The following is a 122,925-nucleotide window of genomic DNA, read 5'->3' as shown; positions in this document are numbered from 1 at the left end:
TGAAATACCTGCACTTATACTGCTTGTGTCATTCTTGATGATCTCAGTAAATCAAGCAGGTAACCAACTGTTGGCTGAACATTAGCCGTGCTGGAGATGCTTTTCCAGTGGTATAAGCTGTTTCGATAAGATAAAGAGAAATTAGTCAAGCATTCATGAACAGATGCTCTTCCTTCTGAAGAACGCAGGGCTCACTTCATTGTTTGAACAAATCTTTCTGATAAGCCACTGCTAGCTGCTAAGGTGCTGATTTGACGTGTCGTGTACCATTTGTCTTCATAGCAGTTTCCAAGTTGAGTGCTACAAACTGAAGCTGCCGACACCCATGGGCTGTTTTGGCTGAGTCAGACACACTTTGCAGCAAGTGCCTTTCAATAGATGGAAAGAAAACTTCTTGACCTGGTCCAGGAGGCCACCACATTGAAAGTGGTGGCCTCCTCGTTTCAGTGTCTCCCTACCACTCCTCTTGCAGCGCCACTAGGCACTTGGCCACTACGTGTGAGATCCACAGAGCCAGTGGTTGTTCTTGTGTTGGTTCTGAGGAGCACATAGACCAGTCCTCTCTTTTCTTTCCTCTGTGGAAAACATGCACAGCTCTCCACAAGGGCACAGTGTGACATGAGGATGGAGGGCTATCTTCATGGTGGGTTATCTTCATGGCAGTGGCCCAAAGGTTTGGATACCCAATCAGGGACAGACACCTAGATCCAGCATTTCTGTCCATTTGCAATAATGAGTGAGAAATGTAATGTCTTCTCAAGAGGGCCAACTCAAAAAAGAAGGTCAGTGCTGGTTCAACCACATTATACAAAACCATGCTAGCTTCACCTGATACCTGTATGGAGAAATGAAAAAAATAGATTTTCTTTTGTGTATCAGGAATCCCTGTGAAGAAACAAAGTGTATCCAAACAACTCACATTTCTGGAATAAAAGCAAACACTTGAGTTTGGAGGCTCGGTGGCTTCATTCACATAGATCAAATTCTCTATAAAAAGTTGATAAATTGATACTTCTGTTTGTTAATCCAAAAGCTACAACTCTTCACATGGGGTCTGGATGAACCCAGGCTCTCAGGACCCTTATTTAGTATCTGTCAGGCTCTAGCCATTTATTCTTGTCCAGCCTCTCAAAGCTTTAAACATCAAGCACAGACCCATGCTGCTCACTCCATGGGGTCTTGTTTCTAGGCTTAGCACAGCTTTGTGCTGCTGAAATCCTGGTCACTTGCACCAATACATAAAAAAGAGGTAATTCTCCTGAATGTATGGGTCTTTCTATTGTTTTTTACAGCTCTGAGGCTATCTTGTATTGCAGTTCTTTTATTTGGTACAAGCATGTAGAGCTTGTGTATGAAGCTATAACCCAGCCCATTCTTTTTCTGCAAGGTTGCACACCCAAAGCTCTAGTTTTTAGCCCCACTTCTCTCCCTACATTTATTCCTTGTTGTCTGATGTGAACTCAGTCATGGACATCATGGGGCACAGGAAACAATTATAAGGAGCAGAAATAGCCTCTACACACAGTGGGAGCAGCTTTCTAATTCAGAGCCCTTATTATAGATCAGAGCCCAATAAAATTCGAAGTCCATATAGACCATAAGAGACTGTGTGGTCTCTGGATTTCCTCTGAAGCATGCTATGGCAAGTAAAAACAGACATGTCTGTCATGTAAAAAAAAAAAAAAATTAACTCTTGCCAGCCTGAGGTGGACCAGTGTAGTAGAAAGATGGGTGTCTGAAGCTGGGGCTAGGTTAAGGCGGGACACATTAGCCCAGATAGTTTTACATCTGGGTTCTGCAGCAGCAACAGATTACTTGATTAGGATTGGTGCTGGATCTCCAGGGCTGGTTGGACTAATTTTCACTCTTGACCTGAAAATGCACTCTCATCTCTCAGAAAATTACTTTCTGTGTCCATGGGCATCTTCTCACTCACTGATTTACCTTGCACTCTAGTGGAAGTCTTAACAGGCAAAGGGGTCCAGCAGGTAGGACACAACTTATTCTGAGAGATGTTTCTAATCAAAGTCATTGCCTCTCCAAAGGAGAATTACCAAGAATCCTTGGGAAGTCCCCAGTTTTGTGAAAACGTACCTGACCAGGTTGCATTTCATGGCACTTTCCCCTGTGGCTCTGTGGTGCAGATGGCAGAGCAGGGATTTCTTCACCTGGCATCCTGTTTCTACCTCTACCCCCTGTGCTGGAGCCATCCTTTCCAGACACCACTTCCTTGGGGTGTGCAAAACATTACCTGGATCTGCTTTACAAAGCGGTTTGCACCACACTCGGTGCTTCCCGATCATCCATCATGGCAACTGAAGAAACAGCCCCTCCTCGGTGCTCCCAACAGAGGACACTGATATTTGTTGTTTCCTCTCTGCTTTCTGCTGTCAGAGATTCACACACCTCACTGCCCCAGCCTGACAGCTCATCAACGCCACGGGATGTTTGTGAGGCCCCTCAAAGCTGGGGATTAGGGCCTTCACAAGACACCAGCTTTTGGCTGAATGCACCCCCAATTCCACTGACAAATCTGCAGCAGCAGTGACCCAATTTCCTCTCTCTCCACCACTCAACCTTAGACAAGAGCATGGGATTTATTATGCTGGGATTTGTGTTCCTAAGTGTGAGGATGTTGCTATTATCAGCAGTCGACAGGCCATCAAGAAAACATTGCTGTCAAAGTGACAAGCCACTGGTTAGCATTTCCCAAAACCCCCATTTGTTGGCAAACAGGAGGAGGAGTACAGCTTCTGCCCATGAACGCAGGTTCCTGGAGGCCTAGGGGGATCATCCCCTTGACCAGGATGGGACGTGGGTCTCAGCTCTCCAGCATCACTGCTGCAGGATGAACCATTTCTGATCTGGCTGCTGTGCCCTGCTGTTGGCAGGAGGAAGCCCTGGCTGCCTTGCCAAAGGCTTTTTTGGTTGGTGAGAGATAATGACAGTCAGTGTGCTGGGGCTGTCCACTATGTCAGCATCCTATTTTTTGGAAGAATGTGTGTTAGGCTTGAATAGTGTCTAAGCACAGCAGAAGAGGTCTCAGCATGGAGCATTAGGCCCACAGGCTTCCTAATCTGAGAATTACCTAGGAATGGCTACTAGCCAGAGGTCACATCCTTTTTCTTTTTTTTTTTTTATATTAAAACAAATTCCTTCTTGTTAAGCCTCCTTTTCAAAATTTAGGACCACAGCTCTTGGCATGCCATTTTCCCTGATGATGAAGACACTCTTACACTGTGTCCTCAATTCTTTCAGAGGAGGATACCCTGCCAGAAGCATCAAGGGGCCATCACACACACAGCACTGCCAGGCTGGCGAAGAGGAGGTCACCTGCACATGCATTATTTAAAGCAGAGCCCAGACCGACTTCTCCCTTGAGTGCTCTTGAGCTGGGCTGCTCTACAATGCGATTGTTTGAAATGTCATGTCAGAAGGACCTTTACCAGCAACTGCTGAAAAAGAGACTTTTTGGAAGGATGCATGTGTTTAGATCTTTTCAGGAGCTGGTGTCACAGAGGAATGGGTTGTTTCCATCACTTTTTGTCTGTTTTCTCTGGGTCAAGGCAGTTCATAGCTGTTTGATTACTTTTCATAACGAATATGGGGTTTCTGTCTGAAACAAAGCCAGTGCACAGGATGTAAAGTGCTCTTCCACAAGGGAAACTAGCCTAAGGTTTCAAGGTATTGAATTGTTCCCTTGTGTACATGGGTGGTTTTGCTTTAAAAATGTATCACAAAGTAATGGGGACAAAAAAACAGAAAGAGAGGAAAAAAGTGATGAAATCCATTTGTGATTCAAACAGCCACATCCAAATATTAAAGACAGATTTTAGCACTTATATCCTCCTTTTAGAAAATCCTTCATCCCTGTGAGGTGCTTTAGTGAAGTGCCCAGTGGTATTAAAAGATTGGGGATGATGCACAATCCTGACTCTGAATGAGCACTCTTGGCTGAAGTTTCATCACAGAAAATCAGGAGCCACCTATTCCCTGAAATTAGATTTTTTGCAGCCTGTTTTTTCATCCAGGCAGTGTCTGCAGCATTGGGCGGGACACAGAGTAAAAACTCGGCTCTGCTGTTGGCGGGTAGGGCGTGAGCTGGAGCTGTCCTCTTTAATGGGAAAGGAAACCAAATTAATCCTGTTCACACTCAGAGCCTACCATCAGAGGAAGGCTGAGAGGTCAGTGGAGAACTGCTCTACACAGCCACATTTTTGTTCTCTTAATTCCCCTGCTGCTCAGTCAGAGGATTCAAGAGCAAATCCATTTTGCAACTAACGTGTAAACAGAGAAAACATTTTAGAAAATGTTGGGAACCAGTATCACCATGGCGAAAGTCCCCATCACCCAGCTTTGCTTTTCTCAGGAACAAGGCTACCTTTCCAGGGCGATCTCCTGGTACTTGTTCTCATGGTCCTTGGAAGCAATAGATACTAAATAGGGATTTCACTGTTGGGGATGACTCAAACTCAGTGTTGAGCATTACACTGGAGCTACTAGTCTGGGGCAGAATTCCTACCCTCTTGCCTTATTTCAAAGAGCAAAGATTGCAGGTTTTTCTCCCAAAACCTTTCCTACAATCTCATTTGGAAAGGAAAGACTCATTGTTTCACTCAAAGTCAGAAATTCAGAAGATTAGAGAAAAAAAATGGTCAATTGCTATTTTTATCAGTTAGATACAGATCAACTTTCTCTGCCTAGAATGAGCTTCTCTTTCTTCTCTTGCTAATGCAGAAACTTGCAAAACAGTTTCCCAATTAACTGGGGATGGTATGCATGTTAACTGCTGAACTGCATTAAATTATCATTACTTTATATTTTCATTATTAGAAAGTTGGGGTAAAATTTAGCTGCCATCTCATGAAGCTGAGGCTTGATTTCTACTTTCCCAGTGTTTTGGCAGCTCATCTTCGCAGGCAACTGCATGGACCTGCTGAAGCAGCACAGTCTGATGGCTTGGGAAGGGCAGCATAACTATCGGGAACTGTTTCCCTTATCCCATTTGAACATCCTCCTTCTGTTGCTGATGTGGAGGTCTGTCTGTAAAGGTGCTTGCCATAGGAACTACTGTTGCAGGGGATTTCCAGCATTTCCAGCCCCGTGAAGCCTCCATCATCACCCTGTTAGGAAATACAGAGCTCACCAGCAAAAGCTGAGGTTGGCACCTGCTCCTCCCATCCCCAAAAGAGGGACTTTGGTTGAACTATTTGGGTCCAGCAAGGCTCTGTGAGGGATCCATAAGACTGCAGAGAGGACTAGCACCCTGATCCCATAAGGGCTAGAGGAGCTGAGGACCAGAGCCCAGGATTGACTTTGGTGCAGCCACTGGGATGGGGGAGCACCAGCTGGGGAAGTCAGTGCAGCAATGTAGAGGACTTGGGGTAACAGGGAGGTGCCAGACAAATGAAACAGTGAGGTGCAAGATGAAGGGAAGCAAAACCTGACCAGAGCTGTCTGAGCACCTAAGGACCATCAAGGAGCACGCAAGTCCAGGCAGTGGCTGACAGTGCTGTCCCTGACCCTGTCTTTAGCCTCACTGCTGTAGAGCCCAAGTTCTGGGTACCCCTCCTGTGGAGCTTGCTCAGCCTGCAGAAGAATGCTAAAGACAAGAGGCCTTACTCCCACCCAGCTAGTGCCTTGAGATGCAGGGACAGCTACAAGGGAAATGGCAGGAGGCTGCGGTTGTTGCCACACTGAGTAAAGTAATGTTAGACCTGCCCCTCAGTATGACTGCAAGCAGGATGATGCAGGGAGGACTCTTCTGTGATAATTCCATTTGTCTCATTTTTATCTCTCTTTTGCTACCTTGCCTGATCTTCTCCTACAAGACCTCCTTCTCTGACTCATCTCCCTTTTCTTCTTACTGCAGGACTCCTGCATCCCTTCTCTGACCTTCTGGCTGGTCCCAGTTTTTTTCCTCCTTTTCTGACACTTCTCTTTTCTCTGTGCCCCCATCCCTGTTTGGAGTTTCCAAATGCCAGCACATCAATGCTACATGTGACAAAGTCAGTTTTCTGATCCTCCTTCACACCTAGCCACACTATTGCTGACTTCCAAGAGGCAAGAAAGAAAAGGTGGTTGCCCTCCTGGGAATGGAGAAATGCTTGAGCTGGGTGGCCCAGGTATTGGATCTGTTGGAAAGGGTTCTGCTCTGATCCAGGATCGGAAAGCTTCATTGCCATTGACTTTTGCTGTCTCTGCTGGGCTGGCCCAGGCATTGGATCTGTTGGAAAGGGTTCCGCTCTGATCCAGGATCGGAAAGCTTCATTGCCATTGACATTTGCTGTCTCTGCTGGGCTGGCCTCCATGGTCTCAGCTGAGTGCTCACTAGAGGTGATCCTCAGGCTCTGGGGCTGAGCACAGGCACCCCCCTTGGAGGTGGATGGGTCTCCTCTGTGCAGGTCTTCAATGACAATTTTGCTGGCCTTGAAGACAGACTGATGTTTGACAGAGAACCTGTTATCTCTGCTTTACAAGTGCCAAACAGAATGCCCACAGCCTGCAGTGCCCACTCTCCAGGCCAAAGAGAGAGACACCATGCAGTGGCCACGTGGTGGGGGGGTTCCTGGAAATCACCGTGGTGGGCAACAAGCTTCAAAGGACCTGCCTGCCAACCTGCCTCCACAGCACCCCACCCCAGGCCCCTTCCTGGGTCACATGACCCAGGAGAATGTGTGTTTTGGGATGTTTTTAGCTGATCCTGTGTGGGCTGCTCTGGTTGAAGTGCCTGCCAGGCAGGGCCCCTTCACTGCCAGCACACTGCTGACAGTACAAGTTCCCACAGCTGGCCCTGCCAGCCCCCTCACTCACACTTATTGGAAAAAATAATTGGATGGATTGAAGTGCAGCACCGTTTCACTTAATAGATAAGAAATTTCATCTCTGCCCTAAATAAGGGCTAGGAGATACGAGATGGCTCCAGAGCCAGCAGCAGAAGCAATTTCATTTCACTTCTTTTGACAGAGAAAGAAGTTTGATGGGCTGAGCACTGCTACAGTTTGCTGCATTAATGTCACCACAGGACGGACCTGCCTGCTCCCAGTGGGCACGGGGGTACTGAAGAGCTCAGGGCTGCTGAGGAGCTTGGCCAGGAAGGCCTCATGCCAGCTGGCTGTCATCTGGCAGTGAACACAAAATGAGGGCCTGGGGCAGTGTGAAATGCTCATCCTCCTGCTCAGCACTTGGAGGGCAGAGGTTTCCCAGGCCCTTGCTGCCTGTGCTGGTGGTACCTGGCACCTCATCATTGCCTCTGCTCTTTCATCGTAAGTGCAAAACACCCAGACTGGGAAAGAAAATCATAGTCAGGCTGAAGCCACCATAGCACATGGTGTGTTTAAGCTTGGTGTCACTCTGTGTCAGATGTGTAGCACTTTTGTGATGTCTTTCACACCTCAGCATGACAAAATGTCTTTACTAGATATATTGCCTAATCCTCTTGAACTGAAGTCTCTACTGCTTTCTGGCTGTCTTGCTGCCACAGACCATGTGAAATGGGCTGTGTCACAGCACAGTGAGCTCTGCACATGGGCTAGAACTCAAATCATGTCATGGCAGGGGCACATGTGCTTGAGCATCTCTGTCCTCAGCAGTGGCCCAAGGTACGCAGCAAGTCCAGGTACTCACCAAGGTAGGCTGGATGTCCTTCACGACCCAGAGAGGCCAGCTGGCCAGGGCCAAATTGGTCTCAGTAGTCCTAGCATCCAACAGGGCAAAGCTCAAGTGGGGAAAATTTGGGCAGCTCTCCAACTCTGCAGCCAAAACTGGAGTAGGTGAGTGTTCAGGTATGAACAGGAGGCATGAAGAGAAGGACCTTGGCCTGTACTTAGAGTGAAAGCAGTGAAGTTATTAATTGCCATCAGCATGATGAGCCAGAGCAGGTTGCTACACTTAGCTGGGGGAAGTGGCATCTGAGATTGAGGCAGCAAAGTCAGGAGGAGATATAAATGACAGCAGCTGTGAAGTTACTCTTTGAATACAGGGTCCTCTGAGGGGGAACAGAGGAGGAGGAGACATGTGGAGCACTGAGGAACAGGCCACTTGTTTCCTGATAGCACAAGCACTTGTCATGCAGACAGTGCTGTCAGTCTTCACGACATCATTCCTAAGGTCATGGAGTTTGACACCCCTCCTTTGAGGCCAGTGTCTACAGGCATATTTCTGTGGGCTGTAAATAAAATTTTTCATAGATTTTAATATTGTTTATATATTCAAAATAAATTAAAAAATCTAGCCTGCCACAGTGTAAGCTGGACTATGCAATCAGGAAACATTGGCAGTGTTGCATCCTGCACTAGGGGCAATCCTTATGAAGGAAATAGGAGTGGTTTGGCTAAGGTGGCATGTCCTTGGGATCCAGGAGCATCCAAAATGCTCCCAACACCAGGCAGCAAAGAGCAGCAGGTTCACATGGTGCTTTTTTTAGACCTCAAAATACACCAGTCCCTAGCTGATCCACAAAATGGAAGACATCAAGCACCCTTCATATACTGAGAGGCTTTGTGGAGTAAAGTGCTCTGTCACAAAACCCTGCACAACACATAGGGCACAGATGAAACAGGGACAGAGAGCAGTGTGATAAATGTACTCCTGCTGTCAGCCAGGGCCAGGCACTGGTGTTTACAGGTGGAAACCAGGAAGGTTTCAGCTCTCTTACAAAACTAATGTTGAGTTTTTAAATCAATAGCTTCACCTTCTAAAATGTTCCAGAAGAACCTGTAACGATTTTTAATCTATTCTAAATGTCAGCACAACTGAATTCTCTTCTGAAAGCTTGCAGGCAGTGGTGCTGGGAGCCAGGCGGGCAGGGAGCACAGCTCCATCTGTCTGCTCTGGACTACACGGCTGCCACAGGGGCCATCTTGTACCTATCCATGGTCCTTGGCTGCTGCAAAGAGCCTTGGCCCCAGCTGCAGGCAGGAAACAGCTTTATTTCTTGAGCTATTTTGTATTAAAGCAGGAATATATACAGAGAAGACCTGTGCCCCGAGACAAAACTTTATCACTATCTGTTGCTGCTATGTATGGCCTAATTTGAAGGAATCAGGCTCCAGGGAATGTTTTCAGCCCCCCAGAGGGAAAGGATGTTAACCCTGAAACCTGCTTTGGCTTAAGGTAAATGTCTCTGGCAGCTGTCAGGGCTGAGAGGTCCTCAGGACTCTGGTCTGGGAGTGCTGGTGTCAAGCCTGTTGCAGTGACACAAGGCATTCTCAGGAGTGAGCTGCTTCAGTGGAGATGCTTTCAGCAGTCTTCCAGTCCCTCTAGGGATTTGCAGGCAGCTCAAGTCACAACTGCTGCTTGCTTTTTTCTCTCTTACCTTTGCAGATGTATTTTTCTCACACTTCCTCCAGCAAGCCTCTCTTTCCCTCCTCCAGGCTGCAGGAAAAGAAGCAGTGAAGACAGGAAAATGCTGAACTCATGGAAATAGGTCAGAGACTCTCAGGTCTCACAGTGTGCCAGAACAGGTTATAATGACAGGCAAGCTTTAAGCTATGTAAGCCATGAAATGAGGCAGAGGGTTCTGCCTGGCACCAGTTTTTGTCACTCTCCCAACTCAAGGACATATCTTGTAAAGGTCTGTGTTATTGAGCTCACAACAACCCCCACTCAGCCGAGCCCTGTCTGGCATGGGCAATTGTGAAATCCACCCCCAGACCTGTGCCCTTAGCCTCTCCAGCCTGCTGAAGCCTGGGGTGGGAATTGGTGAGAGGTGTGTAGGTGGTCAAAGCTGTACCACAGTTGGTGCCCAGCCCAGAGGTGCTGTGTGAGACCAGAGGTCTCAGCGTGCAGTGGTACAGTGTGTTGTAAATGGTAATCTCCTCTTGACATCTAATCTTGCTGCTGAAAAGCACATAAATCTCTCAATAGGATACACAGGACACAGCATTCAGTGTCTGTGCCTGCTCCCCTCTTTCCAATATATAAATCTTGCATTCAATCTCTCCAAGAGTCCCCTTGATTACGAACAGGATTATGCCAGAAACCTCTGTGTTTCTTTCCCCATGCTGCATGAACAATTGAAGGATGGTTCTAGCTTATTTATAGTTCCTTTCATCACTACCATATGCTAAATATAATCAGGGCTCCAGACTTCACCCCAACAGCAGAGCTGAGGCTTGAGCCAAAGGCAAGAACAGGCACATTATCCTGTGAGTACTTGTGCCATGCTTCCTACAGCAGGCAGAGAAATGCTGGTGGGAGGTGGATCGGGGGAAACCGTAAAGCAGCCACATGGAGCTTCCCTGGGCACAAATGGGACCTGCCCAAACTGTGTCAAGCAGCTCTGCTCCCTGCACAGCTCTCTGGGGTTTGCCCAGCACTGCTGTGCTTCAGATGCCTGGGTTGTGCCCCAGAACATGTGAACATGCTTGGCACATACAAAGCTTGCCTCAAAATACAGTTTTCAGGATGCCCAATGTATGAGACACATTTGTAACTAGATTTGTCTGAAAATGTATGGAACAATTTTTTTCCTGAAAATGTCAAAACATTATGTTTGGGCATTTTACAAATGAAGTAGCTTGGCTTTCTTTCAACATGACAGTTCCATTTCAAAAGTAACCTACCTTTTAATTATTTTTTAAGCTAAATAATATGAAATATTTGGGGTTCAAATTGATATTTTAATTTTATCTTTTGCAAGTACCCCCTCAATTTTTACATTTAGTTTGAATGGGCAGGGCTCCCCCTTCCTTCTATCTGTGTATCGAGGAATAGGGATGGGTTAGCAGATGATGAAATTTAGTCTGCCCATGGAGCCAAGTGTCCAGGGAACTTAGAGGATTCTCCTTCTCTTTGTGCTGGAGCACTGTCTTGAATGCCTGTATTCCCTACCCTCTTCTCCCTCCCTGAGGTTTTACTCTACTGCCCTGTTGCTCCATCCTGGAAATAAAAATGCTGCTGTCAAGGCAGCCTGTGCCTCTCTACTCTCCACCCTCTCTGTCTCCATCCAAAGTGTTTTCCATTAAAGCTAAAGATTAATTTCTGACCTCGCTGACTGACAATGTGCCAAGGGGGAAAAAATGGTGCAGGCTGAGGAGTGAAAGACATGTAGGCTATGGAAGGAGACAAAAAAATCAGGGGTGGCATCAGTTCCATATCAGTAGCTTTCTAGCAGGGCAGGGTGTGTGTGGGGATGACTCTCGAGTGCACACAGTCCCCCAAAACCTGCCCTGCAGAGGCCTGGGACCTGCACATTCCCGTCACATTCTTGTCCCTGGCCTGGCTGGGGGTGAACTGGGGCAGCCTGGGTGTTGCTACCTTCATCAGAGGCATCAGGATGGTCCTGTTCACCCAGCCTTCAGCTGGCCCAGGACAGGAAGAAACCCTCATTTCCCTCCATTGACTTCCCTGCACAGCTGCCACCACCGATTGCTATGGAAACCCGGGAGGATGCGAAGCAGGGGAAAGCTGCCTGGCTGGGAGGCTCCCGCAGTGGGAAGGGGTCCCGCAGGAGGAGGCTTGATGTGGCGAGGCTGGGTGCTTCTGCTGGGGTGAGCCCAGGGCCAAGCCCCCTGCAAGAGGGCAGAAGATGAGCGCTGGCTTGGCCTCCACATCCCACTGACACCCCGGGGGGGGTTGAGGTGCTAGTTATTGCCTACAGAGGATTCTGTGCTTTTCCTCTCTCTGTCTCTGCATCAGTCATGACAGGAGCTTGCAGCAGAAAAGCACCTCCCTCACCAGCTGGGAACTGTTGCCAGATTTCAGCTTCACCAGCTTTTCTTCCCCTACCAATATACAGAGTTTTTCTTATGTGAAGCTCAAAGGCTCTTCTGTTTGACTTTCTTGTGAGGACTATCAAAGTGCTCACAGAATTTTTTTTTCTTTCTAATTTTTTTAATGTTAAGCAGCTTTTACGAGGGGTCTCAGCATGGGCGAGAGGCTCTCATCAGGCATGGGTTCTGCCTTCCCCTTTGAGCAGCAGAAAGACAGCAGAGAGAGAATGCCTCTTAATTAGTGAGCCAGCACCTCCCTTCCTTTCTGTCCCTGTCCAAGCCCCACCAAAAGGCCATGAACATCCATCTGGGGCACCAAAATCAGCTTCTGATGACAGTGCCCTTGGTTAGACACTCATTTGTCCTGGCAGCCCTGTGAAACTCTGAGGAAAACATGTAACAACTTTCTTTGTCAAAGACACCAAACCAGCTTTATCTACCTGGGCATGTTCTCAGTTCTTTCCTTTTAGTATCTCTTAGCTGTTAATGCAGACTCCTGCTGATACTCTTATCTCAGCATTACAGATCATGAGGCGACATGAGCAAAGGTCATGCTGGCAAAGTTAAGACAAGCTATCTGTGTAGGCAGTCTCTGAATAGCATGGCCTGTACTGGGATCATCAGCCAAAAACATATCAGAGAGGCACACGCATAGGAATTATTAGATTTTTAAGGATGTCCAGGTTATGTCTCCTCCCTCTCTTCCCCTGGGGTAAATTCATCCAGAGAAAATCCTTTGCAGTGCTGCTGGTTCTGGCTCTGCCAGCGATGCACACGTGAAGATGTTTGGGACCCAGCTCTACAGTGACCTCACTAATAAAATGTACTCTTGGGAAACCTACTGTCCCAAGGAACAGGCCTTCCTGCACAGAATTGAGCTGGAGAGAGAAAGCAGGTGTTTAGATCAGACCTGAGAGACTTTAGTAAGGTAGCAACTGAATCACCATGCTGCCTGAGGCAGGAAAGAAGTGTGAGCAAGCCCAAGGGACAAACAAATGCTGTCTGCAGCCCTTGTTGAGGAATGGTGCAGTGCCCCTCACACCAGTTTGTGAGAAGAGGGAACCAAAAAGAGAGCTGCTCCCTGGCACTCAGCATCCCTTTTTTATGTAAAAAGGTGGGTGTTGTTTTCATTCGTTCCTGAATCCTGACTTTGATGTGACAACTTGTGCAGGAAGGAACAAAAGAAAGCCGGGAGATCTGGAAAATGCTTCTTGCCTGAGCTGAGGTTTAGTTAGACTCCTATAATTAACGACTGCAGCTCTCCTAAGAAATATCCCAGCTGCTTTCCTCTGCAGCTTGCTCTATAAATTTTTCTCTCACACAACTGACACACACCAAAACTCATTCCTGTGAGGAAGGGAACGAGCATGTATAAATCAAATGTATCTGAAAAACATGAACAAGAGGAGAGGGGATAAAAGGAGCATAGACTCCAAAAGAAGCTACATAAATCAGCTTCCCTGGGAGGATACGACCAGGTCCCTCTGGGCAAGAGGTAGCTTGCAGGCTTGAGTGTAGCAAGCCCTTCACATCTGATCAGTAAGTGAGGAGCTCAGGCAGTAAGTGAAACCTCTCTGTGCCCAGCATAGAACATGCTGTGCCAAGTGTGCCTTCCTTTTGTCTTGGGATAAACAACCCTATCAATAAGCTGTTCTGCTGAAGTACTTGGTGTTTAGAGCGCCTCCAGGGGAGCTAAGACCTCCCTGTCCATCCCCAAGGCTCAGTCTTCACGAAGTCACCCAAACTGAGTAGTGTCATCTGCCCTGTAAAATTATCTCATCCAGCACAGATCAAAAGGACACCAACCTGCAAAGTCCAGGATACTGCAAAAGTAGGCATTCTCAAGCAGAAATCTGTTCCTCAAATCCTTACAACAGGAGCCTTTACTGCTTTTGAGAACTAGCCCTTGCTCCTTAAGCATATAAAACAATCACCAGGGCTCTGTGCACCCTTGCTTTTCAGATCTGCTGCCTTTTCTCCAGGCCAGTGGGGCCCAGTTCTTGAAAAGCGGGTAACGTTTCAGTCCTTTGGCAGGTTTTTACCTCGGAGACTCTGGCAGTTTCAGTTTGCTGATGGTCCTTCTGCACAGACTGTTGCTATTCAAAGTTCAGCCAAGGCAGAGAAGAGCAGGTGACTTCATGGATCTGGCACCCCCAACAGTTGTTTCTTGGGATGACAGGTGCCCAACAGGCACGGGCACATGCTCTCCTCAGACCTTTCATTCCCTTGGTCCATCTGCCTACTCTTTGTTCCTCCATCCCCTTCATTTTTATCTGCTTGAACTATGCACCAACCCTTCACCAGTTCTTGTCTTCTCAGAGTCTCATGGGTCTTACCAGGTTATTTTGCCTCTTACAATATCTGGACAGCTCTAAGTGCCCTCCCACTTTCTGAGAGGTTCATCCACCCACCAAACTGTGTTTCTACAGCAGAGCTGGGGGAGGCTCAGCATATACCGCCAGTTGCCTTCCACCTGTAAGCATCTCTCTGGGCTATTCCCCCTTCTCCCAAACCCTGCTTTGCCTTTGCTCTCTCACAATCCTTCGAGCTCTATTTGATTTGCAGACACAATTTTCTTTCATGCAATTCAGCTCTGCCCTGTGAATCAGCTCTTCACTCATACATTTTTGCTTAGCTTGAAGAGGATTAAGTAAATCTTTCACCATGGCAGTCCTATTTCTGCCTGTGCCTGTTATCAGGGAACATAGGACAGTGGCAGCAGGGGGAAGCATTTTATTAAGAGGCCAAGGTATCTGCCACACAGTCCTACTGCTTTCCTGCTCCCCACTAAGCTTTCGCAGACATTGGTAGATAAAGTTCTGCTAACAACAGCATTGCCCCATTACTTCTGCCTTTGTCACCAAAGGCAGCTACTGAATTTTCTTTTCCAAATGCTATTAGCTCGTCCCTCTAAAGTTTCTATATTTAATGTAAATCTTCCATGTCTGAAGTTTGTGGCAATCATGCATGGACAGGCAGGGAGGTGAAGGGAATCTTGCCATGCAGCCTGCCCAACCTGCTCACCTGGACACAGCACAGGATGCCAAGGAGAAGCTGAACAGGGGGCCCTGCCACTCCCTCAGTCAGTGCCTGCTCAGCTGCTCTTGAGAGGAGGGGAAGCATCTAAAGCCACCCTGGCTGTGTGGCTCTGAGCCACAGCTGCAGGGCTAGGACTGAGCCAGCATGGAAACGGTAGGTTCTAGCCCACAGCACAAACTCACCAGCCCACAGCAGCCCTCAGCAGGAAGAGGCTATTTCTGCCCTCAGGCTGTTGCACAGCAGGTTAGCTCCCCACAGCAGACAGAGCATGTACAGCAAAATTTTCTTTGTACCTTCTGCCTTGGCACCTCATGGGTCCAAGCCAGCCTGGTCCAGCACCAGCAGCATATCCTCCAGCAAGCTTCTGCCCATGCAAATCACACAGAGTTTGTCCCAGTGTTCAGCACCTAATGAGGTCCCCACAACTTAGAGAACATTCTCAGTGCTTTCAAGCAATAGCTCCCAGCCAAACCCTGGCAATGTGTCCAGGCAGTAATCTTTCCAGGATGAAATGTAGAGGACTCAGTGGTCTTTGTTCTTTCCTTGATGAAACAACACAAACCCAGGCTGACTGTGACAGCCCTTCATCATGTATGGTCTGCTACAGCAAGGAAAACCATGCTTGAGCAGCACCTGCCTTACCTGGCTGACCAGTTGTGAAGATCACCTCTGTCTCTATGCTGACTTCTGAATGGACAGAGCTTTATCATCCTCTGCTTCAGCATCTCGTAAAGACTAGTGGGGAATATGTAGAAGGAGAGCTCTACCACATCCTCTCCCCAGATAACTATTGCGTCAGGCTAGAACTGTGCAAGACACAAGCTTTTTCCCTCAGTAACCAAGATTAGACCATAAATAAAAGGAATTAGCTAAAGGTCAAGCCAGCTAGAACAAGAATAATGAAAGCGGGTTTAAGGAACAGCTGTGTGCAATTGCTCAAAGTACAGCAGAATTTGTCCTTTTCCTGACTCAGTGTCTGGGGGAGGAAGAAATTTTAGCAGTGGCCAAAAGCACTTCTGGGTGGTGGACTGTTAGATGCATCATAAGCATATACCTGTTTTCTCTGCCCTGTATCCCCTGAGTCACACACAAAACAGATACGCATTGCCTTTCATCCCTATCTCCCTGATGGGTGCTGCCTCCTGCAACAGTCAAAGCTGCCCCCCTTGCAAGAACATCCCTCACTACCGAGGTTAATGTGATGTGCCCTGGTGCCTCCAGTCACAGCAGACAAAAGCTTCTTCTCCTTGGAGTCTTAGACCCTGTAATTAACCCTTGGCCCTTTGAACCAAAAGAAGTTGGGACACTTTGACCTTTGGAACCTGTTGGAAAGTTCAATTAACTTCAAGGGCCTTTGCTAGGAACATTAGTTGAGGAAACAAAGAATTCAGAGAAGTGCTGGAACATTGCCATCTAATTGTTCTGAATGTATCTATTTTTAGAGGGAGAAGAAGAGAAGGAGCTGAAGAGAATACCTTGGAGCCTCGGTGCATGGCATGGTGGCAGTAGTTATGGGCCTCTCTCAGCCCCAAGCCTGAGCCAGAGGAAAGGGGGTGGTGATGATGGTGTTGGTAGCATCTTTCTTTATTTTTTTCATTTTATTTTTTTAAGACATGAAGTTCCATTTTCACCACCCCACCCCCATGGTCAGAAAATGAGACCCACAGATAGAGCTGAAGATAATGGCAGGTTGCCATGGAAATGTGCATTTAGTCTCACTGTTTCCATGGCAACTGAAAGACATACCATTCTGTTCTTCTGAAAGATGCCAAAGGTAAATGAGCACTGATTAAAACAGGGGCACAAACTTGGGTTCTAATCAACAACAAAGACTGGGACCATAAACTCTTATTGCTCAAGCAGGAGATATTAAGAACCATACAAATTCTGTAAGGCCAGTGGCAGGAAACACTGCACACAAACTGCTCCCCACGGGCTGCGGAATCACAGCCTTGGTGTAATGGCCCATCTCACTGTCATGAACAGCTTCAGCTGACTCACACAGTATTTCTGTCCACAGCTGGATACTAAACCAACCCAAAGTTCATGATCTACTGAGCTGCTTCCTGGGCAGGTATCTGCACAGATCAAAGCCAGTTGCAGCCTAATCCTGGAAACCATGCAGAGCAAACATATTCCTTAGAACCCAGCAGGATCTGAACTGCACCATTAATCCTCTACCTAGCCCCTAATGGCATTTGGTTCGAGGATTCATCCTTTAAAAAAAAAAAAAAAAAAAAAAAGCAGAAGAAAATCTAAAATAGAAGAAAAAGAAGAAAAAAAGGGGAAAAAAAGAAGCCAATAAAGAACTTCCCAAATAGAAGGTTGATACGATACAGATGGCTGCAGTTTATTCTTGCCAATGCTCTGTGTCCTTGAACAGTGGCTCTTTCTCCAGGCTGGCTGACAGCTGTGTCAAACACACCATTACACAAGGTTATCCCATCCTCTACTGCCAGTCTCTCTGGCAGCTATGGCCCATTCCAGAGAACCATGGTCAGAGCTTTGGCTGGTGTGCATGAGAACAGGCAAAGAAAAGGGAATATCAAAACACTGCACATGCTGTCATGCTCTCTGCTGATGAGTTTGATGGTGGTGTTTGCTTGTGGAGACAATGTTTGGTTCAGTCCTTAAGCATGTGCTGTAGCAGCTTATCAGGAAATACAGCACACTTGCTCTAAATTTTTGTCTGAGCTTCCAAGAGCAGCCCCATGGAAAGAGACCACGGTCCTGGTTGATAGCAAGCTGAATCTGAACCAGCAGTGCCCTGGCAGCCAGGAGGGCCAGTGTTGTCCTGGGGTGCACCAGGCACAGCATGGCCAGCCAGGCAAGGGAGGGGATTGTCCTGCTCTGCACTGGGGCAGCCTCATCTCGAGTGCTGGGGGCAGTTTTGCTGCTACAGAATAAGAAGGATACAAAGCTATTAGAGAGTGTCTAGAGAAGGGCAATGAAGATGGTGAGGGCCTTGAGAGAAAGCCATAAGAGGAGTGGTTGAGGTCACTTGGTCACTGTTCAGCCTGCAGGAGACTGAGGCGAGACCTTACTGCAGTTAAAACTTCCTTGTGAGGAGTGGCGAGACCTTACTGCAGTTAAAACTTCCTTGTGAGGAGTGGCAGATACTGATCTCCTTTGTGGTGATCAGTGACGGGACCCAAGGAAATGGCAGGAAGTTGTGTCAGGGGAGGTTTAGGTTAGATATTAGGAAGAGATTCTTCATCCAGAGGGTGTCTGAGACTGGATTAGGCTCCATGGGGAAATGATTACAGGATCAGGCCTGCCAGAGTTCAAGAAGCATTTGGACAATGCTCTCAGGTACATGTGACTCTTGGGGCTATCCTGTGTGGGGCCAGGAGTAGGACTCAATGATCCTTGTGGGTCCCTTCCAACTCAGGACATGCTATAATACAATAAACTCCACTGACCAGTCCCAGCTTACAGTGTGAACAGTGGAACTATTCAGAGTGTAAAAACTCAGTTTTAAAGACTATGATTTTTACTTGCAGCTGCCACCAGATGTTTGAAATGTAAGGTTGAAGGCAGTCTTGGTACAAAGCATGTGGCTTCCCAGCGTGGGAAATAGACAAGAGAAGCCTTCTTTCATACATTTCTGCCTTCCCATTATTGCCTCCTCCACTGTTCAGTGATTCCTCCCCCAGGTGCTGGATTCAGACAAGCCCTTAAAGTGGCAAGAAATGACACTACTGTGTGGGAGAAGCAGAAGTCCCAGTGGGTGTCATCTGGAGGGTACTGGTTCCACAACCCTAGTTGTCTTCCTGACTCACCCAATAGCTCTATACAGATGTATAATGACACAAGAGAAAGGTGTGAGATTAGTGAAATTTTGAAGATGAAAATTTGTGGGTGAGATGGACTGCTATTCCCCTAACATTCACCTTAGGTTGGCCAATGGTCCTATTGCAGCTACTCACCTCAAAATGCTCTTTGTAGTAAATGATACCACACAGGGGCCCACCAACACAAGCATAGCACTCATGCATATCTCTAAACCACAAAATAAAAGGGATAATGAAGATCTGCTATTTCCCTACCACTGCCTGGCTTGAGGCCTTGAAGTGGGACCTTATGTTAAGACAGATAGATACTGAATCTGAAGAACAGAGCCAGTTGCAGGCTGAGGATGTGCTGGTCATCTACCAACAAGTCTCTACAGAGCTCCCAGAAACTCTCACCAAAGGGAGAATTTCTATTCCACCTTCTTCTACCTTCTTGTCAGTGACACTGATGATTGTGCCCTTTTCCCTTGAAGTTTCATCTTAAGGTTTCCATAAATATCTTTCTTGATCATTCACTCCTTGTCAGGTGGGTGAACTGAGAGAATCCTCCTTCTTTATGTGGGAGCAGAGAAAGATTTTCCACTGCAGTTTCTCATTTGGAGTGAAGGCAGCACCTCCAGCTCCTTCAGCTTCTTTTCAATACAAGGGCTCAATACAAGGGCTCCCAACAATTCCCACACTGTAGACCTCCTGCAGACATGCCTTGGCAGCCCCTCATGGTCCAGGCAGCATCAAATTCCCTGTCTAATCTTCTGTGTCTTTCTCTTGGCACTGTAAGTCTTGCCCCACAGGCTACAGTGTGGTGCCATCTTTGTCACCTGTTCAGTGCACAAAACTTGACAGGTTAGGCTTTTTTAGTATGAACCAAGACCTAGCCTTTCTGCCTACACAGCCAAAATGCACCAAGATCACCTTTGTACCCTTCTGTCAACAAGAGCCCCTTTGCTGACTTCCTAACATTGACAGAAGTTCTGATGTACTGACAGACTTCTAAAGAGCGAGGACAACTCTGGAGGTGACAGACAGCCCTTTGCACCCATTCGCCAATAGATTACACCTTCTCTCAGGAAGCAGGTCTAGGAAGCCAAGAGCAGCACAGTGTATGGGCTGGAATCTCTCCAGCTCCTAGCAGTTTCTCTGATCTAAAGACCACACTGCAGCAATACCAGCCTGCCTCCAAAACAGACAGCTGCAAATAAACTTTTGCTCTTGCTTAGGTTCTGCATGGAGCAAATCCAACCTCACCCCAGAATGCCTGTGTATGTCCAGTGCAGCGAGTCCCAAGGAGAAAGGGGTCCACCTAGTGCAGTCAGAGCAGTACTGCCAGAACCATGGGCAGAGCACATCACACATGCGAGCTTCACAGCAATGCTGCGAGTGACACTGGTGGGCACCAAAGCCTTATCCTCTGCATAGTCCCTTGGAGCGAGGGGCAGGCCCTCTGCAAGGAGCAGCACCCCACGTGGACACCACTTGCTCCATCTACTGCATTGGTACAGAGCAAGTGCAGGCAAGTGGAACCTGGCTAGGTTGAAGAGACGTGGCACATTTACATTTAGCAAGAACAGCAATCCAAGAGGAAGCCTGCATGTTTACAGGGGCTGAAGGCTGGCTTTAGTCCAGGGAAGAAAAGCCTTGGTAGCTGCTGGCTTGCCACCTCTCCAGCACTACTGCTGCACTTCTATGTCCCATAAAAGATCTCAAAAGAGGCTTGACCTAGGTCAGTCTATGTGTAATGGATCAAGAATGGATCTTCCTGGTTCAGAAAGCAACTCCTCTGACCTACTTATAGCTATCCCAGCTGAAAGAAATTGATTTTATCTAATGTATTCTACCTACACAAGCTTTAAGGTCTTACACTTTTCAAAGGCAGTTCTGGCTGACACTACCTTCAAGATTTAGGAGCATAAAGGTACAGTTAAAACACCCTGAAGGGTTTTAGAAAAATCTTTTAACCACATTCTTTTAGTCCCTTTTACAAAATGTGACAGCTCTTTCTGATACCAACAGAACTAGGCAGAGGTTTTTTGCTACAGGAAATGGAAAGGGCTAATCTGAAAGAGCCATTGCTCCACATCCTATCCATGTGCATCCCCATGTGACAAAGTCAGAGCAGATCATATACCAGCTCCTGTAACATCTGCTGATGCAACTGAAACTAGCTGGCTATCAGCTCTGAGCACTAGAAATAAATAGGCAAAACAGTGTTGAACATAGGCACTACTAAATAGTTTAAAAAGGCTTTTAGGAAGCTTAACAAAAAATGCCTGTGGCATGGCCTTGAAAAGCTCATAGTTTGCCATAGGCGGTTCTCTTGAGACCAAAGTCATGCAGTGCTCCCACACTCACGTGAAAGATTCAAATCTTAAACAATTTGGTTATGATCAGATAAAACACAAAAGAGGGAATATAAATAGCTTCCCCATCCCTCCTTTCATCCAGAAGCAGGTGAATCACTGACTTAAAAGACATCTAGTGGCAGATAAAAAACTTTAGAAAATGACTAATCAAAAGGATGTTATTCTGGAAACTTCTAGACTTCCCATTCCATGGGAGTCCTAGAAAGGAGTGGAGCTATTCCAGTCTTTCATCAAACCATGCATGTTAGACAGAGATGAAATGGTAAACAAAGTTATGGAAAAGCTTCCCAGACAACTGTAAGTCAAAAGGACTTGTGAACTCTTTGGCAGTACTCCTGCTCTCCTCTGTCTATCACCTTAACCTCCCTTCCTGCTGGCAAGAGCAGGCAGCAACCACATTGTGAAATCTGAGAATCCATATGACCTAAAATTCCAAGTCAGGTTTAAATAGCACTAGAGCATAGAGAGCTGTGTATTTTATATATATTTATTTATTTATATATATATATATATATATGTATATATATATATATACACACAAGGTTTTTCCATTTTTTATATATAAAAGACACAAGCTATTAATTCTTCCGACTTCTTTTTTTTTTTTGATTTCACTTACTCTGAACAAGTAAAAACCATAATCCCAGGAATTTACAGAGAAGCCACCACAGGTTCCTGGGACCAAGAGAATCCTGTTCAGCAAGAAAAAAGAAAAATATCTGGAAAAGCCCACTGTAAGCTGGGCAGTGAAGTGTCAGCAGTACACGTGAGAAAGACTTCAAGTCCCATTTGCTTGGAAGATAAGGAATAAGCACCACTAGCCTGAAAGAACCCAGATTCTACCTACATGTAAATGCACAAGCAGTACCAATCAATCTCATAGACTTTTTTTAGTAAGACCTTTCAATAAACACACACACATATATATACAGCCTTCTCTTGCAGAGACAGTTAAGTAGTTCCACAATCAGGACAGGGCAGGCCAGTCAGCACCACCTGGCCAGTGGTTCACAAGGCGTTGAAGATGCTCCTGTGTGCATACTCATGGTTACTTCATCATTTCTGAAGGGAAGGCCAATATGTCTTGGAGACAGGCTCAGTGCAAACACACACACAGCTGCAGTATTGTGTAACAGCTGTGTCACAGGTTAAGGGAGATGAAAGGGAGCAGCAGGGAAAAGAACAAACATAAACTCTCTGGAGACTGCCAAAAGCATCTGCAAACAGTGTCCATCTAAGTCCAGTCAGAATTTGACAGAGAAGGAAGTCCCACATGAGCAACCCTTCTCTGCCTGGGGGTTGCTCACCACCTGGAAGGAGCTTCGGATCAGCTCTTGGCTGAAATCTACCATGGATCCTTTCACAAAGGCCAGGCTGTCCACATCCACAACCACACGGGCACCACCTTGTTCAAACACCCTGTAAAACAAAGCAGCATATTAAACCATTACTTGTGCCAAAGACGTTACAGAGAAGCAGAACCTCAGCATACTCCTTATCTCACAGGCTTCTTCGCCTTCATGCAAGATTCTATCATGTTATGCATACCCCCCCTGCCATTTTTGCCAAGAACAGTAACACCTGACCACCAAAATGTCCCTTTGTCCTTGCCTGTCATCAGGATTGATAACTGTGTCCAAAGAAAACTTGTACTGGAAGCCAGAGCAGCCACCTCCTTCAACTTGAAGCCTGAGAAACTCTGATCCTTCTGCAATCTCCAGCAGCCTCTGCAAATAAATAAAAGGAAGAGGATTAAAAGGCCTGCTGAACAAACTAGTGAACACTCAAATGTCTCCTCTGCGTGACCGCAGGGCAGGCAGTGTGGAAACCCTCCCAGAGACACCAGAACCCTCCCAGAGACACCAGAACCCTCCCAGGTCCCCACCTTCACGCAGCTCTCGCTGAGGAAGATCTGTCCTTCGCTGGGGCCGCTCTCCGTCGGGCCCGGCTCGGAGAAGGACGACGCCCAGCGCAGCAGGGAGCCAGCTGGGCGGGCAGGGCCGGCCGGGGGCCTCGGCAGCGCTCGGCCGGGGCACGGTGAAGCGGAGCACCGGCTGCCTCGGAAAGAAGGGAGAGGGGCCGCCTCAGAGGGGTCCGCGTCGCCGGAGTGGGCGGCGGGCCCGGCCCCTGCAGCCACCACCCCCTGCCGCGCAGCGGGGACGTTCTGTGCCCCCGAGGGAGGGTCCAAGGGGCCGAGTGCCCAAGGGAACGGTACCTCGTCCGGCCGCCCAGCGCCAACGTCCACGACCACCGCAGCGCCGCCGGCGCCGCCATGCCAGCCCAGCCCCGCCCCGCCGCCATGGCGGAAGTGCGGCCGCGGCGGGCGGGAGCGGCCGCGCCCACAGCGGGGCGTCGCCGGGGCGGCGGCGGTGCCCCTTCCCGGGCAGTGCTCGAGCGCGTTACAGGCGCTCCGAGACACGAAACTGCTGCTGGCCCTTGAGGGAGTTTGCAGCCATAAAGCAGTGAAGAGTAATAAAATAAGCAGCGAGCGCTGTCCGTCCGCGCGTGCTTGTCCCGCATTAGCCGTAAGGTTATCCTGAGCAGAATCCGGAGAAGGCTCAAGGTGCCGTTGCAGGGGAGTTGGCTAGGCTGGAGAGCAAGCACGGGGCCCAGGATGAGGGCTTTTAGGGTTTCTCCCTGATTCCGGCTTTTCTGGTTTGCTGTCCCTTATCAGGTGGAGGCCCTAGGTCTTCCCTAGTTGGGCGCTTGCCCGGCGCTGGCGGCTGTTATCAGCCTCACACCCGCACTGTCCCTCGCCTCCCTCCGCAGCAAGGGTGGGGGGAGGCCCCGGCCCCGGCCCCGGGCCCGGCCCCGGCCCCGGCCCCGGCCCCGGAGGGCTCACCCGACGCCAGGCAGGTCCCTACGGCCACTCGGGGCACGTTGCCCTCCCACGGAGGTTTAAGCTTCTCCTGATCGTTTGCCATGTGACAGTGGCCTGGCCGGTCGATCACGGATGAGCTCGAGGTAAAAAGAATCTTTTTCTCTTTGTTCCTCATGTGCTTCTCGGGGAGGAATCCTGTTCCTCAGCCCTGGCCAGGCCTGTGGAGAGTCATACAGTGACTGTGTCTAAGACTGGTGGAAGAAAACCTGTCATCCCAGCAGGAGGGGATGATTTACCCTCAGAGGACTTCAGGACCGTGTCACAGTTTGCTTTCTCACCATCCTGCTCCAAGCAAAGTGATTCTTCTGTAACCACGGGCTTTTGCTTTTTTTCCACCCTGAGCATGTAAATAAAGACTGGTTTGAGCTGTCTAATTTTGCCTACTCTTGGGTTAGCTTTAATGATGCTAGGATAAAGCCAGGAAAGTACCACAGGCAGGGTCCCAGCAGGAGTGGTACTAATGCAGGCACCTGCAATAGTTGATGAATCCTCATCGGGCATATTGGAACACTGAATGTTTAAATAAAAAAACATATGGGGGTGTTTTTCGATTATTATCAATGTGGCATCCCAAAAAGCTGACAATTTTGGAGGTGGGAATGAAAACCTCCTAGGAGAAAAGATGAGGAGGGATCATGCCTGATTTCTTTCCATATTGCATTAGCTTTCTTTCTCACTCCTGGAGGGTGTATTAGATGGATCTTGCTGCATTTCTGCATGTTGTGGCTGTATTCACTGTGAGCACCTTTTGGAGAATGGATGTAGCCTCAAAAACAGACACTTACTTTGGAGTTGCCTTCATTTTTACTGTGTTAAAGTGACAGAAAGGTGTTAAGTGACAGAAGTGTGGCAAGCAGCTTCAAGGGTCTTTGGAACATTGCTGAAATGATTACTGCAGACTGAAAGAATGAGGAAAAGGCCAGCTAGCATCACTCACAGTTAATATAATTAATAATCTGCTTTGCTGAGGAGAGACTCGTTCTGGGGACAGCTTTTTGGTGTGACAAGGGGAGGTGGGGGTAACTAAGGAGAACAGCTATTCCCTTGCATGTCTTATCACTGGCCATTTTTTCCTTCAGTCAGCTATGGGACACAGGGATGGTTGGTCCCTTTTTTTCCATGGAGTTATAGTCTAGTTTTTCTTCCTTCTTGGGTTCTGGTTTTGTAGGCCATCTCGTTTCTGATAGGTAGACATAATCTGTTTTTAAGTTTGTGTTTAGATTTTCTGTTTTTCTGGTTTGTGGTGTCTTGGTTTGGGGAGTTCCTTTAGCTCTCTTTAAGCACACTGTATTGAAGAGATTTATCTGAGAATTTTATTTTCTAGATATTTTGCTCATTTCTCCTTTGCAATATGATGCTAAAATCATCTTGTATCTATTTTGAAGGGAAATGAAACTTGTTTCAGTGCTTCAGCAACGGGTGATAATAAAACCTCTGGCATGGTGTTGAATGCAAGAGTGGATGTGATGAATTTAAATGTGAATTCTGATGATGTGTAGCAAAAGGTGCATGTTCTGGCTGAAAGAACAGTTAAATTGATTAGTCTCTGTATGTGGATTTTCTTGAGAACCTGCCTGTTTTCACTGACACTGTAGTGCCTGCAAGCACATCTGTTTACTGAGCTGCAAGTGCTGTGCTGTTAGAGGGATTTGGATTAATCACGTGTTGATAGCTGATGAAGTGGAACTTCAGGCTTTTTTCTCATTTAATAGAGTTGGTTGAACTACAAAAATTAACAAATCCAGTATCAGTCTTGCTGGAGAGAATTTGTTAGCTTTCTTAGCCTTTTCCACTGGTGCTTCTGCACTGCAGCATAAGCTCCCTGTGATGCTGGTAATGGGAAAGGACCTCCATCCGCAAAATAATGAGATCAGCCTGAAGTTGATTTGAATCTTTCTTAAGCAATTTTTGGCTCCAAGGGAACCTGGAGGCTTATGCCTGTTATCAGTTGTCATAGGGGGCATGTGCCTAAAAGCAAGGTCTGTTTGGCTCAAGACACTTGTGCTGCCCTGGGGAATTTAAGCTTTAGTAATGCTATTGCAAAACTGACACCATAGTAATGTATGATATCAGCTAAAAACCTTGGGCAGAAGGTTTCTGATTCTTTCTTCTGTAAAGGCCTTGGCTGTAGATTTACAGACTTACACTTATTAGGCTTTTTACTACCCCAGTTTGGGGTGTAGGGAGGGAAAATGTTAATTTCGATCCTGGATGCAATGATTTTTAGTTCAAAGCCTTTGAAAGATGTGTTGACTTGTAAGTACATAGTCACTGCCATTGTGTAAAAGCATCTGTGAAGCAAAGATACGTGGTGAGTTGTTTCACAGGGAGGCATCCTGATTTAATGGACTGTGGAATTTGCTCCCAAGCAAATTCCAAGCACTGCGTATCCTGTGAATGTGTGACGGCACTTTATGGTGTTGCTCTGACTTGACTGCAGTTCTGTTACCAGCAGTCAGATAGGCAGCTTTGTTTACCATCTGTAAGACTTGAAGGATGTGGATAAGGGAAGCCATTTGAAGGGCATGCTTTCCATGTGCAAGGAAAAGCCTTTATCTGGGTCGGTTATAAAGTGTGCTAGGTAGTGTTAAATACACGGCTTAGTCTCAGCAGGGTTTTTTGAGGGTGTTTTTTTGTTTGTTTTATAGGGATTTGGTAAGCATCCTCTTATGCATGTGCCTGGAAACTGAATCCTTAGTTGAAATCTAAAAAAAAAAAAAAACCACCAAAAAAACCCACATTAAAAAGCCCCAGACACCTCTTTCTGATGTGACACCCTTTGCAGAGGGCCTGAGCAAAGAGTGGGCTGCCACCTCTGAGTCACTTGGCTGTGCAGCTGCAGCTGAGCAGGCAGACACCTCACTGGGACAGAGGTCTGAAGTAGAGACACTGAGTCAGCTCTGCCATGTTCCTACCAAATCAGCACTCAGTGCCTCTCTACTGTGTTCTGACATGATCCCAGAAAGGCTAAAATTTGCTACCCTGTGAAATTGGTGAAAAGTTGTAAACTTCAGCTTGGGTCAAATGCTTTCTGAAGCATCATCTGGTTTGCCTTGACATCCACAGCACAAAGCAGGGAGTCTCTAGCAATTCACGAGTTTGAGAAACAGAACTGACGTGTGTGTGCTCTGTGAAAGGTGGCAGCCAGGTACTCTGCAGATGTAACTCCTGGCACTCATGTTACGCAAAGAGCTTTCAACATGCAGAACACGAGGTATGGGACATGTATGAACAAGGCCACGGACAAGTCTACTACAGCAGCTTTGTGGGCGTTATGTTTTATCCCCTTTCACTAGGGGCATAAAAGAGCTTCCCGGCCCATGGCACTGCCTGTATCTGAGTCTGTCCTCCGGCTGCTGCCTTTGACACTGACTGTCCCAGGGCAGCCCGGAGTGGGGATGTCCAGTGGCAGCGCTTTTGGAGACGGTGTCCGTCTGTCCAAGGGTGTAGTTCCAGCACACCACCACCACTCCCGGGCTGCCCTGTCGTCCCCTGTCACGACGGTGCTCCCACCGCCCTTTACCCGGCTGCAGCCCTGCCCTGGGCCACGGGGACGGGCAGTCCCTCCCCCCGGCCACCCCCGGGAGCGCGCGGTGGCTCCGGCCCGGCCCCGCGGGCGGGGCCCGCCCCAGCTGACCGGCGGGCGGGGCCGCCGCGCTCATGTGACACCGCGGAGCCGCCGCTGCCGCCACCGTGCCCGCTGCCGTGCCCGCTGCCGCCATGGTGCCGTCCCCGCTCGTTCTGCTCCTGGCGCTGGGCGCCGCCGCCACCGCCCTGGCCGAGCCCCTCCGCTTCGTTGACTGCGGTGAGTGGCTCCGGCCCGCGGCCGCGGGGCAGCGGGAGGAGAGCGGCAGGCGGAGACGGCCCGGTAATCCCGACTCTTCTTTGCAGGTTCCATAGACGGCAGCATCCAGGAGGTGAACGTGAGCCCCTGCCCCACTCAGCCCTGCCTGCTCCACAAGGGGACATCCTACAGCATCAACGTCACCTTCGCCAGCAGTAAGGAGCGCATCCCCAGCGGGAGTGGGGAGGGGCAGGTGGTCCCCTCTGTGTCCCACTGCTGGGAGGGGAGAAGGGCGGCTGGAGAAGGATCTGGGTGGGAGGAAGAGTATCTCTTTGTTGTGTTCTTGCAGCCTCTGGGGTATGTGAAGGTAATGTGTGGTATACGTGTGTTCTCTGTGTTTTGCAGAGATCGAGAGCCAGGGCAGTAAAGCAAGGGTGTACGGGGAGATGCTGCACATGGACATACCCTTCCCTATTCCTGAGCCTGATGGATGCAAGTCTGGGATCCAGTGCCCCATTCAGAAGGGCCATTCCTACAGCTACCTGAATAAACTCCCTGTGAAGAGCGAGTACCCCAGTGTAAGTATGCAGGCAGCTGGGCCGCTTCTCAGCTACTGCCTATACTGGAGTAGTCTCACCACCTGCCTTTGAGGAAAGACACCTTGTTCTGTTCTGGTGAGACAGAGTAGACTCCATAGACAGTCTGGTGTTCTTTTTGCTGTATGACTCTAGTTTCAAGTTCCCACTTTGGGACAAGCCCAGCAAAGGAAGCAGCCTAGCTCAACTGCTGGCAAGTGGCTTCAGCCGCTCCAGTATCTTCCTGCGCCATGCTTCCCACCAGAGCCTGCTGCATGCAGCTGAATGCTCCCGGACTGGGTGTGCTTGACTCTGGAGTGCAGTTCAGCTGGGGATGCTGCAGGGTGTTTCCACTCTACTTTCGCCGGGAGTGGGAATTTGAGTGCAGTGTGTGGAGGTCTCCTCTGTCATGTAACTGGGGGCTCTCCATCCACAGATGGTGCTCCAGGAATCAGTGCATGAGCGTGGCCCACCTACTGCACACAAGGGCAAGGCCCAGCTCTGTCCTCTTTGTACGGAACTCCTAGGACCTCCTTGTTCCACACAAGTGATAACTTTTCTCCCCATGTCCTTGCCTTATAAGATTTCCTGAATGTTCTTATTTCCCTCTACTTCTCTCTTTCAGATTAAACTGATTGTGAAGTGGGAGCTGGTAGATGACCAGGACCAGATGTTGTTCTGCTGGAAGATACCAGTGCAGATTACTAGCTGAGGAGCTCTGCCATTAGTAGGGCTTAGGGAGGGGAAAACCAGAAACAACACAAGCCAAATTCTTTTATATAATAAACATTTCTTACTGCTTTCTTCAGAGCTCTGCAGCCTCTGAGCAGCCAGCACTGTGTTCCTTGCAAGATCAGCCCCTGGCAGAGTGCTCTTACTGTGTTTAGGTGACACAGTAAGGTGTGTTTAGGTGTTCTCCTAGCAGCTCAAAGGGCAGCAGTGTCTGCTGCAGGAGTGACTGAGCATCATCCTCCAGCCGATCTGTGGAGGCACTTTAGCTGTTAGACATGGAGCTGTCTGTCCTCACAAAGGAATTTGTCAGTGATGAACCTGGCTATTGTCTGAGCTGCTACCTGGTAACCCTTCAGTGCCTCTTCTGGAATGCCGGCTGCATCCACCCTCCTGTGTTTCTCCTGCTCTGTTGTGATCGGGATGCCCCTGGGACCTGCATTTGCTATCCATGCAGCTGAAGCAGAGGGAAGGAGAGGAGTCTTTCCCTGAGCTGACAGCCTGCTATATCCTGGGCTTCTGCTCAAGCCAGCAGGACTCCAGCTGGGAAAACTTCCGTTTTGTGGATGCAAAGCCAAATGGTGTTCAGTGTCTCTGCAGGGATGAATCTTTCTCTAACCAATGGTTTGCACTACTACTAACTTGGAGCTGCTGCAAGCTCCTGAATCTCTTTTTATAACTTTCCTTTTAATAAAGGCTAGACAAATTCTGCTTGTGTTGTATTCTGTGAGTGAAGAGGAACAGGAGGAAAAGCAGAGTGGCCCAGGCACCCAGAGTGGTTGGGATTCAGCTGTTTGTACTTCTTAGTTGAAGGCATGGATAGAGGTGGTATGCTGGCCTAAGTGTGGGTGTCCTGGAAGCAGCCAAACATCTCTGCTGCTGGTATCCAGCTGGCAATGCTGGCTGGGCTCCTGCCTTGCTGGTCCTATGCAGGCTTCAAATTGTGCAAAGGCTCCCTGAAGAAATGGCATAGAACATAGCCTTGCTTGCTGCAGCATAGGCAAAGATCTTCATACTGAGGGCTCCGGGGCTGGAGAAACAACTCCCAGACCTGCCAGAGAGCTCTTGCCAACTGCAGTAGCCTGTGCTTTCTCACGTGGGAACTGCAGCCCCCTTGTGTGAGAACAAGGCAGAGTGTGAACAGCTACAACTTCCGTGCTGTCTGCAGGGACTGGAGTTGGCTCCTGCCACTGATGCTGGGCTGGGGATTTGGCCTGGCAAAGCTCTCTGCTCTGGTTTGGGAGCAGGAGGAGGCCATGGACCAGCTGAGAGGGCTAAGAATTGGCTCACAAGTGGGATGGCTCTGCCCTTGGCAGAGGCAAGACAAGCACAGTTCTGACAAGCCCCAGTGTATTGAGCCACAGGGGCCCAAAATAAATGTTTTATTTAACAACATGAGAGAAGTTTCCAGCAGACTCAGTTAAAAAAAATAACCAACAACAACTTTACAGAAAGGAAGCTGGACCTGCTCCCCCTCCCCCTGCCCAGCCAGCATGGGGCACAAAGTATAGGGCTAAAGGCCACAGGGAGAGCTGGCCCTAGGGCCCCTCAGGCCTCTTTCCCATGCCCCAAGGTTAGGCAGCAGCTCTAGAAAGCTGGGATGGAGCCCCCATCTTAAGCTCTGGCCTGGGGGCTGGACGCTTCACAAGGAATGGGGCCAGCACCCGCGGTGTGGGTAAAGCTTGTCACTAGGTCAGTGCAGCAGTGACAGGGAGATGAACCCCCTTTCTTGGCAGGGTGAGGGGGACAGGCAGGGGCTGTGTGGCAAGGGAAGGTGTCCTGTGAGCCTCCATAACACAGGGCAATGTGACAGGTGCTGAGGGCTGGGGTGGGCTCTGCTGCAGGAAGAGCAGGGGCTGGCAGGGCCAAGAGGGGTGCAGAGGCTGGGAGCTCAGCCCTGACCCATTGAGAGAGGTGGTGGGGAAGCTGTGCACTTCAAAGGCGAAGGAACAAAGAGCCTCGAAGCACCCACAGCCGTGCGAGGCCTTTCTCTGTGCTCCCAGGTTCCAGAGCCATGTGCAGGGGAGCACCTTCACCCCTGCTCTCCTAGAGCTACGCAGCTGCTGGGTTCTGGGCTGTCTGGGGCACGCAGTGGTGTGACCGGGCCAGGGCCACGTAGCCCGGCAGGCATTGGCAGCGGTAGGAGCCCTCGGTGTTCTCACAGGTGCCACCTCGGCACAGGGGCTCAGGGTTGCCCACTTCCTCACATTCGTTGATATCTGCAAGGAGAAGGATTGGGCTGAGCTGGTGGCACAGTGAGTAGTCCCAGCCCACAGCTATCTCCTTGTGCAGCTGCTGTCCCCCCCTGGCCCTCCCACACAGGTTCTGCCTGCCCTGTCTCCCAACCAGTACCTTCAGGATGTCCACAGTGACCCCATCAGCCTCCCATGCTCTCAGCATATCTGCAGAGCATCTGTAGTATCCAAGGGTGGCATCCCCAGTATCCTTCAGCACAGTACTGAACCCTGCCCCATGTTCACCAAAGAAGAGCTCCTTCAAGCTCTGCAGCTGGTGACATCCCCTGGTTAGCAGCTTTTGGCTAACAAGTTATAATAGCCTGAGATCTGGGGAAAAGGCCACTTCTAGCCTTGGAAAATGCCCTTTTCTGATCCAGCAAGGTCAACCAGGCAAATGATGGTGGCCCTGAGAGGCTGGTTATCACCTCCAGGACCAAAACACAGAGGGACTTCGTGCTGCACAAACAACAGCTTATTTTATTAACCTGCAAACTGTGCCAAAGAGCTCAGTTGGCCAGTTCATCAGACTGGAGTGTGCATGTGAGCCCTACAGCAGCTGCCCTACTGTGACAGGTCTGCTCTGCTACATGTATTCACCCAGACACTCTGCCTGAGATACACCAACTTGTGGTGGGGCCATGAGCAGGACAGAGCACCCATGTACAACCTCAGAACAGTTGTTTGCACCCACAGGTGCAGACTGTGTATTGAAATCCTCACCATGGCACCCACAGGTGCAAACAGAGCCCAAATCCTCACCTACCAAGGCAGGCCCAACCCCTCTCACCACAAACTCCAGACTCAACCCCCACTGATCAGCAGGGAGTAGGGAGCAGGTGATGGGTTCAGCTGGTCACCCAAGGGAGAAAGAAGACCCCAGCAGTTGCCAATGGACCCTGGGAGGACCAAAGTGCTCCACCACTCCAGGGACCTTGGATTATCTCTAGCGTAGGTGGAGAGGATATCTGACAAAGAAAGAGAAGTGGAACCCCAGGGAGAGGTGCTAGAAGCAAAATTTTAAGGGAGGTAAGATGGAGAGGGGAAACATGAGAAGACAGAGCTTGAGGAACAAGGTAGTCTCCACACACAGCCAAACCAATTGTTGAACTGACACTGTGGACTTGACCTAAACCTCAGGATCAGACATTGCCATGAACAGGATGGCTTGCTTGGAACCCCAAGGAGAAGTCAGGCACATCAAGGGAGATGTGCTTTGCAGCCTCAGAAGCAAGGGACAGTAAAAGCTGAAAGAGCAGACAGGCTGGTCTGGCTACCAAATCGAGAGGAGAAATGAAACAAGAACACTTTAGCCCAGATAGACCCAAAAGCCAGAAGCAACAGTGTAGTGTTGCTAGCAGTCTGCACCAAGTCCTGGAGTTTGCCCACTTGGATAGGGGTGGGGACACCCAGCTCACCTTTCAGGGCATGGGTTAGCTGTTGCCATATGGAAGTGAGAGGGGAAGCGCTGCAGCAGCTGCAGGAATATTCTAAAGGCCTGAAGTCAGCAAGGTAAAAGCATGATGATGACTAAGAACCAAGCAGAAGAACTGAAAGGAAAAAAACAGGCTCCAGTGTAAAATGAGGGCTAGTTAGTTCAGGATAGAAAAGGCAACAAGCAAAGGCTCCATAAGTATGGTAGCAGGAAACAATGGGGAATGTCAGTCTATTTCTTATCAACAGAGAAAACAAAAGCCAGTGGAGCTGGCTGGAGCAGCTAACATGGGTTTTGTTCCAGCCATCATAAAAACACTCATGGTGATCTGACAGAGCACAGACCATGTTTGAAGTGTTTAAACAAGGGTGCGGGAGCACAGGGAGGGAAAGGTCATACTTTGATGGAGAGGTTCAACAATCAGATATAAAGCAGTTACATCCATAAAGGTTTGTGGCAATGCAAATTCATGTGTTTAATGCTGCCTGTAGTCCCTGAAAAGGTGACAATTCTCTCTGAAATGGGAGCATAAAGGAGGCCTCAGAAAAACAACAAAAGATAAATCTCAAAACCATCTTCAAAAACAGAAGGGAAATGCAGAATTACAGTCTGCTTACCCCTAAGCAGTTCAGGTTTGTGAGTGATTAGGTCATAACCCTCTAAAGAATAACAGGATCATTAAATAGCTGGTGCAGATCAGTTAAGGCCTGATTACATTAAGCCAATCTGGTTCTCTTCCCTGACCTGATAACTGGCCTGTCAGATAAGGGAGAAGTGGTGGATATGATGTACCTTGGCCATGGTGAGGATTTCAACACACTCTCACATGACACACTCAAACAGATTGAGAAAATACTCTCCAGATTAAACTGTGGCAATTGCACAATGGACTGCACAGCTGCACTCCGAAGACAATTAGCAATACCTGGCTGTTACAACAAAAACCCTTTAAAGCACAGGCTGCAGTGTTCTGTCCTTACCCCTTCTCCATGCAAATGGTGTCATTAAGGTAGACAAAGGAAAAATCCCCATGCTTATAAAATATATGTGTGACGCCAGACTGCAAGCACTTAGCAGGGTTCAGACTTTGACAGAGTAGTGGTCCAAATTCAACCAGACAAAATTCACTGAAGGCAAATGCAAAGCATTATGGCCAATGAAAGGAAAACAGTGCACAAATGCAGAAGAGGGAGTAATGTGGCAGGCTGCCATTTTGCACAGCTGCATTTGGGGTGGTATTGACCATGGGTTCTGTATGAAGAAGCTGCACTATTGTTTTGTACAGTAAGGATGCCCTGAGTTGGAGTAAGTGCCATGCCTAAGGAAAAAGAGTGTCTTCATCTGCTCTGATGAGTGCCTGAGATGTCAGGTGGCTTGGAGACATATAATGTGAAAAGGATGGAGACATGGCATAGGGATTTAGAGGAAATGCAGAGAGAAGATTTAGAAACCATGTCTCATAGGGCAGGGTGGAAAGTGAGGAATTTCACCAGGGCAGTGGCAAATGTAGAGGACATTAACCACAGTAACAATGGCTTGTGACGTACAAGAGTGGTATGAGAAGACAGGAGACATCAGCCGCTCTCGGTGATGCCTCGAGCTGCTCTTACCTAGCTGCCAGCAGAAAGCGGCCGGCTGAACTTCCACGAGGGCCCTCCCAGCCGTATGGGAAGGAATCGGAAGAGCGGGACTGCTCCTGCTGCCGTCCCGGCTGGCACCGGCAGGGAGCAGCCGCGGCCCGGGGACGCGAGGCTCACTCACCCACGCAGGCCATGCGGGTCATGTCCAGCTGGAAGCCGTCGAAGCAGTCGCAGGTGTATCCCTCCGGGACGCGCACGCAGCGCCCGTTCTCGCAGCCGTTGAGGATCCCGCACTCCTCCGCCTGCAGCCCCTCGAAGCCCTCGTAGAGACCTGGAGGGCGGCAAGGTGGGGTCAGAGCAGGGTGAGCCTCAGCCCAGTCATTAAGGGAATATCGGGCATGCGGCAAGACAGTGACTGATTAGGACTGACTCAGAAGAGCCAGGAACAGAGCTTGCTCCAAGCCCGGAGCAGTCTGGCCAGGGTGGGAATTACAAGGCAGTCCCCATGGACACAGGGTGGGGAGGCACTTCTCTGTGTCTCCAATACTCACCAGTTTGGCCGGGCAGGTAGCGGTGTGGAGACCGTGCTGGGCCATGGTGGAGAGGGCTGCCATGAAACTCACTGCTGGGCTCCCTCCGAGGGAAACCGGCGTCGGGATTTCCGTACTCAGACTCCAGGTAGTTGTAGTAGGGGCTGGGAAGGCCATAGTGGGGGTCTTCCAAGCCTGGTCCGTACTCATACCTAGGTCTTTCTCGGAGCTCAGCCCCTCTCTCACTGTCTTCACTGGCCCCATTACACAGGAAAGCAAAATCAGCTGCAGGTGGTGAGGAAAAGCAAGGGTCAGGGCAGCCTGGCTCAAGGTCCACTATATGGCCAGAGGGTGTGCATCCACACTGGATCATCTGAACCAGCCTGCATTGAGTGCCCTCCAAAGCTGCAGCTCTGTAGTTTGTTGATTGTCAAGATTAACTCCCATCTGGGTCCAGCAGGTTCTTGAGCAGCAAGAACCCCAATTCCCAGGGTGCTCCCATCTCCAGCCACCACTATCTCCTAACGTGCAGAAGCAGTGGGATGCACAGGGCAACACTGCCCTCAAGTACCTTAGACTTGCTGCAAATCAGTTTCAGGTACTTTCTACCCACTGGGGCAGCTCAGCCCTGGAGAAGTGTGTGTGGGGTTACCTACTCCTTGGGCTGGCTCCAGCAGTGCAGACATCTTATGCAGCAGACCTGCATGACATGACAAGTGGCAGCCCAGCCCATTCCCACCTCTGCTGGAAGATGCTTGCCCATGCCACCCAACTTACCAGAGGACCTGTGGGGACAAAGTGCACAATTCTGGCCCCAGGCTTCACCAAGCCGGCAGCAGCACTCAGTGTACGTGGTCTGCTGACCATGCAGCAGGTCTTGGCAGATGTAGTCGGCAACAGTCTGCCAGCAGACGTCCAGGTGGATTTCATACTCCTCCAAGGCATCTGTGAGTGACACAAGCAAAAGATGCCATGGAAATAATCCAGAAGAGTGCCGGTCCATCTTGTCCCAAGAGAGATGACCATGTGCCCCAGCTTCTGCCCCCTCCCTGCCCTGGCTGCACCCTGTGCTAGTGCTGACACACCTCAGCCAGACACCAAGTCCCCACACACTTCTCCCTCTTGGAGGACCCAGCCATGGGGCAGGATGTGTGAGGTAAAGGTGTGCTGCAGTGGGGGGGGGGAATCAAGCTCACCTGCCCTGCTGGAGAAATTCACACACCGGTTGCCAGTGGCATCCAGCACAAGAGGGAGGCTGCAGAAGCAGTGGTAGGAGCCTTCTGTGTTCAGACACTCGCCATTGATGCAGTACACTTCATTCTGACACTCATCCTGATCTGCCCACACACAAGGACAGGGCAACGTTTCAGGCTGGCAGACATGAGCAGTGTGACCCTTTCCCTGCGCAAACGGGGACCTCGTGACCCTCAGGCCCTCCTCTCTTGTTCCCCAGGAGGGTCCCAGAAGTCTGTGACCTAGACCTGGCCCAGCAGGGACAAGTCTGGATGTAGCAGCACAGCTATCCCCCCATGTGCAGTGGGGTGCCCACTGCTCTTTGAAGCCATCTTACCAACACACTCAAGTCTGCTGGAGTCATAGAAGTATCCTGTACGGCAGAAGCACTTGTAGCCTGGCACCGTGTTCAAACACTGTCCATTGCGGCAGAACTCGGAGCCAAATATCTCACACTCGTCCATGTCTGAAAAAGGGATGGAGAGACGGAAAGTGTTTCAGGAAGCAGAGCTATGGAAGCAAGGTGGACTGGGTGCTATACCTGCAGAAAGCTGTCACAGCACCTTGCCTGATTGCTGACAGGTCCCTGAGTGAGCCTCCCACCTCTCCCACAGGCCCCATGCTTGGGAGCAGAGGGAGAAGCACCCCCAGACAGAGCAGGAGGAGGGATGGTGTGAGCAGGACACTCACAAATAGGAAATTCATGTGTATCTTAAGCACACAACCCTCATGGAGGTGAAGTGCCAAAGACTGAGCAAGCTGGCCACTGGGAGATCTGATCAGTAACTGGAAGAGCTGTCTTAATGGTCCCCATCCCTGGTCCTTAATGAGAGACTTGCACCAAGAAAGAATAACTGCCAGCAAAAAGGCAGGACTGGAGGCAGGGGCACTTCCAGCTCAACAATACTGGCAGTCTGGGATTTCTCTGGAATGGGGAAAACAGCAGCAGGATGTTAGCATCCCCCACGATAGGCCTCAGGAGATAGTTTAGTCAATGCATTTTCATGCAGGGTTTTACATAGTGCTCCCCCTCTTCCCCTTGGAAGAAATGAAAGAAAATGGTGCTAGTACCTGTGAAAGAGACTTTTCCTGAGAGCAGATCTTCCTGGGGAATATAGCCCTTCCCAAGAGGGCAGATCTCTTGGTACTCCACTGACCAAGATACAGACACCAAGAGGAGATGGAAAGAAAATAAGCAGCTCGTTAGTGCAATCAAGGTGGAGCTGGCAGGCAGAGCACCCGCCCTGCCTGGTGTGGTGGGGTCACAGTCCTACCTGTGCCTGGGATGGGGCAGGGGTAAGTCTCACAATTGTCACCCCAGGCTGCCCCCACAGTACAGCAGCACTCCTCCTTGGTGATGTTCTTGGCCAGGACGCTGTCACACAGGCGAACATCACTGATGTGGTAGTAACACTGCTTGCGCTCTGCGCTGTCAGAGAGGTGGGCTGCATGTGTGTTGGAGCCCTCTAAAAGACAGCAGAGCAGGGACGGGATGGGGTCCTTGGCACCCCAACGCAGCATCCCATACCTAGGAGGTCCCAGAGCACACTCATCACCAGCAGTGTGGCTTTCTTAGGTCCTCACTTTCAGGCTTCTGAGATCTCCCCAGACAAAAACTTGCCCATTTATCTGTGGAGGCTTGTACAGCCCTGTCAGCCCCTCATCTTTATCTCACCCCAGCCAGGGCTACCACGCTCCTGCTCTAGCTGCCACCCATGCTCTATCGCAGTTGCCTACTCACCCACGGCAGCTCGGGGCTTGCATTGCCCTGCCTCTGTGTCGTACTCCTCGTGGTCACTGGGGCAGAGGCACAGGAAGGATCCCTCCACATTCTCACAAAGCGCAGTTCCACACACAGCGACCATCAGCTCGCACTCATTCACATCTGCAAAGCAAAGAGCAGCAGTGGGCAGCAGGAGCCCTGCCTCTGCATGGGCAGCCTGTGCATGGTCTGCAGCATGAAGCTACCCTGCGGTAGGGAGACAAAAGCTGCTAGGGACGAGCTGAGAACTACGTTCACACTGTGGCTCAACACAAGTCTGGCAGGACCCTCATGCCCTGCTCTTAGTGGATCCAGAACCTGAACTCCAGCTTGCTGAAATCCAGGGGGTTGCTGCATCCTGGATCACAGAATCATCTAGGTTTGGATCACTCCAGTCCAACGCCATACTCACTTACAGGATCCCATCAGGCTGCTCAGAGCTTTTTCTTGTTGGGTCTTTAAAATCTCCAAGGATGGCAACTGAACAAACATCACAGGCAACTGTTCCACTGTCTGCCTGTCTTCACAATGAAAATTTTCTTCCTTATAATACACCCTGCCTGTTCTCTACGGGCACCCATTAAAGTACCTTTCCAGCACCTTCAGTGCCTCCATCTCCCAAGGACCTCCTTTCCACCTGGACAGAAAAAGACTCCATATTCACTGTTAAGCACTCGCTTTTTCAGAGCCTGTTCCTTTGCAATCCCAAAGATCTGCTGTGATACGGGAAGGGGTTTTGACTCCATGAGCTGCCCTGTCCATGTGCATGATTCTCAGTGCACGAGAGCAGTCCCTGTCTGTGGTCTGGGAGCCATCACACAGCAGGGACGCCAGCCTGGCATCTGCCAATGGCTCTCCTTTACTGACTGGCAGAGTGATCCTGGCAGACTCACCAATGCAGTAGTGCCCAGAAGGTGAGCTCTCGTAGCCACGGTCACAGAGGCAGCGGAAGGAGCCATCCGAGTTCTCGCAGAAGCCGTGGCTCCCGCACAGCGTCTCATTGGCACATTCATCAATGTCTGCAGCAAAGCCGAAAACAAGAATTGTCCTAGTCCCCACTTCTCCCAGTGGACACCCCTACTCAGGCCTTTTGGTTCTGACCCCAAGATCTGGGACTGGGACAGGCATTCCCTTGATGTGAGGGACTGGATCTGGCTGCTCCAGTTACTCACCTATGAGTGTGCATGTTAAGAGAAGCTTCTTGCAACACTGAGAGCCACAAAGAGGCCATAGAATAGAGCAATAGGGGCAGGGTGGGAATGGGAAATTGATGGAAAGCATGGGAGGTGACTGGCAGGGGTGGCTGAGGGTAGCAGTTTCCTGCAGAGGTGTAAAGGGACACAGAGCCTACAAGCTCCAGCTGCTGCATGGAAGTTTTCTTGGAGCAGTCAGAACAGCTATGTGTCAACAACCCATGGTTCCAAGGCCAGGACCAGCTCCACGTGCTAAGGCTGAGTCTTAGTGCAGCCCAGACCCCAGTGGCTGGCAGCAGCTCCTCCCTGCTGCAACCTTCCCTGAGCTGGGGGGAGCCTCAAACACTGCAAAAACCCCTTTGCTCTTTCCTTTTTGCTGGAGCCTGGGCTTCAAACCCAGACTCGCTAGCCTAGCATGCTCTGGTAGCAGCCTTTCCACTCACCCAGGCCTGCCAGGCAGGTGACTGGCACTGGCCCCAGCAAGCACAGCTTACAGGGAGCTGTGGTCCAGCCCCAAGCCTGGAATGGCTGTAACCTGCCCAGGACCCTCTCCAAGCGGAAAGCAGCACAATGCGGTGTCTGTTCCAGATGCCAGGAAGAGAGAAGTCTAGACACAAGCAGGCAGCGCAGCCAAGAAAACAAATTCTCAGCATTATCTGCCTCTCCACCAGCCACACATTTCCTCCTCCTCCTTCTACCCTGTGCCTCTGGCAGAGATGTCCCACAGCCACCCTGTTCCTGCCAGGGTGAGGGATGGGAAGACCCAGGGCTGTACTCACCAATGCAGTCACCCAAGGGGGTCCAGTGGAAGCCAGGCTGGCAGCCCATGATACAACGGTAGGAGCCCAGGCTGTTCTGGCACCGCCATGTGCCGCAGATGGCATCCCCATATTCTTTACACTCATCCACATCTGCAGGGAGGAGAGCAAGGGGATGAGGATGGTCAGATGGGGACCCTGTTTGTTCACTGCAGCACCTGGACCTGCTTCAGCTAGCCAGAAGCCTTGAACCAGTGCTAGTCCTCCTTACAACTCAGCAGCAACTTTGAGTACTGGGAGCAGAACTGCCCTCCCCCCTACACTGGCTTCATTTGTCCCCTCAAATTCTGGAAGGCTGATCTCCCCAGCAAAGAGCTCTCACCCACGCAATCATCAGTCTCCTGGGAGTGTTTGAATCCATTTTCACACAGACATCTGTAGGAGCCTTCTGTGTTCAGACACTGGCCTTGCGAGCACAGGGACTTGTCTGCACATTCATCCACATCTGTGAAATCAAGACAAAAACATCAACCTGGATCTCACAGCAGGGCAGGAAGCAGAGGGCAGGACTTAAGGCATGTCCCTGCCACCCTTCAACTCACCTTGGCAGCTGACTCCGCCAGCCACACTTGAGAAACCAGGAGCACAAATGCAGAAGTAGGATCCTTGACTGTTGAGACATTCACCATTGGGACTACAAATCTCACTGTTCAGGCACTCATTCATATCTGCAGAGGGAGCAGAATCAGGACCGTGCACCCAGCCCTGGGGTACATCCTTCACCAAAGCCACATAGATTCCCTGTTCCCAGTCTCTTACAGGCAGCCCTCAAATGGCTCCTGGCCCTTTGTTTCCTCATCATGGAAACAGAGATCTTCCCTGTCCACAGTGAGCCTGACTTTGACTATAACCTTATGGATGTACCATGCATGGTGGCATCACTTGCCTAGGCACCAGCATCCTCCCTGCTGAGAAAGAAGGGGGATCCAGTATGTCCTGGACCCAGAGGGCTGCATGGATGGGGTTCATACCTTCGCATACGGTGCCATTGATGAGCTCAAAGCCAGTCTGGCAGTTGCACTCATAGGAGCCCAGTGTGTTTCTGCACTCTCCCCCCAGGCACTGGACAGCAGGGTCCTCACACTCATCCAGATCTGCCAAGAGGAAGGGCACAGCATAGAGTGAGGCCCCAGCTCTTGCCACCACTGGAGAAGATCCCCAGCCACAGATGCATCACCCAGCTGTTGGCCTGCAAAGTGGGTTTGAGCTGTCCTCCCAGACCATCCCATCACAGTGAAAAGAGACTCCCTGTTACCGGGGTGTGCAGGTTCAGCCCAGACTCTTCACTCCCTTCCATCACAGGGACCAGCAAAACACTATCCCAGCACCAAGTCAGTGGTGCCCAGTGACAGGACCAAAGGCAAGGGGCACAAACTGTAATACAGGAGGTCCTGCCTGAACACTCTCTTTCTGTGACAGTAGTAGAGCACTGGTCTAGGTTGCCAAAAGACACATGGAGTCTCCCGTCTTGGAGATACTGAAAAACTATCTGGATACAGCCCTGGGCAGATAACTGTTGGTGGCTCTGCTTGAGCATTGTGTCGATGAGATGAACTCCAGAGGTCCCCTCCAGCCTTAGGCATTCAGTGATTCTGTGAGTACAGGGATACTGCTAACTCCAGTGTCTGTCACCAGCAGAACTCTGCTCTGCATACAACAACCACCAAGAGGCCAATGCAGAGTCACAGTTGTTGACAAATCCTCCCTTCAGCTAACTGCACAAGAGCAAACATCAGCAGAGCAACACAGCACCAGCCCTACCTTCTGAGGCTCTGCTTTCTCACTTGCCAGACTTGTCTACAATGTCCTTCTTGTGGAAGAGCTGTTCAGGGCCTACAACAACTCTTACCCAACTGCAGAGCTCTCCACAAACCCTCTCTCACCCAACTCTCCCAGGCCTTGGCCAGAATCTGCTGGCACTCTGAGGATTTTGCTCACAGCAGAGGAGAGAGGGATACCTTCCCTTGCACAGAAGGCTGCAAGATGACAGCAGATTGCCTGCAGCCCTTGAGGTAGGGGCAAGCACAGGAGAACACTGCACTGACAGGAGGTAAAGCCCTGAGACTGGCAGCTCCTGAAGGTAGGGAGGAACACTTTCCTCTTTGCAGAGCACTGAGCATGCCACAGACACAAAGAGGATTGCTCCCTACCACCTCAGGGCAGGATTCCCAGCTTTTCAGTCTCAAAGGGTTGCAAGAAGCAGTATTATTGAATCCTTCTGGAAAGGAACCAAAATCTAGTTTATTTACAAAAAAACTATCACAAAACCCTTATCATGTTTCAAATATGAAACCTAAATCCACAGACAAGGCCACCAGCCAAGGCAGGGAGGAACATACCATCCTGTCATCAGGTCAGTGTGACCCAAACAATATCAAACCCTGATAAGATGCCCTCATGATGGCCAAATGGCTGGGGCAAGGTGGCTGAGATGGGGCAGCTCATGTGGAGTCTTGGGAAAAGGGGAGGGCAGATGTAAGGCATCAAACCACGGCTCTTCCATCACACCCGAAAATCAAATGCAAAATAAGTTCATTTCACACTGGCTTTCTCAGACAGCAAAACAGAGGAGAATTAAGGGAGGAAAACTTCCCTCTCCTCCCCTCCTGGAGGCCCCCATATGGGGGGATCCTTCTGAAAGTCACATCAAAGACAAGATCTTCCATTTGCCAGCTACGTGCAGGCTGCAGGGCTCTGCAGTGCTCCAGAGATAAATTCTCAGCACGTGGCCATTCTTTAAACAAATACCTTTGCCAGCTCTGCCCTTTCCCTTCCCTTGCTCCAAACAGGGAATTTGCATCAAGCCATCTCAAGCCCAGGATATCACCCACAGTCAGCCATCAGAGATGGAGTTTTCCTGCTTGTGCTTGGGCAGTTGAGCTGTAAAGCTGGGACTGAGAACTCTCATGTCTCAGCACTGCAACCAACACAAATCAGTGCTGCTGTTAAGTCTCTGACAGCATACCTGGCACAGCAGAGACTTTGTTCTAAGCTTTCCCTTTTAAATACATCCAAGTTATATTAGGGGCTGGGGAAAAATTATGAAATCTGGGTGCTCACAGTCTCTCCATGGTCTGTGGACCCAAGGTTTCTCCTTCCATTGAAGACCTACTTTTGAAGTAGATGCACACAGTTCTGAACTAAAAGGCACACAACTCTGCCAATGTTTCCAGGCTTCCTGTACTCCTCTGGCCTTTGTCAGCATCTTCTAGATCATCATTGGTCCATGAGTCCTTCCCCCCATCCCTTTGCTGTGTGAGCAAAATCACCTTCCTGCTGCTCCAAGAGACATCTGCACGCAGCTTTCCATGCTCTCTGCTGAACAGGAAGCTAAAGAGCTGGAAAAGGATCCCGAGGCTAAAGAAGCCCTCCTGCTCCACCAATAACCCAGCTTTGGCAATGTCTCTTCCCTCATTTCCTCCAGCACCCACTCCTCTGTTCCTGGGGAAGGGATACCTTCACACATGCTGCCATCTCTGGAGACAGCATAGCCGGTGTCACAAGACATGCAGGAATAGGAGCCCTCAGTATTGAGGCAGAGTCCAGAGGGACAGGGGGCCCGGGCTGAGCATTCATCAATGTCTGCATAAACACAAAAGGGAGAATGGGATAAGAAGAAAAAATGCAGAGCAACCATGACCAGGGACACATGTGCTGGGGGAACCATCCAGCATGGTGGCCAGGACTCAGGGAGAGCCAAGTGCTTAGGGAGAGTCTAGGGAACCCTCTGGACTGAGTGTGTGACACTTCAGAGTGTCTGGACACATGGCTCCCTGGTACCTTGGCAGCTCTTCCCATCAGGTGCCACCTCGTAGCCCCGGTAGCAGGAACATCGGAAGGAGCCATCCAGGTTGACGCACTGTCCGTGAGCGCATGTCCCCTCCACAAGACACTCATCCACATCTGTGTGATACAGCAGAAGGCAACATGGCATGGGAGGGTGCTCAGGGCAGTCCCTCCACACAAGCTATGAGTGCAATATGCCCTGGCCAAACAGGCTGGCTGACTGCAGGAGAAGGATGCTGCCTGTGCCCCTGCTCTTTTTGAGGCTTACAGGGAGCGCTGCCGTGGCGGGCAAGGGTGCTGTCCAGAGCAGCAATTTCTCACCAATACATCTTCCGTTCCTGGGCTGGTAGCCAGCTGCACAGCTGACACACTTGTAGGATCCTAGTGTATTGACACATCTCCCACTGGGGCAAGAGCTGGGGTCCACGCACTCGTTGACATCTGCCAAGAAACACAGTTCTTTCAGGCTCCCAAAAGTAAACAATGCAGCAGTCTCCAATGTGACCTCTCCAGCTGGATCCTCAGAGTTTCCCTTCAGGGCACAGTGATACCCAATAAGAGTTGAGATGAGTTTGTTGGGGCTTAGACAAAATCTCTTACGGCCCCACCTATCCCTCAGGATCCTACACCCACATCTCAGGGCTGACATAAGTCAGCAGCTAAACTCACGGCCGCAGGGTGTTGCCAAGGCCAAGAATGTGCATGGGCAGAGAAAGGGATCAGAGAACATCTGTGCAGGGCCGTCTCATCAGGGCGTTTCATAACTATGATTAGGATGCAACCTCCAGCTCAGTTGTCCTTAAGGCAAGTGCTTTCTGGAGGCTGTGTGGGGAAAAGCAGCATTCTGTGCATGCCCTGTTTCCTAAAATAGCCTCCTAAAATAGCCTCCACTCTGTGATGGAGATGAGCTACTGAGAAAGGGAAATCTTTGATCAAGCATAACATACGTTGACAAGGGTGAAAGCTTTGAAGGGCCCAGGTCTTGCCATGTGAATGGGATGCAGTGGGGATGGGTGGCCTGAGTGTCTGCAGCCTGCTCTCTCTGCAGTCTACCTGCCAGCACGACAGTTTTGTGACAAAGCCAAGGTGGCATGAAAATATATTGGCATATCCTTCCATAATGGGAAGCTGGAATGGGCTAGTCATTGGGGAACTCCATGGAGAGATGGAAGAGAATCTTGAGAGAACTCCATTCCCTCTGCCCAGGAAAGCCTGTTCCTCCTGCAGTCAAAGGAGAGGACAGGCAGTCCTTGGGGAGGGCACAGGGCAGACAAATGTGGGGGTGTCCTACCTCCCTTACAGGAGACACAGAGTGATGAGAAAAGGAAGTGTTTAGCCATGCATAGGGTAGGTTGGACGGGTAGGGAAACTGGGAGCAGCAAGCTTTACCTTCACACTGTCCTCTGGGGCCCATGGCAAAGCCCTCCTTGCACTGGCAGTGGTAGGAGCCAGGTGTGTTGATGCATTGCTGTCCTCGGCAGATAGAAGGCTGCGTACATTCATCTCGGTCTGGCAACACACAGGGAGACAGTCCTGAGTCTTCCCCCACCAGTGTGAGGAAGGCTGGGTGCAGGAGAGGACCTGCTCCCCCTGCAGCAGGCTCTAGCCAAGGGATCTGTGCTGGGGCTCTCCTCTACCCCCACCCGCCCTAGCATCTTCCTAGCCATGAAGCAGTGATCAGGGCTGGCATCACAGACTCCTGCCTGGATCATCATGGACAAGGTCTTATCCCTGAGCAAGCAGGAGAGAGTGATTATGGATCAAGATGTCTATGGGCTGGCCTGTGGGAAGGAGGATGTGCAGGTATGCACATGTACGTGCACATTCATGAGAGAGCGTGAGGCTGAGAGAACAAAGAGGCCCTGGAGAGATGGCAGCTCTGTGTCAGGTGAACACTACTTACCCTCACAGCTTTGCTTGCCCACCGACACAGCTAGGGTGTACCCAGAGTAGCAGAGGCAGAAATAGGAGCCCACACTATTGATGCAGCGACCTTTTCCAGCACAAGGGTCTTTTAGACACTCATCTTCATCTACAACCAGGCAGGGAAGGAAGACCAGGAATCACCACCTTCTGCTTGCAGCCCCCTGCCAGCCCCGCAGTGCAGCAGTGGGCAGGGCCTCAGCCGAGCTGCCAGACCTTCCCCCAAGGGCCAGAAGGACTGAACGAGCTGTTGAGGCCCAGAAGGCTGAGCAGTCAAACCATCAATTGCCAACCTACCAATGCAGTGGAGGCGGCTGGGGTCCAAGGTGTAACCAGGGTGGCACAAGCAGCTATACCCCTCTGGGGTCAGAACACAAGCACCAGCTCCACAGGAAAGGGGTGAGGAGGCACAGCCGCTGACCCCTGCAAAGAGAGAGCACAGGGTTGGGAGCAGCACCAAAAGGGTGCATGGAATCTAGTGTCTGCTTTGGGTCCCCAGCACCATACCAGGAGGCTGCTTTTTCCCTTCTTGGAGAATGATGCTGAGCCTGCTCCTCTCCTTTTTCAGAGAGCCTGCACCGACGGGGCAGCAGGGGGGACACGGCAGACCCTGCCATCTCCTCCGGCTCCTGTGGCCTGAGCGGGCACACCCCAGTGCCGTATATTGCTCACCTGCACTGCAGCCCCATGCCTTAAACTAGAACTGGCAGCAGAGCCTGACACCTGTGATGGCGTTCCTTTTGGGGTGACAGCAGGGCCCCCCGCCTCGCGCCGCCCTGCTAAGCCGAGCACAGGCTGCAGTGAAGGGGCAGTGAGGCACCACACACCCCTCGGCATAAAGCCAGCCGGGGGGAGTGAGGGGGCAGCCCAACCCCAAACAAAAGGCTATTGAGGAAGACGCATTCCTCAGCAAGGTGCCTCCGCCAGGCCTGCTCCCCAAGGTGCTCCAGCCCCCGGCGCAGGGCAGGGACCACACTCTCAGACACTTAAGCAACCCTGGAACAACAGTACCCTTGTTTCCGGCGCAGTAAACAAGCCGCCCCGGGAGCCACATGCCTCCCCCTGCGCTCCCCCTTCCCGATGAGTCAGCTCAGCCACGGCAGGGGCGCGGGGCCAAAGCCACCGCAGCGGGTGCGTGATTCCCCTCGCTCGGCAGCACTGCTGCGCCCGGCAAGGGAGCTGCAGGCAGGGAGGGACTGAGATACAAGCGCTCTGTTCCCCATACAGCTTCGCTCTTGTGACTCCCCTGGCCGGCCAGGTTTCCCTGGCTGGCAGCAGCTGGGCCCAGGCTGGGACAAGAGCTGCAGGTCAGGGACTTTTCTTTGGGAAGTCAAAGGAGGCATTGGGGCAGATGAACAGACTGGTTGAGGGAGAGAGCCCCTGGGCAGAACTTAGGACATAATTTCACTGTAGTACCAGGCGAAGAGAGGCATGAAATCCTCATGACTGGTGGACATACACCCACCTGCTGGCACCTGTGTTGGAGCAGCAGCATCCCAGGTGGTAGTGGGGCCAGGCTGGTGAGGACCAAGCCAGAACTCCTCTTCCTCTGCTGTGGAAGAAGAGAGGTAAGTCAAGCTACCTGATCCCAGGCAGAGATGACCACCCAAGATTTACCTGTGCTGGCTGTCCTGGCAACCACAGCACCAAAAGAGAACATAGGAAGAGGCTGCAGGGTGGTTGCAACTCTATCATCTTACTATTTAACACAGCCTCCTTCATCTTGCTGGATATTCATCACCTCCTCACATTCCTATAGCCCCACATCAGCCACCCAGTGTGATGGGGTCCTCCATGCTGCCCACAGCCAGTCCAGCTAGGAGCCTGTCCTGCCCAGCACTGAGGGCTGTCATACAGAGAAGGGTGGCCCTCGGGGCACGGCCTGAGCTCCCAGTCTCCCCACTTTCCTCACTGCCCCATTCCCTTCCCCACACGTGCCTTGCCCTCCCACCAGCCCGGCACTCACCTCTGCGCACGGCAGGCTCTGCAGTGGCATCAGCAGTTCTCTGAGGGACAGAAACATAGGATTCTTGTGCGTGGAACTGGGATGCAGCACCCCTGTGACGTTTTCCCACCCACCTCCTGGCTCCTCTTTCTCCCCAGGACTGCCATCCTAGGAGGAGAAGCTGCCCCAGCTGGGTGCATTTGGCAGGGCCACTCTGTTCTGAGCACTGTCATCCTGGGCAAAACACAGCTTCAGGCCATGCCCCGAGGGCCACCCACAGAAGGGCTGTGGCAGGACACTGTGCAGGTGACACCAGGACACTGCTGCCAGGCAGGCACCTCCTCAAGGTGGCCAGGAAGGTCATCCAGGCATGGTAAATATTGCCACCGTCACCAGCAGCTCTGGAAGGCTGAGGACAGCTGCTGCTTTGACCTGCATCAACAGTGCCTGTCAAGGTGTTTTGTGCTAGAAGCTCTTTCTCAGCATCCCCTCCAGGCAAACCTATGGCTGCCAAAGGAAATGCTGGAGCACAACCTGAGTCCCAAGTCCCTGCTCCGTGAAGCTTTCCATAATGGATGAAGTAAACAGGCAACTGAACAATGTAAGTTCCAGATTTGACATTTGGATGCTTTGGTTCAAATTTCTGCCCTGTCTTGAGATTTCTCACATGTACTTGAGCCAAGTTACTTCATGTTTATGAAGCAGTGACAATGGTAGTACTGTCCCTTCCCTCAGAGGTGCTGCATATGTCTGAGGGATGAGCTGATATAGCAAGAGGGCACAGAGAGATATGCTCAGGAGAGATATGGCCAAACCTCTACTGACAGCACAGATTAAGAGGCACACATTTTTCAAGTGAGACTCAGATTAAATCACACAGCCCTAAGACAGCCTAGCAGAAAATCAGTCCCCAGGCTGCTTCCCCCCAGCACGGTGAATTCACACAGCCAGTGTTGGAGACTCCTGCCCTGACAGCTGCACTGGTGTTTCTGCTGCACCCACCTCAACACAAGGAGAGCTGGTTGTGAGCGGGGCTTGAGCAGGACACTGGGCTCCATGAGAGAAGCATGCCTAAATTTTACTACATCAGTTCCTCTTATCCTGATGCCCTATAGCCAGGCCAGTCTGACAGTGAGTGCCCACACCTCAGCTGTTTAAGTACAGCTGATATTAACTGAAGTTAGTGAAAGCAGAGCAACCTTGAATGTGCAGCAAAGACCAGAATTTCGAACCAAAATTCTCCTTGATGTCCTTTTATAGTGCGATAGATCCTTGCTGTAATTCGCCCTTTTGCTCTTTAGGACTGAGTTTATCATAGATAATCCCTCCCGTCTAGAGCTTCAATCCCTGTACGATGCAGTGTAGACATGGCTGGAGCCACAACTCATGCCTGCCTGGCTGAACAGTAAAAGAGTGTAAGCAGGAATAGAATCATAGAAGGTTTTGGGTTGGAAGGGACCTTAAAGATCATCTAGTTCCACCCCCTCCCCCCCTGCCGTGGGCACGGACACCTTCTACTAGACCAGGTTGCTCAGAGCCCCATGGTCTTGAAAACTTCTAGGGCTGGGGCATCCACAGCTTCTCTGGGCAATCAGTTCCAGTGACTCACCACCCTCACAGTAAAAACCTTCTTCCTAATATCTAATCTAAATCTCCACTCTTTTAGTTAATTTGTATGACATCCCCCTTCCAGCTCATCCAGCTACCATGGATGCATTCAGCTGTAGCAAGACAAAACTTACTCACCTGCACAGCAGGAGAAATTTCACCTGGAAAAGGAAACAGTGCATGATGAGTAGAGAGAAGACAGATCCGTATCCTCCTTAAACCCTGACTGCCCTAACTTCACCCCATCTCCAAGAGACTGCCATTCAGTCCCTCACGTTTGTCTACAAGAACTTGTTCCCAAAGCCAACACACCTGGACTCCTGTGCAGACCCCAGGAACAACTGCTCCAGCAAATACTGGCACAAGCAGTTGGTCACACTGCCTTCCAGCTGGGCTGGCCAGAAGCCCAAGGACTGGAGTACTAGGCTTGCCATGCAGGCCTGAGGTCCTGGTGGAGGAAGCCTGGCCAGTTAGCACCAACTGCAAAGATGCAGTTGCAGGAGCCTGAAACACTCAATCTTTCCTCCAAAGACTTGAAGACCTAGTGCCTCATGCCTCAGGAACACTACAGTCATACAGATGTAGGGAGCCCTTTGCAGCCAGAGGTCCATCCATTGTATATGGCAGGACCTGAGAAGTTTTCCACCCTTGCTAGGGGCCCAGATGGAGCAGCTTTAAGCAGTAGACCCCACACTACCCTGTCTTGCTGAGGTGCCAGGGTAGAGGAATGCCTCCAGGATGCTGCCATGCAGGCTGTCCTGCAGTTGCTGTCTCCTTGCTGTCCAGTCCAAAGTCCAGCTGCTGTTCTCCCCTTGCTCTTCTAAGCTGAGGGGCAACTCTTCTGTCTCTGCTTTCCTCATTGACAGTCGGATATCAGAGCTGGAGTAGGTGTAGCCATGTCCTGCTGGGCAAATTTCCTTGAAGGCCTCTGTGAAGGAAAATCAAATCAAAACTTTAGAAAGCAGAGGTTGGAGGCTGGTGGAGGGATCACCTGGTTTACCATTCCCTGACATGATAGTGGGGCAGTGGAATAAAGGAGTGAAGATGGGCAGGCATGTATGTGAGTGCAGGTGCCAGTTTCCCCAGTCCTATAATTTTCTGTAATTTCTAAGGGTTAAATTCTTAAGGAAACACATCTCAGTTGCAGTGGGTGGATGCTTCAAGCAGAAGGAATGCACTCGCAGAGCAGGATGGGTTTCTCACAGGCATTCCCAGACCCCCAAAATGAAATCCCTTGCCACGGTCAGTACTGCTAGAAAGAGATCATGCCACAGGAAGGTCCAACCTGAACAACGGAGCAGATAAAAGCAAACTGGGAGTACCTCAGCACTGAGCACTCTGCACAGCACTCAAGATACTCTGCACAAACCACCTGAACATTCTTCCGGTCCCTGAGGATTTTTGTGCTTTCCCTTCCACCCAATCCCATGCTGAGATACTCAAACTCATCCTCACCTGTCTTTCTTCCCAGCAAAAGATGTAGGACAGAAAAGGGCTGTTGAATAAAGCCAGGCACACACATGGCTGTGTTCTCCCTCTGGTGCAGGGTGGTTTCCCATCAGGGACTTCTCCATCTTCCCAGTATTATCCGGGTTTGCTTCCTGGGTTCTGTACCCATCTCACAGGACAGCATTTGCACTGCTCAGCTCTGGGTCCTGCAGCTGTCTGTGTTCAGGCAAACCCAAACCCCAGTCTAACCAGAACAGAACTGAAGCAGGCACACCTCACCTGAGCCGGGCATGGGGCACTCCTCGCAGTTCTCGCCCCAGCCCTTGCCGACGCGGCTGCAGCAGCAGATCTGCTGGGTGATGCGGTGCGAGAGGGGGAAGGTGCACATGCCTCCGGCTGCCGAGCGGTAACACAGCCCCTGCTCCATCGACACCGCTTTGTCCGCTGAAACACAACAGCCGTGTCAGTGCCGGAGGTGCCCCGAGCTCTCCAAAGAGAGAATGGGGGACACTCAGCTCTCCCCCTTGGCTCTTTCTCTGCTTTGCCTCCCAGCCTGCCCAAGGGCTGCCCTTGTCTTCTCTACAGGACACCCCCTGGCCATCAACCAGGCCATAAGCCATTGGGCCTTCCCTCCAACAGTGTCATCCCCAAGAAAATCCAGCTCATGTGGGAGTTCTCTCATCTCAGGGGGCTGTGTCCTCTGCTGCCACACCACATGCACAATCCCTTCAGCCTCTTCAGGGACCATGCAATGTCCATGGAGAATGACAATGCATGATTGGGACCCATTCTGCACACAAGTGCAGCCCAACTCAGGTGCACTCAAAGGAGATGTGAAGCATGCTGTGGCTTCCACTCAGCCATGGGGTCCTGCTCAGGTCCCTCCCCAGACTGAGGGGTTCCCTGGAGCACTTACAGATGCAATGGCTACGGGATGGGTCTAGCATGGTTCCAGGCTTGCAGGTACAACGGAAACTGCCACGGGTGTTCATACACTCAGCATCTTTGCAGAGGCCCTGCATCAAGCACTCATTGATATCTGTGGACAGAAGAGAACCTTGTGAGATGTGAAGAAGCTGAGGGTGAACTAAACTCCCTACCCAGTGCCTCCCATTCAGGTGCTGCAAACCAAACGGGTTTCAGCTGGGCTGGTGTCCAAGGCAGCCTCTACACCAAGCAGCACAGTGGGGACCTCTGTGGTGACAGTAGTCCGACATCTCCAAAGCTTGCTTGCTGCAGCTGCAGGATGGCTTGTGGATGATTGCCCTGCTTTTTGGTCCTTATGGAAAACAGATGTGGCCCTATGGTAAGCCACTCTGTCAGGGTCACTATTATCATGGTTGTTTGCAAGCCAGGAATGGTGAGTCCTTTCTCCCAATTCCTGGTACTGCTTCCATAGAACTATCATCCACAGAGGATCCTTGTTGAGAAACTCAGTGCCAGCATGCAGGAAGGGCATTGACAGATCCCATCCAGAGGTAGAGGGGTAGTGAGCCAAACTGTGGCTCACTGCGCCTTCTTCTAAGAACAGGATGAGCAAGTATGAAGTCACCACATTCAAGCTCTACCTCAAGTTCTGCCTCTGCCCCTGACTCAGCACTCATCAGACATGGTCTTTGGGAAGGAAGCTGGGTTTATCCTAGGGGAACACCACTGGGCTCATCTATTTAGCCTGTAGTAAAGGCTTTCCTACAGCACCATGTAAGAATGTATGAGCTAAGCCAGAGAAGACTGGGATTGGCAAAAAGTGCATTAAGGGGAGCTGAGGGCAGTTTTCAGATGGACAGTAAGGAGGAAGGTGTCCTCATGGAACAATGTAGCCTTCTATCTTCACTAAAGAGCGTGGCCCAGAACAGTCAGAATGCTGATGAAATGTGCTGTGTCAGGAGGCACAAGCAGTGCAGGAAGAGCAGAGCAGCAGGAAGAGCAGAGCAGCAGGACTGGGAGCAGCCTCAGCACCACGCTGAGAAAAAACACAGGAACACATATTGCAAGCTAAAAGGTGAAAGCCATCAGTGAGAGGGTTTGGGGCCCGCTCACTGCTCACAGGACAGCTCTGAGCTGCCAAGACCAAGAAATACCAACATGATGCTAGGCCAAAGACACAGGGCAGTTCCAGTGCCAGTGTACATGGCCCTGGTGAGACTTCAAGTGCCCTCAGAGCACCCAGTGGTGCCCTAGGGACTGTTTCAACATGGATGGGGTCCAAGACTCAGGAACAGCTTTCCCAGCACTGCCTTATTCCTCAGAGCCAAAGCACTACTGCTTGGTGGAGGGGGCTATCTTGTGAGACACACAGCCAGCAATGACAGCTGAAGTTCATTCTTAATGACCTAGAGGTCCTCACCAGTCCTGTGCTCTAAAACTACTCCATTCATCCCACCAGCTGCTCCATACACAGTTGAGACATACGAGGGCTATGAAGACCAGGCCAGAAGTTGAGTCAATCAGGGGTACCAATGCTACAGGGATCTGCAGGAGGACAGGGAGGAGTAGGATTTAGCTGCACAATGTAGTGTTTCCTGCTCTGTACCAAGCACAGGACAGAGTTAATGAGAACAACCGGTGACCAACCCCAAGTATGCTGGGAACCCCACTCAGAAAAGATAATAGAGCTCTCTGGAGGAGCCTCATGGCTCATCCCTGTCACTCCACAGCATGGTCAGAGTGTTATATCATTCTGACAGACCAACGAGACAAAGTGTTTGACTCCGTATGAACAAAGAGATTGAAGGGATTAGAGCAATGAGAGGACAAAACAAACAAGCACCAAAGGCTAGGCTTTATATCCTTAATGTAAAATAGGGCCACATCCCTCTATTCTGCTGTCAGCCACAGTGGAAGTCCCCACTGGGAATAAAAGCAGGCAGGTATGCTCAGAGCTACACACTCCTACCCCCTGCAGCAAGTCAGGGCTAGGGCTAGCCCACAAGGAGAGGCCTCAGGGACCACAAACTGAGATCCATGTGCTGCCTCAGCTGCTTTTTCCCATGCCACACAAGCCTGCCAGTGCTCCTCAGAAACAGCCACACTGAGTCAGGCAGCCTGTGGGGGAAAGGTGCAGGATGGTTTACCCCAGTGCTTGGTCAGCAGAAAGGACTCAGGTCAGCAACAGACACCAAATATACTTATGGACACCAAGGTGCCAGAGTGTGTCATGTGCAGTGACTGCTCTGCATGCACACCTCCCTATCCCTGAGCCTCCAAGACCTCTTTTCCTCATGTCTAGAAGCCAAATTATCTCTTCCTGCTAGTCCCAGCAGCACTGGGAGGATCCTTGGCTGGGTCTGACAGGCACTCAGCTCAGACTCCTTGTAGCCTTGTTCTGCTCAATAGGATGCAGCAAGGAAAGGAAAGGAGATACTGCAAAGGTGAACCATTTCTTCCTCTGTTGGAAGGCACCAGAGAAAACCCTTTCTTGTCCATACTGAACAGAGGAAAGTAGGCTTCTGCCAGGGTCCTCCTCCAGTCACAGTTCTTTAGCAATAGCCCACAAAGCCAGGTAGTCTCCCCTCCTACCTGGGCTGGCAAAAGAAGACCCCATGTAGCCTCTCCTACATCTGTCCACCAAATTGCTCACTCTGGACCTTAATGTGAGGTGCTAAGGCTTCCTGACACACATTCTGCTGCAACAGTAGAGATGGGAATAGCACCTTGAAGCAGTAGTGTCTGAAGAACAGAATTTCTCCAGTCCAGCTTACAAAGGAGCATCCAGAGGCACAAATCTCTGGTTCATGCTTTTTCCTGTGCAAAAACATCTCCCTAGCCAAATCCACACTGTCATCTCCCTCTGCTCCTCCCTGATCCACAAGGGACGGAAATCCAGAGCAGGCACTGCTTTGTTCCTCCAACTTGTATTTGATGTCTCTGGGTAGCTCCTCATAATCACAGTGCTGTCTGTGGCCACATAAGGGATGAGATCTGAGCACCAAGCTGAATAGTTGTTCTGTTGTTAAAAGTTCTCCCTCAGGACAATGTGGGGAGGTTGAATCATTAATTAAGTAAGCATGGTGGAAAGTCCCAGCTAAAAGAGATGAGTCATTGGACTGCCAGCCCTGGCATCTGCATCTCAGCAGATGCTCCTTGCTGCATCTGTGAGATGACACCTCTCGGCTTATCGGGATCACAAGAAGGGAACAATAAAATTCCTCTTTAGTCAGAGGACAGAAAAACACAAGCAGTGTAGGTCCAAGAAATGCTAAATAAACATGAACCAGTGAGACAAGGGGAGAGATCGGTGCCTTCCTCATATGGAACTGAGGGACCACAGAAGTGAGAAATTAATCGATCCTGGCAGCATGGGGCAGGCAGGGGAGCAGGCAGCATGAACAAGTGACAGTCAGAACAGAAGGCATCACTTTTATGGCACTCTTCCACTTGTAAATGTTCAAAGTGGCACTCTTCTGCTTGTAAATGAACAAATAATCAATCTGATAACCTTCACAAATATTTTTAGGAAACAGAATTTCTGTTGCTTCAGACCACGGAAGAAGTGTTTTTACACTCACACTTAGCATAAACACAGGTCCTTACTGGGTCAGTAGGACTTAACAGGGGAGTTTTCTTGTACTGGCCTAACTATGTGCTCATTGTGCTTGTCAGCGGAGTCATGTAGTCCTGTGTTACTTGGTTTTCTTTCATTCTTGATGAGAACATGGAGATTTTTATAAACCACATTCTTTGCAGACCTATAACAGGGATTTAGATAAATGTATTTTGTGTAGATAATTTTAACTCTAACAGTGGATATGAGAAGGAGAGAGACAGATGAAAGTAGCATCCTTACCTTGGCAGTGGCTCCGGTTCAGCCTTTTGTATCCCTGGGGACACTCCACCTGTCCATTCTCCATCACAGGGTGTGCTGGGAAAAAAAGCAAACAGTGTGGGACACTGGCAGTAGAGCCAGCCACCAGTGTCCTCCCTTCTCTGCCTTCCTTCCCTGCCTCTGATGAGTCCCAGGGCAGAGGGAAAGGTAAAAGCAGCCACGTTATTAATGCAGTGTCTTCTGCTTCTTGGCAAATGCCAAACTGGTGACCCAGAGGTGCTGCCTGTGTCTCATATCTACCACTGTGTCACTTTGTCTCCTTCTAGGTCAGTTTGGATAGCCAGGTGACACATGACAAGGGAGATCAGAGTGAAAGGAATGGCTGAAATCCTTGACATGCTGCTGAAATAACAACTCAGGCCCTGTTTGTTACATTTCTTTTTATACTGCATGTGATTTCCTGCCCCAATCCCTCTAATCAAAGAAAAATTCAGATTTCTGCTTTAAATAGTTTTGTGGGTTTCAAAATGTTCTGTAACACGCACAATTAAACTTCTCCAAATGTTTTAAAGGCAAGTAAAATGTGGCCCATAAATTCCTAGGAAGTCACATTTAGGCACTGAATTTTGGAAAAGGGAATCTGAGTGGATGGGTTGAGAAGTGAGTAAGAACGGGGTGGGGTAGGAAGAAGGGTACTTTGCCTAAGGTTGGGATTTTCCCAGGGTGGGGTTTCTTTTAAATTTTCTGGATCTTTTCCTTGGGAACAAGGAGTGCATGCAACAGCTAAGTGACTGCCCAGCCATATTCCAACAACTCTTGATTTCTCCTGCCTGTCATCAGTAGCTCACTCCTTGGTGTCATACGTAGAAAGCCCTCCATGGCAATAGTCATATCGAGGGTCTGGCAGATTCCTTACACATTGCAACTTCAAGAACCAGGGACAAATTGACACCATCCTTACCGCAGGAGATGCTTGGCAAGACCCTGCAAAGTTCAAGACCACAAAGAAAGCCTGCAAAATTTAAGAACACATTCTGGGGCCAGAGAGCAGGCATGCCCATAACTCTTTATCCTGAACACTTGAACTCTATAAAGCAATTTAAAGCCATTCTTGGACAATTCTTCTAAGGCAAAAGTTAGAGATCAGCCTCCTAAGATATAGGTGCTTAGGAAATAAAAGACAGGAGAACACATCATTCATTACCAGCCTGTACCAGGAAGGAGAACAGAAAACCTGGTTTTCTCAGGTATATTAAATGAAGCTACAAGGTTTTCCATGTCTGCATTGATCCTCAGCAGTTGAGTGAATGACAAAGACAAAAAAAAATCTATCTTCTACAGTTTACTCATTAATTGTAGGCAGCAGGTGCTAACAAATATCTGGATGTTAGGGATGAGAGAGCTCCTGGTGATAGTGGGAATCCCTGGGTACCTTTCCAACCTTCTGGGAAGGTAAAAAACCTCTGGCTTATGGGTTCCAGGTTCAGTATGCCAGTGGGATTTCAAGTCCTCCCACAGCATAGCTTGTGGGCTCGGGGCTGCAGGCCGCTGACAGGCATTAGCTGTGCTTGCAAGCATCTGTCAACCTCAGCACAATGTGATAACAGACTTTCAAATGAAGCACCATTGTTATGTTCAAACTCTCTGAGCAGAAGCCAAGCATACTGGAGATCAAACAGTGATGACGTGTCAGAGCCATGCTCCCCCCCTGAAAAGTTTGCAGAGAAACAGATTCTGCAGCATTCCTCCAACAGATGATGCTGGGGAGAGGGAAAGGCAGAAAATGCCAGTGGTGGGCAGATGAGTTGCACCTCTGTGTCTGTGCCACCTTGTTTGGAGAAACCTCTCTACTTAGCAAATCACTTGTGAGGCTACGGATAATCATCTTAACTCTGCAAAGAAACACATGTTCCCTGGAAAGAATAATTGTAATGTGAGCAGATCTCTCTGTACCAAGAGGGAAACCAAGAGAGTTTTGAAGTATTGGATGGAGGCTGTCAGGATCTGTCCACAAGGGAAGACAGTGTGTGGTTGCAGGAGGAGATAAGCTATTAACTCTTAGCTTTGTGCTTGGTTTCTTGAATAGAGGACTATTTCCTTCCACAAGCTCAGATGTTGCTGGATGACAACAGAGATGGCCAAAACCTCCTGAAAAAAACAGCCTAGGACACCTAGGTTTCCTGCAAAGGGGATTAGCATCCAACCTTCTCTCATGCAGCTGGAAGGAGGCTATTCCTCTGGAACCCACCAAAAGGAAAAAGCTAATCTGATGATCAAAGAGGGCAGAAATCTGTCACATCCAGAGCTGAGGAGGCCCCAGTCTCCTGTGTCTGTCTACACTCTCTCCAAGAAGGGTTCTCCCAGAGCCTGAGGCTAGGGATGGAGCAGCTGAGTTGCATCTGTCAGGCAGAGAGATTTCAGGCTTGCTGAGGGCAGGAAGCCCTGGTTCCTGATTCAAGAGGGTGCTTTCAGAACCTTGCCTCCTGGGCATTTCAGCCCTAAGGACACTGTGCCAAACCAATGTGGTCACCAGGTAGCTGCACATTAGGAGTCCCTCTTGGCTCTCCTCATTGCTTCCTCTAGCTCTCTGCAAGCTCTGCAGGCACCAGGCATCCCTGTCAGGGCTGGGCTCATACAAAGGAGCATGCATGCAATAAGCTTACAGGCTCAGAAAGGAGGTGAGCGTGAAGCAGCCACAGCCCAGGACTCCCACCAGCATCTTTGTCCCCAGCTAGAAAAATATTCAACTAGATCATAATATGAAAGGAAATGAATATATGGAAATTGGGCAGAGGGATTTTGTCACCTAGCAGGATAATCTTTAAGCCATTAGGCCGATTTTTCACCCCTTCCTGGGAGAAGAGATTTTACCCAATAGCCCTGGCCCCCCAAACACTGTCTGGAGAAGCTCAGGGTGGTGGTGAAGTGGAAAACTTCTCCTAGTGTTGGTAGGCACAAGGGTATGAAGTGAGACAATGTTTATTGGATGAAATATTACATTACATTAGTCCATACAATATGACTCTGTTAAAAGGGGAAGAAGCAAGCCTGTGGCCAGATGAGAAGTGAGGAAATGCCCATTTCCTGAAAGCTAGCCCATTTATTTTGACTCTTTCCATCTACCATACTAAAGATACCAACTCACTGAGAAACCTTGAGGGTCGCTGTGGTGCCTCTGCTAGTCCTGGGAGGTGAAAGGAGCCAGAGTAAATGGTCTCATGACACCTGGAGAAACGAGGGTGGTGGACTCAGTCCAGTCTCAGCCTGGTTTAGTGTAAAGTAGAGAAGATCAGCCTCCACTGCACAGAAGGCACAAGCTGCTGAGCTCACTGGCAGAAGAGCAGAGCAGTTTGGCCCCCACAGCAGCCTTCAGAGGTGTATTAGAGGTGCCACAACAAGAAGTAGGCTGTGGCTGTGGGGATCAGCTGAGTTCAAAGGCAGAATGGACATGAGGGAAAGAGAGAAATTCTTCTGTCCAGGTCTGTCATGCCTGCTCTCCTCTGGATGGTCTGTTGTAAGGGGGCTCCAGCAAGACTCTCCAATGCCCCAACAAGGGTCATGATAGTAGTGGTGGGGAGGGCATGCACCATGTGCGATAGAAAACTAAGTCCTCTGGCTCTACTCATGATCAGTAAAGATCTTGAATGTGCAAAAGATGCTCAAAGGAAAAAGACTCTGATAATTCCTTTTTGCCATTTGGTGTTTCAACAGAGAGATCTTCATTCTGCTCCCAAGGTGGCTTCCAACTCCAACAGGATACCTTGTACCTAAAACCCCTAGTTTTGTTAACACTGTGCTGCTGCGTGCTGCTGTGTGCTGCTGTGACAATTCTGTACGTGAATGATCAGCAAAACAAGCACTATGCAGAACAAAGCAGTCCTGAAAATGCTGTGCTTTCCCAGGTTAAGCATTGCTTTCTGTGGTACTGGCACAATCTTGCAGAGGTTTCAGCTTCTTCCCCCACCTCCAGCCTTTCTTTACTGTTCCGCACAGACTCCCTGTGGCACATGGTAACAGTGGCCTCTATAGCCTCCTTCCCAGGGAGTTTTTTCCTGTATCCTACCCCATCTGTTCCCAGGAGCAGACCAGGGGGTTGATTTTCAAGGGGCTTCCTGTGGCTGTTTCAATGCCTGCAAGCACAGCGCAGGGGAGCGTGAGGCTTGCAGAGCCACTTGGCGTTTCTGACGATGATGACGGCTCCTTGGGTGAGCTGCCACCCCTCTCACAGTGGGAGGTCTGTTAGGGGAGTGCTGCAGATGCCAAGCCAGACATTACAAGATCCAACTTTCCAGTGAAATTCAGACTTTTCTCTAGGACAAAAAACTTGAAAAAACACATGGAGTGGGAATAAAAACAAAACAATAGCCTTCAAAGACTTGCTTCTTAATGCAGTTAAAACCCATAGGAGGAGAGAAAGCAGCCCAGGAAGATCTGCAGTGAGCACAATGAGTGGGTGCACAGCCCAGCCCATGCTCAGGCTGACTGTAGCTGGAAATAAGGGACAGTGGGCACTGAAAAATCAGGACCTAGAAAATGCAGGTTTACACCTGCACCCAGAAAGTCTGTCATTTGCACAGAAGGGTGAGACTCGTAGCTTCTGGAAGTACTGCAGATGGTATCCACTGATATGGATGTTCTCCTGGAATGCTGCTGGTTCCAGAGGTGTGTGGTCTCATGGACAGGGAGGAGGTAGAAGAGCAGGGCTGTGATCCCCTCTGGACAGAACTCTTGGCTACTGGTTTCCTTTATCCCCATGTGCCTGAGAAGGGCCAAGGCTTTGGGAAAACCAGTATCCAAATCCACACCTTCCACGGGGTATGTCAACCTGTAGCTCCAGTCTCACTGGGTTTAATTTCTACAGACTATCTCTTAATATTGTTCCAACACTTTCTTTCCATAGATCATTGTATCCCCCAAAATAACACATGGTCTGGCAGGTAAGCAGGAGTAGCTCTGCCCAGCAGTGTACCTGCTGTTAGCCCCACATCCTGAGCTTGCCACAGGACAGGACATTTCTTCAGTGCAGGTTCCTCACCAGCACCGCTAAAATACCGTGCTGGTTCCTGAGCTCCCTTGCAGTCACATCCTAGTATTTCTACTTCAGCTGCTTCATCAGCCTCTAATTCCCTTTTCCTACTATCAGTCTTCCCCAGGTTTTATTTTCCAGCTCCTGTTTGCCCCTACCCTTCTGTTCTAGCCTTTCAATGTATGCTTCATTGCTTTCTCCAAGTACTAAAGACCCAGGGGAGTCACTGAATGTCTCCACCTGATTTATCCCATCTTGCAACACAACACATTTCATCCACCAAATTCTGGCCAGAGCTGAAGGACTGCAGCTGCATAGCAGCATGCAGCTGTCCTGCCACTCTCCAGGGCCCTGTCTCTGGCTCATCTCTTTCTTTCATGGATCAGGCAACAACCAACCTTTGCTCCAACAGCTCCCAGGGCTCTCCCCCTTCTCCCAGGGCTGTCTCTGACAAGTCATGGGGGTCCTATCTTTAGTTCTCACTTGCATGAGCAACAGCAGCTCTCAGGAACTTCTACTATAGCCTGCTGGAATGCCCACCTCTGTGCCCACTTCTCTGAAGACACTTAACAATATACAGCCCCCCAGCAGCAAACCATACAGCCTGAGCATGGCCTAAGGAAATATCTAAGAGTAAAGTAACACTCACTACAGAGACTCCTGGCTAGGTCAACCCTTAATTTTGAACACTTTTAACATGGTCTCCTTAGGACGCAGACAAAGCATTTGAGTGCCTTGGCTTTTCTGATGCTGAGCAAAACATAAAAAATAGTGAGGATTGGTCATGGTAAGTTTGCTCAGACAGATGCCTGCCTCCTATTCATCTTCTCTGATGTCTTTCTGCACACAAATACGTACCAAACATGAAAGCTGCAGACGATGGAGACATCCGGACGTATCCAGACTCTACTAACAATCAGTGTCTCGGGCAGACAGTCAATCCAAACAAGTTCCCCATTTGTCTAGCTCTTGCCTGGCTGCACTTCTGTACGTTTGTAAGTGTTTACACTGAACTAGCTTCTGCCATTTCTGTCTCTAGTTGCTGGAATGAAATTCCCAATGCTGTCAAGTCTGCTCGGGTGCATGCTTCCCTGGAACACATGAGAGCAAGGAGTTGTCTCTGAAGATCACAATGCTAAGAAGAAAGCTGGAAACATACACTGGACATGTTATCTCTGTGCACGAGACACCAGATCACTGAACTACAGCCCAGTGACTTTGAGTGAGCACAATACAGACCAGCAAGACCAGAAGGCAGAAGGAATGTGAGTGTGGGATGTGGTCTACAGACAGGAAGTACATGGAACAATGCCTTCACACTGGCATGGAACTGGAAAACCTGGCAGACAAGGCACAAGGCAATGACAGGTCACAGTTCTTGGCAGCTCTGTTAAAGAAGTAAGGTCACTGAGAAAGATCTGTTTTGCTGACTCCACTCTGGGGTTAGCTATCTTGTGTATGAAGACGACATGCCAGAGAAAGGCATGCCATCTACCTGGGCTTCTCACTCCAAAACACCTGGTCTCTCTTAGGCTGCCTCCATCATGTGCCTGCCTTACAGCTCCTTACCAGGAGCTTCCTATGAAGCAGGAAGGTACTTGTATACCATTGAACAAGATGAAAATGGCTCCTTCAGCTAGCCTGAATTCCTGCCAAAATCACAAGAGCCATAAAGTCTCCAAGGAGGAACTTTATCACCCAAAGCCAGAAAGAATTTATTGTGGCACAGGAATACAAAAGATCCACATGGATACATTTTTCATATATCCCTGGAATTAGTGTGAAAACAAAGCCAGACAAGCATCTGTGCACTCAGTGAAGACCAGCAGTGACAACTTGCCTTGAGTTGCAACTGCTCCTGGGACACAGAGCATGCATTGAGCTGTGAGCTGTGGAGCCTGCTGGCAGCTAGGAGTCATGTCTTAAGTACATTTGCTCTACTGGTTGGCTGACTGCAAGGAGCACATGGCGGTATTTTGTGTCTGTTTTCACATCTTAGAAGCTTGAAATTAGACACATTTTGAAGCTCTAAGTCCAGCAGAGCAAATTACTGCTGCAGCTCTGACTGCACTCTCTGCAATCACTTTGCATCCTGGCATGGAGAAGGAGAAAGGAGGTGCAGAGTTTTTGCAGCAGTCTGCAGCCCAACTGAAGTATTAAGCAGCTCCCCTTCTTTTTAATGGAGGGGTCACAGAAAGACGGTTGAGAAACAGGGAGACTGCTGTGGGATGGGGAAGAGAAAGCCATGACTGGGGTTGTGAAGGTCAGGGACAAAGAAGAGGGGCTGAGGCCTATGTAGGGCATTTCCTTATCTGTACTGAACCTGCAGACTGCAGGGTCACCCCCACACCACAAATGCTCAAGACTTTTTTGGGACTGGCACATGGGTAAGGGCAGGCAAGAAGTAGCATGGCCAAGGCCACAGCTCAGCCATGCAGCTTGGGAAGATGACAGCAATCAGAGCTCCCAAGATCTGGACTGGGTTCCAGGATGCTGACAACCTCGTCTGTGATTGCAAGGAATTTGGCTCCTGTCAGCGCTACCCCTGGCTGAGTAGGAATCGAATTGAGGGAGGATAATGAGACGCAAATTCAGCTCTTGGGGAATGTGTGTGTAAGTGTGTGTGTAAGCGAGCAGGAAAAACTCCGAGCAGAGCTAGAAGTCACCAACACCACACTTGCTTGCAAAACCTGCTACCTTGGATACCTACACTGTATTTCAGGAGTCCAAAGTCTTCTGAACCATGGGGTCTGTTTTCTTTAGTTCTTTGGTCCAGAGAAGGGATGTGACTGAGCAGGCAGGCAGACAGGCAAGGAAGAGGTGAGCAGCTCCCTGCGCACATTCCACTAGGTGAGTGTATCTTGCCCTGCACCACACCTAGTCAGCACTGGATGCTGGAGCCGTTGTGCCCACAGGACTGCCTCCTCTCCAGCCAGGAGTCCTCCTGTATGGCTTCTCCACCGCAACACAGGATGTGACCGTGGTGCAAGGGGTCATGCTTGTCATGAAGCACCCTGAGCAGAGCAGATGAGGAATCCCCATCTCCTGCTAGATCAGTCTGTCCAGCTCCCAAGTGCAGCAGAAACAGAGCTGGACGCCCATGCCCCTGGAACGGACCCCGGGTGTGCTCCTGCCAATTGTTTGATGTAGTGTTATTTCCAGAGCCCCTGCCAAACCCGTGTTGGGCCCAGAGCAAGCCCGTAACTCTATAGGGCCAAGTCTGCAGCCTCCTTCTCCAACCTAGAACTGCACCTCCTAAAACTACGGCCGCTTTTGTCCTGTTTCTCCCTCTGAATGGGGCTAGCATGGTGGGAACCGTTGGCCACATAAGCCTGGGCCCAGCACCCAACCCAGAGCACTGTTCCCTGGTGGGTTAGGGCATGACCCTGCACTCACCTGGGACATGCTGCCCATCCCCGAGGACCTTGGGCCAAGGAGAGCCATGTATCAAGACCCCCAGCTCTGCTCCCTGCCTCAGCTACACGAGGCAGCTGGTTTTCTTTGCTCAGCAAGGGTGCAGGCTGTCCCTCACAGTGTCCCAGCTCCTGGCCAGCAGCAGTACTCACCTGGCCGGGGGGGACAGGCCAGGCACTGGTCCACGCCCCAAAAGAGCCCCACACTGCCGCAGCAATCCTCCAGCTTGGTTAGCGCTGGCAGAGGGTTGGTGCACTGTGGAGAGAGGAGCAGATCAGGCTTCTGTGGGATGCAGAGGAAACGTTCCCAGCTGGTAGGACAGCAGCAGAGCCAGCACAGGGAACAACTGTCTGGGGTCAGAGGCTGGCACGGCCCTTTTGGCACAGCTCTGCACGGGGACACAGCAGGACCAGAGATGTGGATTAAGATAGTAAAAAGTTGTGCAGTCAGAACTTTCCTCGATTGCACCCTTCAGAGGGGAAGGGGCCATCAAACAGAACAGAGATGAACCAGAGATGATATCACCTGGCAAAGCCCCAGAATCAGCCCCTTGCCTGGCTGATTAGCCTGTGAAATGGGTGCACCACTCCAGCCCGGCAGGGAGCTTGTTTTCAGGCACTTTCCTCTGCTGAATGAGTCTCTCTTTCCCCCCACGCTCGGCAAGGCCCTCTGGATTACAGGCTTCCCCATTAGAGTGGAGCCGCTGGGCCACAGGCTGGAGCTGGCGCCTGTCCAGGCACGCATGGCCGCCTGCCCAGCACTCGCATACCGATCGGCTCGGCTGTGGCGGAGCGGGAGAGGCAGGCACTCCCCGCCGAACTCCTCACCCCCTCCCAGGCACGGCATCACCCCAGCTGGGTGAGCTGTGAGCATAGCAAGGGTAACCCCTGCCGCCCCTAGAGCATCTCTTACAGCCTCTCCAGGCATCCATAAGTATCTCCATTCATAATCATCCTCTGCTCCTAAGGTCACAGCACTGCCGTCTCCCCACAGAGAAGCAGGGCTTTTCCAGCCCCAGGTTCTGATTTCCTCTGTTTTTGCACTAGAGAATGGCTCAACATATTTCCTGCTAGAAACGACTTGGATGGGAGTGACTAAAGGATGGGATGGGAACTGGGAGCAGCCCCCCCAGAAAGGCTGGGGAGCAATGGGGAGAGGGCTGAGTCCTAGCTTGCCAGGCTGGGGGTCTCTCTGAGCATGAACTGCTCTGGGGGAGCTCACAGGTGCTCCTGTGGGTGCCAAAAACCTCCAATGCTTTTCCAGTGACGCAAGAGAAACATATGGGGAAAGACAAAATAAGAAATTACGATGACTGTGGGACAGGGGTGAGAAAGTCCCTCACGTGCATTTGCTTCCCAAGCCCCAGTCGAGCTCTCCAGGAAGGCATGGTTCCATGGAAATCAGACTTCCATTTATCGTCTGAGAGAGAAAGGAATTTTCCTATGTTTTATACGTTTCCTACAATAATCGCAGAGTGTGGCTGTAAATGTTGCTATAAATAGGGCACCCTTTTAAAACCAGACTGTGTGTGAAAGCCATCAAGTCTGGGCTGTGCTGCCCCAGGGCACAGCCTGGTCAGGGCAAGGCCGTGAGGTCTCTCTGTTGGATCAAAGCAAGGAAATTTTTTCTTCCCAAGTACTAACACATTGCTGCCTGTGCCCATGACACCTGCATGATGCCCATGCTGACGCTGAACAGCTTCACAGAATAAAGCCACCCCCTATACCCCAAAAGCCAACGCTCCCCTACCCCAGAACAATAAATATGCCAGCGCTTGCAGATGACCTCTTACCTGCCCATGGAGAGCCTCCCGAAAGCACCTCCCCAGCAGCCCTGGGGCTCTCTGCTGTTGCTGTCTGCTCTCAGTGGCAATGCTATTCCCATTCCCATGGGAATAGGTGTACCAGGGCACAGCAGCCAGCTGGGGCACCAGGACTGCCTCCACACTGTTTTCCTCCGACGCCTCTGCATCACCCCGCACCCTGGCCACCTGGTGAATTTGCACGATGGCTTCTGGAGGGTGGTTGATGTGGACGTTCACCAGAGAAGGGTTTAGGGAAGCTGGAAGATGAGTTTACACCACATTTTGTGACAATCTGGTAACAATTTGGCACCCAAAGAGTATCATCATGAACAAAGTCAAATGGGAGGAGAGGTAGACTGAGCCCACCAGGAAATCTAGAGGAAGACTGCATCTAAGAGAAAATAGTTCTCTGGCTTAAAAAGAGAACTACCAAACAACCTACCAAAATCTCCACAAGAAACTAGGGAAACCTCCTGTCTAACAACCTGGCCTGAAACAGCAAGCATAAGGAGGTAGTGGCTTCCTCAGGCCTGTTAGAAAAGATCTCAGGAGCACACAAGTAGGAGTAAAATGTGGAGTCTGAAGCCATTGGCCATGCTCACCAAGCTGGTTGGACAAGGGCAGGGTATATGTGGAGTGTTTCATGGAGCTGCCAGCTGGGGTCTTTGGGCCTCTCCCTCCTTGCTTCTTTTCCAAAGAGGGAGCTGGCAGGTGGCAAAACTTCCCTGTGGAGTTGGAGGGGCACCAGCATTCATCCCGGCCCACGCAGCGCCCTCCATTCAGGCAGGGGATCTGGCAGAAATCTGCAAGGCAGAGAGAGGTCTGCTTAGAGGAGAAACTGTGACATTGGCTCTAGCCAAGGGCAGCTGGAGGACGCCAGACAGCTGCACCTGGACAGCACTAACCCCATGATGTCCCAAGGACCAGGTCCAGCAATGGGCTGGGGTCAGCACTTGCAGCCTGGAGGCAGGCTCAGGTCCCTGCTGGGCAACACCATCTTCCCCAGGCTCTGCTCACAACTGGAGTCATGGCTTGAAGAAAATAAACCCTCCCTTGGGCTCTGGGGCCACAGCCAGGCTGGGGCACCCATGTCCTGAGGGGTTGCCGAGGTGGTGTTGCTGACAACACCAAAAGCAGGATCTTTTGGATCTTTTGGAGTGGGTTTGGAGCCATGGCAGCTATATGTCTGCCCAAGTCTGCCCAATTTCTTCACTTCTGAATCCCCCCTCCCCACTTGGCAGGGTTTTTACTCCTAGCCCAGAAGGGAACTCAGCAGGATGGGAGAGGCAGACAGAACAGGCAGAGAGCCACATCCTCAGAGCCTGTCTCACATCCAGCCCTGGCCCTGCCAGCAGTTCATGTGGGGAAAGTGTGGAGTGGGACAAAAGAGTGAGGAGCAATTCATTTGCACAGGCTCAGAAAAAGCATCCACAGATGAAACCAAAGTTGTGTCCTTTATAACCGCATCATGCTTGGAACAACCCAGAGCATGGGTTCAATGTGAACTAAACTCAAGCAACGCATGGGATTCCTTGACAGATTATCCTGACTGATTTCAGTACGAGATGAGACACTGCTGCTTCACATTCCTGGATGGCTTGTCAGGTTCATCCCAGGGGATGAACACCCATCCTGTTTCAAGCTCATTTGCTCAAGCCCATCACCCAGTTTAAGGGGAGGAGGCAGATTTTTGAACTGGGATCTAGGCAGAAATTTCTGTGAACACAATCTTCCATCAGTGTCCACAACAGCAAGACTTTTCATTCTCTCAGTGTTAGAAGAATTTGAGTGATACAGAGGCACTCAGAAGTTCCAACAAGTCTAGCCTGTTTCTCCCACCAGCTCGCTCCAAGACAATGTGACCAACCCACAGCTGGATATCCCAGTGACTTGATGAGCAATCCCAGTGGCTCTGAAAAGTGAGCAGTGGTTTCAGCAAGCCCTGTTTATAAGAACAGTTTGCAACCTGCAGCCAGCTCTCCTGGCTGCCATGTGAGTGAAAGGAGAGAACAGGAGGAAATTAGGTGATGAAAGTCAGCCCCAAGACTGGATGCCAACTAAAGCAGTGAGCTGGCTCTGAGAAAAGGAGGTGGTGAGGCTTGGCTGCAAGCCTGACTTAAACACATACATCCCCTCTACCCAGGGTGAGACAGAAACAGGATCTGCTTGCCCAGGAAAGAGAGCAATGAGGCAAAGTCTGTCTTCCTCTGTAGAGATAGTGTAAGCCCCAAAGACCCCAGAAGACATCTTCCAAGGCACTGAAAGTAGCCATTGCTTCCCCTCCCTACAGCAGCCCAAGTCCTTAGTCTGTCAAGTCAGAAAAAGCAGGAAGAGTAGAGTGGGGAGACAGGCAAGAAAGTAGGTGGAGGACATAGGGGTGCTCACAGATGCGGAAGCCAGATTTGGGATCGTGGTCATGCCCCCCTTGGCTATAGAGAGTGGTGGTGTCTCCTTTCTCGCAGCTGTTGTAGCAGCGCCCACTCTGGCACGTCTGTTTGCAGATGGTGGGTGTGAAGACAATTTTTATCTTCCTAATCTTCTCTGTCAGGTTGGCCCCTATGAAAGAAAAAGAGCGCTAAGTGGAAACAGCATCTCCAGGCCAGGGGAGTGGTTATTTGCAGCTCAAGCTGTTATTCGCAGCTCAAGCTCCAAAGCATTCCCAGTGCAAAGAGAGGTTTATGTCCCTCCCCCAGGTGGTGGAGTCACCACCCCTGGAGGTGTTTAAGAAAAGACTGGATATGGCACTCATTGCCATGGCCTAGCTGACAAGGTGGTGTTATATCATTGATTTGACTCGGTCTTAAAGATATTTTCCAACCTAGCTGACTGCAATTCTGTGATTCTGTCTCTCCTTGCCCCTGCTCACTCCAGCCTGTTTTCTGCTCTAGCATCTGTAAGAGTTTGTCAACACATGAACAATGGCAAGCAGCAAGCTTCCCATTTGGAGTGGCATAACAGTATGAAGAGACACACATGTACTAACTAACCATCATAAAGGGAGTTTTTCCACTTTAAACAATATTCTTTCTCCAGCCACACCAGTAGTCGGAAGACTGGCTACTCTTAAACCACTGTAAGTCTTCCCACATAAACACAGTGTCATTCAGAAGAGCATCAGATCTTAAGAAAACCATTGTCACCCTACAAGTGTCCCCTGACCTCCTGCAGCTATCTATGGACCTCTTCTGGTCCCTCACAATCCTCCTATATGATGGGAAATCACACTCAGAGCTCTTTGGGACTTGTGGAAAATGGTCAACAGACAGAACTGTTGTGTAACCAGCTGGCTTGACACCAGAGCCTTCCATCCCACTCCAATGGAACCATCATGTGTTGCCCTTGCTGTGCTCACCCCGCTCCCTGTTTCAATCCCCACTTTCAGATTGCAGCTTCAACCAGGTTCATGGCCCTACTCATAGGGGCTGAGGTGCCACAAGGTGCTTCCTTGGGGAATCGTGGCTTCAGGAGTGAACCAAGCTGCAGAAGACAACTGGCATCTGTCCTAGCTGGGAAAGCATTGAGCTCAGCATCTGCATGTCCCAGCATCCCAGCCTAATCCCTGCTCATGTCAGAAGGCATCAAGGCAGCAGCCAAAGGGAAGAAATAGATGTTGGTTGCACAATCTGACCTTGAGAGCTGCTCAGACTGAGGAGTAAGCTGGAAGACACCATTCCTACACACTGAGGCAATTCCTCTTCAGGGCAGTGTGCTGGGGTGATGTTCAACATCTCTGAGATGCAGTTGTCATATCCCTTGGCTCCTGTCTCAAGTCATCAGCATTTTTCTTCCCTGATGTATCCTCCTTCAGTACGGTCCCTTTCTTTGCCAAGCCCAGAAATGCCCATGCTGACCTTCTCTTTTCATTCCACTGAGCAGCACAGTCCTAGGAGTCCATGGTTTCTTGGGGATCCCCAGTCAAAGAGTTGCCCTTTCCCATGACCCCAACAAGAAGCCCCAGAAGAATGACAGCCCCATAGACCTTACCTTTTGCAGACAAGGTGTGCTCCTGGGAAACAGCATGTGGGCCAGATCTGCTCTGCTCATGTCCATTCCCGTTGGGGAGCGCATTAGAGGTGAGTTGGCCATTGCTGGCTGGGTAGCGCCGGACAGTCCTTGATGACCCTGTGTGCTGAGGGGAGACAGGAGAGCCAATTCTGCTCTGAATCCTGTAGAAGAGAAAAGATGAACCAATATGCCTCACAAGTGCCTGTCCAACAATGTGGACTAACCCACAGTGCCTGTCCACCAATGTACCTTACAGCAACATTCGCTGCCAAGCTGCCTGAGCTGCCACCTGGACACAGAGATTTATCTACCTGTGCAGGATCCCATTCCTCCCCTACTTTCAGTCATCACCATGGCACACTGTTTCTCTCTAGGAACCATGCCCCATGTCCTGAGCCTTGCAGGACACAATATTCACCAAGACACCCTCTCTGTACCATCACATCAGGCTGTCCTTCCACAGGGATGCTTCAGCTGCCTTGAAGAACTTCTGCCCATCACACTCAAGGTCTGTTCCTTGACCATAACAAACATAAACAGCTCCAAATACACTTGTTCTTATGGTGGAAGTTTTCTCAGGACCTGCCTTCCCAGCCCCAAACAAGCACTAAAAACACAGTAAGACAGAGAAGAGGCCAGCAAATACACAAAAAGCAAATACACAAAGCTTGGCCCATGAGAGTCACAAACAAGAGAGAATGACCAAGAACTGAAGTCTGTAAGAGCAGTTACAACTTTCTGCACTAACTGCATTTATGGCTTTTGGTACTCTCGAGGGACTAAGCATAGAGAAGCCATCCAGCTCTCAAGGTCACATCTCGTACACACTCTTTTATAAAGCCATGAAGACCACAAGGCAGAGCTCTTTGTGTTAAAGATCTTGATCTACTGCACTTGCTCCCATTTCCTGACTGCAGGATTAAGCCTCCAAGAGGGTACTCTGCTTTTCAACAAAAGTATCTCACTCTCACCTGCACTACCTGCAAGGAAAAAGGCTTGGTACAGCCAATGGCCAAAATAAGTTGGCTGCCCACATGCTGCTTGGGTTTCTTTGAGAGTCCCAGCCTTGGATGCCTCTGTAACTGAACTTCAGTACTGACAACTCTTCTGCATACCCTGTCCAACACATCCATCTCTGACTAAGTGGCTGAGACAAAGAGTGGCATTTCCTGCTAAAGTGCCCAAAGAGGTCTATCCCATTCTGTGGTTTTTACCATCTTCCCTGTCACAGTCAGCACAGGAGATGTGTTACAGTGTCTACAGGGAAGCAAATTTCTAAACCAAACAGGACTGGGTGATTCAATGAGAATTGGCTGACAGCAGCTCTGCCTTGCAGACATTCCTTGGATAGCTTGGAATAACAATAAGATCTGGGGAGGTGGAAAGGGAGCTCATGCTGTGCTGGTATTCAAGCAGGTCAAGAACAACACACAAGGTAACTGTCAGCCAGCAAGCCCGAAATCAGTCCTGAATAATGGAAAAGATGACGTACAGGTCAATTAACTGGGAACTAAACAAAAGGAATACAAAGTGGCATCAAGTCAAGGAGGTGTGTGAAGAACCACTCTCATCAAAGGAGTCCATTTTCATAATTTGATAGAATTAGGCACATGCACACCAACCATCTGAGAGCCTATGCTATTTCAATAAAAAAATAAACAGGCAATACGATGTCAATCAGGCACATGCAAAATTAATAACAAACTGGCTGTGAAACAGAACACAAGAAGTAGTTGTCACTGGGGAGGGAATTAGATGGGTTCCAGGGTGATCAGTATGAGGCCTGGCACGATTCAAGAATTTCATCTGGAAATAAATATTTTTATTTCTAAATAAACATACAATCAACATTGATAATGTATGCTGCTGACACAAAAATTTGCAATGTGGTGTATCGTGATGAGAACAGAGCAATCACACAGAGCAGTTTGGATCTCTGTGGAGGGTAAATACATCCAAGCAACATGGGATTTTAATAGAGCCAAATGCAGGATTACACTTCTAGGAAGAAGGAATGCAGGCAGCAGCTGCAGATAGTTGGAGATGATCCTGGAAAACAGCAATTCAGAAAAGATTTCAGGGCTAATGACAAGCAATTAAATATGAACTGTCAGTTCAATGCCCTGACATTAGGACATTGAAACACTGCAGGAACAGGGAGGTATTTTTGCCTCCCTACACGTCCTCATCACAGAAGGGTGTATACATGCTAAAATAACATCCTAGCTGTGATGTAAAGTATGTTACATCTTCTAAGGGATGTCAAAAATATGGAGAGAATACAGGAAAAAATATGACAGAATAATTGGGGGACTGGTGAAAATGCCTTTCTGTAAGAAACCTAAAGTACTCAATCTCTTCAATTTAGGATAAAGAAGATGAAGAGGTGCTCTGATTGGAGAGCACCGGTTTCTCCACAGCTACAAAATGCCAGGTGTAAAGAGCTAACAACATCTGCAAACTGAAGCCAAATGATTTCTTACTAGAAAGCATGCCTACATGCAGCAGTATAGCTGTCTTCTTTCTGCAAAAACCTCAGCAGTGGATTCCCAAACTCCCGATACAACCTCTTCAGGAGAGGAGAGTGTGCTGACAAAAATATTTCTTGTCTTGTTAAAATCAAGATCTATACTGAGATGAGGACAGCAAATAATGCTTGTTTTTCAATAATCAGCAAGGCTAGCCAGAATAATTAAAGAGAAGTGAACCTTATTTCAGTTCTGCCTCAGTCCCTTTCAGAAGCTCCCCTGAGATTCTGCAGAGTACCACCAACCCCAGATGGCCCGGGCAGCCAGGCATGACCTGCCTACAAATTTCTGAGCTACTAATTCAGCCCTGCAGCCAGAAAAGGAACTTCTGGTGCCTGTTATGTACTGCTTTGTCACCTGGTATGCTACTGCTAGTTTTGTTAGCAACAAAGGAAAAGCCATATGGAACTCTAGGGAGGCTAGGGAGGAGCTACCAAGCCCTGGAAGCTCAGGCACATTTGTTCACTGATCTCTCATGAGATCCAAGCACAGTCCTATGGGTGAACATGTCTGGGATTCCAAGGTCTTTTACTGCAGAGATGGAAGCACTCTGAGGAAAAGAAGTGCATTCCCCCAAACACCAGTGACTGTCTTAGTGCTGGCCCTGAGATCTGAAGAGTCACTGGGTAAAGGTGACAGGTAGCATAACACAGGGAGATATCAGCTCTTCTCCTTGAAAACCCTCACATCATGTCTACCCTTGAGAAAAGGGAGCATGCTATGTGCAAGTAGCAGAGCTTGGCTGGGCTCTACGCACTGCCTGCCCAAAGGAACTTCACCGTTTATCTTTAGGAACATCTCGTCATTCCCAGGATTACCACATTTTGTAACAAAACCCACAAAACCCCACAACAACATCATGTGAAGGGCTTTAAATACAATAATCATTAGCATTTCAGTTCCAAAGAAAAAGGGATTACATGACCATACTACAAGGGGCAGTGCCAACTTCACAAAGGAAAAACAGAGTAGGAACATTACGGTTTGCAACACTTGAGGAAAAGTCATCCTACTGAGATCCCATTGGCAAAGCATTCCACTGTGAGCTGAAGCAGGGAGGAGGTGTGTGGGGGGGTCAGATTTGCTTTAAATTAATTTGTTTATTTGGTTCTATTCTAGGCGGATGAGCACTGGGATTTGTGGACTGAATTGAGTAATACCATTCAAGTCTGGGCTACAGAAGTCAATGGCAAAAGGCATCTTTCCATCTCAATTTGTCATGCTGAGCAGCTGGCTCATGGTCAGGGAAAACAAAACAGAGTTTTTCCCTCCAAACCTTCAGAGTGAGTCCATTTTGGGGGGACTGGCTTCCTTGAAGTGTCTCAGGAAATACACCTGAGCTCACCAGAGCAGTACAGATCTGATCAGAAGCCATTAGCAAACCCCATCCATTTGATGGATCTTAATAAACATAGGGCCAGAGCTTGGCCAGTTCCCAGGGATCTGCACCGCCACAGGTTCTCTCATTGGTGTGGCTGTCCTAGGATGGGAAACAGATGGGGTAGCTCCAAATTAGCAGAGTGTGGAGCTTGTGTTACCATACTCCATGACTCCACCTGCTTGAGAAGAGGCAATGAAGAGGCAGAGGAGTTTGACACTTCAAGCAATATGTTCCAGTCACTTAAAGTCCGAGGGCCTCATATTCATTCAGTCTTACAGCCTCCCTCAGCATGGTATTGCTCACTTCCACTCCTTCATCCAAGCACATGGCCAGCACAGATCTCTGCAAAGAGGCAGTGGTCTCTTCTTTTACAGACAACTGTCTGCTCTTCATCCATCAGAGCTGCTGACAACTTTCTCTGTGTTTGTCTGTAGGGCAAAATGAGCATGCAGACTCCTAGGACACCTCTCCTTCTGGGCTGTCCTGTAGCACCTGCCTCTGGAGCTCACAGTAGCAGTGGTCCAGGACAGAACATGGGGCAAGAAGGGAAGGCAAAGGGAGCAGAGTTCTCCTTCCAGAAGCATGGATGTGTGCGCTCCTGCTGATTTCTACCAGCTGAAAGGTCCAGCTGAGAGCTGAGAGACCTCAGTCACCTTCACGTGGAAATAGCTATAGGTATTAGGTGCTTATCAAAATTAAGAGATTTGGGATGGGAAGGAGCTGTGCAGACAGACTGACCCATATTTGCAACAGTTCAAAACTATCCAACAAGCACTTTTAGCTGCCCTGAGGTGCAGGTCAATGGCCTGGATTCTCTATAAGCCTGAGGACACAGGCTAGAAGTCAAGAGAACTAAGGGAGGTCTGGTCCCCTACATTTTAGTGCTACATATCCCTGCAGGACCCAAATAACACTTGTATTTCATTCAGCAAGGGATCCCACACATCGCCACAGCACTTTTGTGTGTAAACATTTTATTTTCAATGAATTTTGGTACCACTTGCACTCTGCTCTATATTTACTTTAGTCTTATCAGGGTAGAGAAGGTCCAAAAATATTGTATGCTCTGGATATCGTGGCTCTCCTGCCAGTCCCAGATGAACCTACAAAGTGCCTGTTCTCTGAACAGAGCAGGTGAGTGATTTCCTGTCACTCCACTGAGGACTGAGCTGGCAGACTCACAGAAACTGCACAGATGGATGGATAGGAGGATCTCTGTTTTCTGAATCAACCACAGGGTTTTTTTAAAGCCTGCAATTTCAAAATTAGATCTGCAGAGTCACAATAACCAAGTCTAAATCACTGAGACTGAGGTATCCAGAAAACAATACTGTTTTCCTAACCCATTGGATACAGAAAGCATTTTCAAATCTCTGATCACTTCTGATGATCATAGTTCTCTGGGTAAGCAAAAGCCAGAGGGAATACAGGTGGGCAAACTGTTCTCTTAGTGACTTAACACCAGGCATCCTCCTTGGAGCTGAGGCAAAGGTGGCAAACTCTTCAAAGCACTTCCCTCTCCCCAGCAGCAACACCTCAGTCTTTCCTGGATTTAGCTTCTATCGGCTGCTCTTCATCCAGCTGTTGACTTTGGCCAGATTGCTAGTGAGCTGGGAAACGGTGGGGTTTTTTTTCTATTTGTGTAAAGGAAATGCAGAGCCAAGTACCACAAGAGTATTACTGGTTTTTCATCCAGCCTGCCTCACCCTCTCCCCAGCCAAAGCCTGACAGACCACAGCAGGGTGGATGGCTTGAGGCACTGTGGAGAGAGTGAGTCCTGGGCAGTGTGGTCAGCAGGGAGGGGCACTAACCCCAGACAAGGCAAGGGCTGGAGAGATGAAGATTGGAAATTTACTCTTCCAGCTGGAAACAAATCTTCTGATGTTCATGCTGAATATCAGGGAGAGATGACAGAGACTATTGAAACCTAAGGAGCAATTCTCAGAAGGGCAACAATAGCACCGGCCAAAACAAATCTGAAGATAAGCAGCTCTCAGAGAAGAAACTATCTTCCCAGGGTCCAGAAAACCCCGTCTCAGGGCCCAACAATCTCCATCTCTTCAAATATAACCAGCTTGCTGCTTGGGATACAGTTGCTGCCTCCAGGTACCCAGAAAGGACACGTGCTGCCCTTGGGGCTGGGAGCAGAGTCCCACGGAGGGCAGCCACTGCAGCACTGGTAAGTCCACCCCAGCTACTCCAGACTGCAGCCTGCATGTGCATCTCCAAGATGAGTGGGCTCAGCCAGGACAGGGCCTGAGTCATGCTCAGCCCCTGATAACCTGCCAGGGCAACAGACAGGTTCTCCCCTGGATTTTAAATGCTGAACAATATACTTGGTGTCTGTCTTGTCCATCTGTCTTTCCCTCTGGCAAGATGCCCTCCCTGCTTGGGGCCACAGGGACCAAAATCAGTGATTCACTTCCCTCTTTGTAATGCTCAGCAGTTGCTGATTTTCCACTAAAGCATAACAGAAGAATGGGCAGCCTTAACACCAGCATCTGTGTGTATGGGGGAAAGAGAAGCAGCCAGCCTTGGAAAGCGGTAAATTGACTGCAAACCAGAAACTTCCCCTTTCTTGGATTCCAAATAGGTTCCTCAGCAGGCAGAAAGGATTCATGGCTCAGTCGGCAGACCCCGGAGCACAGGAGAGGTATTGCTTAGAGAGCGCTCAAGTTTATTATCAATTAGCTCACAAACATGCTGACGAGGAAGACAGCTCTGTTAAGACTCAGGGAGGAGGGGGAAAACCACACCATACAAGGTACCTGACTTCAAGCCCACCCACATTAGGTCCATAAATCTTGGCTCAGTTTATTATCTCCAGGGGCAGCAGAAATACGACTGAAACTTGCCTGCTGTCCGTCCTGCTGGTGTCTTCAGCAGAGCCTTCTACCTCCCATTCAAATGAGGGAGACCATGAAGTCTGCAGCCCATGCTCCCCAGCATGTGATGGAAGGCAAGGGAAGTTCTCCTGCACAGGAGAAGCAGCTGCCAGCCTCCCACAGGCATAAGACCTTCTTGGGAGAGCCAAGCAGAATCTGTGTACCATGAAGGCCACAAGACTGACTGCTCAGTGCCTTTGTGCCAGATCCACAGACACCTACAGCCAGATGTCATGCAAGATGGGACACAAGACACAGGCACCTGGACCATCACAGAGGCATCAAGGTGCAAGTCATCCAAATCTTTCTTCCCCTTCAAGAGCTCTAGAGCTGCCGTTGGCAGAGTGTCACTGATTACACGCTTTGCCTTTGTGTGGGAGGGCACAAACAGCACCCACAAAGTGGGGCTGCAGGGCTAGGAACATGTGTCAGGCTCCCTGCTGCAAATTATACTCTGTCATTGGCACATGCCAAGAGTCATGTCAGTCCAGAACTCAAGTGCCAGCCCTGTCCCTCACCACAGTGACTAAGAAGCTCTCACAGAGCCCACATGACTCTTATTTTGGGCTCTCACCTGTGCCATGTTGCAGTGGTAGCTCCAGCTGCCTGCTCCACTTGACATATGTGCCAGTGGCTGGCCAAGATTTCTCTGAACCTCTCACTACAAACTGTAGCAACAGATGTGCAAGTCCGTGGGACAGCAGAGTCAGCAGCTGTCTGCTTCATGACACCAAGCTCAGACTCCAACACCACCACCATGGCATCTTCCTTCTTCTGGCCCCCAAAGCAGTGCTAGTGCTGCAGAGCCATCCTAGCTGACTCCCAGCTTGCCATGTATTGTATGAGAACAGAGAGGGAGAGGGCTGTGAACTCTAATTTTATCTGTTCAGGAGCTGCCAGACACCACATACGTAACTGAACCCCTCTAAGCTCACAGACAACTAACAAGTTCTTTTTAACCAGTCTCTTGGGACCCAATTTGCTCCTTAGCCAAAGTGGCTGCTCGCATGCCACACAGCTCTCTGCTGACATTAAATGCCCTTCCCTTGCCACATGTGCCACACATGCCACCTGCCACTCTGTTGAATTCTCTTCTTTGCTCTCATGTATTAGGCAGTGAGCAACTGACTCCCTGGAAGAAGTCCAACTCTCCAAGCATGGGAACAGCACCTGCCTGGCCCAGCAAGGCTGCAGAAACATGCCCTGCTCAAGGGCATGTCATCAGGTGGTCATCAGGAGCTGCAGATTGTGCTCATTGTTGGATCCATCAGACCTTAGTGCTGATCCATAAAATGGCCAGAATCATGATTTCCAAATGCCAAATGTGATAAAGAGCTGTCTGCAATCTGCTTGTCTCCAGAGCTGAAGTGCAAGCCAATGCCAAAAATAAAAATGCAGCCTGCAACTGCTCTGAGCTCCAAGTGGAGCCAACAGAGGAACCATGCCAGGTTACTTGATTACAAATGCCACATTTGGGCCATACCTTGAACACTCCATAGACTAAAACAGGGATTTAGATCGTGAGGGAGACCAAGCAAACAACCACCTCTCTGGCAGAACTGCTCAGGCTGGCCTGTGGTGCTCAGCTGCACACTCCTTTGGGCTGGAACAAGGAGAAAGCTGCCTCAGTTGGCAGGGGCTGGTGCTGAGCAGCACAATCAACAGGCACAGCACTGCTGCCTAACGCAGTCACACAGGCACTGTCACACCTTAGTGATTAGAGACACATCCAGAAGCATCCTAACAGCTGCTATCACATACAGGTTTCCATCAATGCCACCATCTTACTGCACACATCACTCCATGGCTGCAGCCTGTGCACCATCACAAACCCCTGCATAAGCTGCAGGCATAGTCAGAGCTGGGCTGTCAGCCATGCAATGTGACAACCCCACTGAGGTTTCAACCTCCCACCAACCACAGCAACGCCTCCTCTGCCCCTCTCCTACTCCCCATGCTCCCCAGTACAGGGTCCTACCTGGCAGGGAAGGATCTGTATTTAGGGCAGTGGCATACAAGACAAGAGGATAACATATCAACCTGTGCTTGTACACACAAGCACACAGATCTCCATCTCAAAGGGCCCTCTGTTTCCACAAGACACAACAGCTGTGAGCTGAAGACCTGGCTGCCATCTAATGAAACCTGCTGCAGAGGCATTAGCCAGAGAAAAGCTCAACATTGGCCGCAGGGAGGTCACTCATCTCCCCCATAACACAGTGAGAAAACAAGCACGTTTGAGTTTCCTTTCCATCTTGTTGACTAGCAACACCCACCCCCTTCACTAGGCTGCCAGCTTCAAAGACCTGAAAAAACACTTTAGCCTATTCATCCTCGCACCCACATGCACCCCTGGGAGTGGGGGGAGCCAGCTGCCTGCCCACTGCTCTACACAGGACACGGAGAGGGCTGGAAAAGCCTCTCTCATCCCAGGCATGTGAGTGGGGTGAAGAGTTTGTGGCTGAACACACACACACAGCATGAGAGCAACAACGTGAAGAGATGTGTGTAGTGCTCTCATCTGAAGAAGTGAAGGCTTTTCATCTACAGCAGGTGGTCTCCCACTCATCCTGGGAACACTGTAGATCTAAGACATATTTTAAGCTAAAATAATGGTTAAACACCCAGCAGGATGTCCTGGCCTTTGGATCTATTACCTCAGTGTTGTTAGGTCTTCTCACATTGCTCCATCCCCAGCCACACACAGGATTCCTGCACCTGCAGCGCTCAATCCATGAGAGCTGAGTTGGGATGTAACCTTTGCTATCCACTCTTGAAGTCTTATCCCTGCCGAGGATCAGGGAATGAGCATCCCGGTGATTTTCAGTCTGTACTGTTCTGCACTGGCTCCATCCCTCCACTTGCTTACTAGCTGAATGGCTAGTGGGTATCTGGGAACCAGGAACACTCCTGGCCACGCAAGCATGATGCCTGATGGCAAAGCCTGTGACTTCAGGAGTACCATGACCATCAATCTGTTCTACACCTCTCTCACATAGCCTTCAGTACGCACACCAAGGGCTGTAAGGGAGGAACAGATTTCACAGACTCCTCAATGAGAAGGGATGTGGAGCCCTGCACCTGCTTTGGCAGTGCCTAGACTCTAGTTCTGCAACAGCAGAGCTCTAAAGTCATGGAGAAGGCAAAGCTCCAGTGTCATTATCAACCTGTCATTACATCCCTGGAATAGTTTGGCACACTGCTTTTTAGAAAACCATACCATTGAAAAATTACCATGGCCACCCTGCCAAGGCTACAGGCAACCTAATACACTCTGCCCCATCCTGATAGCCTCAGCCTCCAAGTATGTTCCTCATTCCCCAAGGCCAACATTTGGCTCAGTTTTGCAGATGAGGATCTGTTAACCATTCCCCTCAGCTCCCTCCCTGCCTCCCTCCCTCCCTCAGAATTCTTTCCAATTTGTCAAGATCTTTTCTGGCAATAAAGAATACCTTGACTCAGAGCAGGAGCCCAGGGTGTACAGGAAAAAAAACTCATCTGACTTGGGTCCTAAGCACAGTCAGCCCCTGGTATGCACAACATGCGTTACCCTCCATTGACTAATTTGCTTTTCACTTCTACTCTGAAAAATCTTAGCCTCTCCTTCAGATTTCTTCCTTCCACAGAGGATATTTTTCCTTCAGCAGTAACAGATAAGATTCTTCCAGCCTGAATGTCTTCTTAATTCCTGCCTAGATGTTTTGTTTCTGCCTAAATGAGAGCCTTCACACAGGTGGAAAAAAATGAGGTGGTGTGGAGAGCAAGGTACCAATCCCACCAAGCACCAAGAACTCAGGGCAGCATTTCTCAGAATGCTCATGAAGAAAGGAAAAGAGAACAAGTAGATTTTATATGGGGACTTTTAGATCTTCATTTCAACCACTTCTTGTATCAAATCAACTTCAATTAATCCCTTGTTTCCTGCTAGCACTGGCGATTTATGTGAAACATTCACAACTAAAGAGAACAGCTTTGATTTTAATGAAGTACTAGTTTAAACCAAAAAAGGCAACAGACAGTCAGGTATGAGAAAATGCAGCAATCCACAGGCACAAGGGAGCTGAAAGCAAGATAGATGGCAATCCAAATTCAGGCATTAGGAAAACTCTTCCCAGCATTTGATCATGTGGTCTTAGTGCTCTTCTAACAACTTTCTTTTTTATATAACTGCTATATAAATTGTATTGTCATAAATGTCCCAAATTATATATGTATAGTGTATAAAATAGGCTATAAACTGGATTTTCTGTACTACCTTACCTACCACATGTACAATGTATTTGCCCTGCACCCTGGTCTCTTGCATGGAGTCTCAGATTAAGCTGACAGTAGCAGCACTCTTCTTTCAGTTAGAAGGAAAAGTACATTTGAACTGCCTAAAGGCTGCATTAAGCTATAGGAATGGCTCCCAAGGAAGTACAGAAAAAAACAGGTCTAATGTAAAGACCATATTTGGAGTTTTAAAAAGAGGCCTGAAAGCCAGCTATTCTCCTGCTGCTCTGAAGGGTATGCAACCCCCCAGAAAGTAAATACATAAAACATATAAACCAGAATGGTGCTGACAGCTTTAAAACACTAGAAAATAAAGCAACTGAATCTGCTGCCAGACTAGAGAAGGTATATAATGTAATTTAAAAATAGGAGTTTTTTTAATATAAGAAAAATGGCATTTACACTCCTCTTGAGTAGGTTGAATTTTTCCTTTAGGCTTCTCATCCAGCTTGCCAAGGACTTTTGACTATGTCAAAGCAGGAAAAAGGCCGAGATCTGGAGCTTATGGAGATCTCATTGTCCTGAGTGACATATTTTCCTTTTCACATATTCTCACCCAGAGTGGCACTGGCTTTATAGTTTCAATTTTTTAACAGTGTCTCAGATATCAACTCAAAGTTGGCTTTGGATCAAGGAATGTAAATGTTTGGCCACCTTGTAAAAACCATACTGCCAAAGGGAAGCACCTTAGAAAGCTGCAGTTAGGGCTTATCTGCACTGAGAAAATATGCTGTTCAAGTTACAAACATAGACACTGTAGCGGCACAAGGCTGGCACCGGAGTTTTACCCCAGGAATTCAACATCATGTACTATGGATCTCCTGGGCTGATCCCATACCAAATGAAGTGGGAAAGCTGCCACAGGCCATGCCAGAGGAATGCACTTAAACAGGGGGATGTGTCTCATCAAGGGCTGGCTTTTATTTTCTCTGATATTTGGATATTAATAAATTGTAACCCTCATAAATGTGGACTGAGTGACTGTCATAAGTGAGCAGAAGAGCAAAGATGCATTCAATAAGTATATAGCTAGTATAGACCTCCTCCTAGTGCTAGACATACGGTGGACAAACAGTCCTGGACACTCATCAGCAACCCAAGTAAGGCAGTAAGCAAGTTCCCCTTTTTCTCATAAATGTGGAAAGTTCAAAGCTGGCAAGACAGGAGGCTCCAGATCCTGCTTTAACAATTAAGACAAATCTGCCTCTGTTTGGAGCAGCATCTTTAAAAAGCAAGTGACCTTGCAGTGAACTTTTTGTTCTATCTGCTAGTCCTCAATGACAACAAGCTCATCAAGCTGATTTTGCCAAGCCACAGTTCTCAATGTCGTGTTTTAAAGTGGTGACCCCAGGGCAGACAGCTTTGTATCCATCCATGGGCTTCATTCCCCTTTGCAAAGGATCATGCTTGACATTTGACTACCACCAAGACAGGATTTTCAAATGAAAGAGAACAAATTTCAAATGGGGGGAAATACACTTTCTTCATCCAGTAGCCTCTGCCACATACCCAAGATCCTCCCATCTGCTTGCTCCCTGCTGTTCTAATCCTTTGCTTCCAGGAGAGAGAACAGAGATTTTGGCAGAGCCTGCCTGCTGGCATGAGGTTCCCAGTGTTCCCAGGCCAGGAGCGCTTGCCACAGCTCCTCAAGGGCTGCATATAGCACTTCCTCTCATCAGGAAGGGAGGAGATGTCTCCTCCAGGGTGCTGCAGAGGAGAGTCTGAGATCAGAAATCAGTGGGCCAGGCATGTTGCAACTCAGCCTTCTTCCTTTTCCATCCTGAAAACATGAGGCAACTCCCAGCAACTGCCTTGCCTAAACAGAACCCTCTCAGAGGAAGCTCCCTGCCCTCAAGAGCTTAGCTGCATTAAGCTGTCTGCACAGTGTCTCAGCACCTTACACCACAGCTATGTCCCTTTCTCTTGCCTGCATTACTGGGGAAATGCTTTGCAGGTCCCAGACATTTCTGCTTCTCATCCCAGAGGAAGGATGCCTTGCTTTGCAAGCAGCCATCACCCAGCACATACATCCCATCCAGGCAGCACAGCTCCCTTGCACAGATGCTGGCTACAGATTTATCACAACACTCCTGGCAGAAGGGACCTTCTCAGGTGGCGGCAACAGGACCCTCCATACACACTGCCCAGAGTCAAAAGCATCTGGTCAGCCATCCTGAGGGTAAGGGGCAAGGGAACAAACCCTTTCCACTCCCTGCTAAATAAACATGAATTCTGCTGATACTCCAGCCTTAGGAAAACAAAGCTGTTTCCATTTAGCTCGACTTCTGGGCTGAGGTGCAACTCCATCCGCACAATCATCCATCAGGGCTTTGCTTCTCCAGGCAGAGATTCAGGCTGAGATCAAGAAGAGGGAGGATTTGCAGCTAGTCCACGCCGGGAGGGCTTCTAACACCCCAGGATTTTGCTCTCCAGAGCACTTGCTGTTCCAACCAGCGCAGAATGGTGGCCTCTCAGCTTCTGCAGCAGCTAACAACTATCCACAGGCTCTCTCGGACACCTGACTTCAAATCTCCACTGAGCCACAGACTGCTGAAGGGATTTGGGAAGTGGCACTCATTGCTTAGCCTGTATTTCCAGGGATGACAATTGGAGCATCACCTGCTCTGGTGTCAGCAAAGTAGACCCAGAGCTGCCTTCTCCTAGCCTAGTCCTTCCCTGGGCAAGAGTTGAGCTCAAGTAAGACTGAATATATCTTCTTCTTTAGTCCCAGGGAGAAGAGAGAATGCACACCATAGAGGCAAGCCAAGGATGGAGTGGTTCTTACCCAGTACCTCTACAAACAGAAACACTGATGGCTACATCTAACTCCACAGCACCATGCCTGTGCTCAGCACAACATTCAAGCTGACCTTCACATCCACATCTATCCAAGACTGCCAGCACACCCAGAAAAGGATCTATGACAGCTACAGTGGGAATGCCCACAGGTCCATTCACTAGCCCTCACATCTGACAGGTGAAAATACCAACCAACCAACCAGTACAACCAGATGCATATGACTGGTACTCCCTCTTGCTCAAGGAGCTGCCACTTCTCACCAAGGGTGAGAAGGTACCCTGAGGGCAGAGGACTGACAGTAACATCTCCTGCTGTCCCAGCTGCGCTTCCTGGGCTCTCCTGTCAGGGAAGCCACAGAAGGCTACTGTGGCTCTGGAGGGCATGAAGCAGAAACACATACATACCAGAAGCAGAACCATGAAAAGATGACCCTGTCTGGTCATGCTCTTCAGCAACACTTTATGGGCTCCTACAGACTCCCAAAGATTTCCTCCAGACCAGGTTACTCCCCACAGTGAAGGTGAAGTCATGATAAGCAGCAAGTCCAACTAGATGAGGACTATAAATAATGTTAAAGCAGTCCCGTCACTCAGGTAAGTGGGGAATATTTTGGTCCAGGCAGTTCCTAACTAATTCAGCTGGTTGCTGTCTTAACTCTCTCTCTGAAGACTCACTTCAAAACACGTTGAAACCAAAAGCAACCCAATTACTTCTTAGAGACCAGCTCTCTGTGGAGGATTCACAGGGTTTGTTGCATGTTTATAGGGAATCTAATATAGTACTGTTCTAGTGCATGGCTTCGGAGCTTCTGATAGTTAGCTCTGTACAAACAAACACAAATAAAGCCAATATAGATGCAAATGAACAAAAAGAGAATGCAAATTCACTCATGTGAAGATTGATTTCCTGCTTTGGAACAGCAAGACAAGGCTTAGATGCCTATAAACTCCTACTCTTGTGCAACTCCTGCTTGTAAGCAATGCAAATGTACAGGGAGGCTGGGGACTGGGTATTTGTCCTGGAACTCAGAGTCTTCTCACAACACTGACCTAGAATCACCAGTGTCCTCCATCCACTGAACCATTCAGGAACTTCTTCTACTTCTTCCTTATTGACAAATCAGACAAGTAAGCTAGCTCCTGTAAAATCATGCTAGGCTGACTAGAAAAAGTCAGTGTCCACCAGCACAACCCACCCTCATCCTGGTGCAGACCATGGACCTGACAAGCCAAGCTGCTCCTCTCACACTTGACAGTGTGAACTGAACTCCAGTGAATGCAATCCAAGTTTGCAGTGCCTAAGAACCAATCCTCATACTTGCAAATATGAGCAACCACTACCTAGCTCTTTTAAGACAAACGTCTTGCTTTTGCTCCTCCAGCCCAACTGTATGAAGAAAGTGTCACGCAAAAACACAAAGTACTTCAGTGGAAAGAGATTATGTTGTCACTGCAAGTTCAGACAAGTCTAAGAGTCTGGTTTCATGAGACAAATAACCAACCTAGAGAAGTGACTTCCCCACTCCTCCTTTCCTCCTCTTCACTGCTAGACTTGCTGTTCTGTCCAATTCCTTTGGTCTCATGATCTTCCAATAAGCCAATTTAGTCCACTGAAGTGGCAGAAAATTATCTTTGATTTTGCTGTGTTCATTTTTTTTTCTGTTTACTGAACTAAGCCAACTCACTCAGAGACAGATGGGGACCAACAAGTGAAGCAAAGGGAGGCCAAGACCATGCCTTTAGCTGCAGATGCTCCCTCTTACAGGCTCTGCAGCTAGCCCAGAAGCTGGCATGCTGAAAGGGACACTCAAAAACTTTTGGGAAATAACTCTTCTAACAGCAACAAGACTTTTAAGTCATGCAGTACGACACCATGTTTTAAGTTCCACAGACCACAGAAAAAAATCCAAGTGACTGAATTGTACAGAAGAACACCGAGGGGCTGAAGAGAGGCATTTCAATGCAGATCAGTACCAGGGTGCAGGCAGCCCTCCACCTGCCTGCAAAGCAGGGCTGGTGAACATTGCCTGGTTAGCACAGCACTCAGAGGAGTGGTGACATCTCCCTCCTGGAGAGACACACAGCGGCCTCAGCAAATCCTTCAGGACATCTCCAGAAGGCAGTCAGTGATGGACATCTCCCAGTGTCCTACCTGTGGCCATTGCAAAGGATGATAGTCAAATTCTCTTGCTGAAGCATGAGATAAAGGTGACATCCTATGGCCTTCATAGGGACAGAAGGAGGAACAGCCCAGCACGGTCCTTAATGGAGTCCTATTTCCTTGGGATAGTGCCAGAGGATTTAAGGTACATCGGGCAGCTGGGCATTCAGCAATCCCAGTTCAGTGATCACTAGATGCTATGTCTGACTGACTGGACAAGAATGCTCTGCCAGTGCTTGCACAGCCCTCCGTCCTCTGTGCGGAGCCTGAGGTCATGTTCCTTACAGGGAAAGCCTTCAACAGGTGCCGTATCTCCAAGGACACTGCTCTCCCTCCCCTCCAGTCCCTCCACAGAGTGGTAGCACAGAGGGGTAGGAGGAGGTCATCACCACAGGGAACTCATCAGCAATGCCCAGGATTACAGGCACGCGAGAGGGCTGTGTGCTCACTTGGGCAGCAAGCCTCTCTTACAGCAGCAATGACAGGGGCTTGACCACCTCTCCCTGCCAGCATCACCTCTGCCTTTCCTGAATTTTGTTTCTATCAGATAGTCTTCCATTTGGGCACCAAGATATGTCAGCTTCAGTGAACTAGGTGCCAGTAAAATCTTTGCCAGTCATTTGAGCTCCTCCAAAGTTGCTGACAGCCGAGGGTCTAGAATTGTCTCCGGCCAGTGCATTGCCTCTGCTTCAAAAGAGACAGAAAGGCAGTAGCTACTGTAGGAGCAATGGGCACATTGGAAACAAGCTGCAGAAAAATAGAAAAACAAAGGCCAAATTTCCCTCTCCTCGTGCAGCTCCAGTGATGTTGCCAGAGAAAGCCAAAAGTTCAGAGAAAGTAAAGGAAAAACTGAAGTATATCCTGGTTAAGCACCTGTAAACTGTTGTAATGTCTTCCTGACTGTGACTGAGGGGCTCCTGCTGGAAGCCATGAGAAAATTCTCTGCTTAATAGCTACCAACAAAACCAGTCTTTCTGGACTAGCAATTGAGTGAACAGCTCCAAGAAATACAGGGGCCTTTAGGGGTGATGCACTTTGCTCCCATGTTCACGGACTCTTACAAAGAAGTGCAGATAGTCTAAAGAAACCCAAACAAGTAATATGTGTAGGTTGTTGTAGCAGGCACTACTCTCAATGTTCCATCCCCAAAAAGCTGCTGGCACACTAGCAGTGCTTATTAGGGAAAGACACCTCTCCCATCTTTATTGCCACATTCAGCAAAAGCAGCTGCAGCTCCAGCAGGGCGTCACAAAACACAAAGTTTTGTGAAGGAGTGGTAGCTCAGGTACAGGAGCATCTCAGCATTGTTCTGAGGCAGGTGCACGGAAGTGCTACATCCTTCCTCTTGGAAAAGACCAGATGATGCCACAGTTTTCATCCTGAGCTTAACACACTCCTCAGGGTCCCTCCTGCATGGACCTCTGAGCTCCAACAGCTCCATCTTTGCTTCTGTATCCAATATACAGGCATCCACCTGGGTACCAAAATTACTCAAACCAAAGCAAAATTACTCAGAAATATAGAACAAATGGCTCAATAATTTCTAGAGTCTGCCAGGAGACATCTCTGAGTGTCACTGTTTTGCTAATACCAGCACTTACAAACACTCCTCAGATGTATGTACTCTTCTGTGGGTACTACCTGCATATATTGCTCTAAACATATCCTCTTGGGAAAGAGATTTACCCACCACTCCTCTGTCCACCCTGCTGCTACCATGAAGGCTGTTCACCAACAGGACAAGGGCAAACTGATGACTTTCACCATTCTCCTTCCTCACGGGATCATCATTAGCCCGTCTCATTCCTGTACATGCCAGGGGATATTAACAAAGTGCTGGAAGCAAACTGAGTCCCTTGGAGGGACAGCAGGACCTGACGCCCTTATGTCAGCTACCACAGCCTATGGAGGAGTTTTCATCAAGAGCTAAGTTGCCTGATCTCCTGAAGCAGAGACTGTGGCCCAACTGACCAAGGTGTTATTTGCCTGAGGGATCAGCAGAGCATCATGCCAGGACTCAGGTTTGACTTACACAGCTGGGACGTGCCGTGGGATGGGTGCCTGAGCCCCTTGCGGGGAGGCATCCCACCCTGTTGTGCTGGTCCTCCTCCGGAGGGAGCTTGTGGGGGGCTGGAAGGCAGCAGCGGCACCAGGCGGGTGGTACTCCTGCTCAGGAACAATTTCTTCACACCGAAAGCCCTGGAAGCCTGAGCGACAGGTACAGACCTGGGGGCGGCTGCAGGAGCCCTTGTTCTGGCACGGCGGGTCACAGACAGCTGAGGAGACACAGAAAGGCAGTTAGTGGACACAGGACTTTAGCCCCATGGTGGTGACACCCAGCTGGGGCAGCACAACTGGGACAGTCCCATCTCATCTCTACAGGCAGGTGACCTTCAGAGTCTTGGTGTTACAACTGCTGTGGGCTCCTAGCACAAGGTCACCTCTATACACCACACTGGTCTCTGCAGGGCTCTTCTCCAGCAATACTTATTTCAGAAAGTTCAGAAAAGAGCAGCACGGCCTGCAGAGAGCATATGGCTGCCAGCATTGCCCAGAGTGCTCTGGACAGGACTAGGTCCTAATTCACAAAGCAAGGGATTGCATGTTACCTTTAGTCTGTTTTAGGGTCTAATTTGCACAGTGCGCCTGGCCTGTCTCCTTCAGTTTTCCTTCCTGCCCGCCTGTTCCCCTTCCAGCTTTCCTTTCACAGCTGATTTTGGAGTCATTCAAATTGCTCCACTGCTACGGGGACTTACAGTTCATTAACCTTATGCCTAAATCAACCTCTGAGCCTGTGTGTTCCTAATTACAGCACATCAGCTTCAGTTTGCGCCCCGGCAGGAAAGTGCTATTAATTATACACAGGACCCTAACACTTCCCAAGTCAATAGATGCCAAATTGGGTTTATAACCCAGGCAGTGGCAGCCAGGAATCCACAGATTGCTCCAGTAGGACTGGGCTCATTGTTCTGAGCAAGGGTAATTGAAAAGGCACTGGAAAACAGTTTTGTCCTTCAAAGAAAGAAGGTGCCAGCTGGTCAAAGGGTAATGAAACCTTGTTGGCCAACACAAGGTGGACACTAACCTCCACTAACCTCCTTGAAACCCTGTGAATGGGTTTCAACCCATGAAGCCACTGCTTCTGCTGAAACCCCCTCTCCCAGGACTGCCCCAGGGACACTGCAGGGGCATCTCACCACCTTTACACACAGCTACAGGGTATCCCTCTCCTTCCAGCTGTGCTCTCCACTCCTGTAAGATTCAAGCATGCCTGCAAGAAACACTGCTTCTGGGCAACAAACATACAGACAGCTCATTCCTCGTGTGCCATCCGTACATCATCCTGCTGTCATCAAGTGAGAGAAGTCCTTATGCAGACACTTGAATTCCTTTCACAGCAGTCTAGCCCCCACAACCCAAACTAGCCTGCCATTAGTTTTTCCTAACTAGATCAAGGATATGCTCACTGGAATGCTTCATGTGACATTTATTACCATGTTAACACTCAGGAAGAGAGGGAGATCTCAAGGAAAAGAAGACCTCAAGTCACGTAAGGCGGTATAGGTTAAAGCCAGAGGTTTTGATGAAATCTCCCAGTAAAATAAATCAGCCAACACTGCAGTCTCTGGAACAGGGACAAGGTCCCAGTCAGGCAGGAATTAAGCGTCTCTGGGAAGTCTGGCACTCCAGAAGTTGATGTAATTTATAATACAAAACTCAGCTGTGATTTAAATAGGCTGCCAGTCCCTACTGTTATCTCCCAATAAATGCCTGGTTTTTAACAAAGGCCACCAGTCCAGGAAGCCTGCCATTGAAAACAACCACTTCACATGCTGAAATACTGCAGAGCCACGATGCTGGGACCTGGAACCACAGCAGTTCTCACAACCTCTCCCACCAAAAGAGTCACCTTAGACTGTACCCTTCAGCAGGAAAGTGGTGATAAGTGACCAGGCACTCTAAAAAGCCCCTAAGGCAGTTTACATTGAGAAGAGGAAGAAGGGAATGGGATTAGTCTTCTGGTCTCTTCAAGCAGGATGAATGGGGAGCTGCCCTAGCTGAAATATATTAGCTCTAGGATTAATCCCCTTCCTAGCTGCCTTTACAGATTCAGGGAGAACTTGAAAGCTTTACAATTTGCTGATTTTCACTCAGTTCAGCTATGCAATATAAGGAGAGCAGATCAGTCAGTGGCAGCACTGCCAGTGACAAGTGTGTGAAATCACTAGTCAGGGCCCCAAAACCATAACATTAGCTGAAGAAACAAGATGGTTAAAATACTTATATATATTTGAAATCTTTCTCTTTGCTTTCTGTTTTCAGACCTCAGGGGTTACTTTGAGGTGTTGCTCCCCAGCTTGGGGTACTATAAGCAGTTTCTGTTAAGATGACAGGCACTCATTTCTCCTCACTGGAGTCTCATGTAATCACCTGTTCCAGGAGCTGGGGATTAGGGGAAACAAAAATAGTCATCTCAAAACTCTTAATAAAAGAGTAAGACTTGGAGCACTGCTGAAGTGTCACTAATAGAAAATGTGGTTTGTTCAAGAACATCTAGCAGTGCCCTCACAGATCAAGTCTAGTCTTTAGTGCATGATCTAAGTTTTCCCAGCAAGGTCACACAGCAGGCTGACTGTGGCATGACTCTGACCACTTAGCCAGGCCTGTCAGAGGGGAATGCCACCAAGTTCAGTCTTGCTTTGCTTTGCAGGCACACCTGGCCCAGGGTTGAGCAATGACATGCAAGGTAACATTTGATTACTGAGTCCCTGAAGCTCTGCTCATGCTCTTCATCTAGGAGAGTGATGTAGACCTTCACTGTAAGCAGCTCCTCTGCAGTTCCATTTAAAATGCAGGGGAACCTGTCTATCAGCTAGGGCCTCCATAGGAAAACTGAGAAAGTGCTGAAGGACTTGTACCACTGGGGTTATTTAGTCCACTTTCTCATGGAAAAGTTGTGTATGTAAACTCAGTTCTAACTCATAGCTCTGACCGTGGAAGCACACCCAGAAGGGATGCACAGTTTACCATAAGTGAGATCTGTGCAGAGTGACAGGGAGGTAGATCAACAGCAATGCAAGAGTAACAGAGAGAGAACAGAACTTCAGTGAAGAACAGCCAGGGTTCAAAAAACCCTATAGCTACCGTTCAGAAGAAAGATAAATGAAGAGGCATGTGAATGTCATTTTGCAGATGTGGAAAAGCCCTAGGGATGCTAATGGGACTGTCTGAAGTCACACTGTGAGGCCACAGCAGAACCAGAGACTCAGTCTGGAATCCCTGCACCTTTATTCACCATCTTAACTGCAAGACCATCTGTATAAGATTGGAAAGCACATTAGTTTATTTAGTTCTTCCTGACACACTGATTAAAAATGTTTATTTTAAACTTTAAAATATTAATGCCAGGAAAAAAGCTCATGCTGCATTTCCAGCCCAGCCCAGGGTACTATCTCTGTAAGCAGCAAAGAACCATCATGAATAATGCTGATGAAAGTGGAGGCTGATAAACTAACATGGGGAGGCTGAGCATGATGAGCTAATAGGCAGCAGCTAAATTGCTGACAAATGTACACTGCGGCCACTACAGCCCCGAAAATGAGGGCAGTGCAAGGGGGCATCTGGCTACTCGTGCATCTACAGGTCTGTACAGGTTTCTTCTCCACCAAACTAAGAACATAATGGCTAGAGTCTCACTCCAGAGCAAAGTTAAAGAGGCAGAAGGTTGAACCCTTCAGGCCTACATTCAGATGCAGCTCACTATCCCTAATGGCCCCTTCTGAGAGAAGACCTCTGGAGCCTCATTGCATACAGCCCCTGTATGCAGCTCAATGTGATGACCTGGCAGTGTGTGGGCAGAAATCAAGCCCACTGCAAACAGGCAAGGTCTTCCTCCTGAGCCCCCTTATCTCATTTCCACTTTCCCAGGAGATGTTGTTGCCCCAGGGAAAGATATTTCTCTTTTTATCTTCTCAGTCACAGTCTGAAAATTCCACAAGTCCTCATTGCAACTTTGGTCCTCAAATGTGAAACGTACAGAGAGACACCTCCCTAAGGCTGGAGTTAAGTCATATGCAGGGATATTGAAAGAATAAAGTGCCTACAAAAGGATGGGTGAAGGAAGAAGCCACCACCCTTGGTAGGTGAGAGAAAGTAGATTATGCAACAATTTGACATATCCTCTCTCCTGTACCCAGGCTCAAATCCTTGAAAACCAAGTATCTGTCCAACACCTGAATACCCATTCTTCCATGTTTCATCATTCTTAAGAGGTTCCCTTTGGCTGCATTTCTACCTCAATGACTTCCTTGATACGCCACATATCAAAGACCATGGGAACAGACACTAAACAGCATTACAGTGCAGAAACTCAACAGGGATGGGCTGTCCAGCTTGCCTTGGCAGCTTTAAAAACATCTGTATGTCTCCAGCAGCTTGAACTCCAACAGAAAAGCTCAGGGAGGGAGGTAGCTGGGAATTAAATTATGTTTACACATCACCAGTCTCCACCAAAGACCTGCCTGAGCTTTACCACCCCCGGTCAGAGGGACACTTCATGCCTGATCGTGTTGACACTGTCCTTTTAATGAATCCTTGGGAACAAGAGCTCAGCACCTGAGCAGTCACTAGGCAGCCTGAGTGGCTGCAAGCCCAGATCTACTGCTCCTACCAAAATCCCTAATGAGAGAAAGATGCTGCCATGGCTGGCCCCGCGCTGTGTTTACAGACACTGTCTGGCAGCACAGCACGCTCTCTACCGTTTGGCTTCTGTCGGCATGGGGGAGAGGGAGAAGGGAGGTGAGTCAGCCCTTGGCCCCCTGCTCCCAAACAGCGATTGCTAATGCAATTACCCCAGCACGGCCAAAGCGCCGTGAGATCCCGCGGCAAACAAAGCTGAGCCTCCTTCCCTGCTTAACATCTGGGCAGCTGCTGCCGCTCAAGTAAAGGCAGATGCTCTCGCCTGTTCTGGGCTGGGCGCTCCTGCTCCTGTGCTCCTGCCCTCCCAGCTGACCGAGCGCCAGAGGCAGCCCCGCACCTCCCTGGGACCAAGCAGGTACACGGGGCCAGCAGGCCCTGGCAAAGCCCACAGATGAGCTGCGTGGTGCAGCCCTGTTTTTCAGGGACAGGGACCACAGCAGGGGTTTGTTACCCTTGTGTCAAAAATGACACAAGAACAGACGAGAGACGCGGTGTAAAAAGGAAGAAAAGAAGGCTTTAATGGAAAGGAAACTTTGGCTTAAATAGACTGATACATTTTATTTGATTGGTTAGTTAATAAAAACATCTTTCTCACACACTGTTTTTGAGAGGAACAGAAAAGCAAGGTAGAAAAACACTACCTGTAGATTATTTAGATTAACAAGTTATCACATTCTTACAACTTTCTAAAAATTCTCACAAGCTACTGTGAGAAACGTTGTTTCTCTCTCCCTGACTAGGCTGGTATCTACAGGGGTCAGGCCAGAGCTGCGGAGCTATTGAGGATGGAGGTGACAATTCACTTGTCTCTGCTGTGCGTTGCACTGGTGCCTACCTGAACATCTTCTCTTCCAGTGCCGTGTCAGGGAGCCCACAATGACTGCAGCCCACAGGGCTGTTCCAGAGCTGCCTGGATGAGCAGAACACTTCATACTTCCTCTGTGGGTAGGCACGAGGGTCCTGGCCAGGCAGTTTTGCACTGCAGGAGTGCTCTACACCTCACTGCCATTTTAGGCACCCCATGCTCCAGCCCCACCCATCCCAGCCCTCGTGCCAAATCCATTAATTGCTTTTGTTAATAGCACTCAGATAATTTGCAGCCCTGATTCCCTGCTCAGCATCAGCAATGCTCACCCACATGAGCACAGTCCCAGTCTGCCGGTTCCCAGCTGCTGGGACTCTCACAGAACCGTCTTTGCTCCAAGCAGGACTCCAAGTGAGAGCCCAAGGCTCAAAACCCACACATAAATTTGCTACTGCAATGCCCTGCCCCAACAAGATCCTGCCATAGATGGACACTAATAACAATAATGAAATAAAACCATAATTATTCTGCATACTCAGACTTTGCTGGCAGACAGGAAGAGCTGACCTATAGCCTGGCAGTCCAACAGCAAGGCTGTGGCACTGCCTTCACAGACCCCATGATTTATCTCCTGCCCTGGCACAGTGCTTGGGGAGTGTGTGGGGTCACAGAAGTATTGAAGCACTTTTTAGAGGTGCATCCTGAGGCTTGCACTGGCTGAGACTGTCATACTCACGTTTGATGCAGCGGTTTGTGCCTGGTGCTGTGGTCCATCCTGGGCAACACTGTCTGCCACAGACATTTGGCCTAAGCAGAGAGACAAAGCAGTGTGGTTAGGAGAGGGGGAAGCTGAGGTCTTGCTGCAGCCATCACCTCTGAGTCACCCACAAAATTATTTCCTGAAGCATCTGATATTTCCTTCCAGATGGACCAGCAGCTGAGATCAAAACCAATGGGACAAGGGCTGAGTTGTTTAAGTGTTTGGAAAAGAAACCCCCAAGGATTGTGAATGCTGCAGTGTGAGCGATCCCCGAGAGAGGAGCTCCCTTTTGAACTGGCATTATGCTGGATTCCTGGCACAGCACTCAGAGGAACCATTTTCCTCCTGAGAGCAATTGGAGACCAGTAGCCAAAGATCATTAAAGATCTCATGGTTGTTCATGGTATTGGATGTAAATTGGGCCCGATTTCAACTTTGGTCATAGTATCTTGCCTCTGCCAATGTCCTGAGCTGCTCCAGCTGAAGACAACACTTCATTCTCCACCTAAGTGCTGCTGCCTGTTGCTGTTCATTGCTCAGCCCTGCCCTGGCAGGGATGGCACATCAGAAGCTGCACTCTGGGACACTCCCCAGCTTGCTCTCCCTTTGCCAGCACCCCAGTCCTGCATTTGTGATCTGTCTCTAGTGCAGTGACCCAGGGTGCTGACGACTCTCTAGTGCTATGAAATTTGTGTCTACCTGATGTGCACAGAGCAACTCTAATTCCAAGATGCTGAAATAATTTCCATGAGTGTTGAATCCAGGATTTTGTTACTTTTTGACTGCCTTTACATAAATGACATCCTCCTCACCTCTCCTTTCTTATGTGTTTTCAGGTGGGGATGACTGTCAGCATACAGCTATCATAGACAGTGCTGGGCCTCTAAGAGGTGTTCTGCAATGCCCAAGCAGACAGCTAATGCTGCTTCCTCTGGTCACACCATATTTAAGTGTCTATAATGAGAAGGAATAACAAGTTGCAGGGTGCTCTCCAAGAGTATTAATCATCATGGAGGGAAGATTTTAGAAATAGGTAACCTTTGCATGTCGAGGTAGATGAGAAAGAACAGTTGTCAAAAGATAGAAACTTAGAAATAGCCAGAAAGCTCTGGAAATCCTCTGGAAAAGAAGTGGAAGGTATGGTTTATTTCTAATGTTGGACAAGGCAGTCAGAGCTGCTGACAGAATTTACAGGAACCACAGCAACATGCACATTTGTCTTCTGGGTTGACTTTAACATGAACATAGCAGGGTCAGAGGAAGATCCTGCTCTAAACTGGCATCCTTCTGACTCCTGCATCCACATGGCCTGAGATGAGACTCCAGAAATGCCAAGGCTCAAGCTGTGGGGTTCACGTTTCAGGATGGCCAAGGACAGTGGGTGGCAGGTATGCCAAGGATTGTTCTGGTGTTCACAAATGAAGCTGCCTGCAGAGGTACAATTGCTCCATGTGGGAAAGGGAAGTGGTCTGAGAAGCCACATCATTTAAAAGTGTTACTAGTCTTTCAGGATCAATGTTTTATTAATCTGGGCAGATTTTTATAGGGAGAAAGCACTTAAATTCCCTTGGTGTAACTTCCTGCAAGCAGAACAAGCCAAAGTAATTCTAGCAGCCACTCATATCTGCTCTGGCTGGGCAAGAGCACCAATTTCCAGCATTTTGTCTGTCAACTCAAAGAGATGTATAAGTCTCTGCCTTAAGACACCCTCAGAAAGCATCCAATAAAAAAAATCCTTTATTTACTGCATAAGAGCTCACAAGGCCTTAAACACTTTTAAGGCGTCTTGATCAGTAAAAAGAGAAAACCATTGAGCTGGAGCAGGTCTTTGGATAATTAAGGTCCTGAGAGGGACTCTACTCCAAGCAGCAACATAAGCAGCTTCGCTTAGACTGTCACAGCTCCCATTCTTCCTTTGGCACAGGTGAAACACACCTCATAAGTCATATTCAGTCTCTTCAATGAGCAAAGCCCTTGCCCTTTCCCACCTCAGTTTATCCAGAAAATCATATTTCTCGTGGGCAAAATAGCTACCTTCTCCAGAGAAGTTGTTTTGGCCTTGAATCATACTATTAGTTCTTTGTGGGATTAATGTTTAAATTTCATCTACATCTCTCACAGGCATGCTGGAGGGAGCATGTTGCTAGCTGCTCTCAATGCCAACACCAAGCCAAAGGTCATAGGAAAAAAGATACGAGGCCCAAGCCTGAGCAGACAAGACCACTCCTCAAGTCATGAAACCCCTGTTGGGTTCAGCTCAAATCTCTTATTCGCAGAGCCACTCTGTGTCACTGCCAACCCCAGACATGAGTTGCCAGCCCCAGCTGAAGGGGTTGGTGTTGATACCAGCACCAACCAGGGTGATGTTCCTGGAGGGAGGACAACCTGGCAGGGGTGCCCTCAGAGGCAGGGGCAGAAGGAATACCTGGATGGGAATGTTCCTTCCTGCCATAAGGTCCTGGATGAGAGAATGGGAACAGATGGAGGCAGGGAGGACCTCCCAGACTAGAAATGAGCAGTTGGAAGGAACAACATGTAGATTGTGCTGGAGGGTAGAGAAGAACCACAACTATTTCCTGATGAAAGCCCAGTAAGCAGGACCTCACAGAGCATGAGGCACAGGTAAGCAAGAGTATCAGCTACAAGAAAATAGCTATGGGAGCTTTGCTGCAGGGGACCCATTCCTGAGCACTTCTGGTTCTACTTCAAGTATTTGGTTGTCATTTGCCTGGTTTGAGCACCATGGAGTTTGTACTGCCTTGCAAAGAATTCAGAATGAATTCCATGAAATTTAAGGAGCATGACATGTTTACAACATTGTGGGATGGTGCTTGAGAGAGAGTGGTGGCTTCCACATCCATTTGTCCTGCTGCACATGACACCACAAACACATTAGGCAAAGATGTGGCTCAAGCACAAGCCCCCTGTGGGGCATGGCCAGCCCTCAGCCTCTCCATCCAGTGCTGCTTCTGGAGAACAAACAAGTGGGAGGGTCCCTCCAGATCTGGTGTCACCATAACAGGGGTGTCTCCTGAGGAGCTACCTGCAGACACTGAGCAGCCTCTGATCACCCCTCATTGCACAGGGAACAAGGACTTCCAAGGTATTGGGCAGAACTGCCCGGCAAGAGGACCTGCTGGGTGCTGTGACACACCGAGCCCCTGGCAGACCTAACAATGACATAAGCCAGAGCCATGATTTTAACTTTGAAGCATCTACTCCTTGGAACAGGAAACACAGCAGAAAGGAAATGGGAGCATGACTCACACCCTCATCCAGAGCAGCTTGGGCTGCAGGGGGACCAGAGGATGAATGGGCATGTGGAAGGGTCAGCAGCTGTCCCAAATGTAAAGGAACTCAACTCTCATCAGTCAAAGCAGAAGGGAAGACATGTCCTCCCATGGGTCTTGCAAACTGAAGTTCCACTGAACCTCATACTAGATCACATTCCATGGGATGCCCTAATCCCAGCCCTAACACTGATGCCAAAACAAGCCTTCAGCAAACGATCAATCTTTCCTATTTCTGTCTCCTTACCAGTGGAAGATGTTAATAATGTATTTGCCTTCCTAAGAGTCAGGTCAACTAGCACATATCCTGCGAAATGAAACATTGCTGAGAACATTCAAAGACACTGAGACTTGATTGCTTGTAACACTGCACCACTACAGGGCTCATGGGCCACTTAGCACCTTCCAAAATACTTCCTAGCCCAGCTCAGACCAAATCAGAGAGAGCAGACAGACCAAAGCAGACCATTTCCAGTAACCAGTTCCCCCTTTTTGAAGAGAGAGGGCATTGAATAGCTCAGACAGCTAAATAGCCACAGTACCAGAGAAAACCCTAAGGCACAACTCAGTGCATTTCTGGGAAAATGCAGAGTGGGGCACTGGATCCACATCTCAGCCTCTGCCTCAAGTACCAGGTACACCCTGAGGTCTCCAAAGAGCACAGGCAGCAGCAAGCCACTGCAAACCAAGCTTTTTCTTCATTCTGTGGCTAGCATGCACCATCCATGCCCAGGTATAATCCCTGGCATGTTGAGCTTGGTGTACTGGAGCTCCCAGGCACTATTCACCAATCTGCTCCTTTTCTGGGATATACAGCTCCTTGAAACTCCCCATAGAGCTGAAGCCAGTGCCATGAAGCCTCCTTATGCCCAGAAGAACCATTCACAGGCCTGACTGGATGCACTGGCCCAACCTTGGACTTGAGCAAAGGAGCTGCTGCAGGTCACTCCTTCATCCCCTCCTTTGCTGCTGCAGCCAGAGGCCACCAACAGGATCAGACTCAGGCATGCAGAGGTACCCATGATGAGAACAGCCTGCAAGATCTTGCAGTGTTATCTTAAACAAGACCAAGAAACCATAACAGGCACCAGGGGGAAGGAAAACAAGGAAACAGTAGTAAGATCATGGCTTTTACATCAATGATGGTATACTGTTTCTGAGCCATTCAGTAGAACCCTTTTTTTTTACCACTTATTTTAATAGCAATCTATGCATCATCTTTCAGCTTCACATAGAACTCTGTGCTGCCAGATATGCTGACTCCATTCCAGCCATGTACAGCATCCTCACAGGAGGCCAGAGGGACCATTAGATCATCAGGTCTGCCTTTGTACTGCAGGAAAATGAACTTCATCCAAATGTATATGAAATATTTGCAGTCAGACCCAGTGAAGAACATTAGCAAAAGGCTGTTGGCATCAATGAGTCACTGAAAACCCTCTGCCAAGTCCACACCAGCATTTAACTGCCTCCACTCCTGAGCAATCCTATAAACACATTGCAGCAAGAACCTATATGCCACAAAGCCTGGGTAAAGCAGGATTATACAGCCACAGATGGTATCTACAACAGCAATTAAATGTGAACTGGGGTGTAAAATGCCCAAAAAAAAAAAAATGGGAGTGAGAAAGAATGAGTCTGGGACTCTCTGCCTGCTACCTGGGAAGCCTCACATGCCCCTTGAAACTGTCCAGGCAGGTACCACAAGCAGAGGCTTCCCCAGATTACTCTCCCATTACCCACCTTCCTCATCACAGTGACCCACCCTCCTAGCCACAGGGCAGAAGGACAAGGGGGGACACATCCCAAGGGACACTGACATAGAGGGAGATGCCCACAGTGTCCTCGCAGCAGGACTGGCCAGCCCAAATTAGGGATGCATCCAGCATACAAGTACAGTCATAGTTGGCATGTGCTGTGGCTACCCTAATCCCACAACACTCAAGAGGAAAATCCTTCTAGTCAGGGGAGCTGGAGAAATAGGGATGTTAAGCTGAGCAGAGCAAAGCAGTGATGTTCTCAGGGCTGGATTGTTTTCTTCACTCAGTGTCAGAATTCAATAATTTTCTGTGATATTTGCTGGGATATCAAAAGTCACCTCACAGCGAGTCTTCTGGGGAAAGTAGTAAAACCCAGCTCTTGCAAGTCTTAAAGTCGGATGCATTCATGAAATTGTTTGTACAAGTCACACCTGCAAAAAGGTCAGACATTAGCAGGATGGCATCCAAAGAAAAGAAAGAAAAACCCATGAAAGAAACTCAGTCTTGGGTATGCAGCTATCAGACAAGGTGAGAAAATAATTATCTAGAAAAACATAGAGTGCCAATAAATGGGCTTTTGCAACCACAGAACTCCGCAGGGCCCCTGAAGGTACCAGCGGAGAGCTCTGACTGGGGAATCTGGAAAGGCAACACATGCAGGAGTTGCGAATTTTAGCCAAAATAATTGTATAAATAAATAGTACTGGGGTTTAGTGTACCTGCAAAGTTACCTGAGTAAGGGAGAATGAAGGTTGTCATACCAGAGACTAGCAGGAGTTCAGTGTAAATAGCAGAACAGAAAATATCCCACCTGGCCAAAAAATAAAACATCACAAACTGAAGTTTTTTAGGGGCCCTGAGTTTCCTGGATGAAAATGTGTCTGGTGCAGTAAGGGGTGTAAGAAGATGGATGAGGTGGAAGGACAGAGTCTCCCAGAATGGCTGGAGGCAGCAGCAGCTAGCTTTCCATGAGGATCAGCACCATGTGGTTACTTAGGGACAATTATTTCAGCTAGGCTTTCTCTTAAGCTCCAAAGACAGTCAGTTATAGAGAAGCTTCAAAAGTGATGCTTTGGACTCCAGAACAGACAGAAAGCCATTACAGGCACTTTGCAGAACTGAAGTTCTTGGGGGTTGCAGAAAACTCTGCATCCCCAGCCTTGATCTTCCAGTGCAGAGCAGAGGCAGAAAGTGCAGCAGAGCCTGCATGAGAAACACAGCACTAGGACACAGCTCTTCCTTACTTTAAGCTTGGAGGCAGTGGCAGTCTCAGATATAGATAATAGGAGGTAAACTGTGTGTAAGTGCTGGACCAACCATCCCTGTTTACACCTTGGATTAAGGGATGAAAGCTACTTGCAAAAAGGTTCAGCACTCTTCTGAACACAATGTGAACCCTGGGGCTGCCCTCATGCTCCTGACAGCAGAGCACGCCAGCTGTTGTCACCGGAGGCAGCTGCAGTCTGCAAACAAACATGCTAGGTATCAGATGACTCAAATTCAACCAAACTGCTACATGATCCCAAAGCAACACTGACAACATTCCAACTGCAGAAAGGGTAAAATCTTTCTGAGCCCAAAAAGTCCAAATGTGACTGAGCAAGACTTAATCTTCCCAAGACTCCCTCTCTGAGTGGCTGACAAGCCAAGATAATGAGCTGGGTAAGCTCAGAACCTATACGCCGAGCTGTTAGTCATACTTTATGTATCAAACATAACAGAAGTAGAGCGAACTTGGTGCATCTGTGGATCTGTTGAAGGAAAATACACAGAGTGGCACAGAAAACATTTCTGTCTCTAAACTTTACAAGATGAGTGTGGGAGAGAGAAAACCCAGAGACAGACCTTTTGTGTTCTAGTGAAGCTCCCCGCCAGATGTTAGAAGACATTTCTGCCCATGTCAGAGGGCTGTAAACCCAGAGCCTGCCCTCATAATCCTCCTAGCAAGGCTCACATGAGAGCAGACGCACAGAGTGCCACATGGGTTGGTCTAACTCCTGCGCGATGGTTTTGATAGCCCTGCCCAAATGGCAAAGGAGCTGATCTCGAAGGGCATCGGTCACAAGGGAGCAGCGAGGGGACTGCCGAGGAAGGGGCCCTGGGCTGAAGAGTATATCAGCCGCGCACTAGAAGGCCCGCTCGCAGGCTCCCCCCACAACCGAGCAGCTGGCCTCGCCATATGATATCCCCCCCACCTCCACAGGGCTGTAGCCAGAGACTGGAGCTGGAAGCAGCCCTGCCAGGCAAGTCATAGGAAGCCTCCTTCGGCTGAGCCAACTCAAGCCATGGGAAGCTGCGGCGTGGAGTGCTTACAAGGGGCCCATTATGGGAGGAAGGAGCCAAGAGGCCAGGTACCTGCAGCAAGAGCGGCAGCAGACAGACTCCGTCCCGCAGAGCCAAGCAAGCCCCTCCAGCTTCTCCACCACCTAAATCATGTTACATCCCCCTCGGGAGTCCCCCACCCTGCATGCCTCCCAGGATGGCCGTGGGCCGCTCCAGAGGGCAGCTGGGACACTCTGCCCGCTGCCGCGCAGCTGTCTGCCAGCCGTGGCCCCGATCTGCCAGAAGGGCACTACATCCGAACACGCCTGAACCACGCACCCCCAAGACGGGCAGACGGCGGCCTGGCGGCCCACGCACACTCGGGTTACACGCCACGCCTGCGTGCACACCGACACACACGCAGCCACGAGTGGATGCGAGCGGGGCGGCCGCAAGTGCGGGACAGACGCGCCGCAGGACAGCGAGCATCGAGTGGGCTCCCACGCCGCTGCGGACCCGGTCGCGGGGAAGCACTGCCCCCCATCCCGCAGGGGACGTGGCAGCGCCGGGAGCGCCCGTGGGATGGAAAAGGGGTTGCAGCACGGGGCTCGGGATGGGACCCTGCACCTCCGTCGGGGGCTCCCCAGCGCCGGGAGCACCGGGGTTCACGCTACGCGCTCCCGGCAGGATCCCCCCCGGCCGCAGCACTTACCCCGCCATCCTCCCTCTGCCGCTTGTCTCCTTCGCCCGGGGCACCACTCGCGCTTTCAGCCCGCTGCCCTGCCGCTGGCGGGAGGAGTCCTGCCTGCTCCTCTGTCCCACGCCGGGACCGAGCCCGGCATCTGCCGCTTGGCCCCGGGGCGTGGGCAGCCCGCGGTCGGGACGATGCCTCCGGCCGTCGGCACCGCTCGGGCTCCCCGCGGCGGCCGCGGAGCCGCGATCCACGTGGAGGGCAGCGGGGAGGGGCCGTGACGGTGGAGGGGACCGGGACGCTGGGGACAGGCCGTTCGCCGTGCCCACCGCCCCCAGGGCAGCCCCGCGGCTCCGTAGCCGCGCCGCTCCCCCGGCCCCCGGCTCCAACCTAGCCGCCGAGTCCGGCCGACAGTGGGCGAAGCTCAGGAGGACGGCGAAGGTGAGCGGGAGGAGGCTGGCGGCAGCGCCCCGCATGGTGTCAGCCGGTGGCGAGGGAGACGGGCGGTGCGGAGCGCTCAGAGCCCGCCTGGCATCGCCCGGCGGGCGCGGGGCAGCGGGGACCGCCGGCTCTCCGCCCCCCGCTCACCGCCCCATCCCGTTCCGGGACTCCGACGGGACCTGCCGCCCACCGGGGCCGGGGGCGCAGAGAGCAGTGCTGAGGCAGGGGAGAGGGCTGCCGGGCGGCCCCCGCAGGAGGAGGAAGAGGAGAAGGGCGGCCGTCCCCGCTCTCCGGGCTGCCAGCGAGATCCCGCGCTCCGCAGGCAGCTCCAAGCACCTTCGCGCCTGCCTCTGGCACTGGCAGCGCCTGGAGGGGATGGAGGGTTTTATTTTTGGAAACCTCCCCCTTTGTGTCTTTTTGATGCTGACATCCCCCCTCTCCAGAGGACACGGCTCGGCCCCCCTTCTTAGGAGAGGAGACATTCCAGCAACACCCACTTTGGCAAAGGGAAACAAACTACAACAGAGAAGCCTTAACCCCTGCCTGGCCAGGGAGACCCGGCCGCCGCCGGCCCGGCAGTCGGCGTGCAGCCCCCGCAGCCCGCCCCGACGCCCGGCCCGCAGCGACCCGCCGGGCCCCGCCGCAGCTGGGAACGCTCAGGAAAGGTGGAGCGACCCCGGCTTTGAGAGCACGGAGCAGAAGACACGGATGCCGAATACACCGCTGCCCCTCAGCATCTGGAGACTCCTGGAGCTGCATCAGCACTGCTAGCCCTCTCGCTGTTCTGGATCGCATCTACCAGGAGAAAGGCACGGCCATGGGAAGAGCCTTACTGGCTATCCCACGCTGGCTCCAGAGCTCTTAGATCTTCTCAACCCCATTCAGGGGTTTATAATCTTCCTTGTATAAATTCAGGCTAGAAAAGGACCCACCTATAAGCTCTAGGTCCTTCAGCCTGAGAGGTCCTTCAGGAGACATATTCCAGGAGCTTAGAGTAGATGTCAATCCTTCCCCCCATCTGCCTCTGCCTGAGTACCAAGAGGTCGAGGGAGGACTTTCAATGACTGCTTTGCTTTATATGCACTGAAAAAGACTAAGAGAAGAGTAGGAGGAGGGAGAACAGGGGCACAAATCCCCTTTCAGCCACACACATCATCTTAACCTCATGCTCTGCCACATCTCTACAGATCTCTGCTGCTCTTGGCCATCTTGGGCGAGGAGCAAATCCTCCCACTGGAGTGCAGACACTGTCCTTTATTTAGGATGGGCTCATTCCAACCCACAGAAGCATTTGTTACCTTAGTGGGTGACTAAAGGCCTCTTGCTCCATCTCTACATGCAAAGAGACAGATTAGGGCACTGCAGGTGCTCACAAGAAGGAGATACTCACTGGGTTCTGTGCCTGCAGTGGGTCCTGTGGTGACCCTGAGCACAGCAGCTGGATGTCTGCAGAACACAAGGAACTCTGCGTGTGCCCAGAGTGATCCTTCGGGGGCACCTTTTCATCTTCCAGCAGCTTGCAGGGCCTTTTAAACACGGTTTAAAAGGCAAATTGTCATATCAGTCCATGATTTTATCTGATTTCTTTTGTTCCTTTTGTTCTGTGGGGTGACTGCAACATAGGACTACTGGTTCCTCTTCTGTGTCTACTGCTTCCCCAGCCCATTACAGCCCCATCCCAGTGATGCTCCTCTCCCTTCAGCCTCCTACTACAGGTGCTGCCTTCCCTGGTGCTCACCAAGCTGTCTGCTTTCCAACAGCTTTGTGGCAGAGGGGTCTGTCCAGCTCACCCAGTTCTATGTCTCCAGCCTCCAGCAGTTGTGCTCCTAAAGCCTCTCTTATTTGAAACCAGTGATTCCACCTCCCTTCTTCTCATTGCCCCTCGACTTTTATGCTCTCTCAGACTACAGCCACCTCCTTCTTGGGACAGGAGCATTGCTGCCTACCCTCCAGCATGCAGAGAAGCTGGGAAAGGAGCAAAAGCACAGGGAATGAATCCTGCTGAAAGCATGCTTGGTCTAGGGTGGAGCAGGACCTCAGCACATTCCTTCTGGCTGGGGATGGCAAGTGAGGGAGATGGGAGGTAACCACAGGTGAGCAAGTGTGACCAGAATAATGGACAGAGTGGGTTCAGCCTTTACCTTGGTGCTGGCAGCTGAAAGGAAGACAGAAATTTCAGAGGGTGCTTTGGCACTTCCTGGGATGCAATCAGCTTGCCTCTGCCCTGTCAGGGCAGAGACAGTCCCTTGGGCAGGAGTTTGCACGGCAGTGGATGTCATAAGCAATGCTCACTAACAGCCGTGGCTTGTTTCTTTGTTCTGAGGAAGAAGAATGTCCTTTCCATCCTCACCTAATTACTTTCTTATGCAGCAGTGGAAAGAATGCTTGTGCCTAAACCTGACATGAGAAAATTATCAATGCCATAAACAAAGCCATAAACAAAACAGCCAAGAGCCAGGGAGCTTGGCCCTTTGAGCCAAGAACTCAAAGCCAGGAGACCCCAGAACAGGGGGCACAAGTGGATTCTTCCTTCCCAGAGGTGTTGGATCATCCCAGAGAAGAAGATGACTTCAGCATCCCCAGGAGACAACATGTGCACAGGAGCCTGCACTTGGGGCACCAACAGTAGTGGGGCTCCAGGAGCTTGTGCCTGCCTAATGGGGCTGAGCAATGAAATGTGCAAAGAGAGCCATCAATGCCCCCCTGGCACCTCTCACAGTCACCCCTGGCTGTGGTGGAGCCTGGCCCAGGGAGTTGGCATCCCTTCTCAAATCAGCTTAGCTTCGTGTTTACAGTAACTCCCTGGAGCTGGACACTGAGCTCCTTGCTGCCTCACACAGGCAAACACTCCGTAGCTTTTCAGGGATGTGCTGATGCCATTTGATCCCACAGGAGTGCTGCAGCAGAACAGGGGCCAGCTGAGGCCAGTGGCCCCCAATCACCCCACCTGAGGGTTGTCTAGCACAAGGAGCTGAGGGCACAGGAGTTATGTGCAGATACTCTATGGCTCATATTTGGCCACTCCCAAAACCAAAGCCATTAGAAAAGGGGAAGGACAGGGGATGTGGGGAGTCCTAGTGCAGGTTGGGCTTCAGCATGCGGCACAGTGGGGGCTCAGCAGTCAAACATGAAATACCTCATTGCTCAGGAACTCACACAGGCAGAGTGTGGATGGTTGGGCTGCTTGCTTCTGAGGTCAAACCCTCACTTGGGAAGAGAAATCAGCAGCAGCAGAGTGAGGATGGGACAATAAGCCAGCAAGCAGGGTTTGACAGCCCAGCCCCCAGCAGCAGAGAGCACAGGCCACCTCTGGGGACATGACCTTCAGGCAGGCAGTTCAAAGTGCTTTTTGCTGCCTTCACTTCCCTTAGTTCACCATGTGACCTTCTAGGTAACAGAAATGGCACCAGAGGAGAATCCGAGGGCACGCATAGTTGCAGCACCTCTACAAGTCCATGCTTTTTAGGGCCAGGGCACTGAGCTGAATGAGGCAGACCTGACAGCCAGTTCAGAAAGCAAGGGGCTCATCAGTCCCTGCAGAGAAGAGGAGCAACGTGGCCTGCATTGATGACACTTCTTACCTGCTCTGTCTATGGCAGGCAGGGTGGGGTGCTTGGGCAGCTGAGGATCAAAGCCACAGGGCCAAAGGTAGAGGGGTCCAAGCAGGCCGTGACCTGGAGGAACAAGCATAAGTCACATCATCTTGAACCCTCTCAAAGGATAGGGAGAAGGGATTCTTCCAGACTGTGCTGATGGGGGCCCCTCTGTGCTAGGCCCCCTCACACCTATATTATCCCACCCATTGGTCCACACCAGCTCTGCACAATTCCCTTGGGGTGGTTAACACCTGGGAGCCATGCTTCCAGGGCCAGTTGGCCCCCAGATGTGGCTCCTGGCACTGTATCCCTTCGATTAATTAGCCCCTTTTCTTCCTCTTCAGAAGGGTTCACAACTCACATGTGCTTCTTCCTCTGCTGAGAGCATACCCGTAACACACTGCAGATGGGACACATTCCATGGATTCAGAAGCTGCCTGCAGCTCCTGCAGAGGAAGAAGGAGTGCTCCCATTGTGCAGGGCTCAAGGGCAGGGGAAGGTTGGCCAGGCTCACTGGCTTAAAAATCAGGGTGTGGAGCCAGCCTTGTAGAGGTAGGACTCACAGCTTCTCTGAAAAGTGCTATCTCACACCAGGAGGGAGAATATGGCAGCCATGGAGAGCTGGATAGAAAAAAAAAATTCAAGGCAGCAATACAGAGAGATCTCTGGAAAGGATCTCTGTAACCATGGGCATCAAAGAGACAGGAAAAGCAGCTCCTGCATTTGCAAACACAGCCAGCAAATCTTCCATGGACAGCATTTCCACCCATTGCCTTTGCCATGAGATACCCACAGCTCACGACACCCATATTTATGGGCATACAGGGAAGTAGACATTCCCACCCAACAGACAAGCCACTACAGCCAGACACACAGCCTGGCCCTTCAGACACCTCCACATACTCATGGTGCATCCCTCAGAGTCTTGGGGACATCTTGGCTTCTCCCTGGGAGGAGGCCACCAGCAGGCAGCTAAGAGCTGTGTAAGCAGTGGTTTGTTGTCAGAAAACAGAAGAGAAATTGTCCAGTTCCTAGTCTATAGCCAAGGCTTGCTGTTTTTATTGTTCCTTCTGCTTTCATTTAACCAGGGCAATCTCTGAGATGAAGGCACAAACCAGGCAACTGGTGTCCTACAACTGCATTTCATGCTCATGCTGTTGTCTAAGCATATGTCCATGCATTACCAAGGGCTGAGACCACATGCTGAGAAAGAGGTTACAAGAGAAAACAAAGACATGCCACTAGGAAAAAGAAACCTGGAGAGAATGATCAGGTGGCAAAACCCAAGGGATGAGAGTGCAGAGTGAGGCAGAGAGGAGATTGCTGTGGGCTACTGCTGTAGAAAGGCCCTGGCTGGGCTGGCTGCAGAGCACAGCTGGTTCCTTATTTATCCATCACACTATTCAGAGCCCGTTTGGCAACTCCTCAGGAGAAAAACACCCGCTCGGTTAGAATGTGACTTATACAGAGCTACAGCAGCTCAAGGGAGTCTGTTCATTTATAATTAATGAAGTCCTGTTTGAAATTATCTGACTGCAATCTTTCCTCTTCCCAAGAGACTGGTCTGGCCTCTCTGCTTCTTCAATACCTGTGGCTGGAACTGCACATGGCAGTGAACAGGGCCTGAAAATCAGGAAAACCTGATCATGCCCTAAGAGCACAGAGGCTGCCCTGACCAGGAAATCAATTCCATCACATGTTCCCTGTGAAACAAGCTTGCTCAGGACATCAGCCGGATGGGGGACTTCAGCTGCTCCACTCATTTGTCAGCTGTCCTCACTAAGGAAGGAAAGGGAAATGGAAAGGGAAGAAGGAAGCAGAACATCTTGACATTTTTATGGGTTGTGACCCTCTTGGGAGGTCAGGGCACTGCTGAAAACAGTGGAAAGGGCCCTGATAGTGTGAATTACCATAACCTTCTCTTCCCCTTTTCACTGGGCTCTCAATGCCAGGAGGCTGTTCCTGTGGCAGCTACTGAACATCAGCATGTCACAGACTGGAAGGGAACAGGGAAGCAGGAACTGCAGCTTGAGGGTATGCAGGGAGCCCGAGGTGCTCTCCTAAGTGAAAAGTTTCCTTTCCTGGTGTCTGACACAACTTCACAGGCAGCACTTCTGAATGAAACCACAACCTGTAGAAAATATAAGAGATGCAAACCAGTTGATCCAGCTGTGAGGACAGAAGAAACCAGGCAATGCCCAGACTATGATGAAGAAGCTCTTCCTGAGAAATTCATCCCATGCTGAACTTCTTAACAACAAAGAGATCAGAAAAAAACAAACCTGAATCAAACTTCGAATTCTACAGAGTGTTTGCAATTAAAGTAGTTTAATTCCTACTTCTGATTCCAAAGCAATCTTCCTAAAAAGCAATTTGTTTCCTTCAGGATGCTGTTCCATCCTTAAGAATCTCATAGTGGCTGCCCAGGGCATGGGGAACTTGGACTTCAAGTTCTTCAGCTTTGCATAACTGAGTAAAACTCATGATGGTAGATCCTGAAATAGGAATGATTTGTGGGAGTGATCTGCATATTGGTTTGATTACTCTGCCGTCCTGAGATTGTGGGCTTACACCCATCACAGGATTTTAGGTGCTTTCCCACCAGTTTGGGCACTGCAATCACTGTGTGAGCAATGATCTCAGCCCATTACAATGCAATGATTTCAAGAGGATGTTTAATAGCTTATTAATAAGTGAATCTTAGGGAACTGAAAAAAGTGGCAATTATTAGGTGGCATGTGTTAGAGCTTAAATAATCATCACGCAGGAGACTAATGCATTGACACTTTACAGTCCCATTGGGTAATTATTGGGATTAGGCTGAGTACCCAATTTCCCAGCTATGACTTCATAGGCTGGGAATCCTGCTCTCTGGTGACATCACAGTTCCACAAGTCCCCCTCACTAGTTGCCATGATGACTACTGTCAGGTGGTGACTACATATAGGTGTGGTGCACAGCCTTAAGAAAGGACCCACACTCTTACAGGAAATAAGAATAATGATGAATGAGAGTCTAACAAAGAAATAAATGCAGGTCAGCTGCAGAGAAGGTGAGCAAAGCCCCCTTTCTTGCCACACCACATCAGGTCATAATCTCCTGAGAAATGCAAGGAGCTTGAGATGGGGAAGCATCCACTTCCCACACAGACAGAGGCCATGCCAGACACTGAAGTCCATAATATGATTAAAGAGATAGCATTTGTGCTTCTCCTACCTCTCCCAGAGGAGTTTGGAGCTAAAGACAAAAGCAATGTTCTCTGATGATGATGATTACCTCTGTGCTCAGCTCTAGCATGCATTTTCAGGCTACACCTCTGCCTTCCCACCCTCTCCCCTTTCCCCATTTCAGCCCATCTGAGCAGGCAAGGAAGACTTGCACATATCGAGCCCAAAGCAGTGCCAACAGCATAGGCGGCCACCTGCTTTCTCTCAAGGATGGCAAGCCCTGACAGCAGAGGTGGCAGCTGAGGAAGGTAGCCGGCACCATCGATGTGGGAGAGACCCTCCCCTTCTTGTCTCCCAGAGCCAGGCCCTCTGCATCCCTGAGCCAAGGGAAGCTCCTGGAGGGTGGCAGGACTGAAGGAGGTGGGGAGCTCCTGATATTTCTGGGGAACATCCCTGCATCAACAGCATCAGGTCAGACCTGCCTGCTTTGAGGCTGTGCAAGCTGGGCTGCTCTATGGGCAGCTCCTGCTGAAGAGGACCAGGAGGAAGGCAGGCAGGGCTACAGAGCAGGAAAGTTCTTCCCCAGACAGGAGTGCAATCTGGGAGCAGATGAAAATGAAGCCAAAGCACTAGCTAGCCTTATGCCCACTGAAAGGGACATGGGGATGCTGAATGCTCCTGGCTGGACACAGAGCATGGCCAGGGCCACCCCGGGTGGCAGGAAAAGTGCTGTCTCTGAGGATCCCTCTCAATGCCACTTTGGTTTCTTGTTCCACGAGGATATGGGACCCATATGGCCCCTGGCTTGAATCACCCCGACCTTGCTACCCACTTTCAGCAAAGGCAGCTGCTCCTGTGGAAGGTTGCTCTCAGACAGGCTCTGCTTCCCTGCAAGCTTGGCTGGATCTGTGGGAGCTGTGCAGGGTACGAACATCACTGACAAAAGCTTTTGGCTACACAAATTACCAAGAGCTAACAGTGGAGCTAAAATCCTATGTGAAAGCAAGTTTGGGGACCCGGGGAGTTGAACAATAGGCTATCAGCACGGACCTCGTGTCTGAGTTCGCAGGCACCCTATGTAACTGAGTGGTGTGGTGTAGTATCAGCACCTCATCCCCACCATCCACAATCTTCCTGTCAGCCTGCACCTAGGGCAGGCTGTCCTTCCCACACCAGAGAACTGGTGCCCCTCTTTGGTAGCCCACTGCTGCCACCAGTCCTTCCACTGGGACTGTGTTTTTCCCCAGCACAGTTTTCAGAAACCAGATCTAGGCCCAGCAAGACACCTTTCCCAGCCCAGAAGGAACACTTGCTTTTCAGGAAAAAACTGCATGTGAAGTTTGGCCCAAGGAAGCAGCTGCCCCACTTATTTCAGTTCCCATGGCAATGCCAGCAGGGAGGGGCTCTGACCTGCAGCTCCTCCCAGACCACAGAGCTCCTGGGGATGTCAAGAGAAATCACAGAGGCTGGTGGCCAGCTCTAGCCTCTTCAGTGACAGCTCCAGTGCTGCAGAGCCTGGGGGCTGAGGGATATTCCAGCTTGTCCCTTTCTTCCCTCACAGTCTGACTCTGAGTTGATGTGAACTACAGCTGACCTACAGCTCTCTGCCTCACCTGTCCCTGCCTTAGTATCCATATCCTATATGGCATCAGCCCCTTGGCCCCTGCTCAGTTCAAGTCTCCAGCTGGCTTTAGAGCCACTGCTAGAAACATTATAGCACACCTGTTCTTCAGATGAGGATTTACAGCCAAGACTAGCACATCTGGATTGTAAAATAGACATTTGGAAGTTTATCAACATGTTTCCAAACAGTCTGAGAATGGCAGAAACTCTGTCTGGTCGCTTTAGTGGAGGAAGCAGCTGGGCTACAGGGATGGTTTGGTGCCCTTCTCATGCCTCATGCAGGTTGGGCTGAGCCTCTTCTCCCTCCCACCTTCCTCTAGAAACTGAACTGCCCCTTCCTGACACTAGTGGTCCAGGAAGCTATGTCAGCAAGGCTCTAGGAAGGAAACAGGGAAGTGAGATCCAGTGCCCTTCCACCCCAGAACCTGCTGACGCAGCTACACAAAGCCTAGACTTCAGCCAAACATCTCCCAGAAACTCCACGTGCTCAGAAAATTGATTGTGAATCTGCACCATATGGGTTGGGAGGGGGTAACTGACTCCATCAGCTTGGTCCTGTGCAAAGCTCAGCTGCCAACAAACTCCAGGGCTTTTGCTCTCAGCAAAGTCCTGATCAGCAGCAATACCAAGCTGCCACTAATGGGTTTGTCAGCACCAAGCAGATCTAAAGGAGGAACGGGGCCCACTGTCCTAAGTTGTTTCATGTGCACAGCCCCTCTCGTCATATTTGTTTCTCAGATGTGCATCACTCACACTGCTGCTAACAACAGACCTCCCACATAAGTGTTCAGTAACATACTCTACAGATTTTGGTCTCTTTCCAGTCATCGCACACCAACAGAAACACAGCCGATACTTTGGGGTGTGAGTGACAGAGGCAAGAGACACACACAACCAGTAAAGCTGACAGGGCAGGAGGTAGCTCTACTCTCAGCATGCAGGAGAGCTTTGGTAATGTGGTGGTTGTTTCCCACAAGATCTTCAGATGGTCTGGGCCAAAGTTAATCAGCAGCTGATTAACAATCCTCTCATCTCCTTCCAATTTGACAGTCCACCTGCAGGTGAAGGCAACATTCCTGTCCTGCAGTACTGACTACCACTCTATGCTCTCATCACCCCTGAAAGAGCAACCACTCTGCTAACCTAGTGACTGAGCACTGTTGGAGACCATTGAGCCATTTGGAGACTGGGGCAAACAGATTCTTCCATCAGCTCCACCCCAGTGAATATCTTCCTTCCCACACTCACATGCTCTCAGTAATATTGAACTACCTTTTTAGAGTCACTAATTCAAAGAGGTTCCAAATTCAAGAGGATTTAGTGGAGGAGCCTGGGGAGAGATAAAGGTGTGAAAGTCAGAGGTAACCCCAAACCTTCAAACAGTGTACCTGTAGTGATGAAGATACAAATACATTTCTATGGTGATTTGCACTCAGTCAATTTCTATGTCTTTATTTATTTGTTTTTAAAACTTGGGGGAAGAGTGGAAAAGAGACCACTCCACACACTCACTCTGCGTTTGCCCATATACCTTGCTAGGCCCTCTGGTGCTAGAGTCAGCCACATTGCACAGAGCAAAGGGCAGGAGAAAACGCCTGAATTAATGTGAGAGCTGTACACAGGTCACTGCTTAGAGGGAACCACCACGTTTAGCCACTTCTACCACTGAGCACAAATAACATTGTCTGAAGTCCATGCCAGGGCCCAGTTCTACTACTGGATACGTCTTCCATGGGACTTGAGAACCTACAAAATTGCTAGAAGGAATTCAGGTTAAGAGGCACTGCAAGCCATTACGGAGAAGAACAGGTTGGAAAATAAGAGAACGGGATTCAAAATATCATTTGGATCTTGCCAAGCAAAACTCCCTTTTGCTTCTGCATGTGCCACTGGGCCTATCTGCCCAGACCATTCCAGATGGTGTCTTTTTACTGAGAGAGGAGGCAGCATAGCTTCACATTTCTCATAAAATTGAGCTGGTCACCTCTAAGCTTACAGGTCAGTGGGTGTGTTGTCTCTTCCTCCCCCCTGGACTATAAATCTGACCCCCACGCCAGGCCTTCCCTCCCTTAGGCAGGCAGGTCCTGCTCATGACAGCCAGCACGTTGTTTAGCAGCTGAGCCAACACTTCCTCCCAAGGGAGAACATAACCCTGTAGAGGCAAAGGTCAAGTGTGCTCTTCCCAAAGCTGAGGATTTGCCTTTGCCACTTAATCCAGCCTGAGATCTCACAGCCAACACAGAGCTTCTCTCAAGCCTGGGAACACTTTGTGGGCAGAGGAAGGCACACACCTGAGGCACAGGCGTAAGCGCAAACATCTGTCCTTTACCACAAGCTTTCAGGATATCAGCAAGGAGGCAGCTAGGGAAACAAAGCCCCACCAGATACTTCATCACTATTTTGTGAAATAAGCCTGCCCTCAGCCTCACCAGTTCAGGCCTAATGCCAAAGACAGCCAGGTGGTGCCTAACTTCCACTGTTGCTTTACAGCCCTGCCTCCCACTGGCAGGTGTGGAACCAAATGAGTTTTACCACTGTGGGGCCCAGCTGAGATGGCTTCTAAAAGCACTCTGCTGTGCCCTGGAGTGCTCCTGCCCTGCAGGTCTCAGCCACAGCCCCGCAAGGACTGGCATAGGCAAGGGAGTAGTGAAGGATTCCATCACTCTGGTTTCATGGTGGAGGTAAGGAGAAAAAAGTTCCTACTGTCCTTGCCTCAGCCAGCTGTGAACCTCTCAGCCACAGCCAAGTAAGCAGCTTGTCCTGGCAGCAGAGATCATTCTCTGGTGCTCTCCCACACACTCACAGACTGGTTGAGGTGGGATGTGACCTCTGGAGAAGGGCTCAGTGCCCTGCTCAGACAGGGCAGCCCTGCTCAGGGGTCTGGAGTCACATTCGGTTGAGTTTTTGAACCCCTCTAAGGATGGAGGCTCCACAGCCTCCCTGGGCAACTTGTTGCAGCATTGTTAACTCTTTCCTGACCTCTAACACAGATGGCCATCCACCAACTTTGCTGTAATGGGTTTGGTCACCCATCAGAGAAGGTGGACATGTCCCTCTTGGGGATGTGACACTCGTGGACCCCCACATGCTTTTAGCTGAACTTCCTGGCTCAAGTCCCCAGGGGCTCCCTGAACCCCCAAGCTGGTCAAGAGGCTAAGCCTGGAGCCTCATTCTCCCTGACCATACAAACACAGTGACAGCAGATCCAACCCTTGCCCTTTCCCCGGTTTCTTGCTTTCTGTTCAAGACAACTGAAGAAGCAGGAGTGGGGAACAGGGGACATCACTTGGGAGGAAGACTTTCTTCTTTCAGAGTTGATTGCCTCTAAGATTTAGGAGGATTAACTCTTCAGCCTCTCCATAAACACCAGACTACCCCATGGCCACCCTCCCTTCCAGTCCTTGCAGTCAGCACAGATCCACGATGATCCCAGGCCCACAAGCCTGTTTTCACAGGTCTGTGCCATTTTACCTCCTGCTGTTTTCTGGTTCTCATTATCTCTGCAGAGCTGATGACACTTAAGACATTTAATCTCCCTGGAGGCTTTCTCTGGCACTTTAAATCTGACTTATGCAATACATCCTGATGTTGTGTTCACCCAATCTCACCTCTGGCTTGTTAACACCCTGGCTGGCCAAGGACCCTTCCCTGCCTGCCAGCAGATTTGAACCAGGATGAACCTCTGCACTCACTGGAGTTAAAGCTTTGGCAACTTTCTCCTCCTACCCCTTATTCTCTTATTCATCAATGGTCCTTTATCACAGCAGCCTCTTCCCTCAGGGGTCCCATGTCCACAGAGCCAGATCTGTCCCTGCAATTGCCAAGGAAATTCCAGGGGCAGGCACTGAACAAGGGCAAACCCAATTAGCAGCTGTCAGGTAACACTACCAATGACCTTAAACTGGTTATTAACCCCAGCTACTGGGAGGGCATCACCAGCTTAGGATCCCTTCCCAGACCATAGGATTTTTCTGGTGGGGAACACAGCCTCTTCCCAGCTTTGTGACTTCTGCTCTTGTTAGAAACCAGTTCAGGTACACAAGAGTTTGGGAACCAAACAGCTCTTAACACTTATCACTGCCTGCCCCCAGAGACAAGTCTAATTCCAAACTATAGCTACAAGATACGTATATCTGTTTGCAACACCTCACTGGAGGAATTAAAAAGTTACAATGATACTGTACTTGGGACATGATGACAACTGCTTCATCCAGCCAAACAAGACTGAGGCCAAGGCTGGTCCAGCCTACTAAATGGTGCTAGAGCTTCAGGCTGGGCATGGTACCAAACACTACAACTGAGCCCCTCTACACGGCCCCTGGACATCTTTGTATTTGCAGGCCTGGAGACTTCTCCAAGGTTTTCTCCATTATCCTGCTATTCCTTTTCAGTCTGTTTCTTGCTCCTTATCCACACTGCCCGCACAAGGTATTTTGCAGGAAGAAAGGTCATCTCTCATGAGCTGTGTTGTAGTAATGTGAGGAGGGGTGAACAGCCTCTGCAGCCAAACCTTCCACTTCTGTGTTATACTCGGATGCATTGACATTGCTGGTGTTATGGGCAGGGTCTGTCCTCTGTCCAAGCCAACCACTGCCAACACATAGAGAGGAAGGTGACAGTGCTATAACCTGGATGCCCCACACATTCCCTCCTAGACCTTTGCAGTGCTCACATCCAGCCAGGCCCACCAGGGAGGCAGATTGAATGAGTGCAGCTGGACAGGAGCCCTGCAAAACCAACCAAGCCTCCACATACCGGCCACTGAATTTGCATCTGAAGCCACTAACAAATGAGGTGAAGGAAATGTCTGTAACAGGGACCAAGCTTGGTTTGAGTCCTGACTCCAGAGCAGCTGGTGCAGTCTGGCAGGCAATACACAACTCAGCTGTGCCCAACACCCGTGCTGAACTGGAGCTTCCTCCACTGTTCCCACAGGCCAAGTGTCCCATTCCACCTCCTTGAACTCCTGCACTCACCACAATTGCAGGCAGAGAAAGGCCCCACTCCCAAAGCAGATTTTATGCATCCAGGGTACAAGAGGGGGTAGTCAAGACCAGCTGCTCAAAGTGGTTTGCAGTGATTCACCACAGCTGAACACCCTCAGCCCCAAATCATAAACCCTGAGACCCCAACAAGACATCACCTAGAGCACATCAGATCTTGTCATGCTGTGAGCTTCCCTCATAACATGGCTGCCCCTTCCTACTCTGCTTGCAGAGCTAGGGCAGGCTTTCTTCACTGGATGCCATCCAGAGCCTCCACTGAGATCCAGAGAAGGGAGCAGGAGATGCTCCAAGTGAGTGGGAGAAGGGACACAGAGACCATGGCTCAGGGGGTTAAAGTGGCATTGCAAGAACTCAGTCCCTGTGGGTGGTGGGGTGAGAGGTATCACAAGGTCAGACTTTTCTGTTGCTAAAGCTTCAGGGATTTCTCTTTCCATCTGCCTTCTCACCATCTGCTGAGGCGACTGCAAGGGAGAGGAGGTTTGCAAGGGTCACACTTGGGCCAAAGCAGATGGAAAGGACCTGCTGCGAGTATTTTACTAGACATGGGCCAGACAGCTGCAGTATGCCCCCCAGCCCTGCTGACAGCTCACTGGATCCCCCAGTGCAGAGTGCCACGGTGAAGGAGCTGGCTCACAGCTGCGCACACTGCCCTGGAGGCATTGCTTGCAATGACGAAGGGTCTGCAGCTGTACGAAGCAGTGAATTAACAAGATTTTAAGTCCTTCATTGGAGGCCTGAAGAAACAGATGCTGACAGGAGCTGGTCTCTCCCCGTCCTGGGGACCATCCTTCAGGTCAGAGATGTTTTTTCTTGGTGCTCTCTGAGGGGAAAAACCAGCAGAACCTTTGCTACCCAGAGCTCCAGGGCCTTCTCCTCCCCCAGAGCCTTTGAACCCTTTCCAAATTTCTCAGCTCTGCAGGCTTCCAGACCTCGCCTGATGCAGACCTAATTAACTCTCTTGTTCATTTATAGTCTTTTGTCACTAAAGCAAATAATTGGTGCACACAGGCAGCAGATTCTCATGTGCTCACATGGACTTGACTGCTCCCTTTGGTCTGCTGGGGAAGCCCTCTCCTGCTCACCAAGGGTGCCTGCAGCTCCTCTCTGTGGCCAGCCACTTCAGGATCATCAATGGAGAGCACACTGCCTCCATTTCCAGCAAGCTCTCTCAGTACTTTTGCAATCAGAAGACACGGATCTTCTCATGACATGATACCTTTGCACTCCAGCAAGTCTAGACCGTGGACTGCACCTTCCTTCCCCTTCTCCCTTGCTAGCACCAAGAATCCCCGTGGGGTTTCTCATCACGTGCTGTTGTTAGCTTGGTGCTCATGCACGCACACACACACACACTCACACAGTCAGAAGCCTCCAGTTCAGCAGGATGGTGCAGACACCAGGCCTGGCAGGAATGCTGCTGCCACAACAGTTTCTCCCTGCATTGGTATACAGCCAGATGCATGTAAGAACAACATGACCCCACTGCTCTTTTACCATCACCCCCACCCTCTGTGTTCCCTCTTATCCCTGGCACCACAAGGATGGAGAACAGCAGAGAGAAGCAGGGCCCTTTCACAGGGGGATAGCTGGGCAAGATTATCCCAGGGCTCCTGGACCAGACAGCTCTTCAGCCTTTGGAAACCTCCCTTGCCTTTGTTCCTTGGCCCTATAGGGTTGGGGGAAGGGATCCCAATGAACATGTTTGTGCTGTTCTTCTTAATAGGGTGTTGTGTAACACAGAGGGAAGTGACTACAACGGGGACCCCAGCTGAGAACAGAGACCTTAATCCTGCTGCCCAGGAAAAACTTGGAAAAAATACCTACATCTGTTCTGTTGCATTAGGCTCATGGCTCAGAGGCTGACAGCTGACCCTGGCTGCTCATGATGCCAAGGTACAGCCCCTGCCAAACAGTGCCAGGGTAAATTACCATGACTGATTAGAAAGGCAAAAGGCAGACAGAGAAAACTGGGGAGAGTGCTCTCCCTGGATAGACGGGAGAAGGCCAAGCCAGAGTTCATCAGGGTACTTCGTCTTCTCCACTGCCATATTGGCAAACAGAGTGGAAAGAGCAATAGTGGAAGAGAAAAAGGCAGAGGATGAGATGCAGGGAGAGGCATGAAGGTGAGGAGGCAGAGAAAAACTACAGCTGCATCCACCTCTCCATGGGGCTTACCAAGGATGAGCTTCAGGAGACAACCCTCCTTCTCCTCAAACCTGTGCTAGGCTGAGACCATAAAGGACAAAAGGTATTCTTTTATCTACAAGCAGGCTTTACAGCTCAAGAAGGACACGGGGCAGGTGTTGGCCTCATGGAGCAGTGCACACTCCCTGCCATGAATCTGCCAGCTCCAGGACATGTAAGAGCACAGGTGTGGGGCTCCCTGATGCAGTGCCACAACACAGTTCTCTTCTAGGCTCAGGCTTTGTAATCACCCCACACCCATATTACAATTCAGAGAGTGAAAATGAAATAAGCTATCCAATGAACAGAACAACAATACTGAAATTTGACTAACAGCAGACTCCTAGACACTCTGGAAACATGTAAAAGACTTCTCATCATATTTGGTGTACATCCACTGGGAACATGGTAAGTGCTGCACTGGGACCACAGGGCAGGAGGAAGAGCCAGTTCTCCATGTAGTCCCTCTTAGAGACACAGCAGGATGCTGAGGGTGGCCCTCCCCTGGATAGGAGGGGTTTTTCTGGAAAGACATTAACACCCAGTTTTGTGAAGGATGTGCCTGCTCCTTACTCATGTATTAAATTGGCTCAAGCCTAATTAGTACAATATCCATGACAGGATTAAAGCAGATCCTACCTTCTTCTTCCTGCCTAGGGCCACCAGCTACCAAACACTCCTCCTGGTCAGCATCCAGCACAGGACAGTAGATAGCTTCAAGAAAAGCAGAAAAATACCTCCTTTCTAACTTCTGTCTGTCAGAGACAGGCTTTGGCTCTGAAGCAGGAATGTTCATTTGCTTTAAAACTTAGCCATTGATGTTTCCATTATCCACATGCATGTCACACTCTTTTATCTGCCCTTAGGAGGATAGGAAGGAAAGCTCATGCTTTCCTCACTCCATATGTGGAGCAGACAGTTTTGATTAGCCACGTGCTTTTTGCCTTTCAATCCCTGCTAGCTGTCACTTTGACCTTGTTCAACAAGACAAAGGCATGAGAAGTGGTGTGTTTCCTTCAGTCTCTTATAAACTTGAATACCACAACCTCATATCAAACTCTGTTCCTCTCCCCATCTCCACGGGCTACCTGTTCATGCAATCCTAAACCTCCAGCACTAAACTGAGCACTTAAGAATCAGGGATCCTGCTGAGAAATGCAGTAAGAAGGTCCAGGTACCTTCTGACCCAGAAGCATTTCTGTACTAGAATCCAAAGATGCCTCTTGAATCCAACATCGCCAGTCCCATGACTCTTTTCCACCTTCCAACCTTCTGCTGTTGTTGACTGACCTGGTGCCTTTCCCTCTGCTCCTTACACTGCTGGGGAGCAGCCCTGTCAAGGTCAGAGCTTCAGGCCTGAGTTAGCTCCACAGCATCAAGTGCACCTCAGTAATGTCTTTGTTACAGCTCCTCTGACACTCTGCACTTCAAACTTTAAATGAAGCTCAGCCCTGGCCAGGAGGAAGAACCACAGGGGATGAGGCACAACAGAGCCAACTCCTAGGAAGACATTCTTAGAGCACTTTCCAAAGGCACTGCCAACAGGCTACTGACACCACTAACTGCTAAGTGTAAGGTTAGCTGGCCCAAGCCACCTCTACTCAAAAACAACCTGATGCAAAGAGTATTCAAGGAAGGCACTAGCCTGTGCAGAGGCCACTTCAGGACAGTTTCCCCCCCGAGGGTTGTAACAGGGTCCTTTTTCCCTCCTGTCCCTGGAGCTACTGCACTGTTCCAGTCACTTACTGCAACTCATCCAAATTCACGTCAGCTTCCACTCTCCCAGGTTCTCTGGAATGGCTAGAGGTGCCTGCAGTTAATTTCAAGAAGTCCATTTTGCTATAACGAGTCCTAAAAAGAGAGTATCAGCTCTTTCTGTGCACCAGCTCAATTCTGCTTTCCTAGTCCACACATTAATACTCCCTCTCTCCTCACATACTGATGACTAACCTGTGTCTCAAAGCCTGAGGGAGCACATCTAATCTGGTTAGTGTTACTGCTGTTGTTTGTTCATATTACGCACATTAATTTTACGAAGCTATTTGTGCTGAGTCTCCTGAGAGAATGCTGCAAGTTAATCATACATATGTAAATCCAACTTCCTTTCACGCATTTTAAATGCGCTGCCTGTTGGAAAACAAAAGGGCAAGGGGGATGGTGCAACAGGGGCTTGTGCAGAACCAGCAGACACTTTCTAGATGCTCACTTCTCACACACTCCAGTTTGAGGATTAGAAGCACAGCAAGTGACTCTACCAGCCAACCTGTTTGCTAGATTAAGAGGCCTGCTGAACAAAAAAAACCCAACCAAACAAACAAAAAAACTCAAAACAACGAACCCAGACAACTGGAAGTCAAACTGCACTGCTTCAAGAGAACTGAAGTTGGCCACTCTTAAACAGAGCTACCGGTCCCCCTCTGGTGGCCGACCAGCCGCAGTCAGGCTCCGACGGCACAACAGAGCTGCCGCATGGCGACTGTCCCTGCACCGAGGGAGGCAGCCGAGCATCCCAGGCCCGGGGCAGCATGGCGCGCCTAGGAAAGCTGCCGGGCAGCGAGGCTTTAGAGCGCGGAGCTGAGCCAGGAAGCGCGGCACGCCTGGGCTCCAGGAAGGATGTCATGGAAGCCTTCTAAACCCGAAAAGATTCATCAGAACAGCCAGCAGCTGCCCAGCTCCCTGACAGCCCTATCTATAACCAAGCCCTCGGTTTTTAATAGCAGTACTGCGTAGGACTAGGAGCTCCCATCCCATCTTGAAACAGGGCTCCATTGTGCATGGGGCTATGCAACCTCTGGACACAGAGAGTCCACGGGCTCTTTAGGATGGGGAATAAGATGGAGAGAAAGAACAGATGGACAGGAAATGAGTGAGCAGAAGGAAGACAGCACTGGTCAGCACAGAAGACAGCAGTCACCGAGATGCTCTCAATGGGTGAGCACAAAGGCAACCATTCAATGTCTCACTGGAAGATACCAGGGCAACATTTTTGGCCTGTAATTTTTAGTTTCAACAATGTAGACAATTGCTACCAGTGTATTGAATGTTTTCCCCAATGTACAAGGGCCTGGGAGAGAGAAGGCTGAATACCCCTGCTGACTGCTCTAGTCACAGACAAGAAGAGGCTGCCAGTTTTCCTTAAGTGGTGGTCTGAGTCTGTTCCACACCAGCAATAAAGCCCTCTGCAAATCTGAGCTAGCTTCTATTCAGCAAGCCGCTTCTTTAGACAAACCTGAAATCCCTACAGCTACTTTCATCCTCCTCCAATAGGACTGTAGGGAATTTTATATCCTTGCATTTCTTCACCACTGCTGTAAAAGCAGCACTATCTTATCTCAAGGCAACCTCACACTTCAGCTACTGGAGCACAAGAAAGCCCCAAACAGCTGTTCCTTCTGGTAAGAGATGATATTTCTAAAATTACTCAGAAAATTGCATGGGTTTACAAGCCTTCACTATTATGTTAGCATAAATCCCTAAAATAAGGGGTGGGTGTGGGCCAACATACTCACAGCCTAGAAGAAAATTGCCTCAAAAGGGTGGGAAGAATTTGGTTTTGGCCATGCAGAGTTACTCCCCCCAAGACCACCTAAACTCACTCTGGCCTTTACATGCCTCAGAGAAAACTCTGGAAGAATCTTAGGCCAATTCCAGTTTCTCCATCCCAGTTTCTCCATACATTGCAAGAGCTCCACTTCCTTTGACTGTATTCATTGCAGTTTTATACCAAGGTGGAGAGGCTTGGCTCTCAGCCTCACTCTCCACTTCCAACCCTGTGTGCAACTGCCCACACCTCAGCACACTTTGTAGCACTCCATTCCTGCAGAAGGGTAGCTGGAAACAACTAATCAGGAATTTTGGGTGAACTTCAGCTACAGCTGTTTTGTTTTACTGCAAAGAAGTTACACCAAATTATGTTTAAAAATGAACACATTCATGCAGTAACACCTCCTCTCCTACAATCAAATTTCATGTTCTGGAAAGCAGAGATTAGCATCTCTCATGCATTCAATGAAAAAACCAAAGACTTTAAGAGGAAGATTCTAAATCTTAGATTCTGCACAGTACAGCTGATGCCAAGACAGGCTGAGGTTCTGATCAGCTTAGCTATTTCCCTTAAGTGTTTCCCTTTTAGAGGTCCTCTAATCACACATTCAACCTCTTTCTGTGCTCAAGTGCCAGATCAGTCAGACACAATGTGGTAGCAAAACAGCTCAAACCATACAAAATGTAGTAATTCACTTTGGGAACCAGGAATTACAGCTTGGTTCAACTGACCAACTCAGCCATTACACTATGAAAGTAAGGACAGATCTTAACCAAATCAAGCATCATTTCCCCATTTTCTCATTTAGGTATCTGAAGAAATTAATTCTCTGTAGTTCCACAACTGAGGCAAAGCAAGTTGAGCAGAGGAACTGAATGCACAAAAATCCATTTTCCCAAGCAGTTCATCATGATACAGCTCAGGTCAAGTGGCTGTGTATGGAATCAAGGATCCAAAGATATCAACTCTTTGCTACTGCCAAATATACAAGCTGGGGCATGTAGGATTCCAGCATGAAGTGCATGGGTGTGATTTCTCTCAGAGCTCCAACTCCATGCCAAATGCCAGGATAAATGGAGGCTGTGGAGTCAGCAACAGGGCACTGTCGCCACTCCAAGAAATCACAAGAAACTGGAGATCAGGATGGACCATGTGAGCAGCCAGATGATATCATGCATCCTGTAAAGAGAAGCTGAAACTCTAGAACTTACTTCATGCTGAAGTAATCCAGCATGTTGAGCTCTCTCCTTCACACCCAAACAGAGTTTCTGAAAACTCCAGGCTCAACTTGGCCCCATTCTTATGAATTGTACTGGTCGTGGCCTGTAAAGGCATGTCCGGCTGTGTATCAGTTTGCTCATGCCAGGTTTGCTAGCAAAGTCACCCACCTTTTAAAACCCTGGCTCCAACTCCAGCAGCTCTACTCACAGCCTCTGCAATTTTCATGGGACACTAAAACTTCAGTTTCTGTATTCACAATGTCGCCACTGCTTTATGGAACCTCTCTCATCTGAGTCCAGCATAAGACAATTCTCTTGCCACAGGAGCTTTTAAGTAATACCATGACCCAACACGTTAGAGGCAATCCCTAAGGATCGCATGCACCACTTACTCTCTTCTTTAGCCAGTGCTTATGGCCTGAAAGCCAGAATCAACACTAGATGCTGGTTTCACATGTGAGAACA

The 122,925-nt window shown here is 49.7% G+C and overlaps 3 protein-coding genes across 6 annotated transcripts; 1 reads left to right on the top strand and 2 right to left on the bottom strand.

Annotated features, from left to right (window-relative positions):
* Positions 1 to 21,778: 21,778 nt before the first annotated feature.
* ISCA2 (iron-sulfur cluster assembly 2) lies at positions 21,779 to 23,235 on the bottom strand. Its single transcript, XM_068192830.1, has 4 exons — positions 23,123 to 23,235; positions 22,793 to 22,961; positions 22,519 to 22,634; positions 21,779 to 22,326 (listed from the first exon to the last, which is right to left on the bottom strand). Exons 1-4 carry the CDS (start codon positions 23,206 to 23,208, stop codon positions 22,152 to 22,154), a joined length of 546 nt encoding a protein of 181 aa, XP_068048931.1. The 5' UTR covers positions 23,209 to 23,235; the 3' UTR covers positions 21,779 to 22,151.
* A 4,204-nt stretch (positions 23,236 to 27,439) lies between these two features.
* Positions 27,440 to 29,582, top strand: NPC2 (NPC intracellular cholesterol transporter 2). Its single transcript, XM_068192851.1, has 4 exons — positions 27,440 to 27,593; positions 27,680 to 27,787; positions 27,978 to 28,150; positions 28,773 to 29,582. The coding sequence occupies exons 1-4, from the start codon at positions 27,509 to 27,511 to the stop codon at positions 28,857 to 28,859; spliced, it is 453 nt and encodes a 150-aa protein (XP_068048952.1). The 5' UTR covers positions 27,440 to 27,508; the 3' UTR covers positions 28,860 to 29,582.
* Positions 29,583 to 30,220: 638 nt separating this feature from the next.
* On the bottom strand, positions 30,221 to 102,490 carry LTBP2 (latent transforming growth factor beta binding protein 2). 4 transcript variants are annotated; one of them, XM_068192835.1, is made up of 35 exons: positions 101,701 to 102,490; positions 93,653 to 93,723; positions 87,445 to 87,688; positions 69,366 to 69,547; positions 67,767 to 67,937; positions 65,984 to 66,184; positions 65,370 to 65,638; positions 63,730 to 63,832; positions 55,159 to 55,233; positions 51,289 to 51,411; positions 50,652 to 50,816; positions 49,621 to 49,851; positions 49,062 to 49,084; positions 47,337 to 47,376; positions 46,836 to 46,922; positions 45,668 to 45,793; positions 45,351 to 45,479; positions 44,837 to 44,956; positions 43,769 to 43,888; positions 43,442 to 43,564; positions 43,118 to 43,243; positions 40,633 to 40,755; positions 40,204 to 40,329; positions 39,984 to 40,106; positions 39,623 to 39,754; positions 38,544 to 38,669; positions 37,630 to 37,773; positions 37,163 to 37,354; positions 36,960 to 37,040; positions 36,226 to 36,354; positions 35,852 to 35,992; positions 35,433 to 35,600; positions 34,677 to 34,940; positions 34,307 to 34,456; positions 30,221 to 31,095 (listed from the first exon to the last, which is right to left on the bottom strand). In XM_068192835.1, the coding sequence occupies exons 1-35, from the start codon at positions 102,153 to 102,155 to the stop codon at positions 30,929 to 30,931; spliced, it is 5,250 nt and encodes a 1,749-aa protein (XP_068048936.1). In that variant the 5' UTR covers positions 102,156 to 102,490; the 3' UTR covers positions 30,221 to 30,928. The 4 variants fall into 4 exon arrangements, with proteins under 4 accessions (XP_068048936.1, XP_068048938.1, XP_068048937.1 ...); XM_068192837.1 differs by having other exon boundaries at positions 37,163 to 37,312; XM_068192836.1 differs by having other exon boundaries at positions 46,836 to 46,919.
* Positions 102,491 to 122,925: the final 20,435 nt, after the last annotated feature.

The sequence above is a fragment of the Anomalospiza imberbis genome, chromosome 6 (genome assembly GCF_031753505.1).
Source record: "Anomalospiza imberbis isolate Cuckoo-Finch-1a 21T00152 chromosome 6, ASM3175350v1, whole genome shotgun sequence".
Taxonomy (NCBI): Eukaryota; Metazoa; Chordata; class Aves; order Passeriformes; family Viduidae; genus Anomalospiza; species Anomalospiza imberbis.
This window is presented reverse-complemented; position numbering and strand designations above follow the sequence as displayed.

Excerpts from the sequence above, each read along its gene's own strand:
- ISCA2 (XM_068192830.1), bottom strand. The coding sequence starts at position 23,208 with ATGGCGGCGGGGCGGGGCTGGGCTGGCATGGCGGCGCCGGCGGCGCTG. Across the intron at positions 22,962-23,122 it reads GCGCTGGGCGGCCGGACGAG|CCGGTGCTCCGCTTCACCGT; the intron begins GTACCGTTCCCT and ends TTTCCGAGGCAG. Across the intron at positions 22,327-22,518 it reads GTTATCAATCCTGATGACAG|GGTGTTTGAACAAGGTGGTG; the intron begins GCAAGGACAAAG and ends TTTGTTTTACAG.
- NPC2 (XM_068192851.1), top strand. The coding sequence starts at position 27,509 with ATGGTGCCGTCCCCGCTCGTTCTGCTCCTGGCGCTGGGCGCCGCCGCC. Across the intron at positions 27,594-27,679 it reads CCTCCGCTTCGTTGACTGCG|GTTCCATAGACGGCAGCATC; the intron begins GTGAGTGGCTCC and ends TCTTCTTTGCAG. Across the intron at positions 27,788-27,977 it reads CAACGTCACCTTCGCCAGCA|AGATCGAGAGCCAGGGCAGT; the intron begins GTAAGGAGCGCA and ends TGTGTTTTGCAG.
- LTBP2 (XM_068192835.1), bottom strand. The coding sequence starts at position 102,155 with ATGCGGGGCGCTGCCGCCAGCCTCCTCCCGCTCACCTTCGCCGTCCTC. Across the intron at positions 93,724-101,700 it reads GGCAGAGGGAGGATGGCGGG|GCCAAATGTCTGTGGCAGAC; the intron begins GTAAGTGCTGCG and ends CTCTCTGCTTAG. Across the intron at positions 40,756-43,117 it reads AGATGGCAGCATGTGTGAAG|ATCTGGATGAGTGTGAGGAC; the intron begins GTATCCCTTCCC and ends TCCTCTTGGCAG.